We start from the raw sequence: 144,179 nt of genomic DNA, 5'->3' as shown, positions 1-144,179 counted from the left end.
CCAGAAAAGGGGTGGATTATGATTAATTTTGACGAAGCATCGAGGGGCGACCCGGGGGTTTCTGGTGTTGGGGTGATTGCTCGAGATGATTGGCGCAACACTCTGGCCATTGGTACTAAAAGATTGGTGGATGGATTGAACAACATTGCTGAGTGTCAAGCAGTGTTAGAAGCTATCCTAATGGCTGGGAAACTGGGAGTGAAGAAACTCTATTTAGAAGGAGACTCACAAGGTTGTGGTGAATGGGATAGCTCGAGGTCGAATGGCGGCATGGCACTTAGACAAGTAGGTTAGAAGAATGCAACTTCTCCTGGGCGGGTATGAAGATTTTAAAGTGACTCATGTCCTCCAGGAAGCAAACTTGGAAGCTGACAAACTTTCAAATGTGGGAGCGAATGGCTCCTTGGAAAATAAATATAGTTTGTTTGAGGACTTTAGAAATTTTAGTCTAGATTTTGAATTTGGATAGATGGCTTATCATAGAAAAGTGAACCTGAGCTCGATTTGAAGTGACCATTGGTAGCCATGGTCTTGTGGGAATTAAAGATCCTCATGGTGTATGATCTAAGATGATACTGCAAGTGGCCTTGCAGTGATGGATGATGATGGAGGCGATCGGTTTGAGTGAATGGCGATGATGCTTAGTTTTCTGCAAGGCATGTGGAGTAATCATGACATGTGATGGTCATGCCTTTAAAGGCCTTTGGGTTTTGTTTCCTAGCATTTTGTGGTGGCTGCTTGGTGGTAGGTGGTGTCTTCAAGGTTTCTTTTGTGTAGCAGCGAGAAAGGATGGAAGGACATTTTTGGTTGATATCGGATGGGCAATTCCCTGCATTTCGTGGGCTGATATGGAGGAATAGGTTGTCAAACATCTTCAGAGTGGATGGAGAAGACTTCTGGGGAGCAGTGAGGTTGTTGTTTGGAGAGGAATTCCTGACTCTAGATTGGCGGCCGAGAACAAACCTTGACATTTCATCATTTTTTGTTGCTCTGGCATTGCAGGTGGGAATGTCGGTGGAGGAAGTGCAACTGGTTACATCTCTGGTGTTGAGACCCAAATGGGTGGGTGGCTTGCAGGAAGTGGTGGCCCAAGCTATCATAGGTGAGGGGCTAAAGTCGATGGAAGGCCTGCAGAGGAGGATTGGGGTGGATGTGGGGGCGCTACAGCCTTTTGTCATCTGGTCGGCTTCCCGACCGGTTGCACTGCAGGTGGAGGACGCAAGGAAAGGTTGGGGCGAGATTGTGGACTTTGTGCATAAATTAGGGTCGTCTGAGCGAGTGAAGATTCGTGGGAAGGTGACCCCCATTCAATCTGAGGCCCCTTTGGATGCGGATGGGAGGCCTTTGGTTCGACACCATATTCCAAAGAAATAGGTGAAGGTGATGGAGCGTGGGTCTCTGTGTGGTAGCAGGCCAGGAATGGTGCCAGGTGGAGGGAGTGTGACGCGAGAGGCAGGACCCAGTAGGGGAATCCCCAATTTCTCAAGAGAAGAGGCTTTGGGGTGGTTTAGTAGATAGGTTCTATGGATCGTTCGAGGCTTCTGTGGAGGTTTTTTGTGTCTGAAAGTGGCCTTTTTATTTGTGTTTGTTGGCCATGGTGGGATGGTGTATTGCCAAGTTTCATTTTGTAATAGGGGCGTGACCCCATAGTGGGGCAGAATGTCTTTCTGCTCTTCGGATGTAAACTTTTCTATTTTAAGCAATATATTATATAATGTTATCGATAAAAAATAAAAAGATCAACTAATTTGAAGATCAACACATTAATTAAAATTTGGTAATATTTATTTTTTAAAATTAATATTTTTTTAACATTCATTTCCAAAAACCATAGAAACCATTATTTAATAAGTAATTTATTCAAAACAATTATTTTAAACTTTTTAAACTTACATTTTTAGGATCATTTTAACATTATATTTATTTATGTATAAAATTTGGCGGGGACAAAGATGTATTTAACAAATAATTTAATTTTTTTTAAAATATTTTCAACTTTTTAAACTTACATTTTTACATTCCTTTTAATTACAACATTAAATTTATTTATATATAACATTTGGAGAGGGTAAACATTGATTTAAGAAGTATTTTCTAATTTTAAACCTTTCAAACTTATATTTTTTGATTTATTTTAATTATAACTTTATATTTAGATATTTATTAAAAAAAAAATTCAATTTAAAGATCTTAATAATTGTTATATTATAAAATATATAATTAACATTCATATCTCTATCTCTTTCTCCCCCTCTTCCTCTTCCTAGACCTTTACATCTATATCTCCTTTCCTCTCCATTTGTATATCTCCAAATCTCTCTATTGCTAAACCTCTCCATCTTCATCTACATATCTCTAAATTCCTCTTTAACTATTGGCAGGAACATGACATTGCGTCTCTTGTTACAATTATATCTTTGTCTTCAAGGAAACAAAATATATATAATATCTTCAAGAAACAACCACCATCAAACTTAGAGAAAACTCTCTTTTTCCTTTAAGAAAATTATAAATCATCTCTTAAAGAAAATGTATCTTTTTTTCATACGATGAGATAAGATTTGTTTTATTGTTTTAATTATTGTCATTATCCAACAATACACTTGATTCAACTCTCATTACACAAACAAGTTAACAACCCCTAGAGAATACTAAATATATTTATTTAATTCTACACAACAAAAGGTAGAGAGAAAACAATATAGGGGACATGCACGAGATTAGTTGCCATGTCTACTTGACAATAAGAAAGAGTGCAAACACTAATTTATCTTACTTCCATTAAAGGAATGAAGTTCACTAGTGTTCACCAAAGTAGTGCAATGCACACTTAAGTCAGCCTAATGGTGGAGAACTCATTTTCTTGAAATAAAGGTCATAAGTTCAAATATTGCAAGGGATAGGGTATGAGATAGTCCCTTATAACTATAGGCCATGTGAGGTAGTCCCATAAAATAATAAACCATCTATAGATCTAATTAAAGAACACTCATGAACTATGAAAAAATTAATTTCCATTTATAATCTAAAAAACTTAAAGTGTATTCCATAGAACTCAAAGTGCATGTACAACATTTCCTACAATATTTCTACAAGAAAATTAGTGTTAAGAAAATTATTAAAGGTATTGTTAGCCTTGTTACTTATCAACTTTGACCATATCTGAATCCAAACAAACTATGGTGATACTATAATTGTACTCCACTTTGCTTGGGCTACATCAAAAACATTGTGGAGGCCATGGTTTAGTCATGCATTCGTATAACTAGTTATAATCATATTATCTCACACGTCCTATGATTTTAGTGTTTATCAACTCTTTTACAAAAATGAGTATGTTTTGCTGAGAAAAATAATCTTTCTCTTTTTCACTTGGATTAAGCAATAAGAAAATACATTCAACAATATTTTGGTGCATGAACAATCTTATCATGTATTTCATAAGATTTACCGAATGAAAGATTGATTTAAATAATGTCTAAATAAAATATTTTAATAATGTGTATAAGAATAAAGTAATTATTAAGATCATGAGTAGCAACAAAAGATTAGTATGTATGTCTTATCTTGAGACACAAGAGCATCAAGATCTTGTAAGGTTTTTAAACTCATTTTTATGGTAGATTTTTTTGCAGTGGACATTGATTTACAAAACTACAAATTTGTTCACCCTTCCTCAAACAAGATGTTTAGATTATCTACTCACAATATTTTTGTCATTGATATGAATGTTGTTGTAGATCAATCACTCCATGATGTACAACATTCCTTACAATATTTCTACAAGAAAAATTGTGCAAATAAAATTCTTAAAGGTATTGTTAGCCTTGTTACTTATCTGTTGGCAAAATGGTCAGCGCTCCCCTTGGGATTCGTGACAAGGAACTAACTGCCTCCCGTGCTATCCATATCTCTATAGTTTGTATCGAGTGTTGACATATCAATCTTTTGACGCAATGACAAACTGGGCCAACAAATGGTATCAGAGCGTTGGGTCACGGGTTCGAATCCCCTCGGGTAATGCTGAGGGGGAGATTGTTGGCAAAATTGTCAACGCTATTGGTATTTTGGATATGTTGATATGGTTTTGTCATTGATGTCAACACTTGTCAACACTTGTCAACACTTGGAGATCTTTGGTTATGTTCACCGACAAGTCAGTGACTTATGCACAATCACTGGTAGTTGGTTCACTGACAGGTTATATTGTTCACCGACACTTGGAATGACTTGGAGACTACTTGGTTATGTCGAAGACATTATCTGATCACTTGGTTTTGGCGATTTGGTTATTGGTCTATTCGGGTTTTCATATTTGTTGCTACCAGAAAATAGGTCCAGGTTATGTACTAGCAAGCATATATATTCCAGATCAACATGTCACGTTATGGAGATGATTTATTATTAGTGTAAATGCATCGAGCCGACATGATGCATCACTTATTGATTCATTTGTAATTGATTTTATTGTAATATCTTTTAGTGAGCCGACCTATTCAATTGGTCTTAGGTTATGGTATAAATGTAAGATCTCATTCATGAGATTGATATGCGATAAGGAAAAGGATTGTAATAAGGTATATGCAAAAATAAGCAGAGCTATACACGCAGACATCATTTGAAGATTGAAGGAAGGTTTTTGTGAAGGAAATCAAAACTTAACTGGTACTGAATCCAGCATATGAAGATGCTATTTTATGCAGTACATTATCATTGGATTTAACCATCCAATTGTAGTCAGTGTGACTCCCATTTTGTGATTGAGCAGTGAGCTCTAGGCAACTGACCTTTCTGCACCTATAGACTCCATATTCTATACACATACTATCTGCAGTAGTATCATTTGATTATGGGTAAGGCTTCCCACCGTGGTTTTTCCCCTTACAGGGTTTCCACGTACAAATATTTGTGTTATGTGTTGTGGATGTTATTGTCTTTCTATTTCATGCATTAATCTTTACCGGTACTGCAATTAACTAATTAAACTGTCTACCGACATAAAGTTTGGTTTACCGACATTAAACATTAAGTTTTGGTTAAGTTAATTTTGGTTGAATTTATTGGACAACTGATTCACCCCCCCCCCCCCCCTCTCTCTCAATTGTCCCCTAGATCTAACAATTGGTATCAGAGCTAAGTCCTCTTTTTGCATAAGTTTAACAGCTTGAGGAGATCCAATGTCTTCTAACTATTTCAGGAAGGATCGTCCAAAACTTGATGGAACCAACTATGGCATATGGAAGATCAGGATGGAGACACATTTGAATTGCATTGGAAAGGACATATAGGATGTTACAAAGAATGGTTATATTGCTCCTACTCAAGGTCAACCTAATCCACCTAACTTGGCTAAAGATGAAGAAAATGATTGCAAAGCAAGAGAAGTACTTTTGAGAGCATTATCAAATCAACAAGTCATGGGATTATTAGATAGATCTACTGCTAAAGCTATTTGGGACAAATTGGAAACATTGAATGAAGGAGAATCCATAGTCAAAATTGCAAAACTTGAATGCTTTCAGGTCAGGTATGAAAATTTGAAAATGGAAGAAGATGAAAGAATTTCTGCTTTTATGGAAAGAGTAAATGAAATTGTTTTGGGTATACAATGTTGTGGAGGAACCTTAAGTGAAGATGAGATTGTTTCTAAAGTTTTAAGAGCATTGCCACTGACATATAAAATGAAAGTTACTTCTATAAATGAATTAAGAACAATGCCTAATGCATCAGTATCTAGAGACACCTTGGTTGGAAAACTTTCAGCTTTTGAACTTGAGGAATTTGGTCTTGTTGCTACTATTAAGACAAATATAGCTTTCAAAGCATCATCATCATCTGCAACATCATAATCTAAGAAATCTGATTGGAAAGCCTTTTATGCAAAAGAACTTGAAGATATCAGGAAGGAGAATGAATAACTAGAAGAGCTTGAAGCACTATTTGCAAGGAAAATGCCAAAAGGTCCTATTGGAAGTAAGTATGAAGGTAAAGCATCCTTTAAATGCTTTAACTGTAATAAGATTGGTCATATGGCTTCTAGATGTCCTGATAGACATGCAAGACTAAGAGAAGAAGCTAAAAGAACATATAAGCCTAACCCTGATTATCAGAGATACAAGTTTAAGAAGAATAGAGACAAATCTTAGTATTATGCTGATGAGGATCCGACAGACAATGGATGGGCTTTTGTTGTTATAACTAAAGATCAACTGACACCTACTGTTCAACCGGTAGAGCAGGCCCTGGCAGCTAAAGTTGAAGATAAGGATCAATGGATTATTGATTCAGGATGTTCACATCACATGACTGGAGATAAGAGTAAATTCTTAACCTTTCAGCATTACAATGGAGGTCTAGTGAGATATGGAAATAATAAAGCTTGTATGATCAAAGGTAAATGAACTATATCTTTTGATGGTAAGCACAATACTGATAATGTTTACTATGTAGAAGGTTTGAAGCATAATCTTTTGAGCGTTGGTCAATTAGTTGAGAAAGGATTTCAGTTACAATTCAAGAGTGGTAAATGCAAAATCTTAAATAGAACTGGTTTGGAAATTGCAACCGGTAATCAGACTAGAGGTAATATCTTTCATTTGAACAACAATGAGAAATCATGTTTGATTGCACATATTGATGAAAGTTGGTTATGGCATAAGAGACTTTGTCAGGTAAATTTTGATTGCATTGTGAAAATCAGTACAACTAAGGCGATAAAAGATTTACCTAAGATTGTTAAACCTCACAATCCGGTATGTAAGGAATGTCAATTTGGAAAGCAAGTTAGAGCAACTTTCAAGAGTATTCCAGAGAAGTCTAACAATGTTCTTGATTTAATTCATATTGATTTATGTGGTCCAACAAGAACTAGAAGTATACAAGGAGATAGATATTTTATGCTAATCATTGATGACTATTCTAGAATGTGTGGGGTTACTTTTCTCAAGGAGAAATCTGAAGCATTTAGGAAATTCAAACTATTCAAAGTGATGGTAGAGAATGAAATCGACAAGAAAATCAAATGTTTGAGATCAGATCAAGGAGGTAAGTTCACATCTAAAGAATTTAATACATTCTGTGAAGTGAATGGGATCACAAGACAGTTATCAACACCCCAGACACCCCAACAAAATGGAGTTGCTGAAAGGAAAAATAGAACTATCTTGGATGCAGCCAAAAGTATGATATCAGAAGCAAATCTACCTCATATATACTAGAGAGAAGCGGTCAATACATCAATTTATACATTCAATAGAGTTCACATCAAAGGTGAAACCGGTAAGACCCCTCATGAACGATGGTTTGGAAATACTCCAACTCTTAAATATTTCAGAATTTTGGAAGCAAATGCTATATTAGAAGAGATGAGTATATTGGCAAATTTGATCCTAGAAGTGATGAAGGAATATTTCTTGGTTATTCATCTAAGAGCAAGGCATATAGATGTTTTAACAAGAGATTGCAGAAAATTGTTGAGAGTGCAAATGTGAAGATTGATGAATAGTTTAGAGGAAATTCAAGGTACATGGACTCTGAACCGGCAATAAAGATAATCACAAATGAACCTACTATGAGTAAACCGGTACAAAATGTTGATCCAGTTACACCGGCATCATCTGAGGATTCAACAATTATTGAAGAAGAACAACAAGTAAAAACACCCAGGTATGTAAGATTGAACCACTCTAAAAGTCAGATAATTGGAAACAAATTTCAAGGAGTTATGACTAGAGGAAGATTGGAAAATGAAGAGGTATGTCTTATTTCCCAAATTGAACCTGCATCAATTAATGAGGCATGTGAAGATAAACATTGGATTAAAGCTATGGAAGATGAATTGGAACAAATTGAAAGGAATAACACTTGGTCATTAGTTCCCCGACCTAAAGACAAAAATGTAATTGGAACTAAATGGGTTTTCAAAAATAAACTTAATGAAGATGGAAAGGTAATCAGAAACAAAGCAAGATTAGTGTGTAAGGAATATTCACAGAAAGAAGGAATTGATTACAATGAAACCTTTGCACCGGTAGCTAGAATTGAGGCAGTCAGACTTTTATTGGCTTTTGTAGCACACAAGAACTATAAAGTATATCAAATGGATGTTAAATGTGCATTTCTAAATGGAGATCTTGAAGAAGAAGTTTATATTGAACAACCTGATGGATTTTATTAGACAGATAACAAAGACATGGTTTGCAGGTTAAGGAAAGCTTTATATGGACTAAAGCAAGCTCCTAGAGCTTCGTATGCTAGATTGGACAAATATCTTTTGAAGCTTGGATACACTAAAGGTAATGCTGACAAAAATTTATACTACAAAGTGACTAATGATGACATCTTGGTTATTGAAGTTTTTGTTGATGATATAATCTTTGGAGGAGAAGATGGATTGTGTAAAGACTTTTCTAACAAAATGCAGCAAGAATTTGAAATGTCTATGATTGGAGTTATAAAATTCTTTTTAGGATTGCAGATTTCATAGACTAATAAAGGTATATTCCTATGTCAATCTAAGTACTTGAAGGAATTACTAAAGAAATTTGGCATGGAAAACTCTAAACCGGTAAGCACACCCATGACTACAACTGATAAATTATCTTTGAAGGATGAATCAACACCTGTTAATCCAACTAGATAAAAGTTTATGATAGGAGGTTTGTTGTATTTGACACAAACAAGACCTAATATTATGAATGCAGTATGTATTGTTTCAAGATTTCAGAGTAATCCTAAAGAAAATCATTAATCGGCAGTGAAAAAGATTTTCTAATACCTACAAGGCACTACAAATCTTGGTTTATGGTATCCTATAGATGAAAATTTTGATTTATGTGCATACACAGATGCTAATTGGGCAGGAGATGTAGATGACAGAAAAAGCACCACTGGCGGAGCATTTTTTCTTGGTAGCAGACTAATTTCATGGTTGAGCAAGAAACAAAGTTGTACATCACTATCAATAGCAAAATCAGAATATGTTGTAGCAACAACAAATTGTACACAGGTATTATGGATCAAACAAATGTTGAAGGACATAAAGGTAAAATGCAAGGAACTTATAACTATTTACTGTGATAATATGACAACAATTGATATATCTAAGAACCTGATATTTCACTCTAAGACTAAACATGTTTCTATCAAATTCAATTTTCTAAAAGAGAATGTTGAAGCAAAAGAAGTGAAATTGGTTTATGTGAATACTAAAGAGTAGATTGCAGATATTTTTATAAAGCCTTTGCCTAAGGAGACTTTTGAATATCTCAGAGAGTAGCTTGGAGTTCTACCCCCACCAGTAGATACTTAGATAGTTGATGTTTGTCATCAACCAACAAAATTAACAGAGAAATTTTATTCCGGCTTTGATGAGGAGAGCTAATTCTCAGGGGGAGTAGTTGGATAAATTGGTTAATTGGTATTTTATGTTTGGTTTTGTATTGCTTTGGAATTTGATGTCAAAGGGGGAGAGATATTATGGAAAAACATTTTTGGGGAGAGATATCTTTTGGGAGAAATTATTCCTAGGGGAGAGACATTATGTATTTTGATTTCTGGTTAATGATCTCTTTGGGAGATTATTGGTTTTTAGTTTTTGGCATTTTTGTTTTGGCACTTTGATGGTTTTTCCATCTTGTGTTGCCATCAATGCCAAAGGGGGAGATTGTTGGTATTTTGGATATGTTGATATGGTTTTGTCATTGATGTCAACACTTGTCAACCTTATCAACACTTGGAGATCTTTGGTTATGTTCACCGACAAGTCAGTGACTTATGCACAGTCACCAGTATTTGGTTCACCGATAGGTTATATTGTTCATTGGTACTTGGAATGACTTGGAGAATACTTGGTTATGTTGAAGACATTATCTGATCACTTGGTTTTGGTGATTTGGTATTTGGTCTATTCGGGTTTGCATATTTGTTGTTACCGGCAAATAGGTCCAGGTTATGCACCTACAAGCATATATATTCCAGATTAGCACAACGCGTTATGGAGATGATTTATTATTATTGTAAATGCATTGAGCCGACATGATGCATCGCTTATTGATTCATTTTTAATTCATTTTATTGTAATATATTTTAGCGAGCCAACCTATTCAATTGGTCTTAGGTTATGGTATAAATGTAAGATCTCATTCATGAGATTGATATGCGATAAGTAAAAGGATTGTAATAAAGTATATGCGAAAATAAACAGAACTATAAACATAGACATCATTTGAAGATTGAAGGAAGGTTTTTGTGAAGGCAATTAGAACTTAACCGGTACTAAATCCAACATATGAAGATGCTATTTTATGCAGTACATTATCATTGGATTTAACCATCCAATTGTAGTCAGTGTGACTCCCATTTTGTGATTGAGCAGTGAGCTCTAGGTAGCTGGCCTTTCTGCATGTGCAAATCCATATTGTATACACATACTATCTGTAGTAGTATCATTTGATTGTGGGTAAGGCTTCCCACCATGGTTTTTCCCCTTACAGGGTTTTCACGTACAAATATTTGTGTTATGTGTTGTGGATGTTATTGTCTTTCTGTTTCATGCATTAATCTTTACAAGTATTGCAATTAACTGATAAAAATGTCTACCAACATTAAGCATTAAGTTTTGGTTAAGGTAAATTTGGTTGAATTTATTGGATAGTTGATTCACCCCCCCTCTCAGTTGTCTCCGGGACCTAATAAACGCTCCCCTCAGGATTCGTGACAAGGGACTAACTGCCTCCCATGCGATCCATATCTCTAAAGTTTGTATCGGGTGTTGATAGTGTCTACCCCAACTATAATGACAATAATAATACCTCTAATTGAAATCTCAATCCGAAGTTTGGAAATTCATATGGTAGAGTTTACTATTCTCATGGTTGGTGTTCATTTAGTTGTCAATCTAGGAACGTAAAACTTGAAATGGGTCTGCAATATATATGCACTAAGCTCTTTAAATGATTATTCTAAATTATTGCAGGAAAGGTAGGAATGGAAATCATAAAAGGATAAATGAAAGCTTTACAAAACTCTACTGAAATGACCTAATGAAAATAATAGGAATCACACCATTCTGCCTTGGCTGCAGGAACAGTCAAAGGATCTATTTCCAGTGGCTGCAGGAACAATCCAGTCATGAACTTCTACTGCAACTAAGTAAAAACTGATTTCAATAATCATAAACACAGGATCACTCACCAAGTGGGCCCCCTTGGATGAGTGATATCAAACTCTCAGCAAAGAACTATTAATAGATCAGAATAACCTATTTTTATTCATTTCTTCTTGAAAGATGATTACATATTCTAAAAGAGAAAATTTAGAATGCCTGACAAAAACTCTACTCAATCCCTTTCCATTATGTCTAACTCTCAAAAAATAAGGAAGAGCTTATTATAAAGAAAAGATAAACTACAATGGACAACTCTAGTTACGCCCAGAAGAAGAGGTGGATAGCTGTCAAATGAAGGGGATAACAGAGAGCTTGGCTGCAGGAACTGTGGATCTGAAACCAAACCACAGTCTTTGCACGCCAAAGTGATATTTTGCAAATTAAACATGCACCGGAGTTAAAATCCCATGGTGAAGTACAACTGCTCTGATTATGCCATAGATTGCGCTCGCTTAAATCTCCTTCAGTTTGACCTCCAACTATCTAAACGTGATTCTCCAGTCCTTAGGCGCGAAAGAAAATTCTCCACCGCAGCATCAATTATTATCTGCACTAAAATAGAAACAATATACAAGGACATGCATATGTATCTTACTTAACTAATACATTCATTAACTCATATATGAAATCATCCTAAATAATCTGCATATCACAGGGACAAACCATTTGGCTGCAGGAATAAATTGGCATGGCTGCAGGAATTAACAGACAAAGTTCAAACATGATTTCTTAAGTTCAGTTTTAAAACATGGATTACATATAGTCAATTCACAATATTTTACTATCAGAATGCAACCCAAAAGATACCAAAAACCTAAGAGTCCTGATAAAAAACATGTCAATACACCGACTTATCATGCCCCCCAACTTTAAGGGTTTGATGCTCCTACAACAAAAGGAAAATTTCTGATTTTTGTTGAAACTCTGAAATCACCAACAGTGTCCTGTCCGGTTCCCTTGGAAGGCAAATTCCAATAAAATCCCTTCATTTTCTCCAACCTGGACCATCTAGCTATTTCTTCCACATCTACATCATAATTATGTTCTGTTGGTTGGCATGCCAAAAGTGGCCACATAAGGATAGGAGGCTGAAAGATTAATGACAACCAATTATTGGATTTCTCCCTGCCTAGTTGTATGTACTTGGAGGCTCTCTGTATAGCTGCATGAAAATTCTGTAATGAGTAAGGTTCTCCCAGTTTTAAATAATCTGGTAGATGATTCCAGCGTTGAGTTAGTCCTTCTAGTGTTGTTGTCTTGTGGGTCTGAACCAATTGCTCATACTCTTGATAGACTTCCTCTCTCATTGGAAGTACTATCTTACTAACATCATCTCTTATTAGCAACTTTTGCCAATCATAATACAGAACCCTAGGTGCTTCTGATTCCCTCCCCAATGGTAATGAACAATCAAGTTCCAATTTTTCAAACTCCCTGGCTTGTGGTCCTATAATCATTTCATTTTGTATTTAAGACATTAGAGCTCTGAGATGGATATCTCCAATGTACAACAAAGGATTCCATTCTCTGTCCTAGGGTACAACATAGTTATGTAAATAAAAGTCACATAACAGATTCCTTACAACATGTAGGGAGGTTTGATAAGAATGATAGAATTCCTCAGGTGTTTCCAAGGATGGATTAAGATCCCTTACTATGCAGTTTAATCTAAAATTCAGATACCGTTCTTTCAAGTGCACTACATAAATTCTTGGGGGAGCCCTACACTGCATTATCTCAAGAACCATACCATAAATATCTTCTACCTTAGTCTCCAATTCTTTAATTCTATTATCTTTCTTCTCAATCTCTTTTTGCTGTTTATTAATTATCCCTTGCAACCTATCCTTCTCTATTTCCCATTGCCTAAAGAATGTTAAAGCAATTGATAAACTAGTTAGGGATGAAGGAGTTCTTATAGGTCCTACCTTAGACCATGGGATTTCTTCAATAACTTCCTCATTTTGGATTGGCATATCTCCCACATTTTCTTCAGGTTGTTGTGGAACATCATCAATAATCTCCTCACATTGCAATGCCACTGAAGCCAGATTTGCAAGCTTATCCATTATAGTTTCTTCTTGAATTTCTTCTTGGATTTCTTCTCTAGCAGGATTTTCTTGCATTTTCTCTTCTATAGGGTTTTCTTGAATTTCCTCTTCTACAGGGTTCTCTTGAATTTCCTCTTCTGTAGGGTTTTCTTGAATTTCCTCTTCTACAGGGTTCTCTTGAATTTCCTCTTCTGTAGGGTTTTCTTGAATTTCCTTCTCTGCAGCATCTTCTTCTTCCGAAGTTTCTACTGCAATCACCTCTGCTGGATTACTCACTGGTAGAGTCTTCTGTGTCCTCTATCTTGTTCTCCTCACATACACTTTTGAAATAGACGTAGGAGTTTTTGTTTTTGTTCGACGCCTCTTGGCTGTAGGAGGGATATGCACTTCATGCGGCCAGATAACAAATTCTTCATTTGACTCCTCCTTTTCCAATTCTTTTCCTTCCCTTTGCAAAATAGGTGAACCTCCTTGAAGAGAGGTAGAGGGTTGTCCTTCGATTGACTCTGCTTCAATATTTTCTTCTAAAATAATTGCAGCTCCTTCAGCAACCAGCAAACCCTCATCTTCACCAGAAAGGCCTTCTGCAACTATCTCTTCTGAAACCGGCAGATTATTTTCAATAGGGGCTTCATCTACCCTAAATTGTAGAATATCCTCAAACACACCCCATTCCATTTGTGAACATCTCTCATGGACCATTGTACCAACAACTTCACCAGTCCATGATGGCTAACAAAGCGATTTCCATATTTTTTAGTCTCCTTAGCACTTATAGAAATGAGATGATACAAAAAATTTGGGACATTAACTTGTCGGTCATGACGCAGATGACTAAGTAACTTGAAGTGAGGTGAATGGAGATTTGAATACCGTCCTTCACAAGTAATATATTTCATAATATACAGAGCTATCTGAGGCCAATGTGCTGGCAAAGAAACCCTTCTATTCCCTTGCCTATCCACCATTAAGGGTTTGTCAGTAGAAATTATGAACTCTACCCTAACACTCCTTGCATCCTTCGATTCTAGAAAGATTTCTCCTTCCTGCAGCAACCCTATGACCTCTACAATTCGCTGCTCTATAGAAATTACCCTCAACCCCTTAACTGTAGCTTCTCCTTTGTCAAAAGAATGCATAAATTCTGTAGCTATTTTGTCATTGAAATCCCTGATTCTCAAGAATTAATCCAGCCAGCCATGATTTTGGAAATAATGCACACAAACAACATCCTGCAGCAACCCTTCATGGATAGTTGGTTCATGGCAAATCAGATCACCACCCATCTTTTACTTTGATACTTCCGTAGCTTCACCAAAATGTTTGACAGATTCACAAAAGCTAAAATCTACATATCTTAAATTTGGCAGCAGAACTTATTGTTCACTCACGTGAAATAATAATCATCATAAGTAATGTCAGTTAGGAAATCAGTTTGGGATAATAAATCTTATTGGGCAAAAGGACCATAAAGTACCCCCCCCAACTTAACCTACCACGTGTCCACATAGGCTAACGAGATTTTGGGTTTGGAGCGGATTCAAACAGAATTAAAATCATAATGACCTAATAAATGCATAATTAAAATAAAGTACAATATACACGTACCTGCAATTGGGCGAAAATGATGACGAAATGAAATGAAATGACAGGTAAGAAAGTGGGATGGAGTGCAATGGATGGAACTTTATGTACAGAGAACAATATTCCTCATGGAAATATTTTATTATGATATGGTAAATAAGTTCACTGCAGAGGCTGCAGGAACATCACCTTTATCAACATGCTCAAATGCAACAGGAAGCTCAAGAATTGATACCAAAGCATTGATAGTTGCTGCAGGAACCTTGCCAGTTACTGCAGGAACTTGTATTTCATTTTGAGGAGCAAACTGCTGCAGGAACTCTTTTCTAGTAGCTGGCTTGTGATAAAGTCGTAGTCGGTGTCCATTCACTAAGAGTTTAAATCGAACAGGATCTATTGTGGACAACTGGACTGCTCCATTGTGAAAAACTTCTTCTACCTCATAAGGACCCAACCACCTTGTTTGGAGTTTTCCCATAGCATCCTTATATCTGGAAACATACAAGAGTGCCCAGTCACCAACTTTGAATTTCTTTTCTCTGATATATTTATCATGCCATCTAGCTCTTTGGTTTTGAATCAACTCTGTCTGTTGAACAACTATCTTTCTCCATTCATCAAGAGCATTTAACTGCTGAATGTGTTCCTTCTATGCTACAAACAATGTCATATTCAGTTGTAGAGTTGTTCTCAAGGTTTTATGCTCAAATTCAATAGGCATCATTATTGTTTTTCCATAAACCATCTCAAAAGGTGTGAATCCAATTGGTGTTTTTCATGTTGTTCTATATGCCCAAATTGCCTCTGAAAGCCGATTAGACCAATCTTTCTTGTGGAAAGACACTTTTTTTGTAAGAATAGCCTCAAGCTCTTTGTTGGTAACTTCTACTTGGCCATTAGATTGTGGATGATATGGAGTAGATTTCCTGTGTCTTATATTGTATTCATTGACCAAAGCTTTTATCAATGTTGATGTAAATTGAGGTCCCTGATCTGAGACAATTTCTCTGGGTACTCCATACCTTGTAAATATTTCTTCATAGAGAAATTCAGCTACCTTATTATCTCTTTCATGTTGCATAGCTCTAGCTTCTACCCATTTTGTCACATAGTCTATACATACCAATATATAAGATTTGTCATCAGAAGGTGGATCAATGGGGCCAACAAAATCTAATCCCCATTTGTCAAATGGTGTAACAGATATTTGAGGATATAGGGGCATCTCATCGAATTTTGTAGGTCTGCCCATTCGCTGACATCTGTCACACTTCCTTGTGTACTGAGCTACATCCTTGTGTAGTGTAGGCCAATAATAACCAATATTGAGTATTTTCAGTGCTGTCCTTTTGGCAACAAAATGACCTCCACATGGCTCATCATGACATGCATGCAAGATGTCATATGTTTCATCCTCTCTGACACATCTTCGCATGAATTGATCAGGTCCAGTATAAAATAGACAATCAACAATCCATGAAAAGTTAAAACTTTTTTCAACTAGCAACCTTCTTTCCTTAGGAGAAAAAGAAATTGGCATCTTAGTTGCAGCTAAATAGTTGGCAATATCAGCATACCAAGGAGTATGAGCCTGTATAAGAAACAAATGCTCATCTGAAAAAGTGTCATCTATCATTGTAGAGTCTTCCTGCAATTGAAGACGTGAAAGATAATCTGCAACAACATTAGACTTCCCTGACTTATCAACAACTGTGATATCAAATTCCTGCATCAACAATAACCAGCGAGCTAGTCTACTAGTGATGGATGGCTTATTCATGAGATATCTAATTGCAGTATGATCTGTATGCACAAATATGGGATACCTTGTAATATAGTGTCTAAACTTGTTAAGGGCATATATGACAGCTAACATTTCCTTTTTAGTAAATGTATAATTCAATTCAGGTCCTTGCAAATTCTTGCTGATATAATATATTGCATTTTCCAACTTGTCAACTTTTTGTCATAACACTGCTCCTATAGCATAATCAGATGCATCGGTATGGATTTGAAAGGGTAGTGACCAATTAGGTCCTTTTAGAACTGGTGCTTGAGTCAAAGCATGCTTAAGCTTTAAAAAAGCTTCATTGCATGCTGAGGTCCATTTAAATTCTGCATCTTTAGTAAGCAGTGTATATAAGGGACTTGCAATTTTGCTGAAATCTTTGATAAACTTTCTGTAGTATCCAGCATGGCCAAGAAAAATTCTCACATCTTTTTGCTTCACAGGGTTAATAATATGCTGAATAACCTCAATCTTTGTTGGATCCACTTGTATGCCTTGTACAAATATATGATGACCAAGGACTATTCCTTCTTCCATCATTATGAAACACTTTTCACTGTTTAGAGACAAGTTGCAGTCTTCACACCACTACAAAACTTTCTTCAAATTACCCAATGCTTGATCAAATTCAGAACCATAGGTTGTAAAGTCATCCATGTAAATTTCCATAATGTCTTGAGAAATATCAGAAAAAATACTGATGACTGCCCTTTGAAAAGTGGCTGGAGCATTACACAACCCAAAAGGAAGAACAAAATATGCATAAGTGCCCCATGGACAAGTAAATGTTGTTTTCTCCTGATCCTCAAGAGCTATTTGCATCTGATTATAGCCACTAAATCCATCCAGAAATGAAAAATATCTCTTACCAGCAAGAGAATCCAATACCTGATCCATAAATGGCAGTGGAAAATTATCCTTCCTTGTGGCTAAGTTCAAAGCTCTATAATCAACACATACTCTCCATTTGCCTCCCTTTTTAGGAACTATCACCAAACGTGATACCCATTGACTATCAAAGATAGGATAGATAAACCCAACTTTCAACAATTTCTGCAATTCTTCTTTAACTATCTCCTTCAGGGCAGGATTGACTCTTCTTTGCGGTTGTCTGAGGGGGCAACACTCATCCTTTATGTAAATGCGATGAGTACAAACTATTGGATCAATTTCATTCATATCCTTGTAATCCCATGCAAAGGCATTTTTATGGAGTTTTAGCAAGTCCACCAGGCTATCATTTTGAGTATCTGCTATATTCTTATTGATGTTCAAATATTTATTCAATTCAACCTCTATCTTGATAGTAAGATCAATCTGATTTATATCAGAAACATGAGAATATGACAATTCCTGCGGCAACAAGGTATGCAAGATATCAGTGGCTGTAGGAAAGTCTAATCCTGTAATATTCAAAACCAATTCCTGCAATTCTTTGTCTTCTATTAATTCATTTATCAAGACCTTATAAAGGACTAATTCTTCATCATATAACTGCATGAGTGACATTCGATTAATCATTATAAGGTGATTAATAGAGTCAATTTCTTTAGATTCCTCTCCCAAAATAGGCTAAACAGCCTGCTGCTGCTCAAGTTGAGGTTGTGCAGGGGAATACAAGGCCAATGTTTTTATGGAATTGCCATCTGAAATAGTCATGTCTCCTGATCTACACCCAATATATGCATCAGTTGTGGCAAGCTATGGTCTTCCCAAAATGACTGGATATCCCCCCAATGTTGCTTTTGGGGATAAAATCATAAAGTCTGCAGAATATTCTCAGGAATCTAGAATGACCACTATATCTTCTATCATACCATCAGGTCTTACTGTAGAGCCATCAGCAAGCTGAAGAATTATGGGTGTAGCCCTTAAACTATCTATCTCTAGATGTTTCATTACTTCCCTTGTCATTACATTAATGGCTGCCCCTAGATCAACTAAAACATTGTTTTATTTGACTGCCATTAATGACTATACTCACAACAGGACTACCTGGATCTGAATACTTTGTAATAGCAATTTTTCCTAACATAATATCAACCAATTGACCCATAACATGAATTGTTTGTGGATCATTTTTCTTTCTGCCAGGTTTCTTTAGGCATGCCTCTCTCAATGCTTTACCATATATTGGAACATCCTTTATTGCTTGCAGCAATGGAATTTTAACACAATGTGCTTCAGTTGATCAAGAATATCAAAGCTTTGTTGTTGATCAGTTGAAACTTCTTTGTCTTTCAATCTTTGGGGAAATGGTGGTAATATTTGATTCTGAGGTATTACATCTTTAGGATTAGAGATTAGCTGCTCTTCTTGTACCTTAGTAATAACTGGCTGAGAGGGATTAGGTAGTGTTGTTCCAGATCGAAGGTGAATATCATCTAGTGATAAAGAATAGGCTGGGTATTGATTAGCATCAGTTGAATAAGCTTGTTGTTGTTGTTGAGATTTTATATTTGGATTAGGCAACAGTTGAGTAGGCAGCTGTGTTGTCTTGGGAGGTGGTGTTGTGGCTACAGGAGGTGGCAATAAAGAAGGAGGTTGTGGCTGCTAAGCAGGGGGCTGATATCCAGAAGATTGGGATGACCATGATGGGTTTCCCCTCCATTGAGAGGTAGGTTGCCAATTCCCTTGAAACTGGTTCCCTGCACGCTGAGGTGGATACCAGTTTCCCTGTGGCTGCTGCCACTGGGGGATTTGATTAGCAAATTGCTGTCCTTGGCCTTGTGATCCATACTAATGTGGATAATTACCAAAATTTTGAGAATACTGTGGTTGCCATTAATTATTTGGTGCATAAGAATTACCACTATAACTAGAAAAGGAAAGTGGATCAGGTGGCATACCTTGTCTCTGAAAATTTGGTCTTCTCTGAGCAACATAGAAGACTTGTTCATCCTCCCCTTGAATTGGTTTGAAATCAGGTACTTCAACATTTTCAACCATCTTACATCTGCAATCTTTCTTCCACTGCTTACAATGAGGACAAAATTCTGCAAGAAATGCATCAGCTTCCTCATGCTTCTTCTTAGCTGCCAATGTATCCAATTGAGTAGCCATATTGTTTATAATATCCTCCTTGAAATTTTTTAACAAATGGCTAAGTTCCAACCTAGAAACTCCATTTCTAGATGATGATGGTAGTGCTCTTGGCTTAAATCTCCTATTCTTCTTAGAAGTAGATCTGGAATACTTCTTGCAAATTTGTCCTATTTCAACCCAAGTAGACTGTGTAATGTCACCTCCCCCCATTAGATCCAAGGAATCGGTGCATTCATCACTGATACCCCTCAAGAATATCAATTTGAGGGAATCTTCATTCAGAGTACTATGCTTGGACTTCTTGACACTAAACAAAAACCTTTCCAGATAATCCTCAAGGCTCTCATCTTTAGTTTGTGTCATTCTAAAGATATCATCCCCATGACGATCAGTGCCTCTACAATAATCTTTGTATTTTGCAAAAAACAACCATTTCATCTCATCCCATGTATTGATTGTGCTACTACCCAAGCTCATAAACCATCTCAAGGATGACTCCTTCAAAGTGGCTGGAAAATTTTTGAGTCTATGGGCATCTGTAGTATAGTCAAAACTCCTACAGATAACATCAAACTCAAATAAAAATGTATCCAGATCCTCTGTCACCAACCCATAGAATTTAGGAAGTGAAGATGCTGGAATGTTTTTGAGGTTAGCATTATCATGCTGGTCAGAGATGGGAAAATCAAATGTTGGACCACGTGGTGGTGGTGGATTATTTCCAACAGGAGGTGGGTTCCCTTGCATTGGATTTGTGGGGGTTATTACAATAGACAATTTTTCTTCTTGTGGACCAAAAAGGAACTGAAGACTACCTTCTGGAAATTTAGACTCAAGGTGATTCAAATTTTGTGGGACTTGATACTGCTCAGAAAAAGGGTTTATATCTAAAAAACTATCTTCTGTATGAGTAGTATGAGTGAGCAAAAATCTACCTCTGGCATCTCTTCTTCTATTATGCATGCAGATTCATGAAATTCAAACAATTAACTAGAAACTAAAATAATCATAAAAGGCTCTTAGCTTGACACCATCCTCGACAACAGCGCCAAAAATGTCTACCCCAACTATAATGACAATAATAATACCTCTAATTGAAATATCAATCCGAAGTTTGGACATTCATATGGTAGAGTTTACTATTCTCATGGCTAGTGTTCATTTAGTTGTCAATCCAGGAACGTAAAACTTGAAATGGGTCTGCAATATATATATGCACTAAGCTCCTTAAATGATTATTCTAAATTACTACAGGAAAGGTAGGAATGGAAATCATAAAAGGATAAATGAAAGCTTTACAAAACTCTGCTGAAATGATCTAATGAAAATAACAAGAATCACACCGTTCTGCCTTGGCTACAAGAACAGTCAAAGGATCTATTTCCAGTGGTTGCAGGAACAATCCAGTCATGAACTTCTACTGCAACTAAGTAAAAAATAACTTCAATAATCATAAACACAGGATCACTCACCAAGTGGGCCCCCTTGGATGAGTGATATCAAACTCTCAACAAAGAACTATTACTAGATCAGAATAACCTATTTTTATTCATTTCTTCCTGAAAGATGATTACATATTCTAAAAGAGAAAATTTAGAATGCTTGACAAAAACTCTGCTCAATCCCTTTCCATTATGTCTAACTCTCAGAAAAGAAGGAAGAGCTTATTATAAAGAAAAGATAAACTAAAATGGACAACTATAGTTATGCCCAGAAGAAGAGGTGGATAGCTGTCAGATGAAGGGGATAACAGAGAGCTTGGCTGCAGGAACTGTGGATCTGAAACCGAACCATAGTCTTTGCACGCCAAAGCGATATTTTGCAAATTAAACATGCACCGGAGTTAAACTCCCATGGTGAAGTACAACTGCTCTGATTATGCCATAGATTGCGCTCACTTGAATCTCCTTCAGTTTGACCTCCAACTATCTAAACGTGACTCTCCATTCCTTAGGCGCGAAAGAAAATTCTCCACCGCAGCATCAATTATTATTTGCACTAAAACAGAAACAATATACAAGGACATGCATATGTATCTTACTTAACTAATACATTCATTAACTCATATATGAAATCATCCTAAATAATCCACATATCACAGGGACAAACCATTTGGCTACAGGAATTAATAGACAAAGTTCAAACATGATTTCTTAAGTTCAATTTTAAAACATGGATTACATATAGTCAATTCACAATATTTTACTATCACAATGCAACCCAAAAGATACCAAAAACCTAAGAGTCCTGATAAAAAACATGTCAATACACCGACTTATTAGATAGATCGGTCTTTTGTTGCAAGGGCAAATGGGCCAACACTTATCAACTTTGATCACATCCAAATCCAAACAAACTATGGTGCTATTGTAATTGTACTGTACTTTGCTTGGACTACATTAAAAGTTTTGTGGAGGCCACATAACCATGGTTTAGTCATGCATCTATATAACCAGTTATAATCACATTATCTAACATGACCTATAACTAAATTTGCATATACACCATCCTCTACAATATTTCTACAAGAAAATGTGTGCAATGAAAATTCTTAAAGATATTGTTAGCCTTGTTACTTATCAACATTTACCACATTTGAATCCAAACAAACTATGGTGATACTATAATTGTACTCCACTTTGCTTGGACTACATCAAAAACTTTGTGGAGGCCACATAGCCATGGTTTAGTCATGCATCTGTATAACTAGTTATAATCATAGTATCTCACATGTCCTTTCTATCATTTTAGTGTTTATCAATTCTTTTATGAAAATGAGTATGTTTTGCTAAGAAAAACAATCTTTCTCTTTTTTAGTTGGATTAAGCAATAAGAGAATACATTCAACAATATTTCGGTGCATGAACAATCTTGTCACGTATTTCATGTGATGTTTAACAAATGAAAGATTCATTCAAATAATGTCTACATAAAATATTTTAATAATGGGTATAAGATTAAAGTAGTTTATAAGATCATGAGTAGCAACAAAAGAGAAGTATATATGTCTCATCTCGAGACACAAGAGCATTGAGATCTTGCAAGGTTGTAAACTTGTTTTTATAGTAGATTTTTTTGTAGTGGACATTGATAAAAAAAATTGCAACTTTGTCCACACTTACTTCCTCAAACAAGATGCATTCACAGGGTATTATTTGTCATTGATATGAATGTTGTTGTAGGTTGAGAACTCCATGATGTAGTGTCATTTTGTCTCCACCACACTTTTGTTGTGAAACAGGCATGTTCACATTTCACTCCTTAAGTATATATCATCTACCAATTTCATACATTGAACTAGTCTTTAATTGAACTATCGATTTTTCTTTCCTCTTACTATTAGTACCTATGTCAACTTTTTGTATGATTAAATTCTTTGATATAGTAAGCTTTCTTGTGTCCAATTCAAATGCATGTAATATAAATGAATTATTTAAAACAATCCAAATTACTTGTCAAATAGATTATATACATATAATAGTAATTTTAGTTGTAAAAAATGTCAACCCAATAATAAATATAATATTTCAATTCATTTAGCGAATACAAATTTAAAGTTATTAATATTATATAATTTTTATTAATATATTTGTATATTTATATTTAAATAGAAAAATAGTTTTTTATAAACAAGCTACAACACAGGGTTGCAAAATAAAATAAAATATTAATCAAAATCCAAAATTAGAATACTGAAATGAAAATGTGCAAGCTCAATCTATAAGGGTGCACAAAATGACGAATTTGTTCCTAATACTTAAACCCATCTTAACATGGGGACACCAAACATAAATCCACTAGTCCTTTTCAGGTTTGTTCCTTTATTGAGAAGACCTTAATGCCATTTGATGCGTGTGCCTTGAAGTCGAGAATTTTTTTCCTCTCAACTTCAATACATTCCTACTCTCCTTGAGATTGGGACACAATGTTGCCCACAACCTACCTCTTAACAACACCAACACCGTGAGTTAGATTATCTTTCTTTTGCTTGGCTAGTTTTGGAGATAATTTTTAGACCCCCATGTGAGATAATGATGATAATTGAGAAAAAAATAATTGGCATGATTAAAAATGGAGTGCGACACTCCTTTTAAAGTTGCTATACACTTACGTAATGAAAATTACAAGGGAGAATAGGATCTATGGGGCTATGCAATTTTTAGTAACACAATCATTAGTGATAACAAAGTCTTCTAAATAATTGTGCTCAAATAATGTTACAATTATTGAATTATTGATTTTTTTTTTAGTAATTTGTGTATTCTAGTCGAACAAAATAAATGATTTTAAATTTTTTTATGAGATCAAAGGGGTCTATAAGGCTATCAATTTCATTGGTTGTGACAATCACTAAAGATCGATGGCACATGTAGCATCTTTTATAAGATTGTTTCTTTTCTTGTTGAATTAGATTAGTAGCTCACCTTTTAATATTTTTTTCTTGATATCTCTACCATGAAATTGACTCTTAATATTTCCTCATATTTGGCTTATATATCCTTATACCATGGGCATTGAAAGATGGGTTTGTTTCTTTGTTTCTATTACCCTTTTGGTGTAAAAAATACACACTTTCTTCCCACTCTTTATTAGATGTTGCCCATTTTCCAATCTTACATATGAGCCTATTAGAGTTGGTGATTAGGGGAGAGGACCTAGTAGTTGTGCATCCTAACTTCGCACATCTCAAAATCCTATGTGAAAATTTCAAATCACTCCCAATTTCTTACAGTAGCTTACTTGGCAAGTCCCCTGCTTATAACTAAGGTTTCAATGCCACATCATCAAGTATGGTGCCACATCAACATGCTTTTTGCTAAGGTGTACAAAACAACCAAAAAAAAAAGTGAGACCAATAGGTGTGCAAAAGAGGCCCCAATACTTGTGCAACTGATGTGGCATCATATGATTGGTTACTTCTCACAACTAATGGTACATTTCCTAAAAATAACAACTTTAAAGTTAGAACTATTCGTGCATAAACACACAAAAATTGATATTTTATGTTTCAAACAATTGTTTTTATTTGTACTATTATTGGAGCAAAAAGTATCAACAACCTTCACAACAATTCATACATGCTCAACTACTGGTGCTCTTCCCTAGCCAAGAATGAGAATAGTTGAGAATGAGAATATTTACACTCCATTTGATTTCAACCCTTATATAATTTTTTTGTAGGTCTTGTAATTTTTACATTGAACCATGCAATATAGTGTTATTATTTGATTACTTGTGTTCTTCCTCAACTTTATTGTTCCATATTTTTCATTTACATAGTATTGTATCCTTTTTAAGGTTTGAGCATTCATTTACATTGACATTCCATCTAATCATCCATTTTCTTCTTATGTTTCATCCATGTTCTTTTCTTTCTAGGCATTCTTTCATCTCTTGCAATGTTAGGGCATGTGTAAATTTTCATATTTTCTAAGTAACATAATAACTTGGTCATAGTAGTTTCTTTTAAATGGAAAGTTCTCATCTCTATAATGATAACTTTGTAGGGGATTGAAAACATAATTTTGAAACTATTTGTGATTATACACTTTTATCTATCCTTTATATTTGTCTCCATTTCAAACTCAACATTCCTCTAGACTATACCTTGCAACCATATAACACCATCAACAAATAAAAAGTGAACCAAATAGGACCTTGGTGCTATTTCAATCCCATAGTGTTGCATTCTTGCATGTATAATTGAAGTGAATAAAGAACTCTCCATCCTCCTCTTATCCTTTTCATACTACATGTCCCAACAAAGTTTCTTGTGAAAGTTGAGGCCAAGATAATTGTATTCTAACACCACTTCAAGAGTTTCTCCTTCAAATTGATAGTTAAAAGCATTTTTTTCCTTTTCAAAGAGAAAATTATATTTTGGTTTTGTTGGTATTCACCTCCATCCCAACATCTTTACAAAAGAGCTTTAAAGCTTGTAAATGATCTCTTGAACCTTAGGTTGTTTTTCCCATTAGAAAGTCATCCACATAAAGTTGGAATTCCACCACCTAGTCGATCAAATAAATCTCTTTCCCCTCAAAATTGTTTTTCTAATCTTCTAGCTTGTCAATGCATAGTCCAAATTAAATTGGGATAGAACACAATCTTGTTTGATGTCAATTTCACTCCCAAAATCTCTAGACAACATCAATTGCATTTTGATTTTAACCTAAACTTACCCGTACAATTAATGAACTACTAACTCTTCCATGTCACTCCAAAATTTGCTTACTACTATGCCATACATCTTTTTAAAATTTACAAAATGACAACACACTTTCTTTTTCTCCAAACCATCCTTATTAAAAAGATTATATTATGAAAACCTACTTATCTCTTTTCTCGCTTTCCTTATTTCTCTAGCCAAATACGAATCTTGCATTCTATCATACTCTCAAAAGCTTTGCAGAAAGGAGATTGATGATCATAATTTTACATATGATATAAGGAATTATTTACATCTCCATTTTTAAATAAAGAAAAAAAAAGCTGGCTTTGCAAAAAGGAGATTAACGATCACAATTTTACATATGATATGAGGAATTATTTACATCTCCATTTTTAAATAAAGAAAAAAAAAGCTGGCTATCTGCTCTTTTGAGAAACCATTTTGATTGACATCATAGAAAATTCCTTTCACCAAAAAATAAGCCTCCAGCTAGGGGAAGAGCACTAGTAGCCGTCATAGCTAACTTCACGCACCCACAGATCCTAAACGGTACGGATTTTGATTTTGTTTTTTAGTTGTCTTCATATGCGTCTTAATTGCTTATAGCTATTGATCTAACTTCTGGGTAGTAGCGATGCACGCCGTGGAATCAATTATGCGCACAAAGGTCAAAAAATACACATTTCAAAGTGTTGCCTTATACCTAACTAAAGATGTTCCAGTAACCGTCAACTCAAAATCGCTAGTACTTGTTGTCAAATGTCCCAATAGTGGTGCATAAATGTTCCAATAGTGGTACACAAATGAGACAAATGTTCCAATAGTTGTGCACAAATGGACCAATTAATTACAAAAAATGATGGGCTATTGATACAAAACAAATTTATTAATAATGTTTTCACTATGACGATTATTGAAGGTCAACATGACAATAAAATGACGGCAATTGGAACGATGGTGCTCTTCCCTAAGATATTTGAAATGGGAGAAGAAAAAAGCCTACTTGAAACAGAAAACGAAGCAACGGATTAGTATGTTAAACTGATAAATAACCGCCTCAAAATCTGATGCGTTCTGAGTATATTAATGGGTGCACTGATATAATGAGTTAATGTGGTGCACTTATCATCAATAACAGCACGATACATTAGAGCATAATGCCTTTGCCAACTTCTTGTGCTGTGGAGATCGATAGCCAGAGAGGCATTTACAAAGTTGATGACCAAATATGGGACGGTAAAATTCTTCAAGTTCAAATTTTTAAAACAATTTAATCGAGATTTTTCTTTTTCTTTTCTTCTAAAGGTTTCTAAAATTGTTTTCTTTTCTTCTAAAGGTTTCTAAAATTGTTTTCTTTTCTTTTGCCGCGTTACAGTTGGACGGAATTACAAACTAGTCCAGATTATTGGGTCTGGGGTTTATGGAATCGTCTGCAAAGGCCTCATCAAGGCAACAATGCAAACCGTTGCCGTAAAGGTAATCTCTATTCGATCTTATTGTTGTTTATTGAACCATGCAAATGAAAATTCATCTAGCCATCACAAAACCAGAATTTGGAGGGCATTACACTATGAGATTCTTCAACTTATTAATGGAACGAACAATGTAGGCCTATTGTGCTTTCCTACCTTCCAATGCAGGTCAATATCCAGTAGACGTCATGATTTTGTTTTCAAAATTATATATATATATATATATATAGTAAATTGGGTGCCAGAGTTCTTGAGGAGTCAGCATGAGTCGAATCTATAACCCAGTATTTTGTAAGGCACCTACTTACCACCGAGTAAATGCTGTAACATGTTCACAGTACCGAAAAAAATGTAACAGTGTATTTTCTAGGATTAGACAAAAGCCACCAAATGCAGTGTGCGCACATAATTTTTTTAAGTGAAATCTGGTTGCAGTCAATCCCCCTTCATTGATGACTTTGACCTTTGGGTATATTTTGACATCCTGTATGTGTAATAATACCACATTCATAATAATTGTGAATAACAAAGGTTTATCAAGTATTTGATGCAGAGAATGCCTTTCCAAGGTTTGGATGCGATTCCAGAGAATCCTTCCAAATTTTGAATGTGATTCAGTGCTGCGAACCTCCTTTTTGGTATGATATTGACATTGAACCTCTGAAAGTCTGATTAAGAATTGGATTTTCCCCAACTTTGGAGGTTTAATGTCGAATGCCAATATGACTTAAGGTCATCTTATACATTTACATTGCAAATTGTTATCTTCGGGGTGTCCTAGAGGACACCTTTAAAGTAAAATGTTAAACAATAATTGTTTGGGAAAGTGACATGGCTCTTTTTGTGTCTATATATCCAATTCTCAAGGAAGAAAATAATTTTCCTTTAAGCAGAGTTGCTGATTGCATGTGTATCAATTTTAAAAGTTTGAATATAATCTTTTAACCATAAATTGTTTGGGTTAGCCACCTAACCAAACTCAAGGTATTCTTCGTCTTGGTGGGCTGATCAATCAACTCTTCAGGGTTCAAACTTCAAAGTAACTTCCATGCTATTATGAGTATTTCTTACCCTGCATCTAACTGCAGCTTGTTGTCTTGCTCTTGCTCCTCATCATTCTCTCTTGCTTCTTCTTCAGCATCAATCAAAGTATTTGCAAGAATCACTAAGGTGTCCACCATCTAGACTATAACTCTCTTATCCTTCTTCATGTCATGAACAAAGTAATACTGTGCTTCAACAACACATGAAAGATAAGATTCCTAACCAAGATGACACTCTAACAATCACATTGAAACACAGTTGTACCCTGCCTGAACCTGATATTTGTACACGATCCCTAGAGTTAGATTGGTTCCTTACAAACATGAGTAGTTTTGATATACTCTGTCTCTGTAGTTGAAAGACTGACCACAAACATTGGTAGACCTCCTGCTGTCTACATATTCTGCTCAATTTGCTTCAGAAGTCCAAAACCATTGGCTTGTAGAACTTCATTGTAGTAGCAACATGCTATTGAATTATAATCGGCTACCAAAGTTCCAACATCCTGTGAAAGTTCAATTTGCTATTAAAGTTCCAACATGTCAAAATTCTACCTGCCATTAAGTTTAAACATGTTGAAGTTCAACCTTCCGTTGATGTCTCAACATGTTGTCAAAGTTTAGTACTGCAAAACTTTCATGCTCTTGAAATGCAAACATGTTGCCAAAGTTCACTTGTGACCAAAGAGAAGTTCAACTTGCCATTGAAGTTCCATAATGTTTTCTAAGTTCAGTGGTGTAGATATGCTTTGTTGCTAAAGTGTGCACATGTTGTCAAAGTTCATTTGTGGCTGAAGTTTCAACATGTTCTCGAAGTTTAGTATCATAGACTTTCATGCCTCCGAAGTTGCACAACTACTAAAGTGCCCTTAGTCACAAACCATGCTTGTATTTCTCAAATTCATCATCAGAAACAATATTACAACTCAAGACTCACATAAGAAGAAAATACATAACAAAACCATGAGATGTACTTCTCAAACTAGTCATTAGAATTGACATCTCCACAACTCCAGACTCATTAACATAAGAAGACAATGCATAATGTAGAATGCATCTAAAAATCATTTAGGCCTGATCTATTAGAACATTATCTGCTGAATGAAACTCATTGAGAGTGGGGGTGTGAGATTGTTCCTCCTACTTAGATTCACTTTTGAGTCACTCTCTAAACAATCTCTTGCTCAAGTCTATGTTGGACTCACATTTAGCCCCAGTATAGGTTGCTTGTTCTTTTTGTTAATTTTTTTTTGAGTGATTCATTCCATTCCAACAACAAGAAGGAGATATTTAGCCTCACCCTAATCTATCTAGCATCAATATGTTCACAACCAATCATCTCGTTCCAACTGAACTCCAATTGTAATAGTATAATATCCAGGAGCTCTCCAAGGCAAACTTATCATTGTACCCAACACCAGAAGACTACCTCCAAACCATAACCAATGGTTCCACTGTATGATCAGTGCAGACTCCAAGAACTTTATTATGGCACCATGATTTGCATCTCCATAACAAAAGATGATGCCTTTTATCGATAGATTTTCTACAAAAGCAAATATATCATGTCAATGCTCCAACTTGAGATCTAGACTCTACCATGGTAGAATAATACACGTCCTCAATACTAGAAGACCATCTATCCAACTGAGAGATCCAAATCACTTACAAAAATTCCACTGGAAGTGATCTTGTGCTTCCCAAGCCATCACGGTAAACATCTTCATGACAAATTCATAGACTCAACCATGTCATGTGAAAAATCTGTGTGTCAAGGAGCTTACCATGGCATCATGGTTAACATTTTCACCCTGGAAGACAATTTGTCACAACCAACTATGTTCTTGTTGTTGAAGTTTCAACTTTCCACTCGAGTTGCGCAACAACTGAAGTTCATTGTTGCAGAACCACTTGCCATGGAACATGTGATTTTGAATTTTCACAGCTACATTACCACTTCTGTGGAATAGATTGTTGTTGCAGTTCACCATTGCAGAACCATCTGCTCTGGAATACATCTATTGCTGATGTTAACTAGTACAAACAACATTGCCATGGAACACATCTACTGTTGAAATTGCACAACTGCAGAACCACAATGCTATGCAACACATCTACTTCTGAAGTTCATTGTTGCAGATCCACAATGTTGTTGAACACATGTGCTGCTTAAGTTGCACAACTACAAAATCACTTGCTATGGAACCCGTCTGCGACTGAAGTTCAATGTTGCATAGCCTCTTGTTGTGGAGCATATCTATGTTAAATATGCACAGCTGCAAGTATGGAACATTTTTGCTGCTGAACTTAAGCATTGTAGAATCACAATCTTGTGGAACATATCTACTGTTGAAGTTGCAAAGCTAGAAAAATGCCAACTGTGAAACACATTTGCTAGTGAAATTGCACAGTTGCTGAACAATAATGTTGTCCACTGCAAGAACCTCCTCACTACAAAACTATCATAAATCCACTGCCAGAATCCAATAAGAACTACTGCAGGACTATTGAGGGACTTATCCCATTAGAACACTCCTGCACTAAGAAATCTGCTATTAGCTTCCTCTAACTATGCTTGAAAGCATGCATACAGATTTGAAATTATCTCTCATTTGGGCAATCCTTGTGAATTGCAATTCAAAAAGCAATCTTCCATAGGTTTGCAAAGAATACAGGTTTTGAGCAAAAAACCTGCAAAACACACATTCTTTGAAAGGTAGCCTTGCATGTAGCAGCAAGCCACACAACCATCAAGTGAATTTGAATCCATTGGAAGACATCTAAAACACCCACAAATTTGTAACCACCAGATCCATGTTCTTAATGACAGACTATCACAAATTACAACATGCAAGTATATGGAGACCCAAAACACCAAAGGGATAGGAGTTTAAATATCCATTTCTTTCTCATGTGACTAGGGCCTAAAGCTAAGCACCCATTATAAGCTCTTGAAATTGTAGTTAATACAATCCATAGTTGCACGGAGATTCGTCTCTGACCCACTAGGATGTGTCTTGGAGACTGAGATGTCTCCGAGATGCGCCTCAGCACCAAAGACCTTGCCTCAGATGTCTCCAATTGCAGGAGACTTTCAACTGCGGTCTCTGGAAAGCTGGAAAATAAACACACCACATAAGAGAAAACATAAGCCAACACAAGGCAGGAATCAATGTGAGCTAACAAGATGACAAGTTTTTGCCATTCAACTATTTGCAATTCAATGCAAAACTCAAAAGATATTCATATTTTCTATATTCTTGTTGTTGTTCTTTTAATTCCTTTATGTAGATTTTGCGGTATGCACAATGGGGATAAATTCTATTAGATCCTTGAGAGTCAGGAATTTTCCTATGATATACATTTTCTTTCTTCATTCTTGTGAGTATATCTATATTCATATTCTTATATATATAATCTATATTCACTTTATCATATATATAATCACATATAATAGCAAAAGGATTTGCAGTGTTGAAATATTCAACTTGTTGGTTTGGGCCGTTGCCTTCAGTTTCCTTATACACTGTCTATATTCATAATTAGTTTTACAAATATACACCTATTTTCAGATTTTCTATAAATTATTAATTTTTTTATTAAAAAAATTGGCGTCTCCAAGTACCCCCCCCGTCTCCTATTTTTGAAAAATAGCTGTCTCCGGAGTCTCCAAGTACCCCTGTCTCAGTGTAAACTTGATACAATCAATACTTTCTCATGTGACTAGGGGCCAAAACAGAAGCACCCAACATAAGCACTTTCCAACTATATAAAACCACAAGATGAAAGCTTTGCACAACTGCCACATTACTATAGATATGTCCCATACCATCAAACTAGAGTTCTAGGACAAAATCATCACACGACCAACTCCTCCATCCAGTACATGCAACTTAAAGAGCAAGGGGGTTGTCTAGGATCTCTAGGTCAACATTGCCACATGGTCAACTCCATAATTCTCCATCTTGAGCATTCACAACTCAAGTTAGTGTCGTTGAATCTATACATCACTATCCTTGATGTGCTCCATATCTTAGACCTATAATAAGATAATGTATAGAGAGCTCCCACTCAAATTAGGACTAAAAGTCTAAAAGCAAAAAACCCTTTACCCTTACATAGATAAAACAAACAACTACTATTTGATGCCAAGTGAGAGGAAGTTAGGTAAAAATACAAAACTTCCTACTTAATCCTAAGAGAGGAGAAATTTAAAACAAGAGCCAATCTAACAATTTAAGAAAGAATAACCAACATGCATGTTTCCTCTAGCAACATGCGTGCAATATACAACATAAAATAAGGATCACACAACACAAGATATACCTTGGGTAAAAACTTAGCATTAAAGAAGCACTCATAATCTTCAACACAAAGATTACAATACACTATCCAAGTAGCAGTTCTTTCAATCAAGACCTTCAACTTGTATTTGGAGAAAATCCAAGAATATAACCCTTGTAAAAGTGAAGTGCATCCCAAAACTCCACCCCAAGCATCTACTATATAAGCAAGTCGAAACTCAAAAATTATCAATGGTTTCCTAAACTATGTGCCAAATTTATGAGCCCAAAAGAGGTGTCTAGATCCATGGCACAAATTCTAATGCCCAAGATATCATGAGTCAACCTACTAGGAATAGAATGTAACTTCATATGTCATAGATTCTATCCTCCAAACTTGGACACTCCATTTGGATTTTTCTCACTTTCTTATCATTTACTACTATATCTGATAAAATAAATACTTGAATTAATATTAGTGATGACAATGCATACTAGATACAAGAGTAAAATATATCTTTATTTGCATGTGAAATTATTACAAAAGAAGGACCGGAGATGGTCATCCAAGGATTGGAGATGATTCGACTAGATTATACTACTTTCTCGCCGACAAACATTAATATGAAACAATTAATACATAGTTGGATAACCAATATTATTGAAACGTAATAATAGACATTATACATTAATGTCTATATCTGATAAAATAAATACATGAATTAATAATAGAGATGACATTGCATACTAGATACAAGAGTAAAATATATCTTTATTTGCAAGTGAAATTATTACAAAAGGATCGGAGATGGTCAGCCAAGGATTGGAGATGATTCGACTAGATTATACTACTTTCTCGCCGACAAACATTAATATGAAACAATTAATACATAGATGGATAACCAATATTATTGAAACGTAATAATAGACATTATACGTTGATTACATCATCCCCCCTTAAAAGGAAAAAGTTGTCTTCTAGATGACAAGTAACAGATTGATGACGATATTGTTGATGAAGACTTGTACATTGAACTTGGGAGTGTACCTTGCAAACTTGGATTTGTAGTGCACTTGGCAAATCATGAGTGTAATGGGGGGTTGGGGCAATGCCCCTAGGGGGGTGAAGGGGTAGCGTCCCTTGCAGGGGTTTGGGGGTAGTGCTCCCAATGGGGTCAAGGGGTAGTGGGGTTGAGGAGCAATGCACCTCGTGGGGTCTTGTGGCAGGGCCTTAGGCATGCTCCCATTTTGTGAAGTTTTTAAGAGGTAAAATGCAATGCTGACAAAGCCATAAAATAGAGATTTTGGAGTGTTTAGCCAACTTATGCAACACAATAAAGTTTGATGTTTCTTGAAGAATCCACTTCACCATACTATGAAGGAAGGACATCGCAGACTGGTGAGGGATTCTATCTATTCCCAAATGACGAAATTGATGCAGTTGGGAGTGACACGCGTTCATGCTAGGAGGGGATGGTGTTTCCGTATGACCAAATGTCATTGTCATGGATGCACGAGGGAGAAAATGGGCTGCCTTGCCAAGAATGAAGGGAGCTGTAGGTGTGTAGGGATAGTTGTACGTTAGAAAGAGGCATTGTCACATAGTCAAACAAGCTTTCCACTGCTATACACTACAGAGAGGGGGTGATCTCCTCCATGCATTGAATTGATGTTGTAGTATGATGAAGTGAAGTGCTAGCTGTAGGATGGGTAGCGAGGGTCATTGTATGTTGAGTTGAGAGGCATATGTTAGAAGTAACAACTTGCCAATGCCATGGAAAGTTTTCTCTACGCTAGGATGTCGTATGATGAGTAGTGATGTTTGTATGATCTAAGTGAATGCAAGTTGTTGAGCATTTAGCTGTCTTGGGTGCACTTTATAATCTATTCCCTTATTTGAAAGACCTTCACTTTATGCTGTTGTATGACTTGTAGGGGAATGAAGTGATGAATTGTCGCCGTGGTGAGAAAAACTGTTTTTAATTGCCAAGTGATTGAATAGCTTGATCGTGGTTCTTCCCATAGTGTGTTGGTTAAGTGGTGGTGTTGTTGTTGTGACCACCAAGGTCCAAACCCCCATTGGGCCATTGTGATCATAGGCTTGTGCCTTCTTTGATCCAATGTGCTTGTGGGTTTGAGCCTCAACTCTATTAAATGGGATGAGGTCCCCCATTTGTGACCTTACTGGTTCATAGCTCCAAGTAGCTCCAGGTCAAAAGCATTTCACGTAGTATCAGAAGGTGTGTCATGCCAACGTCACTGGTCATGTTAAAAGGTTTACTTGGCACTTTAAGAAAATAATGAATAGCTTGATCATACATTGTGGAATGGAAGTTATACGGTACAATAAATAGCTTTGTTTGACTCTTGCTACCATTTATTACCTTCATCAAATGCAACTTTACTATATGCCACTGTATGGCTTGATAATTAAGTGGGCACAACTTATAATCTTCCCTCTTATATTTTCAATGGAATTTAATTTTTTCCTTTTCCTTTTCTTTCCCAATCTTTTTCTTATTTTATAATTTCATTTCTTGTAATTGCTCTTAGTACTCTAAGATATACCATCGGTAATTTTGCATTCTTTCATCGATTGCTCTTCAATATACCGCTGTATGGCTTGATAATTACGTGGGCACAACTTATAATCTTCCCTCTTATATTTTCAATGGAATTTAATTTTTTCCTTTTCCTTTTCTTTCCCAATCTTTTTCTTATTTTATAATTTTCATTTCCTGTAATTGCTCTTAGTACTCTAAGATATACCATTGGTAATTTTGCATTCTTTCATTGATTGCTCTTCACTGAGGGTTGTAGCTTCAAGAAAATTTTAAGTCGATGGAAATACTTTATAATCTTCCATTTGCCAATGAATTAGGCCATGGAGAGAAATTTGTCTCGTTCCCCGAACATGATTCTAACTCCAAATTTTTTTGTGGTTGTTCGGTTGCATCGGACCTTGACTATGTGTCCATTCTTCTTTGAAGACTGAATTTGGCGAAGCCGAGGAAGTTGCTTCCTCACTAATTGCTTGGTTTTTCAAATCATCTATATATTTCCGACCCTTGTTCTCAATGGAGATTGTATTCTTTTTCTAGTTGTGAGCTTTGGGTGCTACTAGCCAACCCTTATGGAACAATGCATTGTATGCTTTTATCCTTGTTGAAATGACCACAAATTTCAACAAAAATGATTGGGTTCAAATAATTACCTTTTTTCCCATTAAAACTCCAAGTATCTTAATACCTTGTTGGTTTGCACCCACTAGTTGAAACGTTGGGGGCCAAATGGTCGGCTTGCGTTGACTTCTCCAAGTATCTTTTGGAAGCACATTAATGCCAAACTTGGCATCAACAATTGTATTGGTCAAATTCCTTACAAGAATCTCCATGTTCAGCACTATTGGTTTCTTTGTTGTGTTAATGTTAGTAAAATTGGAGCAATCACTTGGTCACTCGATAGCAGAGGTTCGGTTATTAGATCTTCATTCTCACTTGATTCTAATTGGGCCATAGCATGCACCATTTCATTCTCCCTTGATATACTATTCATCATGATATTTTGGAATTCAGGAGTACTTTGTAATAAATCCACTACTTTGATTGGGCAAGTAGTTTGAAGTACTTGCCTTGTTATATATTTATTAGATTGTAATTGATTTGTTATCGTAATTGCATTTGCATTTGAGTCGCGACGTTCATTGTCCATGGCATTCTCCATTTTGACCCTTGCTTCATGAAGCCTTTCTTTTTTTGATTGTAGCTTTGGATACATAGCCTTCTTTGCTTGGGCACAAGTAATGGTTAGTACTTCATTTTTCCTGTCAACATTAATTAGGTTGATGCTAGCCTTTTGCTTCAAACATTTAGTGTCTTCATGGTCTTCAGGTCCACACCATTTGCACAATAATCTGCTTGTTTTGGCATTCTCTCACAAAGTGTCCCCATTCACTACATTGTCAACATTGTATGATAGGATGTCCTTTGGAGTTGTTTTGTATTTGATTTTGCCACACTCGTTGGTTTTGATAACCTCTTGGAGATGCATTTTGTTGCTTCGATGGAGTGGACTTCTTTTCTTGCATGAAGAGTACTTATATAATCCTCTTCAAATTTTATGGACACTTCTTTATTGAATGAACAATAACCTTTTGTATGCACCTCAATTTTGCACTCAATACACTATAGTTCTAGTTTCTTTGTTGGTTTCTTTCTTTGCCTTCAATTCTTTCATCATTTGGAGCATGTCCCTTTGGAATGCTTGTACTGTTCCCAATTCATTGTCTTTATTGTCATCCGAACTTCTATCTTCCTTTCTTTTTCTTTTGATGCGCGAGGACATTTTATTTTCACTTTCTATGTCCATCGCCTGATTGTAATCTTTAGAATAGGATGAGGGTGGTACTACTTTTATTTTTTTTCTTAATGACAAAAATAAACCTTCAGTGAACCATCGCTCTTTTAGACTGTCAACCAATTTTGTTTCCAGTTTTAGTAGCAATATCTTAAGTCTATGATAGCTCATATGTTTTCATGCTAACCTTGTTTTGTATTGTAAATTTTTGCTACTATTTCATTATCACGAAGCGATTTAAACTCTTCTTTGAAGGCCTTCTTTAATCTCTCCCATGTATTTATGGAGGCTTGGTCAATTTTTATATACTAGTCAATTGCTACACCTTGCAAGGTGGTTGGAAAAGATCCTAGCCAAATTGATATCATCTTGCCCATTTACTATCCATATTGTTTCACAAGTCTTATAGTATGTGATGGGATCCTTCAATCCATTTCCAGTAAACTTGGGTATCTTTTTCTTTTCTCCACTAGGTCTTGCCATGGTTTTGTTCTGATGCAAACCTAGTGCTTGGAATCTGCTTGCTTGAAAGTTTTGATTCAGACATTCAGGTACTTCTCTCACACTCTTGGCAACGTAAGAATCCTCAACTCGTACTTAAGCTTCAGCCTTCCATGCGCTTGTCTTGCCTTCAAATTTTCTTTTGTACACCCTTGGCTCAACTACTTCTCCTTCGGTTGACAATGTTTCAATGCCCTGAAGGCTATTCTTGCACAAGTTTGTGAATGAATGAAATTTCATCATAGTCTATCCATGAGAGATCTCATTGTCAATCAAGCTTAATGCCTCTAGAAAGTCTTCTCAAATGCTTCACATGAATGACAATTTCACAAATAGGGGGTCTAATTTGCACTATTTAAATGTTTCCAAATTGATTTGGAATCACAACATATAATTTTCCATTGCTTCTTCTCTTTGAATCATTCTAAAGATAATATCTCTTTTACTTGTTACCTCACAATAGTCTTGGAATTTCTTCAGGATATTTTGCCTCATTTTGCTACAAGTTTTCATGTCATTTCCACCTAATTCAATGAATTAGCTGAATGCTGGATCCTTCAATTTTGGTGGAAGTAGCTTTAGTTGTTGTGTCCTATGTTGCCGAATCAAAAAGATCAAACTAGAAGCTCATGATAGACAAGTTCTGAGTTCACTAATCAGCACTGTAGGTCTTAAGAATATCAAAAAGCTCAAACTAGAATCACTAAACATTTCGGCATCTAAAAATGCGAACCCTGGGCATACTGTAATGTCCCTACTTTGAAATACAATTTTTTAATAATAATAATAATAATAAAATTAAAATACAAAAGAATAAAAATAAATAAATAAATAAAATAAAACTAAAATATAAAAGAAAATAATTAAATATAGCTAATTAAATTTAATTAAGTTGATGAATGGTCAAAAGACATGGAAGGAAAAGTTGTGACTCCTTCAACAATAAGATATAAAAGGGAGAAGAGAACCTCATTTGAGAGGGGGACAATTTGAAAATCAGGAGTGCAGATCTGATTATGAAAGGTTGTGTCCCTTGCAAATGGCAGAAATAATGAAGAGTTGCACTCTTTCAAATGGTGCTAATGGTGAAAGGGTCTGTCTCTTGCCAAAGGGCATACATGATGCAGAGGTGTGACCTCTACCTCACATTGAGAGATATAAAGGAAAAGAATCAAAAGGATCCAGGAGATCACCATCGATTAGATCAGATCAAATCAGATCAGAACTGTTTATAAGTTTAAGGCAGTAATATCCTTGCTCTTGGTGGTATGCATGAGGATGTGCTTAATATATATGCTGCCTGATAATGTTCTTATGTAGAATTTAATACTAATATTAATATAGACTGCAATATGTATGACAGTCATACTTAATTTTACATATATTCATAACACACGAGAAGTTAGCATACTTATAGTCTAGATCATGTTATTACTGTCAGTATTTAAGAAGATGGGAATGAGATGTTTCCAAGAGGGGCAGTCTAAATCCAGACAATAGGGTGATTCCCAAGAGAGGGTGGGGATCAGTGTCCCGAGAACCTTGAGGGACAAGGTCCCAAGATAGGGTAAGGGCTTGGATCTGTAAACTTTGAGGGAACCTATTGTATTTGGTATCTAAGCGCTTGGGTAACATTCAAATCCCCTTCTTCCTTAAAACTGAAGTAGTAACAAAGTTTGACACTTGCATTAAGTTATGGATGTATGATAGATGAGCAATTTACTTATTAATAAATTAATTGAATATCACTGATTTTGTTCATATTAAGATAGAATTGTCTCCTAATCAATTTAGTTTAAGTCATAAGTACATTGGAATAGGTTAATTATGGTTAAAACAGGCCTAAACCTAGTAGGGGACATTACACGTACCCACAGGAGATTTGTTTCAGAATCCGATTCCGGTACATTTCATACCCAGAATCACCCGAAAAATCCCACGATTCAGCAACTTAGGTTTGTATCATTTTGATAATCATAACTAAAGTACAAAACATCAAATTGAAATAGAAATATATCTAGATCTTTGCTTGCAAACCCATGAAAGTATAGTAAAGCTGATTGCAGAATATTTTTGGTAGGGACTTGGCCCTCAGGTATCACTCATGGGAAATCAAAGGTAATGGGCTCATTGGTTGAGTATTCACCTTCATTATTTGCCACATCCAAAAAAATGTTGGATGCCTATAGAGTCCAATATTTTTTTTTGGAAGCTAAATCAGTGTGATACTCTTCTAGGAATAATTTGTTTCAGTTTGCCTGCTATGTTTTCTGAAGATTTCTCCGTTTTGGCAATTGTGTGTGATTCCCCAGTTAAAGCTGCACCACTGTTGGAATCTTTTCGAAGAAATCTCCCCTTGTTATTTTTCTTGTGATTCATTCAAGTAACATGAACTAACTAAATGCATACAAAAAAGCATCATACAAATGGAGGGGCAGATTGAATGTCAACCTTTCTTCTGTATGATCTTTGCAATCCACTTTTCATAACCCAGTTTCAAAGAGCTCTAGTTGTTCTTAAACATTTGGCATAATTTTTTATTTTTTTAATCTTGGAGTATAAACTTGAGTAGGTTGCATGCACTAAATGTGTGAACTACAAGCCTCTTTAAAATTGAGATCTCTAAATGCAATTGCACATAAAGTGGGGAATACTGTAGAAGGGATACAATGAAATTAGATGTGAAGACAGAAGGAATATTAAAGATTGGAAAGCTTTTAAAGTAAAGAAATTAAAGACACTATAATTATTAGACAGTAACACCATCCATCATTCTTTATGAACAGGCCCTTTCTTGAAAGGGTTGATGGATGATCCCCTCTAGCTCAAGATTTCACACAACAATCAGAAGCAGAATGCATTATTGATATCGTAAATTACATAAAATAAACTTTTAGCAATTCTTTCTCTTTGTTCTTCCCCATACCTTTACTATATCCCTGGTTTATATAACCAAGGTTGAACTCTTGAAGGGGTTTAGATTCCACATTAAATATGTCAACAGTTTCTCAATTGGCATTTCCAATAAGAATGCTGGGCAGCAAAATGATAAATAACTGCATTTGGAGTCATGAAACAAACAAAATAAGAAACAAGTACAGTGGATTAGGCAGTTTGGCAGTGCGTGAAGAAGGTTATGCATGCCAACTGTGCAATTTGGAATTATATTCCCAATAAGCAGTTTTCAAATGAAAACTTTAAAATGGCCTAATGGGCAGTATTTCTTCTGCAGCATAAGAGCAACAGCAGCAAACTTCTGTAGTACTTGCTGTGCTTTGCTATTGCATGCAGCTCCTGTTCTGTGTTGCAGCAGTAGTTTTGCAGCCTTCTGAAGCAGCATAGTTGTACATCAATATTCTGCAGCACTACAAGAGGTTTCTGCAGCATTTCAAACAAAGGAAATCATACTGCAACTAATGTTTAGTTGTACATTTAATTAAACAACGATCAAGTATATGAACCTTGTCAATTCTTTCTAAAATTTCACTTAACCATTAACACTGGGAGTCATAAGACTAAACTAGTTTGTATTGTGAAATTTTAGGTTAAATATTAGGCAAAATGGGATGGGTATCTATTGAAGGGATACACAATTGGTGCCAATTCTAGACCAATCATATATCATTGCAAAATAGCAGGTGATCACAATTGATGGATTAGCCATGTTTCTAGAGAGGTAGTAACTTCTGCATATAAAAGGCCTTATAGAATCCAATCTTTCTGCATATAAAAGGCCTTATAGAATCCAAGAAAGATTGTTGTTCCTGCTCCTTGGTCTGTAATGGTTTGTCATTCTGTAGACATTTAGTTCATCTAGGCTTTCTTGTGCCTAGTTATGTGTTCTATGATATACCTGATTATGTAAAATACATTTTCTAGTTTTTCATGAAGCTTATATGATTTGGCTTTAGATTTTATGATTTACCTTAATGATCTTTATTGCTATTGTAGTGTTTTGAAAATCAACCTTTTTGGGTGATGACAATTAGTGAACTATCATTTTTATTTAATATTTGTACTCAAAAAATGTTTGTGATGTAAAATGTTTTAACTGTTTGTTGGATTTAACTAATCTATTTTCTTGTTTACTTTATTTCAACAATTTTTTACTTTTGCTATTATCTTTAAAGAAAACTGGGTTAGCTGTTCTTACATTATGTTTCTACAAATGCTAATATTCTGTATTTTTCAAATTGTATTCTTACACTATATTTTCATGCTGAGCTTTTAGTTACAACTTCGAGATTTATTTGCTAGGTTCTCTAAGATTGAAGTCTTGTATTGACGTTTTCTTTGGTTTGACAGAGGATGGACGATGTTTTATCACATCATGAGCTGGCAAAGAGAGTTTTGCGAGAAGTTTGTATTATGCGTCGATTATCTCACAATAACATATTGTCTTGTATGTTGGCTTTGAATTTAGATGATCCATGCACAATAACTATGTGCCAATCCACATAGAATAATAATCTTATTTTTGACTAATGTATGCTAGAAAAGAGTGTTTATTAAAGTACAATGCAAATAAGTACTCTTAAAATGTTAGCATAGAAAATAGAGTGAGTGCTCTTAATTAAAAATAAATGATCTAGTTTTGGAATAATTGATATTATCAAGGCATGTACTAGCTCGACATCTTTCTCCTACCCCAAAGGAAAGGGTGACATGAACTAAGATGTGCCATGCATGTACTCGCCTTGGCTACACTAGCAGTACTACATAGCTTCATGCCATGCTGTAAAGAACCAACATCAAAGTACCTTGGTGATCCTTGTCATATTGTCTCAAATGACACCTTGCTTTAATGCCACCATGTTATTAGGTCAGTGACATCTTAGCGAACACTTTTGCTAGTACCTAGCTCAACTGACTTAATCTATTTGGCACACAAGTCCAAATGATTCTTCTTTCACATCATGCTACTTCTAACTGCAATTCAAAGACTTGCAACACATCAACACACTTGCCATGCAACAGATACACCTACAATGATTCCAATTGTTGCTCTCATTAGTCTTTGATTGTGATTAGTGTTCTCATTTGTACCTTTTAGCGTGACACCAAAAGGAACAAATTCACAATAGAACTGCTCTTTAAATCACAAGGGGAAGCTCTTTATTAACAAAAATTAACCTAATGTGAAGTTTGAACACTATTCAATTGCTTTTTTCAATCTGTACAATGTTTTCTAGGCAGTTCATGTTCGTGCTGGATAAAACTCAAGTTGTCTTTTTCAAATTACCAGGGCAAAAGGTTAACACACTCTTCCACAAAAGATGAAGATTTTTTATGGTTTTTGATTGAAATAAAACTTTATGATTACTACAGGCTTATGCTATCTAGCTTAAAGTAGAGAATTTAAAAGGCAAGTACACAAGGATTGAATATGTTTAAACAATAAACAGGACTTGATAAATCAAAAGAGTCGAATGACATACAAAGCTGCCATTTTTATTTACCTCATCAACACATACAAAGAATCTTACAAGCCAACTGCCAAATAGAGTAAGTAAATTCAAAGCTACAGCTACAAACTTAACAACTACTAGAATATAAAGCTTTCATAAATTGTTAAGTGATATTTAATTCATAAAAACACAACACTTAAGACAAAACACTTAAATGGTAATTTAGAGGCAAAATAGGCATGATAAATTCTATTGAATGAACATTGAATTTTTGATCAACAATAGTCAACCACAAACTAAGTGTGAAGAGTACTTATTTATAATGTTTGCATAACTATTGCATGAGAAAATAATAAATACTAATTATGGCTTCTACTATAAGAGAAAAATGTTTGCATGCAATGCAAGTTTTATTACAAAATTCTCTTGAAATTTTTTAAATCTGAACCTAGGCAATCTTTAAATAGATTTATGATAAAGATTACTACAAGCTAACAAAATATTTTCTAGACTCACATCTTTTGCATGTTAAGAGATCCAAAAATAGGTTTTCTTGAAAAGCACCTTGGTCTAAAATTAGATATAGCTAAAAATATGTGGGCTACAAATAGCTCTGGCTACAGAATAGCAAAATTAACAAGTGGCAATGGAGTTGATTCATCTTGGCAGATCCTCTGAAGACATTTTAAAAATCAGAAAATCTTTGTTCAACATATCCTAGCATCTTTAGAAGATTGACAAACTGTTACTTTGTACTGATAATCCCTAAAGGAAATCTGAAGGCGATCACAAGATTGGTGAATTTATCAGATTTGAAACCTTTGAAGAAAATGAACAGATGTATGTTGGTGATGATAATGACTGAAAATTGTTTTTATAACTCTAATTTCCCTTGAAATCTTCAGAAATCTGAGTGCTATTAGTGATAAAACCTTGCCTAACAAATGACTTAATGACGATCTGCTGAAATCAGGCACCTTTTGCTAATATAATGAAAACTGTTGCCGATTAGGTGATTTGATAGGACAAAAGAGGCTTAGTCTAAATGCAGATGTCAAATGGAGTTGTCATATTGTCACATTGGGAAATCCTAGCATCCTGGAGGATTGGAATAATAGCATAGCGATGACAATAACTGATGATAGGAGTGACTGTCTGATGATAATTCGTAAGAAATTACCTAAATTGATCGCCCAGCAAAATGCACCTTGAAAACTCAATGATTTTGATGAAAACCCCCTATAACCAGGTGCCTTTGATGAAAACTCACTGGATTCTCTTTTGACTAATTGCTGTACCTAAATATATTGAATTTTGATTTTTAGTTTAAAAAGTTGTGATGTTGGGAATAGGTGTACCAAGTTGCCAACCCTTATAATTAGAAGACTTATCCTCTTCTGCCGTTGGCTGGCCATCTTCTATTGGGCACACCTATTAATAGGTTTTATTGCTTTTTCAAGAATGTGGTTGGCAATTTGTATGTACTGACAATTTGTGTGTAGTGTGTCCCAAATAACAGATTTCCACCTTTATTTATACAGTTAGTCACATTACTATGATATGCGTTCAGCAATAAAGCATTTCATACTTTATAACCGGAAATTGGATTTTATGTGTGCCAAATTGCCAATATACAATTTTAGACTTTGAATACTGGAAGCTCCCTTTGCCTTATCACACGCTTGACTCGCATATAAAAACAAAACAAGAAATTTGAACTTACATTCTCTTCAATCAGGCACATGCTTGAGCATGTTTATTCTTAGACTTTGGTTTTTTCCTTTTTATTTCCCTTATATCAGTGTACCCCAATGTATTGAAACACCATTTTCAAGGTTCAAGAAGAAATTCTTTGTTCAAGTGTGTGCCTATAAATGTGAGCAGTTTTTCCTAATTTTGAATTGAAACTGCCATTACCAAGTTAGGGAAATTGTTTTATGATTTGGAAATAAAATATTGTTTATAGAGGCATGCACTTGTATGTGCAAAAACACCTATTATTTGAAATCTTAGTCTTTTTAATTGTTTGGGTTCGTCCATACAAAAACATATAGAAATAAAAAAATAAAAATATATACATATATGCAGCAGCAAATAAATAGCAAAATACTATCACCCTTCAACACTCCTTCAGCTATGGCAAGCAAACAAGAAAGTTTAGAAATGGAGCCAACAAGTTTTCTTTTTCATTCACAAATGCACAAATGAGATAGGCTTTACCTATTTGACCTTTTTAGTGGTCTAATTTAGGGTTGGAGGGTCGAATAGACTAAATTAGGCAAAAAAAAACTTTAAAAAAGAAAAAAAAATCTTTTTCACCCAGATTCTTCCCGGGTTCTGCCGCTGGTGCTGAAATTCGTCCAAAATACTTCAAAATTTGGCCAGGGTTCCTCTGAGCGAATTTCCTGGGCCAAAATCGAACCCTGACAGAATTTGGAGAGAATTTGTAACGGACCAGTATTTGGTGCGAACCGAACCAGGACCCATGGGATTTTTTGCAGAATCTGGCAACTTAGCCTACTTCTTTTGCTGACTCTTCAAACCCTATTGTTGATGTTTTTTTCCACTTCACCAGGTTCTTGACTTCTTCACTTGCACCAAAAATCAGCCTCCAAAGTCCAAGTTTGGTAACTATGGTAAGAACATTAAGTGAAGTAATTTCTACTGGCTGTGAAACTTTCAAATACTGTACAGGTTAATGATACGACATTATTGCAGTTTCTTTACTTGATTTTGTTAGATTGTCTGTCTAGTTCTAGTTAGTTAGAGGCATTTCCTATTGTAATTCAGATCTTTATTATGTTCAGTTGCTGAAGCTTCCAGCTTCGCATATTAGTTGAATTGATTCATGTTAGTATTTATTTCCTTCCTACTTAGAAGGAAAATTTGTCTAGGAATTCTATGTACTGGGATAGCCTTTGGGACAATTTTATAATAAAATAATAATTTTTATTACCTTAGCCTAAAAAATCTACATTAAACCAATATTAAGTTTACTGCCTTGAATATATTTAACCATGAAAGATTAAGAGGCATAAAAGGTGATTGGCAAGTTAAAACAATTTTTTTTTTTGAAAATATATGATATGTTTATGTTCTTTTTTGTTGTGAAGTTGGCAATTTTTTCTATCATTGAGGAAAAATATGCATACAACTTACAAGTTTAAATTACTGAATCAAATATATTGTTTTTTCTTCTTATGCAGTGGTGGACATTTTTATTGGAGTATCAAAACAATCAAATAAAAAAGTTGGAACAGATGTCTATATTGTGACTGAATATGCTGATAAGTATAGTTTTTTCAGTCCTTTACATTGTTGATGCATAAATTTGCATGAATCCCTTGAGTATTTTTCCTTTAATTATTTTAATTCACTAATAAGAGTACATATACAAACAATATATTTAACATTAAAAATAAACCTAGTTTTGTCTGCTTTACCATTATATCTGATTTCAACTCTTAAGTCCCTGGCAGGAGTTATAAAGGGTCTCAAAAAGATAATGATAAAATTCCTGTGAAATGGCCTTGAGGACAAAAAGAAAATTCCCCTCATTGTTTGGGATATGGGTTGTTCCTCCTAAGTATATCATGTAAGGAAAAGCACAATAAGGCTTTGGGAGCCAAATTTATTTGAGCGATATTTCCCGAATTATTATGAAGTGGAGCCAACTTCTTGAGAAGAAATATTTAGATTCAGATTGCCCAATTAGAATATTGACTATGGTCAATTTACCCAGAGGATCTCACATCTAGAATTTAGGATATCGCCAAATCTCTCCTAGGAGGTTAGGAATGGGCAATTGACAAACTTTTGGGAGGATTTATTGAATGGCTTACATTGAGTTGCAAGACAATAAGGCCAACATTTCCACCACTTGGGGTATAAAAGTCTGCTACTATTTTGATCAACAAATAGGGAATGGCATTGTTTCAATCAAATGGATAGATTTGTTAGCTCCTTATATTCTAGAAGATTAGGAGAACTTGCTGGGAACTTTGTTGGCAGGAAGTTAGACTAATAATGGAGCCAACATTGATGTCATCCATTGGGCCCTATCAAAGACAAGCAACTATTTTAGAAAATTGGGATACATGGTGGCTTTTGACCCCTCAGTTGAGGGAAGATGGCCAGCATCCAATTGTTGGAATAAAGCATGTTTACTCAAAGAAAGTGCCTTTTATATGGATGACCATTTGTGAGAAAATTTTAACATAGGATAAGCTCAAGAAAGTTGGAATAATGGGTCAATCAAGTTGCACTTTGCTTCAATGATGAGGAAATAATGTGTCACCCATAGTTTGCAAACTTGGACTTGAATTGGACTTATTAGACAATGTTTTTTGAATTGGCCTTATTAGACAAAATGTTTTCTTGACTATGCAAGTTAAAAATTGCATAATTTAATGCAACATACAACTACAAAATGTATCAAATAGGTTTGGTGGGGTTTCTCAACATTGCAACAAATTACAAAGGGGAGTTTATAACGTGATATGCTTAGCCATGAGATGACGATAAAGAAGAATGACAAATCTCAACATACGCAGAGATAAGATATTTCGACACATTCAAACTGAGATACCAAAGGTTGCTTGTGCATCATCACATCAATTATACAAATCACATATGCATAAAAGACTACCAATTTGACATACGAGAAATTGGCAATGATAACACATGAATACATTTAGAACACACGAACTAAGACGTATCCTTCATTATCCTTTTGGAAATATACAAGTCCAAAATCCTTTCTATACATAGTGCAAATCAAAATATCATTACAAGATTCTCCTAGAATTCGGACAAAGTTTTTCCCTCTATAAAAAGTCTCCCCCTTTTTTTTACCATTACAAATAGCCTTGCATTTATAGGCTTGTAGGATAACTACTTTGTAACCAACTTCAATCCTGGGTTAATAACTAACTCTTTTTTGTGTAAATCTCAATGAGTTAGTAACTTACACTTTTATGCGCAGAAGAAGTCAACTTTCTAACCTTGGGTTACAATAAGTGACATAAGTCACTTTTTACAAAAAGAAAATATCAAACCTATTACATTGAAGAAATAACTCGTTGTCGATTTTGCCGAGGTGACCTCCATGTCTTCATCTGCATCTTTATCTCTGTAACTTTTTCATCATCAACTCTCTGCTTACACTGTGGAGTGTAGCTGCATACTGAAACATCTATGCATTGTAGTTTCTAGAGACTTTGAGCTTGTCCTCTCATTCTTTTCTTGAAAGCGCCATAATTTACAAGTTGGAATGCTAATATATTGAAATTTGCATCATGATATGACTCATCTATAAGGATAATCTTTAACCATCATAAAGGAGTTTGGAAATAACCAAATTTTCTCACACTCACACTCATCAAACTTGCTAAGCCTTCCAGAATAAATACAAAGTGATTTTCAATTCAACTAGATGAAGTCAAACTTTAATTACTCGGAAGATTTGCATGCTTAACCATTTCTTATGCATTCCCACCATCTTGACAAAGAGACATTCATTCACCAATAAATTTTGAGAGTTTCCTTGTGCGTAGGTCGAGAGCATGAAGAAAAGTTGTGAGATTTGGAATTTCACCAACCAAATGCATTTGCTTGGAAGTTCCGCAAGCTTTGAGATGACATCTCCGTGAAGCATTCCGTTAAACTGTTCACGTGCATTGTATATGCTTTGATATTTGCAATTGTGGCATTCTGTCAAACATCTCACGACAGGCTATGCTCCCATGATATGCAGTCCATGTCTACCAGAGCAGTTGCAACTACAACATCTGACTAAATTCTTCTAAAAAGCTGCCGTTTTGGTAAAGGTGGAAGGATTTTAGCAAAGGATTACGGATTTTAGCTTTACACCCGCCAATTGCATTGTGCATCCTGCAATATTTTCACCTCATTCCTTGAGATGACATCTCTTTCAAGCACTATGTCAAACACTTCGCGCGCGTTGTCTATGCTACCACCTTGTCTGTGCATTGAGACTCTGCATATATGTTCGCTTCTACAGTAAGAGAATACATTCACTCAACCACCACAGGTCTAACCGGCATCATAATATAAGGTGTAAAGTTTTCTGCAAATAGCCACCACATGTCAACTATGATGAAACACATTATAAGATGCATTTCCTTTGAGGCATTTTGTTAAACATTCTACGCTCTTTGTTTATGCTCCACGATTTGCATTTGTTGGGTGACATATTTCCTAGAGGTGGTTTGTCAAACAGTTAAATGCCTTGTCTATGCCTTCACAACTTATACCCCACGGTGCCCATAATGCTTTGTCAGAACGGTTCACGTGCCAACATGATCTTCCCATGATCTGCAATTATATATATATATATATATATATATATATATATATATATATATATATATACACCAGAGCAAATGTAATTCCGTTCTCGGCCTTATAACCTTAGCTCCGAATGCTCCTAAGAAATAAAATACAGAGTGCCCTTGTGTAGTCAGAGAATTGCCCTGGATCTTGGGTTGGCAGGTAGCACCTCTTGCGGGTTCTGGGGGCAACGTCCCCAATACGTTTGAAGGGCAACACTCCTTGCTGGGTTTCAGGGGCAATGCCCCTTGTTGAGGTCTAGGGCAGTGCCTTCGTTAAGATCAAGAGGATAAGTCCCTTGCAAGGTCTAGGGGGTCTAGGAGAAGAACCCAAATGAAGACCTTCAAAACCACATATACCATGGCATATGCCATTTTTTAAATTTTTTGAAAGAGAATTCCTTTTACATAACACGAGTGCATAGAGTTTATAAAGGCAACAAATCACATTTTTGTAGTGTCTAAAACATGTTTTTATTGCATTTATCTTGTGTTTGGTAGTCATGTAATGTACCTTTTCAATAAATTTATGTTGTGAACCAGAGTTCCTTTCCCTTTTTCTTTTATTAAGCTAAGCTTAATTGATCCCTGCCACCTAGTCCTCAATTTATTTAATTGTAGAGGATTTTGTGTACACACTCTTGTGTGTGGGCACTTTGTTTGGGTTTTATAGTTTGCCATCTTGGCATATCTTTTTGCTGAACCCCACTCTTTTCTTTTCTCTTATTAGAGTTTCAGACTTAGCCATCCTAGAGTGACAAATGAATGAGGAAAACAGAATCAAGGGGCAAGCTCACAGTGAAATTGTGCTTGGACAAAATGAAGTCTAAAATTAGCAAATTGGCAATACAATAGAGTGGCTCAACCATGGCAAAGCTATGCCAAGTTCAAATTGCAAAAGAATCAAGTCTAAGCATCATTTTTAAGCATCAAAGCTAGTTAGAAGTTCTACCTAGAGGTGGCAATGATTTTATAAAACCATGTCAAGAAAAGATGCCGTGGTTTGAAGAGGACAATACTAAGCATACGTTTCAACGTGAGTGGCAATCCTTTAAAGAAGAAGTGCCTAAGTAAAAACAATTTCTCAAGTCAAAATTTTCATGCCAAAATCAATTGCTTCAAATACCAAACTCCAGGTTAATTAACTTTAAAAAAAAAGCATTCAAAAGGAGGTGCCACCTTATCCTAGTCAGTACATGTTAAAGAGAGAATTTAAAGTAGAGGGAGCCCATTTTAGGCGGTTTTAGTGTGTTTCCTCTTTGTGATAGATAGAGTAGGATTGCTATACAATAGCTTTAAAGACACTATTTTATTATTATTTGATGCCTAAAGCTCTTTCTATGAGATTCTTAATAAGTGCCTTGAGCATATAGATGGCAAGGAGAGTTAATGCTAGGCTTATGTTGTTGAAGTATTCGTTCAGGCTAAGAAGTTAAATCATTGTGTTATAGTTGAGAGAGTTTCACAACTTAGCAATAAAAAAGCTGTGTGTTTAACATCGCAAAATATTTATCTTCTATCCTCTTCAGTCTCATGTTTTGTTCATTGCTGTTATTAATGTTTTTATGTTTGTTCAAATCTATCCAATTGCTATGTGAATCCATTGATCTCTGCTTAAATAATTAGTGGAAAGTATTTGTGTTCAATGTGTGTTATAGCTTAGCTGCATGAATAGAAAAAAATTGTGGTGAGAGAAGAACTTTACAAATTTTGTGCTCCAACTTCTGAGATGAAAAAGATAGGTCTAGTTTTCTTCTCCATAGTTTATTATCCTGCAAAATCCCTATGATGAAATTGTATAGTGTGCATAAGTAGCAAACTTGTTTATTGCTTAAGGTTTTAGGAGTAGATTAAATCAACGAGCTTCCCCTACAGTTTTGAACAGAGGATTTCCTCACACACTGTTTTGAAATGAATTGTCTTGAAAAAGATAAATTAAAATACTAACACTGACAAAGGTATTTTTGTAAGAAAATGTGAGACATTGATTAGGAGGATCAAGGTAGATCGAAGGCCTTTTTATTGTCGTAGATTTATTTGTATTGTAACTAGATAAACAAAGAATCTCAGATTTGTAGGAGGTTGTTTCCATTGTGAATTTGTCTTGCCTATGCAGGTGTTATCTTTGTTCAACAAGCCTTTTGACCTTTGCAGAGTAGTTGTATTGTGTATTTTTAGAAGCTCTTTATTCAGTCTTCAATTTTATGTGAATTTCGTAGCTCTAGCATAAGTAATTTATTGCAGCACATCATTAACATGTCTATATTTAATCTCGAATTTGTATTTTATAATCTTGGATTTTCTATCTTGTTCCTTTGGGAGCGGTCACACAACATATAGGTGCACCACCCTTGTTCTATTTCTGCATTTGCTGTATTTTAATCTCCAAGTTCACTCCATAAGCATTTTAGATAGTGTTAGAATTAATTCCAGAGGTTACTTGATCTTAAGAAAACTATGCTCAAGCTTCCTATCTGTTTGCTCTAACTGCAGATGCATACAAATTAGACAATTGGAAGTTTCAAAACATACCATTAGGCCACAATCCAAGAAAAGAATTTTCTTAATTTTCTATCTTTCAACTTGATAAGACTGCAATTTCTATCTGACTAACCGATATGTTAATACAATTCAAATCATATATAAAAGATTGCATTATTTACTCCATTGAGACAATCATATATATTATGTAATTACTGATATGACTTCATTATGTAAACATATTATCCCTTGTAATGGGAATCACTATCTAGAGGATGCATGTTGTTGAAAAATTTCATCTGTTTTATTGCTTTGTAAGGTGAATTCTTTGTCAGTGACTAATAATTGTTTCCTTTGAGTTTCTTAATAGAAATTTATTTTGTTCATATGCATATAAATATTTACATACTATCCTCTACAAACCTTACAAATACTTGATTGTCTTGCATATTTTTTGGAAAATCCAAGTATGGTAAGTAGGGCATCAATATGCTCTAGTCAGGGTTGAGGATCAAGTATCACATAGAATTGCGACTTTAGAAATCATGCCAAACAACTGGGTGTTGTTTATGAGACAATACTTGATTATCATTAATTATTATGCAGTAAGGGGGTTCTTTTGACATTTTATTTATTGACCAAAACGTAAGTCTCTTTGTTTTTAGATATTTGAATTATTTGTGAATTTCATCCTTTCACCTGTTATGCTATATAATACAAAGGAAAGAACTTTCTGACAATAGGGTTTTTAATTCCATGCAGAGGTAATTTGCTTAATTTCATGAACCAATTACATTCTGATTACACCAGAATTATTATGCAGCAAATTCTTGAGGGAGTCAACTTTATGCATTCATCTGGTGTATGGCATAGGTGATTTACTAAACATCAATGAATTATAGATTTAATTTGCAATTTCATTTTAATCTTCTCAATAAATATTAACCTTTCAGCAAAAGCATATGGTATTTGGTAAATTGAAGAAAATTATTTTCCAAGATGTATCAAAGTAAATAAATGTGTGCATGTTTGTGGAGTCTTTTGGAAAGTAAAATGTGTACATTTTGAACTGAGAAGCCTTGACTAATATGCAGCAATGCAGAAACAACTTCAAAACTCAATTATGTGCATGTTTATATGTATATACTTGCATATCATATGATAAGTAATTGTTTCCTACCGACCATGAAACCCCTATCAGACTAATGAAGCTATTAACCATGAAACCCATCACTCGGAACAAAAGGGCATGTGAAAAGGTTCACCAGTAGCAAGAATATTTCTGTCGGAGTTATCTTCTTGAAATAAACATAGGTCAAAATGGTTGTTGGAGTGTAGTGAATTCTGAACTCTGGAATGCAATTTCCCAAATAGATTTTGATTTTAATGGGAGTTAATGCCATTATTTATGAGATTTCTTGTTTTGGATCTCATGTATGGGTACTTCGAACATTTTTTGGAGAACAAAAAATATGTTCAAGAAAGTTGGAATTTCCTTTGCAACATAATCTGGAACCTGATTATAATTTCATTCAACATGAAAAGAGGACACAAATCACCCTTGTTGGGAGATTTCTTGTTGAGGGATGGAAGACCGCACCCTTGTTGCCTAAGGAGATTACCATTTCAAAGGACCTCATTTCCCATGGCATTAAGCTGCCGATGATTGGATTGGAAGTTTTCAAAGAGAGGAAAACTACTAATGCTGCTGTCAATCAATTTCTCACTGGGAAAGAGAAGGAGAGACTAGCCAAGAACCGGGAGTTACGACGAACTTTCCATCAAGCCCATTTGGGCTGAAGTTGTGGAGATCATAATGTGGTATGCCACTTCAGATGGCAAGTTTACTACCATCTGTGGTGTCCATTTCATTCTCCTTAACCACTTCCAACATAAAATGTTGGTGTCTTTTCCTTTTTTTTCTGCTTGCTCCGTTGGAAATGGGGATTAATATCATAGGAAGAACTCAAAATTCTTGATTCTTCATGAGGGAATAATTTTGTATCGCATGCTCTTAGATTCAAAGATTGGAAACATTTATATCATTGTGTGTAATGTACCTTTTTTATGGCCTTTCCAATATCCTTGGGGACTCCAACATTCTTGGAGAGTGCCAATCTTTTCAAATGGAATTTTGACAATAATAGTGCGTTTTGGAAATCAAGGCGAGTTTTATGGTACTTTTCAAATATGATAGACTTTCCATCAAGCCTATTTGTGCTGAAGTTGTAGAGATCATAATGCGGTATGTTACTTTAGATGGCAGGTTTACTACCATTTATGGTGTCCATTTCATTCTCCTTACCACTTCCGACATAAAATGTTGTTGGCCTTTTCCTTTTTTCCAGCTTGCTTCATAGGAGAAGGGGATTAAAGTAACTCAAAATTCCCAATTCTTCATGAGGGGTTAATTCTATATCACATAAGTGTATCACATGCTCTTAGATTAAAAAATTGGAAATATTTTTATCATTGAGTGTAATGTCCCTTTTTTATGGCCTTTCGGTATCTTTGGGGACTACAACATTCTTGGAGAGTACTAGTCTTTCCAAAACGGAATTTTGATAGTGGTAGTGAGTTTTGAAAATCAAGGCAAGTTTCATGGTACTTTTCGAAGAATTCCAAACTTCTTGGAGAAGTTTTCTTATTTTGTAAAGTACCAATTTTCATAAGGTTTGATTTCTTGAGAGCTTAAGAATATTTTGGCATGGTTAGAATTCATATTTGGTCCATTTTATTTTTTTCCTAATTTTCCTTCATTTTAGTTTTTTTATAATTAGATCATTCAATATTAAGTTATCGAAAAGGTGAAAATTAAGAGAACTTATGATAATTATTTAAATAGACTCTAAAGTCAAATTTTAGAAGGGAAATTTAAGCATTTAAATAATAATATCTTACTATTCCAAAAAGTGCTAATAAAAGGGGATTCAGAGGAAAGAAAGCTCATTCTTGGTATTTGAAATTTTATTGAAGCCCCAATTTAAGAGTTGAACAAATTTCTACCACCCTAGGATGGAAACCCTAAAGTGAAGATTGGTTTTGGGAGTGGAAGTGTTGGCAAGAGACATTGCATTGATGATCAGATGTTGTCATTGATGGCAACTTGCGTCAGATATCCAATCTACTGTTCATGATTCATTCATATCGGAAGATTGATTGAGGTTCAGTGAGAAGAACAGGTCATCCGATAGAGTGTACAGTGTTGTGGTTGGCGATTCGGTTGTGTTGAGTATTTGGTGTTGCGAATCTCAGAGATGCATTATGGACGTGTAAATTGCCTTATTCCAAGTTTGTGTGCTCCGGTGTTGAGTCTTGTGTAAGTTGGAAGATCTGGTAGACATGTTTTTGAGTAAAATAGTGTTCATTAGCAGTAACGCGTGGAGATTCGTTGTGCGGATCGTGCGGAGCGATTTTGGTGATTGGTTGTGTGTTTGAGGATGTTAAGCCAACATGTGGGAAGCGTGTGGACAATTTGTTTTGGTCTACATGGCTATTTTGGATCAGATTGAGCCGACTTGGGTAACACGTTTCATTTGTGTGTTATGTAGTTTTTGTGGCCGACATGGAATAGATCTAATTTGATGTTGCGGATATATTAGAGCAATTGATTTGATCATTGTTGACAAGGGTAGATATGTGTGAAGTGTGTATGAGCGATTGTGCGCACTTTCAAATGCGAAATTGAAGGATTTGTGCTCCAGAATACAATAGAATATCATAATAGAGTAGTGTTGTAGCGAGTATTTTGTGCTTAATCGAAATTGTTTCTGGCATTTGTAGCTGTTGTTTATTAGTTCAAACGTTCCAATTATTATATGTAATCCTTTGTAAGGCAATGAGCCTTCCAAGGTTGTAGTTGTAATTTGAGTAGTGTGCCTGAATGCATGCGCATTCCCCTCATGTAATATTATTATACTTCTAACAAGGTATATTAATATTGTGGGTCTCAATTCCACCGTGGTTTTTCCCTTAACCAGGTTTCCACGTAAAAATCCTTGTGTTATTGTTATTTGCTTTGTGTTTCTGCACTCTACTTTTATTCATTTGCATTAAGTGGTTTAGAGGACAGATTAAGAATGTTAAAAATTGCAGAACATAGATTCACCCCCCCTCTCAGTGTTCCAATAATTGCTATTAGAGCCTAGTTCCTCGGAAGAAGCCTAACAACTTGAGGAGGATCTGAGAAAGTGAGGCAATGGATTCCGATAGTCTAAAGCAACAACTTGTTGTAGCACTTGAGGATCTTGATCAAGCCCAAGATGAGGTCCGGCAAGTGAAAGTAAATTTTAAAGATGTTGAGAACTTCATTGAAACATTGAAGGATCAGTTGAACAAGTCAAGGGAGAAGAGAAAGGAACTTGTTGATAAGCTGAAGGAGAAAGAAAGTCAAAGCATTGATGAAGAAGCCTTGAAGGATTAATAATTCTAAATTATTTCAGACTGAGAAAATGTTAGTGTGAAGGATGATACGTGTATGCTGAAAAATTCAGAAGTGTGTGAGAATACAATGCTGAATAAATAATTCTGGAATTAAAAAAAAAAAGGGTTTAACCCTATTCTTGAGCACCACATTTGGGAGAGATTTTTATGAATGTTTGTTGGTTCTTTATGGCAAATTTGACATCATTTTTTGGAGCAGCAGACAATTCAGACTTGAGTGCATCCTTGAAACAGATTTCCTTTGCATTTTCAGGAATAACAAAGTGGTCGCATTAGAATCAATAAAGAGATAAGTATTTCATGGTTGAATAATATTCATTGGAGAGTCATGCTTCTAGCATTGGTATTTCCCTTCGAGATAGATTAGTTCTATGAACTATTTGTAATCTCTCTCTGAAATGCTTTCAGGACGGACCAAGAAGCATAAGAGATTGCATTCAAGGAAGGAAGAACTTGATAGCTACTGCCATGAAATTGAGTTGGTGGTTGGATACGTCTCTTCAAAGAGGAAGAATCAACAGTTTGAGGGAGCTTGACATTGCAGCTTCAAAGGGAGCCTAACATTTCATCAGAGGCAACCTTGGACGAGGAGGTTAGAAGGTTGATATCAGGTTTAGAGGGAGCCTCATCATCTTGAAGTTTTGGTTAGTGCATTCTTCTCTGTGGGAGAAGTTGGAGGTGCAAGTCCTTATTAGCGCATTCTTCTCTGCGAGAGAAGTTTGAGGTGAAAGCCCTTGTTCCACCCTTTGCGAGTAGGTATGGTGGATCTATCCTCTAGGAGTAGCTATAGTGGATGTCATGTGTGTGACGCCATGACATCACGTAAGAGAGTTCGTGATGAATTTTTTGTACTAGTGTGTTTACCCTCTGGATGAGCCATGGTGAATATCATTGTGAGGTGATGATCTCACAATGATGAACACTTGTGCATCTTACCATCATTGTGAGGTGATGATCTCACAATAATGGTTGATATCTCGTGAGGTGATATCTATGGATAAGCCTTAATGGTGGATATTACGTGAGGAGATATCTATGGATAAGCCATAATGGTTGATATCATGTGAGGTGATATCTATGGATAAGCCATAATAGTTGATATCACGGTGAGGTGATATCTATTCTTTCGCCATTCATGGGAGTAGCCATGGTGTTTGTGTTCATTTGTATTTCCATTCATGGGAGTAGCTATGATGGACCCACCTTCTGGGAGTAGCCATGGTGGATGTCATGTGAGAGAGTCCCTAACAACATCACTTGTGACCGCCATGATGAGATGACAACATCATGTTGAGTGATTCTGTGATGGGCACTTGTGTTTATATTATTTTCATTCATGGGTGGAGTCATGATGGATGTCATCATGTTATGTGCATTCGTGATGAACTTTGTTCCACCCTTTGGGAGTAGCCATGGTGGAAGTAGCCAAGAGGGAGTGTTGATGTTTATAGCTAAAGTCGGATCCTTGTTTGGGCCGACCTAATGAAGAAGTGCTTCATTAAATATAAATATTGAGTAGGATTCCTCCCTAGCTAAGAGGGAGTGTTGATTTTATTGTAGTTGTGGTCGGAATCCACAAGTCGACATTGATATCACAAAGATTGTGATTATAGTTATATTATTATTATGAGATAATATAATTATATTATTATGTGATAACATAATTATATTATAACAATAATGTATAATTATTATATTATATGAATACAATAATTATTATATTATATTAATAGTGTAATAATTGGTGCCACTTGGAAGAGTGGTGACCCTTGGTGTATAGACATCTCTCACATATACATAATGAGATGTGTGATCTCATTCAAGGGTGGACATAACATATAACAAAATATGCAGATCAATATAAATTAGAGTGCTCAAGGGAGACAAATATATCGTCTATGATTGGGAGGGCAATAAGAGTTATTTCCCATGGTTAATTGAGCATACCAGAAAAACAACATGGTATCAGAGCCAGGTCCAGGCTAGGAGCCCCAAGTACACGAGAGGTGTGGCTTAAGGGGGGGGTGTTGGTGTTGGAAATAAGCCACACTCAGACCGACGATGGACTGGTCCAAGAGGGGCCAGTAGCTTAGTGGTAGAGCACTCCAGCAATGTATGGAAGGTCCTAGGTTCAAGTCCTAGCTGGTCCATGTCTCAACAATGGCAACCAAAACATAATAGGGAAGCTAGTAACATGAACATTCTAGCCAATAACAATTCTGAGGTGACTAGTGGGGAAAATTTTAGACCTTTGATGCCTCTATTTTTTTAGAATGAGTTGCAGCCAGAGGAAATCAAAAAAATTTAGAAGAGGGGTATGTGGATTGGTTACATGAGTATCAATCATTAGGTGACGAATTTTATGCTGCCACATAATTGGGATTTACAAAAGAATATGGTAAACTATCCATCCCCACCTTTGATGGTTCCAACAAAAGAACTACTAGGTCTTGGGTTTGAAATTGAATAAAATCTTTCATTAAATCCCATGTTTGAAATTGAAGCTATCAAGGATGGCACTTTGCACTTGGAGGATGATGCTACAAGGTCATAACTTCATTAACTCCTTTGTAGAATTTAGCTAGAGACTTTAGACAAATTTGACAAGAAGAATCCAAAAGTTACACTTTAAATAGTTAGCACAATTGAAACAACATAGTATAGTTGATGCTTATGTTTCAAAATTTTAAAGGCTTTCAGTTATGGTAGCTGATGTTTTAGAGAGGAGGTTGGTAGTCCTTTTTATTGAAGGGTTGAAGAAATCACTACATGGTTGGGTAAAGGCATTGGACCCACCTACTCTAGATGATGCAATGAGAAGAGCACAAAACATGGAGTTTTCTACCCCTAAAGGTAAATTTAATTTAGAGGGTTCACATGCAAGACAAGAAAAGAAGCCCTTTCAAAAGGAAGAGTCTTACATTCTACCAAAAAGGAGCATACCATCCAAGACAAAAACAATAAAGAAGAATTCAAAGAAGAACTTAGAATGAAGAAACTATGTTTCCAATGTAGTGAACCTTGGACCTCGGGTCAAAGATTATTAGAATATTTAATTATATTTTAGTCACCTATATTTAGTTCCTTGTTTGATGGTCATTTAGCTTTTTAGTTAATTAGCTTTTAAGCTTTATTTAGCATTTAGCTTTTTCTTTTTAGTTAATTAGCTTTTAAGCTTAATTTAGCTTTCATGCTTAATTTAGCGTTTAGCTCTTTAATCTTTTACTTTAACGATATGTTCTAATTATAGAACATCGTCTTGTAACCTTTATATATACGTTTGTATATTGTTGAATAGATCATCCGATTATTGAATCATTCATTCAATTTATTTTTCATGGTATCAGAGCGGGTCGATGGGAATCCTTGAAAGTTTGGCAAATTTTTTAATAAAAATTCATGGCCTTCTTTCTGGAATATTTTCCACATTTTTTTTAATTGTTTTTTTATAAAAAAACGATTTTGCTTTTTTGAAGGCTTTTTGAGGGTTTCGAGGGTTTCTGGTTCGTGGGTGAATTCCTTTGTGTTGGGTAGCAGTTCATGTTTTTTTTAGGGTTCTGGAGATTTTCGGGCTTGCAACCTGGAGGTTTTTTTTGCAGATTGAAAATTTTCCTAGGGTTTCTGCAATTTTCGACTAGGGTTTTGACCCTTCAGTTCAAGTCGAAATTTTTTTTTGGTTGCAAATTCTTGGTGGGTTTTTCGAGGCCTCAATTGGGTCGTCGTCAGATTTTTCTGGGTGCATCGTTTTCCATGCCTCCATTTTTGAGCCGTCGGATCTGCATTTTGATTTCAGATTCTTGGTGGGTTTTTCAAGAGCTTTTTTGAGTTGGTCTCAGATTTTTTTGGTTGCCTCGTTTTCCATGCCTCGAATTTTGTGCCAATGAATTTGCCTTGGAATTTAAACAGTTAGCGATTTTTGCTAATTCTGTGGATGTCGGGAATTTTGTTGCCTTTTGGGCACCATTTATGCTGTTTTAAGTTTGCAGAAAATTTGAATTTTTGGGTTTCTTCCAAACCTCAAAATTCGCGCCTTGGAATTTGTGCTAGAATTCTCCTCCAGGGTTTCAGATTTTTTGTGCAGCTGCTTCTAATATGATTTTAAAAAAATCAGATTCTTTTGTCTCTTGCTTTCACTCGGTTGACCTCATTCAACCTCGATTTCCGTGATGGCATCTTTGACCAACATCATGTTGGAACACAATCAGAAGTTCAGTGGCCTTAACTACAACACCTGGAAACAGTAAATGTTCACGATATCTGAATATCGTTACCTTTATCAGATTGATTTAGGCCAGACCTCGTCTTACAGGTCCCATGGTTTTCACGATTTTTTTCTTGAAAAATTGTCTGTCGGTTTTTTTAATTTTTTCCCAAAAAATCATGGGAGGGTTTTCACGATTTTTTCCTCAAAAATTGTTTGCAGGGTTTATAATTTTCCCTTAAAAATTATCTCATCTGTAATTTGCGATATTCGCGTAAGATTTTAGTTATCTGGGTTTTACCATTTTTTTTCCACAAAAACGATGATTTGTAACCTCAGATTTCTTGGTTTTTCGATTTTCTCCTCAAAATCGTAAATTCTCTTTTCGAGGGTTCCTATTTCAGGGGTTGACGGTTTTTTCCTCAAAATCGTGCTTTGTTGCAGTTAGTTTGGGTCGCACCTGCCAGGGCGAACATCTACAACCGTGGTCTTGCAGTCAGTTTTGGAGTTAATACTCTTTTGCAAAAGGGTTTGCCGATTTTCCTCAAAATCATGGTTTCAGGTTTCAATTTGGTTACCCAACGTCAGGTTGGATGGATTCTGGTATTCTTGGTCATTAACACTTTTCAGATCCAAGGAGGGTCTCCATTGCAGCAAAGTGTTCTTTTCATTTGTGATCAAAAGACCTGCAATGTCTTCTGTAGGGTAGTTAGTAGATAGAATGACCATTAAGGGAGGGTATTAGAATATTTAATTATATTTTAGTCACCTATATCTAGTTCCTTGTTTAATGGTCATTTAGCTATTTAGTTAATTAGCTTTTAAGCTTTATTTAGCATTTAGCTTTTTCTTTTTAGTTAATTAGCTTTTAAGCTTAATTTAGCTTTCACGCTTAATTTAGCGTTTAGCTCTTTAATCTTTTACTTTAACGTTATGTTCTAATTTTAGAACATCGTCTTGTAACCTCTATATATACGTTTGTATATTGTTGAATAGATCATCCGATTATTGAATCATTCATTCAATTTATTTTTCAAAGATTCCTTGGAAAAGAGACGATGCATTATGTTGAGGCATAGTTACAAGACTCGGACTCGGCAAGCTGATTTTTGACTTAGATTCGGACTCGGTGCCTGGATTCGGCGAAAACTCGGCCAAGACCCAGCAAATTGAAAAAACAAGAAATTCAAAGATTTTTAAGGATTTAAAACCTATTTCATGCATCCTATAGTAAATAAACCTTAAAGACACAATAATCTCATCAAATAGAAGCTACTTTGAACACATATGCAAGTTTACACTGATCACATAAGTATAAATGCAAATTTTAGGCTTGAGCTGAAGGAAATAAGCTAAACTAAATAACACATTAGAAATATAAAGTGTCAAATGTTTACAAAATTCATGGAATATGAAATCCATGGCATGAAAAGCTCAAAACATATATCAACATAAAAGCTAGAGCCTAGAAGTCTAAGGCTCAAAGGAGCCAATATCAGTGATCACTCGACCTTGCAACTGTCCTACATGTACACCTAAGATAGGTCATGGACTGTTCTGCAACCATGATATATGCCCGTGTCTCAGGCTCAGCCTTAGTGACATCAACATCCACATTATCCTCGGGCTCAGGGTCCTCCAATGGGTCTCCTCGTGCAAACAGCCCTCTACCTTCCTCTATGGTGCTAATAACTACATCTTTTGGATGAGATAAATGTTTGAGTTTACCTTTCGCATTAAAAATTTTATTGACCAGGTCTTCTTCACTAAATGATGCCATGCTTACAACTTAAACAGGTTGGTAGGATACTCTGTCTCAATATCACTGTAAAAAGCCTACCAAATTTTGATCCAACTTTTTTGCTCCAACTCAGCTATATAATTGATTAGGCAATTTATCAAATGGTTTTCTAGTTCTTCTTACAATGTATTTTCTGATTGGAAATGCTTCTCTCATAAGCCTAATTGATTTGGAATTTGTTTACATCATAATAACATTTCATTGCTTTCAAACACAAAGATACAACAATAATTTATTAAAACAAACAATTTTTTTTTTTTTTTTTTGCTTTATGGATCTTGCTAGGTGCAGAGTCTCAGGCTCAAGACTCGGTGAGTCTATTGAGTCTAATAGACTTTGCGAGTTTGAGCAGACCCGACCAAACTCGGTTGAGTCCGAGTTCAAAGTCCTTTGGACTCTGCAGAGTTGACTCGCCTCTGGACTCGTAGAGTCCTATAACTCTGTGTTGAGGTGATTTCTGATGAGTAAGAACCAATAGATGCAATAGGATTGAGAAAGGAATAAGATCAACAATTGGATCTTAAGGATAATGATGCCAAGGGAGGTACACTTGCTTCTCTTTCTACTCTCTAGAACACCAAGATTATATATCCCTTTAAATTTTAAGGAGTTTAATTTGGATGCATAATCATAGTACTTGACATTGGAGCTACTCACAATTACATTGATGAGTTCTTAGTGATAAAAGGGACTTACATGCTGAAGAATTCAAAGGATCTAGTGTTGTGGTAGTTGATGGATTTATCATCCCTTGCAAGAAGAAGATTGGTAAACTCAACATCCTCACTGGTGAGCATAAAATTTGCGATGATTTTTTATGTTATCGACATTAGTGGGACTGATATAGTTCTTGGAGTCGGCCATGTGTAAGATCATGGTAGGCCAAACTAGGCTCTTAAGTGGTGATGAAAATTAAGAAAAATAGAGTGAGGCAACTTTACATGAAAATTTAAATAGGTTATCAACATAATTTGAAATTTTTGTAAGAATAGAATTTGTCGCAAATTGAATGTAGTTTTTAAGATACTATTTGTTTTTTGAAAAAAAAAAATCGATTTGGTGAGAATTTGAAATTTCAATGTAGTAGTACAATTTTTTTTAGGAAAAAGATAAAAAGGTGTATGTTTGACCAACATAAGTACAAGAAAAACATAATATTTTTTTATGCCATGTTAAATATAAGTAGAGGACACATGTTTGGACGTGACACATATTTTTTTGTAATCTTTTGCTAAGTGAATATTTAGCTATTAATTTTTTATTAGAACTTTTAAAAATATAAAAACTTGTATGTTTGACCACCATAACTTGTTCTTATGAAATTCATTTTTTTTTAATCGTATACTATGTGAAGCATAGAATGTGGTGCGTCTTTCAGATTCGAAAAATCTGAAACCGTTTGAAAGTTAAAGATGGTTTTCAATTAGCCTATCAATCGGGACTTTAGTCATAATGTATGTAAAAAATCAATAATAATAATCTAAATTCAAAATAAGGCATAATTTATATTGGTGGAAAGTTGACAATTTCCTTAATAAACCCTTTTCGTTTTATCAATTTCGGGTAAAAAAAGTCAACCACATGGGCGAAGTTTGGAAAAGCAAGGAAAACTTTTAAACACTGTAATGTCCCCTTCTCCGCAGTGATTAGTTCAGTGGTCCATTGGCCTATTCCGGAGACCCGTAGGCTATTTGGAAAGGAGAATTAGGTTTCCAGCTTTTGTGGAGTTCTGCTCGATCTTTTTAGGGTTTACCAGGAGGGAACTCTTCAGTTCTGTCTATGGTTTCCTTCTATGTTTTTCATGAGCTCCAGGGTGGCATAACATGCATTTGATTCTTTGGTGAAGTGAGAACTTACTATTTTTATTTAGGGTTTGGCTGTTTGGATGACGCTGTCTTATTGAGCTTTCCAAGCTCTTTCTCCGGGTGCGAAGATCATGTTTTTCGGAGGAGTATTTCATGACTTACTATTTTTAGTAAGTGGCAGTATTGAGCAATTCTATTTTTAGCAGTTTGGACAGGGTCTTGATCTTGTAGCAGTTCAGTAGTCTTCATTGCTCAACTTCATCTTGGATTTTGTTGATAATCAGTATTGGAGTCATAAGTGATTTAATTAAATATTATTTCCTTATCCTAAGGTTTAATATTTAATTATTTTATTACTGATTAATGATATATTGAGTGACTTAGGAAAAGACATTTTTATCTAATATCAATATTTTATTTTCCTAAGTTAGGCGTTGAAATTTGAAGAATGCATTAAGTTATTATTGAAGACTTAGGCAAGTTCGAACTTGTTGAATTATTGGTTAAAATGCAACTTGGGCGCCCACCTTGGGAAATGAAATGAAATGTCATTTGGATGCCATGTGAGAGTGAAATGAAATGCAAATTGCTGAGGTGAATTTGGGAGCATTTACATTTGAATTTCAGAGGAAAAAACTATAAATACAGGTGCTTGGCCTCCCATTTGGATATCTTATGAAATTGCATTGTTATGTTGCCGGTTTGGCGATTGAAAATCCGAGCTTCGAAGTGTGGCTTCCTAGCTAAGTCTCAGTTTCGTACTTGGAAGATAGTACCTAGTTGTGTTCCTGTAATTCCAGTGCTGTCCGTGAGTGTTTTGCAAATTGTGAAGAGTTTTGTGTGGATTTTGGAGTGTTTCCTTGTTGCTGGTCGTGGAGTTGCTGAAACCATATTTTGCTCAAACTCTTGACCAAGTGTTTGCATGGTTTTGGGTATTGGCTCTTTGGAAGCGTACTGGGAAGGCAAACATTCTCCTATCTTGGCGTGGCTTTTGGTGGTCATCACAGTTTTTGGTTGCAAATTGAAGTTTTCTGCTGTAGCACCATTGTCAGACTTACCTTGGGATGCGTACAACATTGGATTGGTTGCCTATGTTATATTAGTCATTTGCATTTTATTTGGTGTGATTCTTGTTAGTTTTGAGAAAGTTATGAGTGTTTTGGTGTTTCCGGTAGTGGCTGGATAGCAAAGAAATGGGACTCAGACTCGGCAAGGACGAATCAGACTCGGACTCGGGACTCGGAGTCGGACTCGGCTGGACTTGGGAAAGTAAAAAACTCAAGAAATTTAGAGATTTTCAAAGATTTAAAACTTGTTTCATGCACCCTTTATTGAATACACCTTAAAGACACAATAACATCATCAAACTCAGCTCATTTGATTACATACACAAGTATACATCAATCACATAAGCATAAACACAAATTGTAGCTGAAGGAAATAACAAACATAAATATATAAATATTGTCAAATGTATACAATATTACAAAACTCATGGAATAAAAAATCCATGTCATCATATGACCATCATCAAATGTTCCACACAAATACCAAAGGTAAATACAACTACAAGCCTATGGCTCAGAGGAGCGTGCACCCTCTCGCCCTGGCCCCCTGCGAAGGCATTTAAGGTAGGTCCTGGATGATTCAACAGCCATAGTCGCTCCCCATGACACCATGCCATGCTCACCAACATTAGGAACAACTGTGTCACTCTCAGTATCTCCTGTCTCTGCTCGTGCTCTCTACTCCTCTGCCATGGCTACAGCCTCAGCCTCTATATCTACCTGGTCAATCCAATCCGTGTCATCATCACTAAAGACAGCCACAGGAATCGCAGGATCTGTCTGACTCTCATTGGCCCACTCTGCTTCAAGATCAACCTCATCTAGAATGATAGGAGAGATGTCAACTAATGCATTCTTTCTCATTCTCAGGCGGAGGTTGTAGTGAACAAAGACGAGATCATTCATCTTCTCCACAGATAATCTATTGCGCCTCTTGGAGTGTATGTGCTCAAACATACTCCAATTGCGCTCACAACCTGATGCATTGCATGGTTGGCTCAAGATGCAAATGGCCAACTTCTGAATATTTGGTGTCGTTGGGCCAAAAAAGCTCCACCAATGATCTGAGTTTGAAATAAGAAAAATAAATAAAATCAGTCTCACTCATGAACTCATTTAGCAAGTTACAATATACAATAAAACTAAAATTAAGCCTTACAATTTATTTTTACTTGGCATCATAGTTGTCCTACCGTCTTTGGCGACAGGACGAGATAAGGTCTCCCCTTGTGTATTTGAGAACAACTGTAGCTCTCGAATAAGCTCTATCTGAGTAGTACTAGCAGGTCCCATCTTCTCCATGATTGAGTATAGCCTATTAAGGACCTCCACATCAGCCTTGAAAGAAGGGATAAAATGGAATGCCAGATTCAGATAATAGGCTGTTGCATGAATTGGCCTATGAAGTTGATGATGCCATCTCCTATCAATGATCTCCCAAATGGAACCATACTTGCTCTCATCTCCTCCATAGACAGATTTGATGCCCTCCTTCGCCCTATCCATGCCTTCATATATATAGCCCATTGCGGGCTTTTCTCCATCCGCAACTTGCAACAAAACCACCAAGGGCTTAACAAACTGCAAAATTGAAAATTTTGTGTAATTTAGAAAAATGAGCAAATAAGAGAATACATATAATAAGTTATAAAACACAAATTTAAATTGTAGAATTTATAAAAAATTTACCTTCACTATCTCATCACAAGGGACCTAAAAGTCTCGCTCATAAAAAATGCAGCAGCATAGGATGAGGAAGACCACTCCTCACCAACAATCATACGTCTCAAGGCCGACTTAGAGCTAAGCATGGACTGCAATGTGAAGAAGTTTGTGGCAAATCTTGTGATTCCTGGAGGAGCTAACTCCTTCTGCTCTGTGTATTGTCTCATAAGAGCCAACACCCATGAATGATTATATACAAATTTGCACACATTTCTTGCCCTTTCTACACATCTCTTGACCCATGGGAGTTTTCCAATATCCTCCAACATGAAGTCAATGCAATGGGCAGCACATGGAGTCCAAACTATAGATGGGTGCTTCTCCATCAATAGTCTACCTGCAGCAACATAATTTGTTGCATTGTAAATTGTAATTAATGGAGGTACAAACTACAAAATAGTAATTAATTTGCAAACAAAATTAGTTTGTAATCAAAAGTTTACCCGCAACAACATAATTTGTTGCATTGTCGGTCACCACCTGTACCACGTTCTCCTCACCCACCTCATCAATCACCTCCTCTATTTGCTCACATAGGTAGGTGGCATTCTTGCAATGGGCGGAGGCATCAATGGACTTGATGAAAATGGTGCCCCCTGAAATAAAAAAATAAAGCTAGGTCAATGATCATTCAATAAACCATTAGATAAAAAATAAAAAATTAAAGACTATATGAAACTAAAATTAATCAATCACCTGCGGAAGAAACAAGAAAATTAAGGAGAGTTCTATTTCTCCTATCCGTCCAACCATCAGTCATGATGGTGCAACCTTTAGTGCTCCATATCTGGCGTTGTTCATCTAAATCCTTCTTCACATCATTCACCAATTGAGACAAAATGGGTCCCCTCAAATCACTCTCAGTAGGGGCTTTGAACCCCGCCCCGCATATGGTAAGGGCATCAACCATTTCTTGGTATTCTTGCCAATAAGGAGACCTGTCACAAATAAACTCAATGAGATAAGTTAAGTATAAAAATTAAAACAATCAAACAAAAAAGTTATAAAACATTCACTTGGCTACAAAGAATGGAATACTGCTGTAGGTCCAAAACCTGCCAACTGCCATTTTAGCGGCATCATGGATCTCCTTGTTCCAACCCATGCCCTCAAGCGACTGTTGGGACCTAGGAGTAATGCGAGGCACAAAGAAGCTATCCAACCTAGATTTACGAATCCTTGGTCCAATGCTAACACTCTTACTACAACTACTAGTGCTAGGAACATGAGAAGTGGCGGTGGCACTGCCACTTATAGAAGTAGAAGCGGAAGCACCAACAGTAGCAAACTGAGTGGGACGATATGAAGGTAAGGAAGAAGGGCCTCCAACACAACCTAACTGTGCCCCTCGTCCTAAAGTTGCCTCTCTCCCAATGGCCCTTACATAACATTCACGTACGGCCTCAAGGAGTGATTTTAGGCATGGTTCGGCATCATGTCCACGCACACCAAAAATATGCTATTTTAGTCTATATATACCTCCATGGAATATTGTTTTGCAAAATTTACATTTTGTTTGCCCCTTTCCTTGCCTTGGAAAATCCTCATGATATTTCCAAGCAGGGTCCTTTCTAATGGGGGGTCTAGAAGCTGAAGTAGACATTGTAGGATAGTTTTGTGAAACTTGAAGTTGAGGCAAATGATAAAGTGAAGTTTGCTGCAATAAAACATTACAAATATAAAATGAAATTAATACATATATTCAAAAAAACTAAGGTAGGATTTGTAAATTAAAAAAAAAAACAAATTGTAGGGTTTGTAACTTTGTCAAACCCTACTTTTAAAAAATAAGAATTTACAAACCCTACATACAACTCTACATAGTACAACTACATACTACATGCTACATACAAAGTTACAAACATACAAAAGATATAGGAAGAAAATGTAAAACTTTCAAAATAAATGAATAGAAAATGGAATTTTTGCACACAAGAAACAAAAAAATCTTCAAATAAACAATCTTACCTCTTACAACAAACTTGAAATCAGCTGCAAACTCTTCCTATCCAACTCTTGATGCACCAAATCCAAACACAATGCAGCCCCAATATGATAAATTGAAGAAAACTTGAGCTTCCTCCTTGCTGGTTTTTCTTCCATGCACCCTTGTTTTTCTTCCCAACTCACTTTACTCATATTTTTGCAAGTGAATGAAATGAAGTTCACTTTTAGGGGTTAGAGATAACTAAACAAAAAAAACGGACTTCAAAAATCTATTAAAAATGTTTTTTTTGTCTTTGTTTATGCTAGACGCCGACCTAGTTTGAGGCTCAGGACTCGCCGAGTTTGGCAAGTTTTTGCCAAACTCGCCAACTCGGCGAGTCTGGCAAGTTTGCTCACCAAACTCGGCCGAGCCCGAGTTTGAGTTCCAGAGACTTGGCGAGCATGTCTCAGACTCGGACTTGCCGAGTTTGGCGATTTTTAGGTGATTTTCTAATCTCTACTAGATAGTGTGTTTTCTAGCTTGCAGAATTAGAACAGCAATAGTGTTCAAGTGTGGAGTGATTTTGATAGTGGGTTGTTTGAGATCAGCATTAAGCTTCTTATCTTATCTCATATCTCTATTTTGTAGGATTATTTTAGTAGTACTGATCGATCATTCTTGTTGTTCTTATTTGTAATTCCCACTGCATAAGTGGAAGAGGCTGGCTTAGCCGCCTTCTTGCTTTGTAATTTAGTTTATGTACTCAGTCCTCCCATTGAATAAGTGGTCGAGTGATAAGTTTTATGCAATTGTCCTCCCACTGAAATATGTGGTAGAGTGATAGCTTAATGTAATGTCCTCCCGTTGAAATATGCGGTAGAGTGATTGAGTTTTAGTTTCTTGTTATTTCCCTTGGTTGGTTTACCGCTAAGAGTTTAGTTTCTATCCTGCTGGATAAGCAGAAGGGGTTGGCTTGCCGCCCGTGCATTGTAATTTCAGTTTGATTTATGGGGCTAACGATCCCGGAACACCGTATGCTCTCACCTTCCCAGATTGGGCTCTCGGTGAACAAAAGGTGGAAGGGTTCTCTTTCAGCAGTTTGGATTATTTCTCTAACCTTAACAGTGTTGAAATGTGGCGACTGATTAGCAAAGTACTGTACACTCAGCACGTATCCTCGCCGGGGTCCGGGTCGGGCTGGGCCCCGGGCAGGGGTTCGGGGGCGGCAACCCCCGAAATTTTTTTTTTTTTGCTGTTTTTCGTTGATGAAAATCGGCATTGTAATAAAACCCTAAAAAGGCCGACTTTGTTTGTTGCCCTAAAAACGCATGTTATAAGCGGCTGGGATGCTTAAGGCATTGTAAGGTTGATGTACTGTTTTTGCTGGATAATAAGAAAGATTGGACGGTTGTGTATGGTGGACGTAACCCATTCTGGGTGAACCACGTTAAATCTCTGTGTTATTTGTGTCCTGTTTTATTTCTTTATCTTTTGTATTTAAATCTGCATATAATTGTTAGTTCATATTTGCTTTGGATCTACTTGAAACTCTAACAATTGGTATCAGAGTGAGGTTTTCTGTAAATTGGCAGGACTTTCAGATTTGAGTGGGAGCAATGGAGGATTCCAAATTCAAGGTCGAAAAGTTTAACGGCCAGAATTATCAGTTATGGAAAATGCAGATGGAAGATTACCTGTATCAAAAGGATTTGTGGCGGCCATTGGAAGGAAAGGCAAAGAAACCGACCACAATATCAGATGAAGAGTGGGACATTTTAGATAGAAAGGCACTGGGATCCATTCGATTGTGCCTTGCGTCGTCTGTAGCATTCAATATAACAGAAGCAAAAACGACTGTAGATTTGATGGCAACATTGGCTAAGTTGTATGAGAAACCCTCGGCTTCGAATAAGGCATTTCTTATGAAGCGTTTGTTTAATTTGAAAATGAGTGAGGGAGGATTTGTAGCGGAGCACTTAAATGAATTTAATACAATTACCAATCAATTGTCTTTGGTAAAAATTACCTTTGCAGAAGAGGTTAGGGCTCTCTTGATTTTATGTTATTTGCCAGAAAGCTGGAATAGCTTGGTTATGGCTGTAAGTAACTCTGTCTCTGGTAAAAATACTTTGGTATTTGATGATATTGTTGGTGTTAGCCTAAGCGAGGAAATGCGAAGGAAAAGCATAGGTGAGACTCCAACATCATCGGGTAGTGTTTTGAATGTGGAGAACAGAGGAAGATCAAAGGAAAGAGGAAAAGGCCCTGGGAATGAGAAGTCACGAGGGAAGTCAAAGAAAGGACGCTCTCAATCTAGAGGAAAGAAAGATTGCTGGTACTGCGGAAAGCTTGGTCATCTAAAGAAAGACTGTTGGTCTCGAAAAAACAAAGAAGGAGACAAAAATGAAAATGACAGTAAGGAAGCTAATATTGCAAGTAATACTTTACAAGATGCTTTAATCTTATGTTTGGATAATGTTAATGATTCTTGGGTAATAGATTCTGGGGCTTCATTTCATGCTACACCCCATAGAAAATATTTTTTAGATTATGTTCAAGGTGATTTTGGACAGGTATATTTGGGTGATGATGAGCCCTGTCAAATTGTTGGAAAAGGAAAGATAAAGATCAAGTTGCAGAATGGTAATAACTGGTTTCTGCAGGAGGTAAGACATGTTCCTAATCTAAGAAGAAATTTAATATCTGCAGGGCAACTAGGTAGTGAAGGTTGCATAGTTATCTTCTCAGACAGTATGTGGAAGGTCACTAAAGGATCATTAGTAGTAGCTAAAGGTGCGAAGGTAGGCACATTATATCTGTGTATTGGTAACACTTACTCTACCTTAGCTGCTACAGATAAAGTTACTGCAGGGACAACAACAATAAATGTTGCAAGAATAGATTCGATAATGTGGCACCATAGGCTTGGGCACATGAGTAAGAAAGGGATGAAAATTCTTCACTCCAAAAATCTATTGCCAGGACTAAAGAAGATTGATTTAGAGTTCTGTGAAAACTGTGTTTATGGTAAACAGAAAAGAGTCAGATTTCTCAAGGTTGGGAAAGAGAAGAAGAGTGAGAAGTTAGAGCTTGTACATTTAGATGTATGGGGACCAGCTTAGGTATCATCTCTTGGTGGCTCTTGTTATTATGTTATTTTTATTGATGACTCAACCAAAAAAACATGGGTATATTTCCTAAAACAAAAATCAGATGTTTTTGAAACTTTTAAGAAATGGAAAGCTTTGGTTGAGAATGAGACACGAAAAAAGTTGAAGTGTCTCAGTTCGGATAATGGAGGTGAGTATTGCAGCAAAGCATTTGAAGATTACTGTTCCTTAAATGGGATTCGAAAGTAGAAGACAGTTCCAAGAACTCCACAGGAAAATGGTGTGTCAGAGAGAATGAATAGGACTATCATGGAATGTGCGAGGAGCATGAGATTGCATGCTGGATTGCCCTTACATTTTTGGGTAGATGCTGTACATACTGCTGTCTATTTGATAAATAGAGGACCTTCAACCCCTTTGGATGGTGGTATTCCAGAGGAGGCATGGACTGGTAAAAAAGTAAATTATTCTTTTCTAAAAACTTTTGGTTGCGAAGCTTTTGTCCATGTTGATAAAGAAAACAGAACCAAGCTTGATGCTAAATCTCAGAAATGTACCTTCATTGGATATGGGATAGATGAATATGGCTATCGGTTATGGGATTTTGAAAATAAGAAAATAATTAGAAGTAGAGATGCTATATTCAATGAATAGGTTATGTATAAAGAACAGATGCAGGAAAAGAAGCATGAACAGGACAAACAAGAATATGTGGTGTTGGATGAGATTCCTGAAAATGAAATGCCACAGGTACCTGATGCTCAGCAACAACAGATTGTCCCACAAACTCCTGCAAGTGTTAGACGTTCTACGAGGACAAGTAGACCCCCTGAAAGATTTTCTCCTTCTTTGTATTCTATTTTATTAACGGATTCTGGTGAACTAGAAGAATATGAAGAAGCAATGCAGGTTGATGCCAAACAACAGTGGGAGCTAGGCATGAAAGAGGAGATGGACTCCTTGATGAAAAATAAGACTTGGGACTTAGTCCCTTTACCTGCAGAAAAAAGAGCCTTGCCTAACAAATGGGTTTATCGGCTGAAGGAGGAGGAAGGAGGTTAGAAAAGATACAAGGCCAGACTTGTGGTAAAAGGTGAAAAACAGAAAAAGGGTATAGATTATGATGAAATATTTTCTCCAGTTGTAAAAATGACTTCAATTAGAACTGTACTTAGTCTTGTGGCTGCAGATGATTTACATCTTGAACAATTAGATGTCAAAACAATTTTTCTCCATGGAGATTTGGAGGAGGAAATTTACATGTTGCAACCACAGGGATATGAGGTCAAAGGTAAGGAGAACTTGGTGTGCAGGTTGAAGAAAAGTCTGTATGGCCTAAAGCAAGCACCCCGACAATGGTATTTAAAATTTGATAGTTTCATGGCTGAACACGGTTATCATAGATGTCATTCTGATCATTGTGTATATTTTAAGAGATTTGATAATGACAGTTATATTATCTTGTTGCTTTATGTTGATGACATGCTTGTTGCTGGGTCTAACATGCAACATATAAATGATCTTAAACAGAAATTAGCTAGGTCATTTGCTATGATGGATTTGGGTGCAGCTAAGCAAATTCTCGGTATGAGGATTACACGGGACAGGAAAAATAGAACCTTGAATTTGTCCCAAAGTGAGTATATAAAGAAGGTGTTGAAAAGATTTAACATGTAGGATGCAAAAGCAGTTAGTACACCTTTGGCTAGTCATTTCAAATTGACTAAGGAGATGTGCCCAAAGGCACAGGAAGAGGTTAATAAAATGTCTAACATCCTATATTCATCAGCTGTTGGCAGTCTGATGTATGCAATGGTATGCTCAAGGCCAGATATTGCACATGCAGTGGGAGTTGTGAGCAGGTTTATGAGTAATCCGGGTATGGAACATTGGAATGCTGTGAAATGGATTCTTCGGTATTTGAAAGGAACTACTACGAAGGCATTATGTTTCAAAGGATCTAATGCTGCTTTGAGTGGATTTGTTGACTCTGATTTGGCGGGTTATATTGATTCACGGAGGAGTATTACAGGTTATGTTTTTACTATAGGGGGAACTGCAGTCAATTGGATTTCTAGGCTGCAAAAGGTTGTTGCACTTTCAACCACTGAAGCTGAGTATGTTGCTGCTATAGAAGCCAGCAAGGAGATGATTTGATTGCAATGTTTTCTGAAGGAATTGGGTCAGACACAAGAGGATAGCCCATTGTATACTGATAGCCAGAGTGCCATTCATCTTGCAAAGAACTCTGCTTTTCATTCAAGGACAAAGCACATTCAGCTCAGGTACCACTTCATCCGGACTGTTTTGGAGGAGGGTCAGTTATGGCTTGAGAAGATTCACACAAGTGAGAATGCTGCCGATATGTTCACAAAGCCAGTTCCACAGGAGAAGTTGATTTCTTCATCAGTTTCTGTTGGTCTTCTTGATTGATAATTGTGGAATTTATACCAGTCAAGTTCTAGTGTTTTATCCAGTGGATGTTGCATGTACAGTGGTGTCGTGTAGTATCAGTCTCCAAGTGGGAGATTGTTGAAATGTGGCGACTGATCAGCAAAGTACTGTACACTCAACACTGAAAACCGACATTGTAATAAAACCCTAAAAAGGCCGACTTTGTTTGTTGCCCTAAAAACGCATGTTATAAGCGGCTGGGATGCTTAAGGCATTGTAAGGTTGATGTACTGTTTTTGCTGGATAATAAGAAAGATTGGACGACTGTGTATGGTGGACGTAACCCATTCTGGGTGAACCACGTTAAATCTCTGTGTTATCTGTGTTCTGTTTTATTTCTTTATCTTTTGTATTAAAATCTGCATATAATTGCTAGTTCATATTTGCTTCGGATCTGCTTGAAACCCTAACAAACAGGTTATGGTGTTTGCTTGTAACTCTTATTGCTAAAAACAAAAAAAAAATCTAAGGGGAATATTACAAACATGTTTTTTGTGTTGACTTTCTACGGTTTGGCACGTCCAAGCCAAATCCCAATGCAATCTCAAAAGAAAAATGAAGGGAAAAAAGTTATGTTAGAAAAAATGAATATATGTTTGTAACAGATATCTGTTTTTTAAATGTCAAAAACGGATATCCATTTTTTCAAGTTTTTTTTATTAAATTTTACGGTTTCAAAACTTCGTTTTGAAAAGCCTAGAAGAACACATTTTAGTAAAATGGGCATAACATTTACATTTTTTATCGGAATTTTGATTTTTTACTAGTGTTGGAAAGGTGATTCGGAGCTCTATGCAATGGAATAGGTAGTGTTTCTATATTATGCATTAAAGAATAATTATAATTAATTTAAATTCATCCTTCATTTTAAAACGTTAAAAGCTCACAACTTTTGCATATGAATTCTTGCTTTTATGATTTTTTTTGTAAGAATCATCTCAAAATATTTGAAACATTAATATAAATTTATGCATTTTACTAAGTTTGTAATAATTTTTGATAATCCATCATATCTCTCTCTGTTCCTTTCTCTACCTCCCTCTCTCTTTCTCTCCTAAGATCTAAACCCATCACTCTACCTATCCCTTGCTCCCTCCCCCTCTTTTTGTCCCTATTTATACATCTCTCTCTAGACCTATATCTCTAACTCTCGTTGAATCCCTCCTTTCTTCTCTCTCTCTCAAGCTCTACACTTATATTTCTACCTCTTCATCACTCCTTCCTCTGTCTCATTCTTTCTCCCCTAAGATCTAGACTTGTCTCTTTACTTCTCCCTTCCATCCCTAGCAATAGAAGTTAGAGGGGAGGGGGAGAAGGGGAGAGGGAAGTATCAACAAAGGTAGAGTGGGATTGAGGCGTGAGAGAGAGAGAGAGTTGAGGGTGGTTAGGGGGTAGGAGGAGAAGGGGAGAGGGGCAAGTATCAACAAAGGGAGAGAGGGAGATACAAGGAGAGAGAGAGAGGGGAGTTAATTAGGGGGAGGGGGAGAGGTTAAAGAGAGAGAGGGTAATTGGTGGAAAGAGAGAATGATAGAGAGAGTTGGGGGTAATTAGGCAGTAGGAGGAGGGGGAGAGGAGCAAGTATCAACAAAGGGAAAGGAGAGATGGGGAGAGAGGTGGAGAGAGACATAGAGAGAGGGTAATTAGGGGGAGGAGGAGGGGGAGGTGGACGGGGATGGGGAGAGGGTGGAGAGGAGGAGAGAGGTTTCTTCAAAATCAATTCCTTTAACTTGAGCATGCCGCTTGCAAACTAGTGTTGCCTTGTTTCTTACAATTTGTCCATCCTCATTTAGCTTGTTCTTGAATACCCACTTGGTGCCAATCACATTCTTATCCTTGGGTCTTGGGACAAGTTCTCAAGTTACATTCTTCTCAATTTGATCCAATTCCTCTTCCATAGCTTTTATCCATTGCTTGACCTCACTTGCTTCTGTAAAGTCTTGGTTCTATTTTGAAGAGAAAGCACAAATTTGCATGTTCTGATGTGCTAGTGAATCTCTTTCTTGTCTAAATTCATGTATCTTTATCCCCAATAGTCAAGTCTTCTAGATGATTCTTTTGGACAAATATAGATGGAGTCTTGAATGGTGCTCTTGATGGTGTCTTTGGGTCCCTTATCTCAACTGTCTCTTTCTCATTTTCCTCCTCCATCTCGTCTTCTTTGCAAACTTCCTCATGTTGAGGAACATCTTCTTATACTTCTTCATAGTATCTTCCCTCATATACTTTCACATTTGCACTTTCAATGACCTTGTGTAGCCTCTTATTATAGCATTTGTATGCTTTACTTCTTGTGGAGTAGCCTAGGAATATTATTTTATCAGCTCTAGGATCAAAATTTCCTAGATATTCTTCATCTCTCCTTATGTAACATGCTCTTCGAAACACTTTGAAATACTTCACAATTGCAGGCCTTCCTTTCCATAACTCATAAGGCATTTTGCTATTGTTTACTCTAATTTGAGCATGATTTAAATATAGTTTGATGAATTGTATCTCTCCAAAATATATGTTGACTTATGAATTGCAGCTCTCCAAAAAGTGTTAGATAACTTTGACCCATTTAACATGGCTCTAGCCATTTCTTGGACTGTTCTGTCCTTTCTTTCCACAACTCCATTTTGTTGTAGAGTTCTTGCAGCTGAAATTTGCTTTCTTATCCCATGCTCTTCACAAAAATCTTCAAATTGAATTGAAGTGAATTTCCTCTATTTGATCTTAGACATTTTTTCTAAGTTGCTGGTTCGGATTCAGGCACTAGTTTAGGTTCGAGAACCCAGTACGCTAGTAGGGCAAAATTTTCAAAAGGGGTTTAGGTTCATTTTGGGTTCATTAGTACAAAAACAATGTAAAAATTATATATATATATATATATATATATATATATATATATATATATATATATATATATATATATATATATATATATATGTGCAGCCTAGAAGCATGAATTAAGATCAGAATGTCACATAGTATCATATAAACAACAAAACCAACATAAACTTGTAATCATATCATCATGAGCATGCCATCATAGCATCATATACATCAAGTTCAATATGAAAACGATAAAATAATAATATTGAGTTCAAGTATCATTGTTTCAACTTTCAACAATTGGAACTATAGTTTTAAATTTTAAAGTTTAATCATCAAATGGATTCCTTTAATTCATCAACATCATCATCCTCATCCTCCTCATCCTCCTCATCATTGACATTAACATTAGATGAATCAATGACAATGCCACTTGCACTATAAGTTTTCTTGCTATCCGAGTCATCAAACACAACAAGCTGAGAAGCGGAAGCATCTAAATCAGTATGCTCTGGCTCTATATCCCATGTTTTTGTCTCCCCTTGCTTGTAGTCATGTTGCTTGTGTGAAAGAAGACGTAGGTTGGAATACACATATACTAAATTTTCCACTCTTTTTTATTGCAATCTATTGTGTTGTACTGAGTGGATGAAAGAGTATGTGCTCCAATTTCTTTCTAATGTAGATGAACTAGCAACCTATGAAGACAAAGTAAACAATTAAAGTTATAATTTTATAAAATTAAAAATTACTAGAAACCTATGAAGACAAAGTAAACTATAAATAAAACTTGTGATAAAAATTTGATTGGAGGGGTTGTAGATTTTGGAAGCATGTACCATGGAAGTACCACTATCTATGAGCATCCTTTTTGAATCTATGGCGAAGAGCATCAACACTTAGATTATTTCCATTTGCAAATTCTATGAACTCTTTTGTAATAATATTTCGCAAATCATCTTCAGGGTAGAGTCTAAGGAATGCTGCCTTGTACCCATTAGACACTTCTGAATCTCTCCATGCTGCAAGCCTTTCCGGTTGATCAATAAATTGACTGCTATAGTACTTTGGTGTCAAGGCATAGGCAAGAAGATGCAAAGGAGTGGTCATCTTATTCCACCTTTCTACAAGAATTACTTTCACTTGTTTGAAGAATTTCTCCTCGGGGTCTTGCTCTTTTGCATTTATAATGCACTTTTTTTTTTCAAGCATTTAGTTAATGCCATCATAAATCTCACCAATGCAAGGCCTATCCATGTCAGTGTAGCGAATAATGCTCATAATGGGCTTAGTGAAACTAAGGAGATATGTCACAAGATCCCACCATGACTCATCCAATATCCTGATCCTAATTCTTGCTGCCCTCTCAATGCTGCTTTGCTTCCATATAGCCCAATTTTGGCTGATCACCATACTACAAAGTGTCACTTTAACTTGCACAAGTCATCTTAGGACGATTGTGTTTGATGCAAAACAGGTCTCAACAACCTATAACACAAATTTATGCCAAAATGATTAAATAATAAAGCTTAACTTCAAAGAAGAATACACATTATAGCTTACACAACCAAATTATGAACATTGGAAATAAATATTTAAAAATCAGAAAATGTAAAATTAAATTACTATTTCACTTACCTTCAATATCTCCAAACTCGAAAAGATCTAAAAATCCCTTGAGACATGTGGTGGTTTGTGATGAATATCTAGATCTCCTCAGCCTCTGCATACACTTGTTTGATCCAATCAATTTTATTCCCAATCTTTTGTAGCATAAAATTGAGTGAATGGACCGCACAAGGTGTCCAAAAGATGTGATGATAAAGTTCCTCAACCAACAAACCAACAACTCTACAATTTTTTGTGTTGTCTGATATGACTTGAACAACATTCTGGGGTCCCATTGTCTCAATGACAGAGATAAGAATATCTACAATAAATTGGCCATCTTTTACTTGGCCGTCACAATCCACAACTTTAAAAACATTGCCCTTTAAGGGACACTGCTATGACATGATCAAGGGACGAGTTTTAGAATCTTTCCATGCATCTGAAACAATTGATACACCTAGCTTAGCCCATGAATCCCTTATGGGCTTCAATGCATCTTCAAACCCTTTCACCTCTCTTTCCAATAAGGTTCCACGTACCTTCTCATAACCTGGGCCCTTATACCCTCTTGGTGTTTAATCAACACTTTTCAACATTTTTTCCCAATATTGGGAGGGAACACCATTGAAAGTCAACAGATTTACATATATGCATCTTGCTACATCTTGGTCGACAATGTCTAACTCTCATTTTGAAATGCAGTTTGTAAAGGCCCCTTTGACAATGGGTGCTTCATTTTCAGACTTAGTTGTGGAAAAGAAGGGGTGGTTTTCTACTACAACATTAAGATTAGATGGGGGCTGCATTCCCTTTGTTATTTTTGGAGCGGTTTGATTTAATCTATGGGCTTCTCTCTCTTCAGCTTCTTCACTCTCTCTAATATATTTCAACACCATCTCTTGTGGTATAGACACACCATTTTTTCCAGGGCATTTTTTGATGCCTCTTCCTGGTATTCCACACAAATGGCCTACCAACCGATAATATGAACTATTACATTCTTTATCACATCCTTGCCATTTCCAACGGAATCCCCCATCTCCTGGAAGCGGTCGTATAATGTCAACATACTTCCATAGGGGAGAATTTGGATCATTTTTGTTTAGATTGTTCATTTGTGCCTATGGAGGAAGAGGTAGATGCCATTCTAGTTTTTATGGCAAGAAATAATATGAACACATTAAAAAACAAAAACAAAATAGTGAAAAACAAATAATGTTTCATGGTTGACAATTTGTGAAAAAAAATGGTTGAAAAAAATGTACAAAAACCTACCTCTTTCAGCCAATGGGAGCTTGCAAATGTGTAGAAATGATGCTGCAACACTTGTTGAAGTTTCAAAAATCAATCTTCAACTCCTATTTGATGTTGGAAGCCAAACTTTCTTCAACTTGCAATGAAAAAACTGATGTTTGCAACACAAATGAGGAGAAATGAACTAACTTTATGTTTTAAATCTCACTTTTAGTGTTTTATTTTTGTTTTTCAAGTGGTGGACTTCAAAATTTAATGAAATTTTGCAAAAAAAATGGGTTTTTGGGCTGTCGAATGCTTGGGTTCAACTCGGGTTCGCCTAGGCTGAACCAACCCTCCCAAACACAGACCCTGGCTAGACCCAAAAGCAGACCAAACGAAGACCCGAACTAGGATCGAACCAGACCGGAATCAAGGGCCCAAACAAGCGAACCCTACAACTTAGATTTCTTTTCTTCAAATTTGATTCATTCTCCACTCATGATTTTTTGCCTTTAAAGTTTAACTTGTCAAGATCCTTAAATTTTGGTTTTAAAAATGTGACCAAAGTCATTCTAGAGTAGTAATCAATTAATAACATAAAATACCTTCTCCTTGCATGCTTCTTGTTCTTGTTATGGACAAATCTAGATGGAGTCTTGAATGGTACTCTTGATGATGTCTTTGGGTCCCTTTGCTCAACTATCTCTCTCATTTTCTTCCTTTGTTTCCTCTTCTTTACAAACTTCCTCATTTTGAGGAATATCTTCTCATCTATTTTCACATTTGCAATTTCAATTATCTTGTGTAGCCTCTTATTATAACATTTGTTTGCTTTACTTCTTGCGGAGTAGCCCAGGAATATTGCTTCATCAGCTCTAGAATCAAACTTTCCTAGATCTTCTTCATCTCTCCTTATGTAACATGCACTTCCAAACACTTTGAAATACTTCATTGTTGCAGGCCTTCCTTTCCGTAACTCATATGGCATTTTGCTATTGTTTACTCTGATTTGAGCACGATTCAAAATATAAACTATTGTATGAAGTGCATCTCTCCAAAAAGTGTCAAATAACTTTGACCCATTTAACATGGCTTTAGCCATTTCTTGAACTGTTCTATTCTTTCTTTCTAGAACTCCATTTTGTTGTAGATTTATTGCAATTGAAAGTTATTTTCTTATCCCATGCTTTTTATAGAAATCTTCCAATTCATTGGAAGTGAGTTCTCCTCTATCTGATCTAAGACATTTTGATCTTCAAACCTAATTCATTCTCCACTAAGGCTTTTAATTCCTTACACTTGTCAAGAGCCTCATACTTTTATTTAAAAAATGTGACCCAAGTCATTCTAGGGTAGTCATCAATTAATAACATAAAATACCTTTCTCTTTGCATGCTTCTTATTCGGGTGGGACCACAAAGATTTGTATGTATAAGCTCTAGTAGTTTTGATGCAGAGTGGTCCATTGATTTAAAACTCACTCTAGTTTGTTTCCCAAGTTGACATTGTTTACAGGAGATGTTTACGGGCTTTGAAATCTTTGGCATGTCTTGCACAACTTCCTTATGGCTAATCTTGACAATATTGTCAAAGGTTAGGTGCTCCATTCTCTTGTGCCATTTGCCCCATATAACATTTTTCACTTTTGATTTCATTGAGAATGTAGAGATTATTGTTGTTATATATGCATCTACTATCAATTTCCCATCCTTCTTGATTTCACGTACGCTAGAATGTAATGTGAGTGTCCCCTTTGCTCACACGATTGACACTTTGGAGATTCTGCTTCAACCCTTTAACATATAGGACATTCACAATTTTTGTTTTTCCGATATCTAAACTAAGAGTCCCTTTTCCTTTTATATTTTCCTTTGCATTGTCTCCAGATTTCACTACCCCTTCATTCACTTGTTCGAGAGTAAGGCATAAGGCATTTTCTTTTGTCACCTATCATGTGTCTTGAACAACTACTATCAACATAACATTTATCTCCTTTGTTTTGTGTGTGTAGATCTGTTTGGACAAACATGGATTCTTCTTTATTTTTGTGCTCTTGCTCCTTCTTCCAAACCTTTGTTTATTCAATTCTTCTTTTGTCATGAACATCCTCCTTTTTTTTTGTCTCAAAGGCTTAGAAAAAATAGTTCTACAAAACCACATGTTGTGTGCCAAAAAAATGTTGTACTTGTAGAATATAATGCTACAATTCATTATAGGAGCAAATGAATTATAGTTCCTTTTGGAGAAATTAGTATTATCCTTTGTACGAATTATGCAATCTACTACTTTATGACCAAAAAGATTGTATGTAAAACAATAGCCATGATAGAAATGATGGAACCTGGTTATTCGTGGTTGTCTATGAATGATGAAAGGGCTTTTTCAAGTTGTCCTTGTTTGCCTTTGGAGGTGGATTGTTCCTGTTTGGAACTTTATTCTCCTTTTCTGTTGCCTTCCCTTTTGGTGGAACCCTTGAGAGCCTTAATGTAGCTTTTTTGTTTTTCTTCAGTCACCTTTTGTGGTAGATCCATAGCATTAGAACTTGTAACATCCTATGTCTTCTTTTAATTTTCGACAAAATCAAGACTAGTTTAATAAAGGACGAGCTTTGCGAATTGATGATATCATCCAATATTTTGGTACTTTTGTCAAACTTCAAGCTCCGATTCAACAGTTCAATAGATTTCTCCAACTCCCTCTTAAAGAAATGATTTCAAGCTCCAGATTTTCACAATTAAATTCCTTTGCCTTGAGTAGATCTCTTATAACCTCCTCAATTCATTTTGCCTCTTCTAATTGCACTTTTAGATCTACAATAATTTTACCTGATTTTTGAAGACATTGTTTTAGTTTTTCTTAAGCTTCTCTATCCTCTTTTTCAAAATTCTTTTCTTAAGCTTCTTGTTCTCTTTATAAGCATAATGGAGTTCTTCCTCAAGATCTATTTCCTCTTCATCTTCATTGCACACGTCTTTAAATATTTATCTTCTTTCTCTTTGTGTCTATCATTCTGTAGTTCCTTTGCCATGAAGAGTTTCTTTTCCATCACATTTTGAACTTTTTTCGCTGCTTCTCTTCGATGAGATATCATCTTTTCTTGAATAAAAACTCTTTTTGTATTTGCGAGAATACTCTTTTTCACATTGACTTTGCTTGTGGCTCTTCTTTTGATGATGCTTTCTTCCTTTCTTTATGTAGTGATCCTCTTCATTCTCACTGCCTTCGTTCTTATCCTAAGGACATTTAGAAGCAAAATGTCATATTTGTTAATGCATAGTAGCTTCGGTAAGATAAATGATTGAATGAGAGATAAATGAAGTCTCTCATTCAATCATTTATCATATCGATAATTATGATGAATAACTTCAAGCCCTCATTTGATAAACCATTCTTTATTTGTATATGATCAATCAAATTAGTTCGATCAAAATGCTTAACTGTCAATTATCATTCTATAGCATAGAATCTTGATTTAACATCGGTTACACTATTTGTGTTCACCGATTATTAAATCGGGTTAACCATTGCAATCCGAGTTAATTCGGTTAACTCATTTAATGATAAAACAAACAATTATCGAGTAGACCAAACATCGATTAGTATCGATGTTAACTTATGTTTGCACCGATTGATATCGGGTGGTAGAATAAATATACACCGATTGTTATTGGGTGTTAAGGCAAGCATTCACCAATTGGCATACACCTATTGTTATCGGGTGTTAATATAAGCATACACCGTTTGGTAAATAAACGCCATGTATTATTATTATAGCGAAGGGGCACGATCAAGTAGTGTCTCGATCCGGTCAAGGCATTGCTTGACTGTACCCAGTCTGCTATATATATATCAAATGGCATTTGTGAGAAAGGACATCGAAATTCATAAATGCTCCTCTCACCTGCCATACAAAAGAAGATATTAAATTTTAAATCAGTAATACATAGAACAAGATAATATCAAATAGAATATAACTTGCATATTGAATGTAAATTGAACATCATTTCCAATATTCTACTACAATTAATGCATTTGAATAGTAACTTACCTTGATGTTTCCTGAATCCTTTCTCTAGCTTTCTCATGAAATGACTTGCTTCCACATCTGTTTCACTGCTTGAACTTTCACTTGGTTCACATACTTTATTCTTTCCCTTCCTTAATGCTTTAAAGGCTGCCTCCCTTTTTGATGGCTTGTCTTCGATCCTCATTTCATAGGCAATAAGAATCCCATGCAACTCATCCTTTGTCAATTTGTCTGGATCTCTCATTTCTTCAATTGCTGAAACTTTGGAATCAGATCTTAAAGGTAAAGACCTTAAAACCTTTTGAACAATCACGACTTCTTCAAGTTCTTCACCAAGACCTCTTATTGTGTTCATGATCTCATCAACATGAATCAAACAAGAGGCTATGTTTTTGTCTTTTTTCATCTTGAGGCTTTCAAATTGTCTTCGACGAGTTCGAAGTTTTTCCTTCTTCACTTTATCATCTCCTTCATAGATATTCTTCAACTTATCACACATGTCCATAGCTGATTTGCAGTGCATAACTTTTACGAACTCTAATTCAGATAAACCACACAAAATTGCATGCTTGGCTTTCACATTGTTCTCACTTTCTTTCTTTCCTACCTGATCCATTGGGAGAGTTGAAGGGGGTGTGTAGCCATTTACAACCGATTGCCAAATATCATACCCTAGGGCATTCAAGTAGGTTTCCATCCTTGTGCTCCAAAAAACATAAGTTCTTCCATAAAAAATGGTGCCTTGTTTGATGAGAATCCATATCCTTCTGGTCTGGCCATATGTGCTCTCTGAGATCTTCCTTCAAGCGGTTAGGCTATATCTGAAGGAACACTCTCTGATACTAATTGGAGAGCATTCAAGTTATACTAAGTAGGTGGGGGGAGGGGGGGGGTGGGTTGGTGAATCAGTATAACAACAAACTTTTACTTTTCAAAAATAATAACTGCAATACTTTAAAAATTTATCATCCTCAACAATAACACATATGCAAGAAGTAGCAATTAGAACCACAAGATGAACACACAATTTATGTGGAAACCCTTGCGGGAGAAAACCACAGAAAAATATTGTTAATTTTAGAAACCTCTTACAATCTTTGTAGACAGCAACCCATTGGAGACGCCAATCCCCTGTAGATGATTCGTAGGCAGCAACCGTTGGAGACACTAATCTCCACAACCGAGCATTGTTGAATACGAGGCACTGACCACCAAAAGAATGATTTGGCTAGTACTTGATCTTCTTGAATCAGACCTAACTCACCTCCACAAATCTGCTATAAAACTGCTTCTTTAAATCTGCTTATAATTTTCAATAATTTCTTCTTATAGGTTTGCAAAAATTCACCTTAAAAATTCTCATAAACTTCAATATCTTTAGCTCATAGGCCTGCAATAATCCACCTTAAAATCTGTTCATACATGCACCTTAATCTGCTGTAATGTCTACTCTAGATCTGCTCTAAAATGGGAATAATATTCAATAAATGCTTGTTTTAAAAAAACCTCAAATGATCTTCCTTTTATATATACTAATGCACCCCTTTACCTATTGATGCACCCTCCAAAACAGGTTGGCCAAGGCAGCAAATTATAATTTTATTTGCATCCCAAGATAGGGTACTCATATCTAGGGGGTTGGCCCACTTGTAAATATTTTAATTTTAAATGCTACAAAAAGTGGGTGCCAAGTTGGAGAGGGGGTCAGCCACCATAAGCAAATATGAATTTATTTACTTAATGCATTTCGACTTCTAATTTGGGCGCCAAGATGTAGTCAACCTAACTGTTGACGGGAATAATCATTATGTTATGTTGTTATATTATGTTTATGTTGTCGTCGGTAATAATGAGTTACGGCGGTCAGTTAGTTAGCCGACGGGTAGGTAGTTGGAGTCGCGACGGTTGTGTCGCACCCCTTCGGGTATTATATATTGTGTACCTTTTCTTCGAAAGGATGATAATAGTCGTGTCAAATGTAATGTTATAAGCACTTGATGTACATGGACTGTTGAATTAATATAGAGACTGGTTATTTAATGTATTTCCATTATGTTCTGTGCATTTACTTTCTGCATTTAACCGTTTATCCGAGAGGGCAAACATTTGGCGCCGCTGCCTAGACGTACTCGGGAACGGAAGACACGGATGGCGCACAGACACAATCGGCCTACCCGTTGGTGAAGTAAACCCGAAGGCTGACGACGCGCGGACAAAACTTTACACAGGAGAAGACACAACGCGAGAATTTTCAATTTTGCTCCAGGTAGCCATTCAGACATACGTTCGACGAGAAGCAGCGGAGGCAGAAATCTCACCAAGTGTCGTGTGGACAACGCTGGAGGTTGGCCCGGCAGTAAACCGGTTAATGAACCACCTCCCCCGGCTGCTTGCACAGGCATCGCTGGCACAACAGGCCCGCCTGGAGGAGATTGCCCAGGAAGAGCAGCGACAACAAATCCTGCAACGCTACGAAGAGAACAGCTGACGGGAAACGGAACAAGATGGCGCCAGGCCAGGAGGAAATTGAACCTTGTAATAATCCCGACACACTGCTGATATAAATTGTGGCCGAAAGGCAAAATAAAAATAAAAATAATAAAAGTTTTTTGTGTACATGGCGTGTGTTTGTTGTGTATGGAAGTGACTTATGCCCAATAGACTAAATAAGGACAAAAATAAAAAGATACAGAGTGACGAATGGGAAGTGGCACAAACCGTGTTGAATCTCAGACAACAGATAGAACGAAGGTGTAGGCTAAGGCAGCTTGCCGAGGGACGACCGGCCAAGGGGTTGCCCGAAGGGAACCCAAGAGGTGTCACGGAGGTTGCAGAGGCAGAAATAGACGGAGAGAACTACACTGTCTACACTGTTGTAGGGCTGCCAAAAGGAGTCACGGAGGGTGCCGAAGGAGAACTCTACAGTTCGCCAGAATACCACCATAGGGTAAGAAGCCGCGCAGAGTTGGTGGAACAAACAAGGCGAAGTCTAAACCTGATCGATGCTACCAGAGACTTGCTAAAGAATTTGTCCATTTCAGAGGACAACCGGAGGGAGACAACCAACCGGAGGGAGACACCAGAAGGTGACGGTACGACCGAAGGTGCCGAGGGAACACAAGGGTACCGTACGGGAGGCAATTTGGTTGGTTTGGTGTCAGCAACTTTTTCAGGAGGACCCACGAGTGGAGGTTCAGTTGCAGGAGGCGGAGGATCGCCAGGTACAAGCACACAAGGAATTAGAGGAGCGAGACCCAGCGGAGGGATGGCGAGTAAACAAAAATTGCCAAAGTTCATAGGGGAGGGCAAGGAAGACCCCTTACGGCACTGTCATACATGTGAAACCATTTGGTCCGCCAATGGAGTAACAGACCAGGATGACTGGGTACAGCAGTTCCCAGCCACGTTACGAGGAGTTGCCATAGATTGGTACTCCGATGTGGACAAGCAAAAAGTGGCCACATGGGCCAATCTACAGAAGGAATTCACGGGGGAGTTTCGGTTGCTCCGTGAGGACAATGAAATTGTAACGGAGATATACAGTACCAAACAAGGTACCAGGGAGACAGTACGGGCATACAGTCGGAGGCTGAAAGAACTCTTGGGTAAAATGGAGAGCCAGCCGACTGAGGGCTTAAAAAAATGATGGTTTGTGGAGGGATTGAAATCCTCCCTACGGAAAAAGATGAAGATTGTACCCCCGACATCATATGACGACGCCTATAACAGGGCGATGGATCTAGAAAGCGAATACAAAACATCAAGGAAGACGAAAAGTAATAGATATTCATCTGACGATGATGAAGATTCTGACGGAGAGAGTAGTAGCAGTAGCGAATCGGGTAAAAAGGTACACGCGCTCCAGAAGGACATGGAACGAATGCTGAGAGAATTCAAGGCCATGAAAGGGAGTACAAGTAAGACGGAAGAAATTGAAGCGTGGTGTACAGACTGCAGGAGTGCCGGACACACAAAGGGGACTTGCCCGAAGAAGGCATTCTGTGAGATTTGCCAAATGATGGGACACTCCACCAAGGAGTGCCCATACAATATGAAAACCCGAAGCACGAACCAGGTGCTGTTCACGGAGCAGGCCACAACATCTGCACCAGCGGGTATCGGCCAACATACTAACACAATGGCATCATCTGGAGGATACCGGGACAACAGACGCGGCGGCGGAAGGAATAGAAACAATACCAATAACGGAAGCCGTATCTAGTATGACGCCAAGGGCCAGCCAATTATCCAATGTAGGGCCTGTAATCAGTGGGGGCACTTCGCCCGTGATTGCACGAAGGAAGCCACCCCTCAGCACCTCTGCCGTTGGTGTGGGCCAGGCGACCATGAGGACGCAAATTGCCCGTAGGCAGGGGTTAATCTCCTCAACATTGAGAAGGCTGAGAAGACTGGTGAGAAAGAAGTACTGGCGATCACCTGCGCCCAGATGAAAAAAGCCACTTATCCCGACCCCCGTACGGAGAAGGAGAGATTATGGGAGGCAAAGACCAATATTGAACGTGAGATGACAACCGAACGACGGGACAATGAGGTGGCGAGTACATCATCCCGTACGGAAGCAGAAAATAACATCATTGGGCAAATCTTGCAGATGGAGGTGCCGATAAAGGTAAAAGACCTTCTAGACTCTATGCCACAATTGAGGACTGCCATCCTCACCAATGTGCAAAGCACCACAGCGTCGAGTGCACCACAGGTACGGGTTCCCACCACCGCATCATCGAGTGCACCACAGGTAGGGGTTCCCGCCACCGCTTCGAAGAGTACACCATAGGTGGAGGTTTCCGTCAGCCCTTCGACTGACCCGATGTTACTAGCCTTGAGCAGTGGTAGACACCCAGCTGTGGTAGAAATGGGTATCCGTGGGACCATTCTGAAGGACACCATTGTGGACGGGGGATCTGGGGTGAATGTACTACCAGAAGAAACATGGAAGCGGCTAGGGAAGTCCACCCTGTGGCCACCCACATTCAACCTGGTGGGAGCAGACCAACACGACATTAAGCCACTCGGCCTGTTGATGGCCCAGCAAGTGACAATTGGTACGCAACCATTCTTGTTAGATTTTGTGGTTATTCCCTCGAAGAAGAAAGGCTATGACGCCATCCTGGGGAGAGCGTGGTTGATCAACGCGAGGGTAAACCACAACTGGAAGAAAAATACACTTTCCATGGAGAAGGGAGGGCAGAAATATACCATTGACCTACACACCCAAGATGTTGGCGAAGAGCTCGCCTCTTCCGACTTAGACTTAGAGGACTTTAATAAAGGGGAAGGGGGTCCCGATGAAAGCAAGGGCAAGAATGCGATGGAGCCGAACAGTGAAGGGGTGCTCGAATTGGAGGGATGTTCTGAAGATGAGGTATGCTTACTTAACGAGCTCTTCCACTGGCAAATGGAGGATTACGAAATGTTCCAAAGCTACAGGCTCGAAGTAGAGGAACCAAAGCAACCAACAAAGGTGTACCTGCCGGAATACAAAGAATATTGGAAGGGAGACGCCCCAAACCCTGGCGACGTAGAGAATCCGAAGAGTGTTGGCAACGATTGGAACCCTATGTGGAAGACCGCAGTCTTCAAAATCTTTATTATTCTTCTTCTTCTTATGTACGGGAAGGAGACCGTGGTCCCTGTAGAATTTGTGGTTCCAGGTCTTCGGATGGCCATGGAAAATAGACTTGCCACCAACGGGTACAAATTGAAACCCTACCACGCGAAGCGCGCAGGGGACCCGAGAGGCCGGACGGACACCCGAGAGCGCAAAGGGGGACCTGAGCGGATGGAAGGGGACCTGAGAGGCGAGGCAGGCGACTCAAGAGGCACAGGACCACAACAGGAGACCCTTGGGCAAGGAAAACTGAGAAGGATGAAGGGCGATCTCAGAGATAGGGGACCCCAACAGAAGACTCTCTAGCAGAAAAAAAAACAAAAAAAAAAAAAAAAGATTAAAAAAAAAAAAAAAATATCGTATGGCCGTACGGGTCAGCTGACCGTACGGAAAAAGAGAGGAGAAGAAAGCCACGGTGGAACCACCGTACGGTAGCACCACCGTGCGATGGCCACACCGACGGTGGAACCATCGTGCGGTGGAACCATCGTACGGTGGCACGTCCACTACCGTGCGGTGGAAACCACTGCTGTCGCGGAGCACGAAGACATAAAAGCAGCCCCCGCACAAACAAACACAGTCGTATGGTGGAGGGTGTTGACCGCACGATCGGAGGTGCCAATGCTGTTTTTGACCGTACAGGGAGGTTGTATGGCCGGGATGCCATCGGGGAAATTACAGTGCCAAAAAAAAAAAAAAAGACGATGACAGCCAGATTTAAAATGATTCGCTGGAGTTTGAAGCCAGGACACTGGAAAAGAAGGGTTTTTGGCATCTTAAAATATCACTGAAATGATGCGCGCCATGGACTTTCGTGGGGTTCTGAAGGTTGTAAATTGGTGGTGGCGGCGCTACCCCAGGACCCCACGAGGGGCGTTGCCCCAGGACCCCGCGAGGAGCGTTGCCCCTCGACCCCACAGGGGCGTTGCCCCAGACCCCACGAGGGGCGCTGCCCCTCGACCCCGCTGGGGGCGGTGGTCCCAGACCCCCAGTTTATTTTGAGCTACAGAGTACCACGGGAAGTGTTGTGGTTGTCCGTACTGTGAGAAAGAAGCTTGCAGCTAAGCATTGGCAGGGAAGCCATAAGCCGTAGAGGGAGACGGATTTGGAGGTTGGGAACAAACAAAGTTCGAGGGAAGGCATTGCAGTTCCGCGCAGTTGTATGACACCAGGGAGTTATTCAGTTTAGTTTTTAGCCTTTGGGGAGTGTGATGGAGGATTTGAGGTGTCTCCTAGCATTTGTGCCAGTGGATTGTGGCCACCTCCAGGCATGACTGGTACGCCTTGAGGAACTCGGAGTATGTCTCGGCTGGACGTGAGGTTGCCTTGGTGGATGCACAGAGGGCTCGGGAGGAGCTGACCACCAGGTTGGAGGCAATAGTCGCATGAGACTTAGTTCAGCGTACCCAGGAGTTGGATGTCGGGAGAGCAGCACGGGTGGCTATCGAGGACAAATTGGCTAGGGAGACAGTATCAATTGAGTAGCAGTTGGTGGAAGCTGAGACTGAAAAACATGTTTTGCAGACAAGTTTGGGTTAGGCACAGGAGGACTGTGATGGCAAAGGAAGCAATATTGGTGAAATCCGCACTTGAGCATCGGATGGTAGCAGAAAAGGGTTTTCAGGCGAGGACGCAGCAAGTGTATAAGATCAGGGCCCAACTGGCGTCAGTAGTTCTTGCCGTTCTTCTCTAATTTGTATTAAGTCGTCGGAGTCGACTTCTTTTCTTGGGGGGGATGATGTTGACGGGAATAATCATTATGTTATGTTGTTATATTATGTTTATGTTGTCGTCGGTAATAATGAGTTACGGCGGTCAGTTAGTTAGCCAACGGGTAGGTAGTTGGAGTCGCGACGGTTGTGTCGCACCCCTTCGAGTATTATATATTGTGTACCTTTTCTTCGAAAGGATGATAATAGTCGTGTCAAATGTAATTTTATAAGCACTTGATGTACATGGACTGTTGAATTAATATAGAGACTGGTTATTTAATGTATTTCCATTATGTTCTGTGCATTTACTTTCTGCATTTAACTGTTTACCCGAGAGGGCAAACACTAACTTGATTGGGAAATGATTTACTTTGACAATTCATTTTAATCTACTTTTGACATCAATGGCAACTTTCAATATAGCCTTATCAGAGTAGTTATTTGATGTTACCTGTAATCTCAAATGGGCTAGAAGACACTTTTTGAAGTTATTTTCGACTTTTGAATTGTTCTCCAAGATTCTTGGAGAGACCAACTATCTATAGTAATTCAGTCGGTGGGGTCCAATTATCATCATTCATCATCAGTATCACTCAGCTGCAGTTGGTTTTTGATTCTGATGCATTTTGATTGTTTGTGCAGCTTGGATGTATTACCAAACTATATTTTAATTAATTTTACTAAGGCTGCTATTTTAATTAAAATGATTTATCGGATACCTTAGTATAATAGTTCATTGGAATGCGAATGGAAAATTTTAAATATTGGATGCTTAACTGTGTGATTAAAGTGCCTGAAATAATTAAATATTTAAATATATCAATTTTTGGGGATGTGTGGATTAATTAAATCGTAAAGTGATTTTATATTGCACTTCTCAGAAAGTTCCTGGAATGGTTATAAAAGAAGGCTGAGGTCTCATTTGTTGCATACAAATGATTCAAAAGCTTGTGGCCAAACTCTTGCCAGTGACACAAAAACCCCAATGGTTTATTTGAGCTGAGGATGAAAACCATTTGTCTTCATTAAAGTGGTTCCATATAGAGATTAATAGAGTGCTAAAGGTGTTGAGCGGGGACAAAAACCCTTGTTTATTGGTGTAGATTCAAAGGTGGATTCAGTTAGGTTTTGCATTTGTGCTTAAAGAGGGTTTGCATTTGTGCTTAAAGAGGTTTACTGGTTTTGCATTTGGATTCAATGATTTAGATTTTAGAAATTTATGAAGTCTTTGTTAAAAATAAATTTCTAAGTTTAACATTGAAGTGCTAAAGGGAGATTTAGTTGTCGAGTTTTGGAAGACTTTTCATTGCATATTTGTCTAGTTTTTTACACATGCTTGGTAACTTCCTTTTTGGGAAATTCATATGTAATGTTTGTTGGTTTGTGGACTGGGCGTTGATATTCTTGAAGAGCTGGGAAATTATATTTGCTCTTTGGTGGTTGTTCCCATACGTTTTCTCTTGATAGTCACTCGTCTTTGCTAAGTGAGTAAAGCTCATTATATATGGTGTGACTATTCTTTTTGGGTAGGTTGATTCCTTTTAAGATGTCATGATGATATTCTATTTGGGCGTGGCTTTTTTCTACTAGTGTGTTTCAGTATAGCAGCAAGTTTTCATCGTGGGCAATGTAAATATTAAGGCAGGCTTGACCACTTCCCAGGAGCAGTATTGAATTTTTTTTTGTGCATATTAGTCTTGCATAAAATATATGTTGAGCTGGTGATTCAAGGGAAATGTTTAAGGGTTCACACCTGCTGATGTTTGACCAAACAAATTATTTGTAATCTTTCTAAGGACTACAAATCACATGTAAGTGCAAAACTTTATTTTTTGTTATGTATGACAACCATCTACATTATTAATCACGTTTCCTGCAACTACTTTATTTAAATATGCAATTAGCATAGAGACTCATAAGAACACACAGAGTTGATACATGCATACACAAAAATTAAGAAAGGAAGACAAGTTGAAAATCCTAATAAACTTTGAATCAAATTATGTGATACAAAAGGAGAAAAAGGTTGCAAAATTTAGTAGAGGACCTTACAGTGGTATCGGAGCTAGTGAACTAGCCATCTTGTGGAGTTGAGAATTGTTTAGCAAAAGGTGTTTCAGCTTTTTTGGTGAATTTGAGTTGCATGATAGTTTGGAAAGCATTCAAACTCTATAGATGCAAAACAAGGGTCCTTTCTCAAAAGATTTCAATGATTCGTTCAAGCGTGTCCAACCTAGGAACCTACAAAAAGAGAGAAATTTGAAATTGGTTTTTTATAGTTGCAATAGAATTGGAGTCCATGAAATTCCTAGATGTTCTTCCTAAGTTGAAAGAATTGGAATTGTGTTTGTCCAAGGTAGACCAATCAGATTGGAGGATTTTGAATTGGGCTTTGAAGCCATCAATACTCGCTTTTGTCTAGCACAAGCTTATGGAACATCCTCATGAAGATGTAAGACATGCAGTTATCTCTTTCCTTAGTGAGATCTCAAGAATAATAGCTCCTATAGCACCCTACAATGATGGAATGATGGCATATGGCGTAATTGACTGAAGAGGAATTGGTTTTTTTTGGGTTTATACTATTATAGGCTATAGGATCTCCCAGAAAGAGAAAGAACCAAATGAGAAGACAGCAATGTTGTTTCACATGTCAGGAGACTTGGACACCTAATCCCATATGTGGGGTCAATACAGAAGGTAAATTATTGCAGCCAAGTGGTGTTGAGGACAAAGAAATAATTGAGACTATGGAGCTTGGAGAAAGTGCCTTACCTCAAGAGGGGACTAGGATAGAGTCCCAAAATGACTCCATCAAAGTGCATGTATCTACAAATGTTGAGGATTTGTTGGACAAAGATGACACAACAGCAGCCTTGGCTATGCATTCAAATCAATTTGTCAAGGCTTATGAGGGCCATGATGATATTGACAACACCATTGAAAGGTATGATGAATCATGTATGTTTTCTAGCAGCAGTTCACTTATGCATGATTATTTCATTCATAATGAAACTTTAGAGACCAAATTATGGAACTTGGAAGATCCCAAATTTGATTAGGCAGTTAATGTAACTGAGGATGCTTACTTGGTGAATCCAGAAATGAGAAGAATCAACAGGTTGTTGGAAGGAGATTTATCAAATGAACCTGAAATTATTGTAGTAGTTGATGAATTTCCTTTTGACCAAGGGGCTGTCCTAACTTGTGAGCCTAAACTATGCAAAGAAGATGACTTTAAGGGGGCTGATTTTGAGGACCAATTAGACACTCTATTTCAAGATGATGGTTTTGACGCTTGAGACACATAGTTAGATGAATCAGCTGAAGGTCTTTGAAGATATGATTATTGCAGCCTTAATACACTTCAATAAATTCACAAGATCATTGAAGAACTCTATTGGAAAGCCTAGATTCAGGAGACAAAAAGGCATGGAAGGTGAATTTTCTCTTGCACATTTGTAGCTAGTCAAAGAAACTTGGGGGTCAATGAAATTTCATTATTGGCATTTACTTTCAGACCAGGATAATATCTTCAAGATTGCTGATGTGTATGCTGATGCATTGAAGGAAAATGAGGATGAAGTTTATAAGCTCATATTGGAGCTTAAGCATGCTAAGGATGCCTTGTAAATACTCAAAGGGCACTTCTAGAAGCAAAATAAACTACTTGTTGTTAATGAACAGTTTAGGGAGAAAGAAATCAAAGAAAGGGCAAAGGAACTCAAGCAGGTGATTGAAGAGCTTAACCGGATCGAAAAAGACTTTGATTTAGACTAGAGTCCTGTTATGCTCTGCATGTCTAGCCCCATCATTTTCTTTGTTTTGAAAATGTGGGTTTCCCTTTTTGTTTTCCTTCTTTCCTTTTTCTTTTTGCTTTTGTTCCACTCCTTCGGGATTTCAGGTTTCCGAAACCCCAAAGTGCCTCTTTGTTTCCTTCTTTTCTTTGTCTTTAATCCCGAAGCCTCATTTTGTTTATGTTCTGTTTCTCAAGACCTCGGAATTCCAAAATCCCAAAGTCTTGTTGGCTTGCTTTGTTCCTTGTTCTAAAGCCTCAAGATCTCGGGTGTTTGAGTTCCTGGGTTCTTCATGTTTTGTTGTTAGTTAGACTTCAGAATTCCAAAATCCCGGAATCCTAAAGTTTGTTCGTTTGTTTTTGGCTTTGAGCCCCGGGATCTCGTGTTCCCGAAATCCCTGGTTCTCTTTGTTTTGTACATCGTTTCGGAACTCCGAATCCTTGGAGTCCCGAAGTGGTGTTCTGTGTGTCTTTTTGGAGCCTCGGGATCCCAAAACTCAGGATCCCGAGCTTCTCCATGTCTTGTCATTCGACTTTGGAGTTTCAGAATCCCGAAACCCCGAAGTCATTTTGCATTAAGGGTTGTACGGTTGCTTGAGGTGAGGGGTATAAATAGTGTTAGATGAGTCATTTTAGCTCATTTGTGCACTCGATCGTTTCGGATTTCACTGCTCTCCTTTGGTGATCCTTTCTCCCACAGTGCACATGTTTCCTTCATCCTTTTTTGGTAGGCTTTTGTCTTCCTCGTTTTCTTTTCGTTTCTCGTGTTTCCTGCTTTCATAGTTTAGGGTTTAGTTTAGATTTCATGCTTTCAATAAAATCGATTTTTTGTCGATCCTTAGGGTTAGATGGCCTTGTTTCGTTGTTTCGGGATCTTGGGTCTCCGAGATCTCGAAACTACCTTTTGACCTCTTCAGAACTCCGGGTTCCCGAAGTTCCGAAGTCCCTCTTAGTCAAGTCTCAAGTCTTCGAATCCCTTTTTCACACCTAAGTTGAAATCCTTCGGGATCCCGGAACCCCGGAATCCCGGGCATCCTTGTGCTATTGAGTCTAAAAACTTCTTGAAGATCCCGAAACCCCAGAGACCATCTTAAGAAACTATTGTAAGCACTTCGGAATTCCAGGATCCCGGAGTCCCGAGATCCAAACTTCTGAAGTTTTCTTCACCCCGGAACCTTGGAACTCCAGAGTTCCGAAATAAATTCATTTTGATGCCTTATACTATTTTGAGGTTTCGAAACCTCGAGACTCCGAAACATGTCTTAGTTCCTGCACTTTGGAACCCCGGAACCTCTCTAAGGTGCCATCATTAAAGGGAATATTGTCAACATCATCAAGTGGAAGAAGGTAATCTGAAGTAGGATAATTTGGGAATGGAGGAATATATGGATCTCCAAAAATCTACCACATAATGGTCCAAACTGTTCTGGGTACTAAATACTTGTAAACTTGTGGTAGATATCATGGAAGAAGCTTTTACTGATCTACAACCAATCAATCCTATGATATGATCATTTCTATTAGCCCAAACTAATGGCTTCCATTTGGTCTTTGGGTTAGGAATGAGTCCATAAAGATGAGGCAAGAGATTAAGCCACCTATAATGTGTGATGACTCCTATTGACTCCTATTGCCGATGACTCATAATTGTCCTTAGTCAAAGTGATAACAAATGGATGTGCTACATAACCCATGATTACATCAATGATACTCTTTTGACGTCATAAATAGAGGCAACAAAAGAGAGTTGTGCAAAACCAGGATTGAACTTCAACGAAAAAAATACATCAAACAACAAAATATCTAGAAAATACCTCAACCACCGTGAAATTGATGCCAAGAGATTTCCATCAATATTCTGGTTTGCAAAAATCCACTTCCGTTTGCCCAAGTTATGAGAAAAATAAAAAAAACCCCTTTTAGAAGCACTTAGGGGGTGAAAACAACATCAGGGGGCTAAATTGAATTCGCCCACCTAGGCACCCATATGACCGTCTTTGAGTGTTGGGTGATAAAATATTTGGTGGCGGGCTAAAGTTGCGCCTCTTGGGCGTTAAGCCCTTAAGAGAAAATCTCGGGTCACATTATGACCATAGACTATCACCTAGCACCATTAAACCAGTGTTCCACGGAAATGCATATCCCCCCTTCAGGCCCACGAGACGGGGAGACGAGGACGTGGTGTTGGAGACGAAGAGACGTCTTAGCCTCTCCAAGTAGTCTTGGAGACGTCTCGGCATCTCCAAGACTCCTTGGGAGACGTCTAGGTGTCTCTCGAGGGGCGGGGAGACGTGCAGAAGTCTCTTGTCTGAACACGTCAAAAAACATTTAAAATTTGTAATTTTTTTATTTTGAGCGATTTTTGGGTGTTTGGGGGTAACCCTAATTTGATGTGGGCCCCACCCCTTCCCCCAATGCATTACAAAACCCCTAAAACTATTGATTTCATTCACATTTCTAATTCTGATTTTTTTTTACCAGCTAGGTGTAGAGGAGAAAAAACTTAGAAAAGAGTGATTGAAGGAGTGAAAAGAGTGAGTGCAAGTGTAAGAGAAGTGGGAAGGAGCAAGAAGAAGAGGAGAAAGAGGATTCTACAACATTTTGGAGAGATTTTTCAAACACAAGATAGTTTATTTCTTGTTTTTTTTTTTGTTTCATTTTCCGATTTTCAATTTTTTTGTTGTTTAAACTTGTTTTTTTATTCATTTCAAAATCAGATTTGATGTTGAATCTTGAGGGCAAAATGATGAACGAATCATTCATCATTTTTCCCTCAAGATTCAACATCAAATTTTAAATTTTCATTTTCATTTTCAAAATTGAATTTTCTAATTTATTATTTGTTAAACTAGGCTGAAATTACATGGTTATTGAATTTATTTTTATTTTTATTTTGTGAAATGCACTGTCACTATCACAATGAGCTCTCATGACATGAATGAGGATGAGATGGAAATCCATTCTCATAGTGGAAATGATTCAAATTATGAACCTAAGGCTAAGGGGGGTGACCATGGGGCTGATCCTGGAGCCCAATCTAGTTCCATGGCAAGTGCACCAACTAGTACAAGTTGCCCTTCAAAGTTATTGGCATAGTATGCTAGGGGTCCTTGTAATTCTAAATCTCCTCTAAAACAGTGTGCTTCAAAAATACAAGGCACATCAGGGACAGGTGGGGAACAAGGAAGTGGCAATGCAACATTTGTGGACTTGCATGGTTTTGTAGCATCACTAGAGTGAATGCACACTTCCTTTTTTGGAGAGAAAATGGTGTGGATCCATGTCGATTTTAGGAAGAACATAAAAACCTAGAATACAGAGTTGAGATCAACAAGCTTTGGGGCATTCCAGATGACAATGCAGTTGCAGTCCCTATTATTTTGTCTGCTAGGGTAGCCCTTCAGCAGAGCCAACAATTGCAACATACTTCTTCTCATACATTGGAGAGGAGAGGAGTGATGTCTATACCTTCATCCACTTCCATTTCCAGTGCCATGGCCCAATAACAAGAAGTTAAGGGGACAAGGAAACACAAGATGTGAAGTAACCCCATTGTTGATTTGTTCAATGTGCAACTGAAGGATGATATAGATGATTCCATTGGCAGGTTCTTCTTTGCCGATGGCATCCCATTTCATGTAGCTCAGTCTCATTATAGGGAGATGATGTCGATGGTGGTGAAGGGAGGACCATCATATGTGCTACCATGTGAGACCAAATTGAGGACCATGATCTTGGATAAGAGCTATTCCAAGATCAATATTTCGATGGAGAAGATGAAGGCATGTTGGGTGGCCTCTTGATGTAGCATAGTTATGGATGGGTGGACAGACATTAGTCATCGTCCACTCATCAAAATCATGGTCACATGTGCAGAGGGCCCATACTTTCTCAGAGTATCTAATTGTACAGGGCATCACAAAGATGCTGATTTTCAGTTTGAGGTCCTTATGGAGGCTATTGAGGAGGTTGGGCCACAAAATGTGGTCCAAGTAGTGACGGATGCAACCCATGTGTGTAGAGTAGCAGGGAAACTTATTGAGGCAGCCTACAAACATATTTGGTGGACTCCATGTGTGCATGCCATGAACAATGCACTCAAGGACATGAGGAAGATTGAATGGATTAGAGGGGTGGTTAGCAATGCGAGAGATGTGCAGATGTTTATCTGCAATCACCACACTTCACATGCACTCTTCAGGACCTTCTCGAAGGAGTTCTTGAAACCAATTGAGACTAGATATGCATCCTATTTCATTCTTTTGGAGAGAATGATTGAGTTGCAAGAAGCACTGCAACTCATGGTTATGGCAACATAGTGGAATAGGTGGGCTGAGGCCAAGATGGAGCAGGGAAGAAGGGTGAAAGAGGTAGTGAAGAGTGATGTGTTTTGGACTAATGCAAAATACATAGTCTCCATCATTGCTCCAGTTTTCCAATTCATTAGATATGGGGATGGGGATGCACCTAACCTTGGAGAGGTGTATGAGTGCATCGATTCTATGCTTGATCAGATGAGGGTTGTTGTGTGAGTGAAGGACCCCACTTTAGCATTCTACAATGAGCACATTCAACCAATCATTCAGCACAGATGCGACAAGCTCAACACTCCCTTGCATATGGCTGCCTATGCCTTGAATCCTAAGTGGTACAAGGCTAGGCTGGGTCGAGTTTCATTGATTTAGGATGATGAGGTGAAGGCGGGGTTTTTTAGGTGCATAGAGAAGATGTATTATTCTAGAGATGTCTGCATAATTCGCACTGAGTGGATGAAATTTGCCACTCTTAGGGGTTATTCAGACGCGGCAAAGATGGATATAGAAACTATGGCACAGGAGGACCCACTTTTGTGGTGGAATTGTCATGGTCAGAAATCTTCAACTACCACTCTAGCTATTCGTATGCTATCCTACGTTTCTAGTTCTTCAGCTGCTGAGAGGAATTGGTCTACATATAGCTTCATCCACTCTCTTAAGGGGAATAGACTTACCTCTAAGAGAGAAAAGAAGCTTGTGGCTGTACATAGTGCTTTGCATCTCATTGACCACAAGACACTTTTGTACAAAGAGAGTCTGGTGGCACGATGGGATGTAGAGCTAGAGGAGCCACCACAGGTTGATGAGGATCCTACCACTTCAGATGTAGGGCTGGTTGGTGTTAGTTTGAGGGATCTTGATTGCGAGGAGTCCAACAATTCCAGTGATGAGGAGTTTGCAGATGATTAGAGGCCTTCACTACATTTTGAGTTTTGACATTTTGGCATTTTGTCTTTTGAAATGTTATTGCTACTCATTGTAATGATGTATCATGTAATTATCTTTATGATATCAGATATTCATATTTTCGATATAATAGAAATCTCCAATTTGACAATTTCATTTATCATATTTTATCTAGCATTCAAGAAATCTTCGTATTTAGTATTTCTAATTTTGTTATTTTATAATTTTACTAATTTCCAATAGTTTCATTTGAAATGTAATTCGATATTGTTATACATCTTTTTACAACTGGTTTTTCAAGTACTATAAGTATATGTATTACTATATCAGCACCACCATCCAACCACCCCCCAACCGCCCCCAAACTTAGGCCCTTTGCCCCCCCATCCTCGAAACCTGTCCCCGCGTCCTTGCATCCCCCAATCCCCAACGACTATGGAACACTGCATTAAACCAACATATATTGCATAACTGACATTATGCTATTACAAAGGAGCTGATCATATATAAAGGCTCAAGAATTAAGCTGCCCATTGAATGTGGGATTAAACTGCCAATGTACAAAACACAAAAATTCAATAATACCATCGACTAGACTAGAGATCGTGCATCCACAACAATGCCTCAAATGTCCAACCTAGAAATACTTATACGAGGAACTATGGACAAGTTTGAACCTCCAATCAGTCATTGGCTAAGTTGAAATGACGCCGCTTACAAAGAACTAGCCAATAAACTCCTGCTGGCCTAAGGTAAGTATGACTCCATTGGCAAAAAGCAATAATAGAGCCGATAGATTGTTGTAACACAAAGCATCAAACCAAATGATGAAGAGCTGCTTCATACAATAAAATTTGCTAATGAAATGATGCATGGGAAAAAAATCTACGAAGGCAAGAAATAAATGTGTTGTGAACATTGGCCAATTCAATGCAAGAAAGCCAATGATCCACTCGCCATAGTTTTTACAAGCCAATGCCACCTAACTGTAAGACAATACAGGTTTGCCTACTCGCAGGCAATATGTGAGAATGTGGCTTGCAAACAACAATTGGTTTGTAGTGCACGTTGCTTGTAGAACAAAGTGAAAATCACTAGCCAAGTTGATGAAGAAGTCGATCGTCCACCAAATGTGAATGCGCAAATTCAAGGATTAAATGCATCCCCGATCGATAAAAAACTTGCATAAATTATTAAATGTGCATGCACATAGTGCCCTCTAATAAATATTTCATGGCCTCTACTAATGAAAGGAAGATGAAATCGTGCCACTAGTTTCAATCATAGGGAAGAAAATGCAGATCACCAAAGCAATAAGGCTGACAAAGGATAATGAAGGCACCAAAACTGCTCACATCCAAGTGAACCGACCATGGTAATGAGGGTGGCAAAGTGTACATGAGCTAGCCAATTCTATAAACGCCATGCCAAAGAAAGTAATCAAAACAATGCCTAGTGAAATTCGTACACATTGGTCAAAGTAATTGCAATGCGACTCACCAACATTTGGACTCGATCTGAGAAAATTAGACAAATCAAACCACAAATGTAAGCTGCTTAAACAATAATAATTGCGGTCCTAAGAACAATGAGGCCGCCAAATATATTATATGAGACACTGACTCATGCTTCGGGCTAGCCTAGGTCAATCACCAAACAAAGCACAAGCTTAATAATATGTGAACACTTGGGTGAACAACCCTTGTGCCAAAACGCCTGTAGAAAATAAAGGCAAAAAATGCTCTAGCTACCATGGAAAAGGGATTCTCGAACTTGCTAATAAGCACGTTGGTGAGCCAATATAATAAACTGTTCACCACGGCATAGATCGTGGGTACCACAGTCCCGACTTTCAGAAAAACAAATTTCAATATGAGCAAAATGGGCTCACCAGAATAATGAACTCAACCAGCGAAGTATGATGGAGTTGATCACAGATATGACTGGCCGATCACGATAATAAAATTAGAGGTCCGGTCACATGGACAGATGCGGCCTGCTAATGAGTTAATGCTGATCCAATGGGTTTTTTAGGTGGCTAAATGAAGGCCAAACAAACAAATCGGTTCACCTATAGTGCAAAATAAGGGTTTGACCCAAATGCACCTTCAAAGCAAATGAGGGTCGACTGGATAACCTGATCCAATAAGGAGGATAGAGATTCAACAACTTCTGCAGCCAAGACAAAGTATATTGCACCCAATACAAATATTTACCCAAATAACAATATTTTGTCCAAAACAAAATATTGTTCCTAGCAAAATAAACTTGCCTACATCATAAAATTTGCTGAAAAATCTCTATAATCTGCTGCTCAGGAGGGGGTCAAATGGCCTTTCGATTAAATTTTTTTTCTATAGAAACAATTTTACCCAAATATAGGCATATTTGTAGTCAAAATTCATCGGAATGGCCTCCTAGACGCAATGGTGATGCCCAATCAGCCTCAAACTGCACCCAACAAAGTTTTCAAGCCAAAATCACAACTCTAGAGGAGTCTTCAAACCTAGCACTATGATACCATGTTAGAGTATTAGATGACTCTACAACACTCCTAGGATCTATGAAAGACCAAAAAAACTCACAAGAGAGAATGGCAAGAAAGATTGCATCAACAATGCAAGATTGATGAATTGCTAATGGGCATGAAAATGTATATAATGAACCTTGCATATAAAGGCAAGGTGAATATGGAGGATTAGACAAGATGCTGATAAGTGCCTTTCCTATGCAATTGATAACCTATCAACCACATAAGGTGGATAAGTGATAGTGTGATAAGTCCACTTAAGGTGGATAGGTGATATTGTGATAATACCATAGAAAGTGGGAATGTTCCTAAAGTGATCACTAGGTAACCTTAAGTGATATGTGTAATTAGAACCTAGGTGAAGACTCTACTAGGTACAACACTTAATTACACCAACATTTTATTGCTCTTCTTATAAATAGTTTTCAAGAGGTCTCTTGCGTTGATACCCAACTGGATAGTGCTTAGAGTAGATGGAGCTACAGACCTCCTAGGTTGATTTGGGACCTTGGGAATATATTTGGTTTTAGTCTAGATCAATCTGGTGATTTTGGGGTTGAGTTGGCATTGCTTGAGAACAAGCAATCTTTAGGAAAGGTGGATTGGAATGTCCCCATTTTTCAGTTTCTTTTGCTTTCTAGTTGGCTCTGACCTTCTAGGTGTGTGTCATCCTTAATAAAGTGGTTATTTGATGTTACGAGTGAGCTCAGATGGTCTAGAGGACTTAGAAGGCACTTTCTGAAGTTACTTTTGGCTTCTAGTGTGTTCCCCAATATTTTTGGATAGAGCATCTATTTATAGTAAATCACTCGGTTGGGTTTGATTATCATCATTCATCATCGGAATCACTCCTGTGTAGTCAATTTTAAATTCTAATGCATTCCAACCATTTTTGCAACTCGAGTGTATTATTGAGCTCTATTTTAATTAATTTTACTATGGTTGCTATTTTAATTAAAATGGGTACCTTAGTATAATAGCTCGTTGGAATGAAAATATAACTAAAGTCCTCAAAATAATCGAATATTGAAACTTGAAATAAATCATTTTTTAGGGATATAAGGATTAATTAAATTATAAAGTGATTTTATATTGCACTTTCTGGAAAGTTCCTGGGATGGTTATAAATGAAGGTTGAGGTCTCATTTGTTGCATACAGAAGATTTAGAGGCTTGTTTTACTTCTTTGTGGGGATTTGGAGCTTTGTGCTTGTGGCCAAACTCTTGTTAGCAGGATGAAAACCCTTTGTCTTCATAAAAGCGGTTCCATACAGGCATCAACAGAGTGCTGAAGGTGTTGAGCAGGGATGAAAACCCTCATTTATTTGTGTAGATTCAGAAGCAGATTCAGTCAAGGTTCACATTTGTGCTTAAAGAGGTTTACTGGTTTTGAATTTGGATCCAATGATTTAGATTTTAGAAATTTATGGAATCTTTGTTAAAGATAAATTTCTGAGTTTAATAACATTGAAGTGCTAAAGGGAGATTTAGTTGCCGAGTTTTAGAAGACTTTTCATTGCATATTTGTCCAGTTTTTTGCACACACCTGGTAACCTCCGTTTTGGGTAATACATATGTAATGTTTTCTGGTCTGTGGACTAGGTGTTGATACTCTTGAAGAGCTGGGCACTTACATTTGCTCTCTGCTGGTCACTCCCTTATGCTTGCTCTTGCTAGTCACTCTTTGCTAGGCATGTAGAGGTCATTATATTGGGCAGGTCAATTCCTCTTAAAATAGCCTGAGGATATTTTGTTTGGGCATGGCTTTTTTCTGCTAGTTGCGTGTTTCAGTATAGCAGCAAGTTTTCATGGGCAGGATAAATATTATGGCAGGCTTGACCACTTCTTAGGAGCAGTGATTGAAGGTTTTTTTGTGCATATAAGCCTTGGACAGAATATATGTTGAGCTGATGATTCAAGGGAAATGTTTAAGGGTTCACATCTGCTGATGTTTGTCTGGGAAAATCATTTGTAATATTTCTAATGACTACAAATCGTAAGTGCAGAACTTTATTTTCTGTTATGAATGACAGCCATCTACATTAATATAAACTGTGTTTCCTGCAAATACTTTAATTGTGTTTTGTTACTTCAGCTGGATGTCTATTCTAGGATGCATATGGTATTATACATTGGTAACATTTAAATCTCCAATCAGTATACAAACTTAGAAGAAGACACACAGAGTTGATAGTTAATACATACATACAGAGAAGTCAAATTGGAACTCTTGATAGAAAATTCAAACAAATTATATGATACAAAAGGAGAGCAAAAGGTTGAAAAATTTAGTAGGGGATCATAGAGTTTCTACATAGGGTTAGATGCTTTGGTAGTAATAATCTCAGTTACTTGGCTTTTCTATTGGTCATATTGGTTCAACCATTAATCATAATAATGACAACTTTTCCAATCTCAAAGAAGTTTTAGGCAATGTGAACACTAAGAATTTTCTATGAGAAAGTAATCTTGAGTCTTATGTTCGATGAATCGGTAGAAAATGCATGTGTTGGGAAAATTTCTATATAAGACACAACATGATATGCATTTGTCATGTATTCGAATGCCAATAATTTCCATAATGTCTTGGGAAAGGCAATACAAGTTGATACAAGCCCTTTTTCTAAACAAAGAGTAAACATTCTTTTTTCTCATGGCAAATCAAACAACTTAAGGCTTAATTAGCTGGTCAATAAAATCCCAGATAAGAAAGTGAAGATTTAGGATTCAAATTGGATAGGTATTTTGAGTTTGGCTCTATCAAAGACCAAAAAAACCCTAGTCTAGTGTGAAAAGAGTATTGGGCATAAACCAAGATCCATGTTTAATATTGGTAGTAGAATGTTTAGGACTGGAAAACTTGAATAGAAGCCTTGGTTCATATTCTTGGACTGACCAAAGTTTAACACCATGAAGTTGCTAGGTGGATTGAACCTAGTTTTCTAACATACCTTCTAAGGGTGTGCATCCAACAAAATGACCTATCAGAGTAAAGCATTCAAACCAATGGCAAGCATTTTCAAATTCAAGAATATCCAACACTAGGCATTGATTTCTTACAAGAAACATCATCACCTCATACAATCTTTTGGGGATGAATTTTTGAGCTTGTTCTAGAGCCATTCTCATGTGAACATCTGTCGGTTATCATTGCACTAGAATAGATGCATGTAGTATGGATTTTTCCATTTTATAAGAAAATGCAGACTCACTATCCAAGGGGTTTATAAAGGACTAGTTCAGAACAATAAATGCAAATTACTTGCACTTAGATCATTATAGATGAATAGGGTGACAGGAGCCAAACAAAAAAGGCCATCTATTAACCAAAAATGAAAAAAAACCCTAGCAGAGCTCAACATATGCTTTGGTTTTTTCAAAATGCCGTTATCCCATACAGCAATTTTAATTTTATACAAAATAATATAGCTCTTCCTTTTGTATGAGAGCCCTTGATTTTTTTCTAACTTGAGTAAATATTGTTCTTGCTCATTTTCCTTTATTTTAATCATTTTAATTAATAGATGATTATGGTTTAAACATTGGCAATAATGAAAACAAACACTTGTTTTTCCCTTTTTAGGAATCTTAAATATGCGAATGTCATCCTTATTTATTTATATATATTTTTTGAGAAAACTTATGTTCAAAGTGTGGGTGGTATAGCATCCTCATCATTCAAATAAAATATCTAACAAAACTCTTTGATTTTCCGTTTATTTTGTAGGGATCTCAAGCCTGAAAATGTTTTATTGTTTTCCCCAGTGATAGCTAAAATTTGTGACTTTAACCTTTCACGTTCTGTTGAGGAGGTAAGTCATTTCATTATGTCATATGTGTACCATATATGTACCAAAGGAAAATTTGATTATCTCCCATCAAATCATTTGCTTGGTAGAAAATTAGATATCATTTTAATCAATCAAACGGTTTACAAAAGGCATACCTTAAGACCAACCAATGAACATTATAATAGACATAATTTATAGTATCCTGATCAAATTTTTTATTCTATTTTGATGAATGTTTGACAGAATGCCAATTGTATGGTACAGTGATATTTTTGTTCTTTGTGAGTTTGTTTCAACAAATGCTTGATAGGATGTTCAATACATAAAAATTAAAAAACAGGATTGTCACTCAGCCTGAAACCACAATTTACAATACTCAACATATAGTTTTTAAACATTGATAATTATGGCTGCAAATACCTGTATTGATAATAAATGTCTGACCTTTGATAATGAGTTTAGGCTGGGATATTCTTTTAAAAACCTCCGTATGCAGAAGCAACCACTCAATTACCAATATCACCTTTTTCTTTTTATTGATTGACTTCTCAACAGTCAAAGATTCCATGTTTAATCAAACTCTGTTTTAATATGTGCTGCGATCCCTGTATTTAAGAAATCTTTATTATAAATGATGGGCAGTTGCAACTTAAATTCAAACCCTTTAATTATATATTATCAAACTCTGATTTATGTGGGCTGCGAATCCTTTTTTATGGGAAGACTTCAGTACCCCAGAATCATCCAAGGCTCCCCATGTCACACTTGTACCCTCTCAAGATTATATTATGTAAAGCAAAGATTATATTATGAAAAGCAGCAATCAAATATATAATATGCATCTATATAAGATAAAAATAGAAAAAGACAAAAGTCATATAAGGCAAATTGTCTTATCTACAAATATGAATCTTATTGGTAAGGCAGCGATGGTAGGAAATATTAAAAGCAGCGATGATATGGCCTAGGCACATGTCAAAAGGCAGCGATAAATTAGATGGAAAGACAGCAATAAATAATATTAAATAGCAGTGATAAATAAGTTTAAAGAGCAGCGATTAAGACATTTTGACTATGTCTAAAGGCAGCGATGATATATTGTTAAGGCAGTAATTATATCTGTGTAGCAATTACTATATTCAAAAGGTTTACCAATTAATTAAGGACAGTGATTCATAACCGACGGCATTAGTTAAATATCTCCTTAAAATGCAGCGATAGAGGCGAAGAGAAAGAAAACAGTTAGTATAAGGGACTCTTAACAAAAGGTCATGACTATTTAAAAAGGACATCTCTTTTCAAAGAGATGCCTCTCTTCATAGAGGCATATAGATATAATATGTGCATGAGATTTGTGAAGAAGTGAGAGTGAGAATAAAAGAAAATATATCTACACCTACAGATCTGCATATGATAATGTAAGAACATTGTAAGAAGGATAAATGCAGAATTAAGAGAAGAGTGTGTAACAGGTTTGTGAGAAGATTTCAATGCAATATCTGTCATGTCCCCTCCTTGATTGTTATATATAGCATAAATGAAGCAATTATTATTTATTACTTAATATAATATTTATCATTAAATTGTTTGTTTATTAAATATTATTCTTTAATTAATATTCATTAATAATAAGATTCTGAAAATATTCAAATAGAGTAAATCAATATTATTATAAACATTACACATATTCTTATAACGACGTCTCTATTAAAGGGGACATCTGGGGATTTTCTTATTCATCCTCTATGGATTCGATCATCTTGAGCAAACAGCCGATATAATCATATATCCCACAGTGATTAAGAGAGCGAGCGATTCATTATTGATGACTTTAATAAGAGACAGAACAAATAAACCATCGTCCAAAATTGAATGTTCCATATCTAACGGTAGCAATGATATTAGCGAGATGTATAACAGTAGTGATTTCTAATCAAACAGCTGTCAACTATCGTCCAGGAGATGTTTATTGCCAGCGATAAAAGGTGGTGTTTTGGAGCTGCCCCTAGATTGGCAGCGATAAGTTAATATAAGGAGAGCTTCGATTATGAGACCATCGTCTGAAGAGCTAACAGGAGCATGTAAATTTGACAACGTTAAAAGCTACAGCGATTAAGATTTATTAAAGTGAGAATAATTAAGTCTCAAGAGTGACCAAGAGGTGCGATTCATTGAGAGCTAATATAATTTGTTTGTATCAAAGGATATGGCTCTAGGGAAGAGTCACATCCAAACCAAAGAAGCAGATATAAAAACAGATCATTGAGATAAAGGAGGGATATTAAGAGGATAACTGGGAGATCTATAAATAATTTGGAGCAGACATTTGAGGTATATGTAAGTAGTCTCTTCAAGGATTGAACAAGCTAATACAACAATTCTTGAAGAGCAGATGCGTGTAGAAGAAATACCGATATGTAAGTAAAGTATGTTGAATAAGGAATAATATCATCATATACCAGCATTAAGTTGGTTTGAAGAAGAATGTATAAGAAATAGAAGTGAATTATATAAATATAAAGAATATATATACGTTCAAGGAAATATTTAAAAGAAGTCATTAAAGGTAGATTTGAGTAAAAGAATGTATATGGGTTAAAAGATCTTGAGCCAAAATCAAAGGGAGTATATGAGCAGAATTAAAAAGGACGTATGAGCAGACTTCGGAAACATTTTCAGAAGGATTATAAAGAAGAATGCTGGAGTATAGCAGAATTCAGCATTACATAAGTCCCATTGCCAAATTAGAGAAGGCTATCAAGATAAATTCTATTCTCAGAACTAGTCTTAGAATTTAAGTTAAATTTTAAAATGAAATGTTTTCAGATTTAATGAAATTATATAATTACAATTTTCATTTTTTTATTAAGAATTGTTGTTTCAGGATTAAACTAAGGAAATTCCCAAATGGGGACATTACAATACCCTTCCTATACTAGCATATTTATGAGGTATGTTTACGCAAATTTTTGAAGGAAATTTAAGAGATTAATGGAGCATAGTAGAGCAGACTTATGAAATATATAGAAGGCAGTTTTTGTGAAGGAAAGATAGAAGATCATTCAAAGTATATTTGAGGAGCAGAAAATTGTTGTGAGAAGAAAATGAGAAATCAAGAATAGCAAATGAAGATATAAGATGGATAAGAGAAATACAATCAGATTTATCGATATGAAGATTCTGTAGAGGAGTTGTGAACAGGTTTAAGAAGGATTCACAACTCAAATTGAGAGCAAGAAACACTAGTGAAATGAGTAAAGATTAAAAGCAAGTGGAGTATAAGCAAGTGTGACCATAAGAAGAAATATTATACAAATACATTCAAGAGAAGAATATCATAGAAGATTATTCAAGGCAGTTATTGAAGGAGAGTTATTATCAATAAGACAAGACTTTGTTGAGGTAGAAGTTGGTTCTTAGTAATGGGTTGGCGCCTATGAATTGAGGTGATTGGTGTCTCCTATGGGTTGGTGCATGCAAAGTTGTTAGTAAAGCATTTATATAAGCAAGATTTTGTCGTAGTTTTCTCCCATAAGGGTTTTCACATAAATCTCACATTCCACTTGTGTTGCGTAATTGTTGCATCTAATGAATGATATTGTTCAATTGATATTCTTAATGGTATTAAGTTTGAAAGGTAAAGAATTGTATTATGCTGATTCACCTCTCCCCCCCTCTTAGCATAATTGTGTGCTCTCCAAAAAAAAACCTCAAGATCTCAAATAAGAAAGAATATTCAAGTACTTTTATGCATTAGATTAAATGTTAAAGGTGGTAAGAAAATATCTCTAACTTAAGATATTAAATATTTTTGTGTAGACAATGGAAAGTTTGTTCATGTATAACCAAGGATAAGCATAGGATGCTTACATAAGAGTATTTAAAGTAGATTTAATGTCAACAAGATTGCCTTGTGATCTCATTGTATTTTATTAGATATCCTTTTCAAGACTAATTGTGTTGAGTATTCAATACTTGAATCATTCTCTCAATAAATAATGTTTCATGAGCAGTAATTCACAACCATGTTTCATGAGCTTGAATAGCGAATTGAACCTTTTTGTAGATTCAATAATCATCACTAGGTTTTGTACTTGGTTTCTTGGACTATTTTATATGTTACTCATTCCCTTATTATAGCTCAAATGTGCTGAAATGTAGAACTTTCTGAAAAACAAACCCACTTATCTTTCTACCTAGCTTGAAAAGCCTCTAGGAAATATTTTACCTGATGAATCATTCATTTTGGAGCTATGTAAGTCTTTTATTTTACATATATGAGTCTCATTCACAATTCAATGTTATTAGAGATCAGTCATTACGGGTTCGTCCGTACATATATATATATATATATATATATATATATATATATATATATATATATATATATATATATATATATATATATATATATATTTTAATTATATATATATATACACAACATATATATGTTCAATATATACAATCCATACAAAAATAAAATATACAATGTGACTTTCCATACATAAATGATAAATGATAAATCCATAATCTGCAAAAAATATAATATTCAAGTTTCAAGTCTTTTTTAAAAAGTCATAAAGGGGCGAATTAGAGTTTTATTATTAAAAAACTATTTTAAAAAGTCTTTTTATTGTTTTTTATTGTTTTTTTGACCCGTGGGCCCCGTTTTTGGGAACCCACGGGCCTGGGTTCACGCGGGTCCTCCTGGGTTCACCCGGGTCCTTCCCAGACGTAGGACCCACAAGGAACTCGTTCACCTGGGAAGGACCCAGGGAGAACCAGGACCGGGCAAGAACCAGGACCCGGACCCAGGCCAAAAGGGGAAGAACTGGTAACTTAGGATTAAATCTATATTATAATACTGTCATTTTTTCAATGAACTTTCTATCATGAGGTATGGTTTGAAAAAAGAACCCATCTCTTCTTAACTCAAATGATATTGTTAGCTTTCATTGCTTTAATGCATGCTCACAAGGTTGAAGTGTCTTACAACATGAACCATTCATCTTGGAGCTATAACTCTTTTATCAAGATTAAATACATTATGTAATATGAATTTATTTCTACAGTGAACCTTCCTTCATGAGTTAGGGTTTCAACAAGAATCCATCTCTCATGAATTTAGATGATATTGTTGGCTCGCAATAGTTCAATGGAAGGTGATGATGTGGGATTGAAACTAGTGAAGGATTAACTCTAAAGACTTTCTTGTAAATAAGTCACATATGTTACAATCAGCCTTCTTCTTTGGTAATGGTTTGAACAAGACTCAATCTATAACATGAGCTAGAATGGTCATGTTGCATCTCATCGCATCAATAGATTTTTACGAGGGTAATGAGATTAGAGTGAAAATAGTGGAATGAACATTTACGACTTACCCCCTTCCCTTTCATTATTTTAACCCAAGTACACTTCATATAATGAAGGTGACTTAGCTTGCTATCACTTTTTCGCCATTGGCACTTACATCGTCAAATGATACTCATTGAGAATACATATAATTGGAGTAGGGATTCCATGAGAATATAAATACTCTTATGTTTCATCTAAAAACTATAGACTAGGGCATTTCATCGAATGGGGTCATCTTCCATTTCCTACATGCTTACAATCTTTTAAAGCTCACTACTGGGGATAGAATTATGAGAGATCTCAACCAAATAAAACCCTACAAGAGTAATTTATATTATTATGATATATATTAATATAATAATATATTATATACCATATAATAATAATTATATGTTATATGGGGTTGATCCCGCAATGTGATGGTTAAGTTGTGGCATTGTTAATGGTGCCACCAAGGTTCAAATCCCTTTTGGGCTGATTGTGAACTGTAGCGGCGTTAATGTTGGTTGATAGGTGTGAAGGCTTGTGCCAAGTCCCCTCATGGGTGCTCATGGGCTTTGCGCCCCTACTGGGTGCTCACGGGTCTTGGATTTTGTTGCATTCATAGTTGAACTACTCGCCAAAAGAAAAAACTCAAGGCTAGGAACAAAACTCAGCGACAAAAAAATTTGCTTAAATTTAGTTAGAAATGCATTTTTTTGCAAAATTTGATGGGGAGATGCATCTAATGAGTCAACAAATGAGTACACAAAAGAAACAAGCTGAGTCTAGATATATATGATTGATTTAAATGCAAATTGGGTACAAAATGGCATCCTCATGTGGAATGTTAATGGTTGATAGTTTGAAACAAAATGAAATAGCAAACTGTTTTTGTAAAACTAAAGTAAATACTACATCAAAACATTTTGCATCTTCTTCTTCCTAGCTCTAGTGGAAACTAGGGGAGAGGTAGAACTAGAGGGCCTAGTCCTAGGAGTTCGATGGGACTCCACCTCACCAAAATGAGGTTGAGGGTAGCACCCCTTGTGGGGATCTGGGGGGTGAGAGAGAGAGAGAGGTAGAGAGATAGGTCTAGATCTTAGGAGAGAGGAGAGAGTGAGATAGAGAGTGCTAGAGAGAGGGGACAAAGGAAGAGTGATAGGGAAATAGATAGGTCTAGAATTCGGGGCAGATAAAGTGAGTGGTATAGAGAGTGAGAGAATGTTGATAGGAGCCTTCTGATTACCGAAATTTGACTAAATCTGAAAATTTTAAAAGATCTTCTAAAACTTAGAATTTGCATTATAACTTCTAGAGATTTGAAACTCCTCTCAAACATCAATATATACATGAAATATAACTTAAAGTATTAAATATTATATTTTATGTATATATTCTGATGAAGAGAATGAGATTGACTTTAAAAAAAAAAGATAATTTTTGGCATGTTTGGGCCTTTTTTTTTATGCAGACGAGTTTTTGCTAGACTCTTTTCCCAAAAACTTGAGTTTTTGTGCGATTTTATGGTGTAAATACTCCCGAGTAGAAAAACTCACAAATTTTCAAGACTTGGCGGGTACTCTGCAAGTCTTCCATCTATGTTTGCATTAATGTTGGGGATGAGGTCAGTCAAAAAACATTCACCGATAAAAATATAAATTATTATATGCTATATATTATATACATATATATACACACACAAGTTCACAATTGTACTTGTTCTTGACCCTAAACTAGAAACTTAGATAAGAACACATCTCTCATTAGCTTAAGTGGTTCACTTCACACTCATTGCATTAGACAATGCTTTTGGAGGTGAACAACCATGATTGAAACTAGCAAAATGAACCTTTGCGTAGCTCAAATGATTGCCATCAATATTTGCACCTCATAAGTAGTATTTATGATTAGATCTCCCATCTCAATACCATTTTGACTCAAGCATGCTTAACTGTAGAATTTCTTCTTATCTTGCTACCTTAGAATTAAGTCGTATTTTATTTTATTTTTATGGGTAAGCTATAAAAGTGTGATTACACAAATTTCATATCAAGAGTAGTAATAATCTCATATATATCCAAGTTATCGTCAAGACATTCATTTGAACACTGTGGAATGAATAGTCTAAAAGGCTGAAAAATTACTAGATAATGAAGCAACCCTTATTTTCTTTCTAGGGTTCAGAGGCTATGCTTGATCAAAATAGGGCTGCACAAAGAAGACAAAATCCAAGATCACGAAGACGTTATACATCATTGGTGAGATTCCATAACTATACCACTTGATAATTTGGACTTCGTTATGTTTGTACACAAGTTTCATGTGTATGGATCTCAAAATAGGTTGTTACACGAAATTATCGAGCTCCAGAGGTTATAATGTCACATGGAGATTATACTTCAGCAATTGATATGTGAGTTCCAATTCTTTATAGAATGTTTCGTGGTTTATAATTTGATCTTTCTATTTCTTGCTTATTAATGTTGTAATGAAATTTTTAAATGTAGATGGTCACTGGGCTGCATATTTTGGGTAAGAGACATTTATATATTTATTAGACGTTTGTTTTCTACTTTTGTCATAGTTAAATGCTAGTCTGAGCTCATGTTTGTTTGTTAATCAGGAACTTTTAAGTGTAACATCACGACAAGGAAAGGCTTCTAATTATCCTACCGATTGTTTGTTTCATCCAAAGTAAGGAAAGATAATTTTTATGTTGATAATTATTTTGTTTGATTTGTTCTTGACATATGTTTTTATGCAAACATCTATAACTTATTTTGTGAGCTCAAGTATTGTTTCTCCATTAAATTTATTTCTAAACTATTTATGGCTATATTCTTTTTGATATATTAGAAATTCCTTGTCAATTTATAACATATCTTTAATGGTAGATAAATGTTGAAGCTGGAGCTATCTTATCTAGATGAATAGTTGCAATGCAAAAGATGTCAATATAGATAAGACCACATGAAGTCAAGATTGGCCTCTATCTAATTGATTTATTTCTTTTATCTATGTTATCGAGTTCTTGTGTTTTGGGTTCTGTTAGAGAACCAAATAGGTGTGGGAGCAGGTTTTGGAGATCATTTGGGATGGAAAGGGTGTAATATCCCCTTCCGCTTAGTGCTTCTGGAGTACTTATTAGCCTTTTTAATTCTCGTAGGCTATGGTTGGGTTTAAGGGAATTAATTAATTTTATTATCTAATATTATCCCTCAAAAGTAAATCATAAGGGTAATATTATTTAATTTATTTAATTAATTTAATTAAGTATTAAAGTGGCTCTAATGTTGATTAAGTGAAAATTTAATAAAGTCACTTTGTTATTTTTGTCCCTCAACTTCAAAATTTAATAAAAGAAGGGAAAATCAATAGTTAAAGAAGGAAGACCAAAGGGCGTTTCTAGTGGCTATAAAAAGAGAAACTTGGGCTCCATTTGTTTCATGCTTGGTTTATTTCACATATTGATTTGGAGATATTTTTGAAGCTTGTGCCTAGGACGAAAGCCCTAGGGCCTACTGGTTTCAGTAGTGAAACTATCTATCCTAGTCAGCTTGTTAGAAGTATCACCTCTGGTATTTCACTGGTGACTGAGCATTCAATGAGTGTTTTCAATTTTGTAAAGTATCTTTAGAGACAAAATTGCAAATACATTAATATACATTTATGTTGCAATTATTTTGGGTATTTGGATGAAAATGAATAAATATTGTTTTGACATGGAGATATGAAAATAAGTCAATGCATTTCATGATTCAAGAAAAGAATAATGTGGAGTGGTTTCCTTTGGCGCAAGACTTGATATTTGCTGAGTTGAGAGCCACTGCTGGTGTAGGAACTTATTTATGAACAGTTTCAAGGGTTTGTGAAGTTCTTAGGCTCCGTTTCTTTCTTTCATTAGTGTGGGTAGCATGGTTAATACCTGCAGATTTCTGGAGAATCGAAGGAGGATTAAAAGCATTCAAGAGATTGCAAGTTTGTGGGGGTAGTTCTTCCTTGAATCTGCAGAGTTCCATACATTCGATGTGGTTACCAAACTATGGCGCGACCTTGTTATGATAATGACTGTTTATTCCAAAATTTTGTGGGCTCTTCTTGCTGTATGTTTTGGCTTGAATAAGACTTGTGTCGCTGGTGACAAAACTCCAATACTTTTGTGCTACTTTTGGTATTCAATTTGAGGACGTAAAGACTAACTGCAGAGTCTAGTGGTTCTAATCTATCTCTGCCATAGGAGATTGCTAAGGTGATTTGAAGATTGAAGACAATAAATGCCTAGCGCCATTTCAAATGGTAGAATTTAATCCTTATATCTACTCGTCATATAAGTTGTTGTCCATTCTTGCTAGGCATGGAACATACTTAAGGTTGCAACCTGTGCATTTTGTTCTGTTCTTCTATCTGTTTAATAAATAGTTGTTATTAATTCAGGGCAGCATTATCATTTTCAAACTGAACATTGCAGAAATAAAGTTTATTACTTTCCTTCCATCTATTAATTAGTATCTTTGATGTTACACATGTGCTTTCTATTCATGAGTATCAATGCCAACTATGAATGTAAACATACAAATAGAAAATATGCCAAACACACACATTTGAAACTATTCACTCAATAGTTCAAAGCTAATAACACATAGCAGCAAGATGTGTCCTTGGGACAAAAATTTCAAGTACACATTGAGTAGGGTCCTTACAAAGGGCATGGCCCTGCCATCCCAGGTAGGTACATTTGCTGCAGTTGCGTCATCATCCTCTTTTGCAAATAACTCTCAACACAATGAAGCCTTCCTTGGCATCTAAACTATTGTTGCTACTGCAACAATGCCAGATGTATTCATAGGTTACTTGGGATGGAAAGCCATGCCCTGGCCGAATCTTGTGGGATTTTGTTTTTAAATGCTAATGTTTGTTGCACCTGCATCATTATCGTCTGCTGTGAATCATTCTTAATGCAATGAAGCCTTCCATGAAAGCTAAATTATTGTTTCTGCCACAACAAAGCCTACAATCTAGATAAGAGAGGTTGATGTTTGGAATCGCTATTAAATATTTTGGGATTGAAACATATGGTTTGTGAAGAATCCAGTCTATGGCGTGTGGGTTTTGTAATCAGAAAAACATTTTAAAAGGAAAAAATTAAATGTATGTTAGTTGCAGCCAATGCAACCTTGGCAGGGCCAATGTTGGCTCTGCTAGGCTGATGCCAATATTACATTGTTGACCACAACATTTTAACAAAGAAGTATTATTTATTACTATTTATAATTTAAAATTTAATAAATTATTATATGTATATATATAATGGTTGTACCTAGTTGTATCGAATCTAGGAGAAACAAGAAACCCACAATTCAAGGGAGAGGATTCAGTAATTTAGTGTGTTGTAATACTTGTGATTTTTTTTGTCAAGATTCAATGCCCAAAATTTTTAATTATACAACTCTCGTAGTTGTGGCTTTAACACTTTTTTCATTGATCATGAGTACTTGAATGAATATGTTTTCTTTAGATTGATGAAGCAATAAATTAGATGATACCATATTAGCACACAAACAAAACACGAATTAATGCACAACTATTGGTCTACCCTTTTATAGGTCTTTTTACACCTTAACAAAAAGCATGCTAATGCCATATTTAATGATGTGGACCTCAAAGCTTAATTATAAGCAAGGCCCTTGCTAAATAAACTACTATAAAAATTTGAGAATGATTCGAAATTGCCATGTATGATTTTCAGAGGAATGAAATTAGGGTGCTCAATTATTGAATCCTCTCTTCCAACTTTTTATGTTATTTGCTAAAGTTAGAGTAATGTACATGACATTTAGGTCTCATAATTCATTAACTTGCGTTCCATTCCATGGAGTAAGATGAAGTATAAACTAATAGCATAGTTGGCAAACTCAATGAGTACTCGTCGAATTGCTGAAAACTCGTCAAGTTTTTTCCATGTTTACTTGACAGAGAAACTTGCCAATTTTTTTGCAAGTAGTCACTAAAAACTTGACAAATTTAACAAGAAAACTTGCTAGACACATTAAAAATGCAAAACACAAAAAAGGGAATTTTTTTTTGGAAAAAATGTCATGATTTTGCCTATAAATGCATGAATGCCTCTCATGCTTACTCACATAGCACTTGGAGAGCAAATTTTCTTCATAAATATGTGCCAAATACCTAATTTCTCCCTTAAGTGATAAAATTGTGAAATGGTGTGTGACAAGTTTTGTGTGGTTTCAAAGGCCTTAATTTGGGCTTGGTGGTGAGGGAACTACCCCTCGACCCCACCCTATATCACAACAAGGAATGCATTGGGGATGTTGCCTCTCGACCTCGTTGGGGGCATTGTTCCCAACCCCAATAAGGGGCACTACCCCTTAACCCTATTAGGGGCATTGCCCCCAAACTACCATCAAGGGCATCGCCCCTTGAACCCATTGGGATTTCCTCTCCTAGATCCCCATTATTTATTGAGATCTTCTCATATAATAAGTTTGATTACAATGAGAGGATCTGGGAGTGGAGACTAGAATGGACAACTTAGACAATTATCTTTGTCACTATTATAATATCATTAGATACAAGTATTGTGTGATTTCAAAGGCCTTAATTTGGGTTTGGTGGTGAGGGCATTGCTCCTCGACCCCGCCCTGTATCACAACAAGGAATGCACTAGGGATGTTGCCTCTCGACCTCATTGTGGGCATTGTCCCCAACTCCCATAAGGGGCAATACCCCTCAACCTAGTTAGGGGCATTGCCCCCAAACTCCCATGAGGGCCATCGTCCCTCAATGCCATTGGGATCTCCTCTCCTAGCCCCCACTACTTGTTGAGATTTCTTCTCATTTAAAAAATTTGATTACTATGAAAGGATTTGGGAGTAGAGACCATAATGGACAACTTAGACAATTATCTTTATCACTATAATAATATCATTAATCAATGATGAAGTATCATACCGAGTATCAAAACTTCCAATGCCATTATTATTATAAAATAAAATACAATCTATCAGCCTTGCACAAGAAAGGTAGACAAAAAATTAGAGTCCATTGATTTGGTCGAACCAGAGCCACAAACACATCAATGTTGAGCAAGGTGCTGCAATGGACTGCAAAGATTAGAACCTCTCCCGTCAAATTTCTATAATATGTAATTTATGAATTATGATGGTGATTTTTAGAGAAAATCGTCATAAATTCATAATAGTTACAAGCTAACTATCATATGGGGATTTCACATGATGATGCAATTTTGTACCCAATTTGTATTCAAATGAATCAAATTTAATAGAAAACACTTTTGTACTCATTTAGGACTCATTGATTGAAAAGCACACAGAAAATACTAAGAGGGGGAGGTGAATCGGTATTTAAAACTTTTAAACACATAAAACCATGTAAAATATAGAGAAAGCAAACATCAAGATGCATACACCAAATTTCACGTGGAAAACCCTTTCAAGTGAAAAACCACAACACACAATAGCTTTCATTGACAAATGGGCACCAACCCAAAATACAAAAGTGAGCACCAACTCACAGAGAGCACCTACTCCACTTGAAGCACCAACTTCAATCAGCTGAAGCACCTACTCCAGTCTTTTTCATACTAAAAATTAAACTTTTAGAAAGATCTTCACATTTTACATTCAAAAACTCTATCATATTCACATATGCAACTCCATTAAGTATCTTTCAAATATAGGCTTTGTTGATGTGTTTTTTATGCACATGCAAACACAGAATAAAATACCCAAAAGTATCTTATCCTCTCTTGAACAAAGCTTCTCAAATACTAAAGATTGGCTTACGGATCACTTGAGACAACTCCAAGGTTCTTATATGTTAGGTCTTGACTTGTAGATAAGCACAGTTGGTTGATGTGGTTGCTGATATCACAAGGGGACTTACATTGAATTGTCGAATGCTTGAATCGCTGGAACTCGATCATTTAATGTTGCAATCTTGTGATGCTTTTTTTATCCTAAACTAACTTGAGTTTGAAAAAATGGCAAAAAGATGAAGGGTTGAGAGAGTCTATTCTAAGGCCTAGAATGTAAGAAGATGGATGAATGATTAGATGGAATCCTACTAAGCGAGGTCTCACCATCAAACCTAACAATTTGACACAAGCTCAGTGCAATCTTCTAAGGACGTTTCAAAGATGTTCAAATCATTACCATCAAACATTGCTCACCATTCAAGTTAATGCATAAACAATGGACGCGTAACAATTTGAAGTTAAGCTCATATCATTCCAGTTGACCACGCAAGGCACCCTTACAATCAACAAGAGGCTAGTGGTATGGACTAAATGGATTCCACACAAATACATTCAACAAATTCTTCCATCCACTTTAATCAACATGAAAGCAAATTGAGAAGTAGAACCATGAGGCTTGTTGAAATAACAAATTTCACCACAACTTCAATGAAAAGAGTATCTCATTTACAAGTCATAACAACATTTCTTCCTTCTCCTAATCTATTCTAACTTCTATTTTAATTGCTATTCCATTCTTCCCCTACTACTAACTATTCACTAACTATTCACTATTAACCTTTACAAATGAGAGGCTTGAACTTTATATAGAGAGCTCATTACAATGAACGACCAAGATCAAATCTCCATCAACAGCCAAGATTTTACAATGAAAACCCTAATTAGGATTTGTTACAACAAACTCAATTTGGCCAATGAAATGATTACAACACTTTGACATGACCAATAGATAATAAGGGTAGGTGCTTCGAAGTTTGTGCCCTCACGGGTGATTCAAGTACATCGCATCTAGACATGCTGATGTGGAACTATTCTGATTGGCGAGTGGTGACTGGGATGATGACTATGAATCCACCTTTTAACTCGTACTTGTAGGCTTGATAAATCATCATGAAGGAATATTTCTTGATACTTAACATTATCCAGCTTCCACAGTGATGATAATGATCTTCTAACTTTGATTAACTCTTTTGAAAGTATCCTCTTGAATGCTTCAATCATGGAAGTGCAAGGTAGAGATCTTGGTTTTGAAGTATTGATGTGCCTTGGAATGAACTCTTGATGTCACCACTACTTCTCTTCTTTGTAATTACTTCTCTGGGACCCCTTGGTGTTGTGAGAGTTGATATTCCTCTTGGGCATTCTATGCTTGTAAAAGAAGTTTTCTTCCTTGCATGGTGATGTAGATCTTACAATCTTTCTCCTTTTGCTTTGCAATCACCATCCTTTCTCATCTGCAAAAAAAAACAAACATGATATCAAATAAATAATATATAACCTTGATAGTTCTTCTAACTTGATATATCCCTTGATTTTATGCATTTTGCAGGTTAGATAAGAGGATTTAGAGAGAATTTGCCTTCATGAAGGAGCACTTGAAGTTGTTTTTCGCTCTTAGAGAGGAGCACTTGAAGTTCACTCCAACACTGATGTTCATGAAGTTACCCTTAACTTGCCTTTGAACTCTCTTTCATTCATTTATCTTCATTCTATGGGTTCCAACATTGAGCCTTTTCACCATTTATTGATGCAAACATGATGAATTGTCCTTGAGGAAGTCTCCTAGACGAAATTTTGCTTCCCCTGCTCAGTTTATGAGGTTCACTTTCAACTCAAAATCACTATTTCTTTGCATATGAAGTTCACTCTTGGAGGTCATCACATGAAATTCTCTCTCAAAATCATTCTCATGAAGTTCACTCTCCCTCCACAAGACATGAAGTTCGCTCATATACCTTGAGTTGTGAAGTTCGCTCATCTACCTCAAGTTGTGAAGCTCGCTCATGTACCTCAAAACATGAAGTTCACTCATCCCTTCCAGTTCATGAAGTTAACTTCTTACTCGCCTTTCATCAATCAAAATCGTTCTCTCTTAAGCATGCTAAAGTATCAAATTAGCTCTAGGAAATGATCCATTAGCTGCCTTGTATCTTGTTTTGGGCAAATTCGCTCATCTCCTCAAATTTGTGACGTTCGCTCATGTAGGCTGATTCCTGGAGTTCACTCATGTACTCCAATTTGTGAAGTTCGCTCATCCTCCTAAGTTCATGAAATTCACTCATCCTTTTGAGTTCATGAAATTCGCTCTTAGGTGCTTGAACATAAAATTCGCTCATCTCCCTTCAATCATGAAGTTCGCTCATGTACCTCCAAACATGAGGTTCGCTCATGTAGTATAATTCCTGAAGTTCGCTCATGTAGTTCAATTCTTGAAGTTCGCTCATGTAGTTCAATTTCTGAAGTTCGCTCTTGTGGTTCAATTCCTGAAGTTCGCTCATTTCCTCCATTTTGTGAAGTTCGCTCATCTAGGCTGATTCCTGAAGTTCGCTCATCTAGGCTGATTCTTTGTAATGTCCCCTTTTTAGCGCAACATGATATGGGGTGTCGTTAGCCTATTCTGACACGATCCCGAAGGCTAACAAGGACATTGGTGGGATCCTGAGGTGTTTTGGCCTAGGTGTTTTCAGTTTCAGGCCAATCGGTGCTGCTTTGACAGGGTTTCTAGACACTTACTATTTATAGTAAGTTAGTCTCCAAGCAGTGACTTGGAATTTTTAGTGTTTCCTTGGTTGGCATAATTATCAGTAGAAAATATTTGAAGGCGACAATGATTTAAAGGGATTATCAACAAGGTTTTAATATTTAACGATAAAGTGTAAAGTTAAATTAAATATTTAACTTTATCGTTATATTATAAGGTTGGGAATATAAAGTAATGTTTAAAATATTAAAAGTTCCTTTTAATGTGTACATTGTGGGAAATAATATTTTATTCTAAAATGTATTATCCCACATTGAGGAAATGAAGTGTTTGCATCCAGGAAGAAGATATAAATGGAGGTCGAGAGCTCTCTTTTGGGATATGCTGGGGATGAATTAATGTTATGCTATTTGATTTCGTAGAAATCTGATTATTGGGCTTGGAGGACGGAATCCCTCTTTGCTAGCATTCTCTTCGCTGTTGAAAGACACAGTCAGGAGGATTAATGGTGTTTTCATTCAGGAAACACATTGGGCTTCATTTGGTGCTCTCGCATGATGTTTTTACGGGGGTTTGAAAGTGCAGATTTAAAAATAGTGTTTTTGCTACAGTACCGCGTGAATAGTGATTTGCTACAGTATCGCGTGAACAATGTTTTTGCTACAGTGCTGCGTGAATAGTAAAAATGCTACAGTGCCATGAATAGTGCAGCTACAGTGCATGAACAATGTTTTCAGCAGGTTCTATACTTGTGGAGTCTAGGTTTGAATTTGTTTATTATCAGATGGTCTGTAATATTCTTCAAATCTGATTTGTATGCTTGGAGTTGGAATTAAATAAATACCATCAGCATTAATCCTCTTGTTTTTGGTATTTGATATGTCTGGTTATTTTTATATTGAATAAACTTTGAAAGTTTTACAATAAATATCAGTTTACCAAATTTATCCTATAGCAAGTCAAGAACCAAAAAATCCAGTAGTCAGCTTGCACGCCAACTGTTTGACAAAATTACACTAAGTAAAAAGGACATAAATTTAGTACCGAACAGGGGGTGTCCACTACATTCTTGAAGTTCACTCATATGGTTGAGTTTATGGAGTTCGCTCATGTAGTCTAATTCCTGAAGTTCTCTCATGTACTCTAATTTGTGAAGTTCGTTCTTGGGTGTTTGAACATGAAGTTTTCTCCAAATTGAATCAACTCAAGGTAAATGCAATCTCCTTCGCTTCTCTACTTCCAACATGAATTCCGTTCATCTCCCTCCAAACATGAAGTTCACTCACGTGCCTTCAAATATGAAGTTCGCTCATGTACCTTAGTTCATGAAGGAGCCCTCTAACTTACCTTTCATCATTCAAATTCAAAGTTGTTCTCTGTTAAGACATCAAATGAGCACAAGGAAATGATCTATTAGCTGTTTGGCATCCTATTTTGAGTAAATGAAACAATTCTCTCCCCTCCTTCAACTCATGAAGTTAACTTTGCTCCAAAGAAGAGGTGATCTCAAATCAAAACCATGGTTACTATCTTCATTCAAATGCTCTAATTCACATTCAAATAAGGCTTTTTAAGGGAATTCACTCCAAGGGTGAATGATCATGAAGTACGCTCCTGAGGGCATGCACATGAAGTGAAGGTTCTAAGTCACTCACTTCACACCTCACACAAGGCTATCTTCCCGACTCTTGGCTTTTGACCACCGACACCCCTCTAATGCAAAGGCTAATAGCTAAGGACTCTAATGCTACCCTAGAATGCGGGAAAAAAGAGGGGGTCCCCATTTGCGATGGGACAATGTGTGAATACCTCACAACAGGCTCCTCACTCTGAAAATAATGCTAGACTCCTTAGAAACTATGCATGATCCTTCTCTCTATTGCACTCAGCACGATCATCTCCTACACACCCTATACTTCACTTCATTGTATGCTTGTATACAGAGTAGTTAAAATATCAAAAAATAAACTTGCAGCAGACCAAAAAGATATACTTTTTACCTCCTTATATTCACCATTTCACTTGATGCATGTATATGAAGCAACGTGAGCATACCCAACACCAAAAATAAATTACCAAAGAATAAGGCAAGGTGAGTATATAGCATGCCACAAACATCATTCCAAAACAAGGAAATCATGAAGACTGCTGTGTCAGAAGTCTCACAACCCACTGCACTGATAAAAGAAAATCCCGATGACACATTTTTCAGCAAATTAACTTCATCCTATGTTTGCTGAAGAATATCCTTTTTTAAGCCCCTAAACTGGTTTCTGATAAATGCGTCAATTCTGCTAATAAGCTGCAAAAGACGTTATAAGTCAGAAATTTAAATGAGCCGCCCAACCTTTATTTAGCATTCATCACATAGGAAGAATTAAGCCACAACCATACCACGTTTTGACTAAACTTTAAGACTGCCTGATTCAACATTAAAATCATATCATCGCATTAATAAATGTTCCACGGGTGATGTGTCACTTAGGAGTAAACAAGTAGGCAGGTGATATGGACAAGTAGCCAGCTCATGCTAACACCTAAGTAGCTCAACCTAGCGGCCAAGTAGCTCAACCACGCAACCAAGCAGCTCACGCAGACAAACAGGCAGCTCATTCCAATTCTCTATTACTTTGAGTAACCCTCTGAAATTTACAACCTTGATCATCAACTTTTGACATCAATGACAAAATATCCAACATTGATATACTTTATCTTTGAATTTTGCAAAAAAAAGTTTTTTTCAAAGAAAATAAGCAATTTTTTAAGTTGCTGAGTTTTTGCTAAATCTGAGTTTGCCAACTATGATCAATAGTCTATGTAATTGCTTTATACATCACATAGCATTCTATAGATTGAATTTCTTTCATGAAGGATTTGTAGTAAAGTGCTGTTTTGCATGCAAATGTAACTCTTATGCATTTACAAATGATAATGGTCAATTCCAAACTCATCACTTCCCCCAACTTAAAGTTACAACTCCTAGGATGACTACTTCCTCGGAATGGTGAACTCACTTCTGTTGCAGGTTTGGACTGGGTAGAATGTCAATAGTGTTTTCTCCATGGCTCTTATCAGTGCTACTAGCCTTTTCATAAGGAGGTATTGCATCCAAGGGATCTACTCCCTTTATTTGTATGCTGATTTCTGATAAAGTTTCTTGATAGGTTTCACTCTAACTCTTGGAATGATTCTCCTGTCATTTTATCTGTGTGTTGACTTCCTTGGTTGTTTCTCAAGGTCTCTAGGGTTAGACAAGGGTATCTTTCCACATATCAGACTTATATGTTATCTTTGAAGAGTCATTCTCTGTTAAATTTTTGGTAGGAGATCTTCCTTATCATTTTCATTCCTTTTCATCTTATTTTCTAGCTGTAGCAGGTGTCTCTGGACCTTCCTTTCTTCTTCTTTAAAATGCTTAGCCCCAATATTCATCATGTGGCCAACATGAGTCTAACACCCATCTGTACTCCTTTGATGACATCTAGGTTCCATATGTTGAATCAATCATTCTAAAACATTAAAGACAAGGTTTTTGTCAAGAGGTGAGCACATTGTTCATTGTATCATTGATTTCTCTCTTTTTTTTGTATTGAAAGAATGCAAATTAAATAAAGAATGTTGCAGTTAAAAATTGCAAGAATAAGCTGCACAAAACAGACCAACAAAGTTTACTAACAATATACAAGCACAGAATTGGCTTGAAGGAGAATATATGTATGCGCAAGCTGTACAAAACAGACCAGAAAAATTGCTAACAAATTAACAATAGAACAAGTATGGTATTGACAATACATGACAAAATACCAGCATTTTGACTAAACATAAAATGGAACAACTGAAGAGGAGGAACCAGCTGAAGCAAAAAATCGAGCAGCAGTCAATTCTACAAGAAAAATCTTAATCCATGCACTATGTCAACCTATTTGCAATTTGATTTGTTGAATTCGGATTTCATCTTTAAAATCCTCTTAGCCTCTATCTAGAGTTGAGAAAATAAAGAAGCAAGACAATAAAACACATAAGAGTAAAGCCTTAAAAATACAAATTCCTAGTGATCATTATGGTTATTAAAGACAACTTTACATGTTTCTCCATTTATGCAACAAAATAACATGTCTAACACCATCAGCAATAATATTAGCATGTAACCCAGTCCCAAGAAAGGCCTCTTTCCAACTTAATTTGTGTTAAATAATAAAGTCATTAAACACAACATTCCACTATTTTTTAACAAACTAAAATCTCCAAAAGATATTTATGCTTTCATGCCTATGAAAAAATAGGCAATTAATCGATTGGATCATAATACATTTCAACTTGTCTTCAATGAACAGTTTGCAATGAAGAATCTTCCAAGCAAATAATTGAGCATCTGAAATAATTTTTGATCTCCAAATTTGAATGTTTAGTTTTGACCAAAACTTTTCACTGAACCTATAGTTCCATTTGAAGTTCAATCAATAGTACAAGGGAAAATTGTAAGTATACCTTCTTGTAGAGGAAGAAATAAAAAAGGATAGGATGACAAGCCTAACCAATCTTTGAAGAATTTGTATTACATAGGGATCATGGATAATATCATAGACAATTCCAATTGCATCAAAGACTACACAAAAATAAAATACTCGTGTATTTGTTGCTCATTGAGTTTGAAGAATATGCCATGGTAACCAACTCATTAGAAGAAAATCCCAAAGGTCTCCAACATTGTAGACTCCTTTTTTAAACAAAAAGTAGGATTTTTTGGAAACCTTAAAGCAAGTGGCTGATCTTGATAAAGAATATGTTTGTTGAAGCTAGTTTTCTCTCCCATTTTAAAAGATGGAAAATATTTTGTCAAGCCTTCCAAATATGCTAAAGGGAAGGTGGGGCCTCAACTAAGAAAAAAGAAGCAAGGTTAATTTGGTTCTATATGAGGATTATCCATGGTTCATCCCCTTGGATCGCTCTAATAATCCATTTATTAGCCAAACAAAACCGTTGTGTTGGATTTGTTCGCCCTAAACCACCTTTACATTTAGGTTGAATACAACGAGTCCATGGTGTGGATATAAATCCCTTATTACCATCCAATTTAGTTGAAAGAAATCGTCAAATAATTTTGATTAAGTCCTTGTACCATTTTTGAGAAGGTATCCAACATGAAGGGAAACAATCATGTGTGGCAAGAAATATTTTATTGGCTACCTAGATTTTACCAACCAAAGAAAGGAATTTTGAAAAGTTTATTCTTGACTCTTGTAATGAAATAACTTGCACAAGAAGATTATAATAGGATATATGCTACAAATAATTGATAGTAATATGCTACTTCGAGGAGGAAACCTCCTAATCCATTTTGAGGGGGATACCTCCAATAGCCTTCAATAAAAATTCACTACTCAACACTATCATAATAACTAACCTATACCTCCTATATATACAATATTTATGCCTTAGATGCCACCTTGGCTGACTTAGATACTTAATATAACTCATATGACAACCTAAATACATATATGATTATAATAATGATTATGTATCTTATTTAAGAGTTAAGGTAGTCACAAATTGACTACTCATAACACAATACACACTATAGGGAAGGGGATAACATTGTATCCCTCTTTACAAAAGCATTGTCCTTAATGCTAACTTTTTATATTTCTTCTTCATCTCCTTTTATTCCTTTTATTGTTTCTACTTCTTGTTCTTCTTTTTCTTTCTCTTGTTCTTGTTCTTGCTCTTTCTCTTTCTCTTTCTCTTGTTCTTATTCTTTCTATTACTCTTTCTCTTTCTCTTTCTCTTGTTCTTATTCTTTCTATTACTCTTTCTCTTGTGTTTGCTCTTTTTCTTGCGCTTGCTTCTACTTCCGCTCCTACTCTTGCTCTTGCTCTTCTACTTTTACTTTCTTTTTGTTCTTCTACTTCTTCTACTTATTCTTTATTCTTTTTCTTCTTCATTTGCAAAGCCTAGATATCACTTTCCAAAAAATATCTCCAAGAAATTAGTAGAATGACCTCCAAATTTGAAGAAAATGCCTTGCCTTCATGATGCCATGATCATGCTCTGATACCACTTATAATGAAATTACTTGCACAAGAAGAATATTATAGGATATATGCTGCAAATAGTTGATAGTAATATGCCACTTTGACGGGTCAACTTTCTTATTCGCTTCAAGGGGGATACCTCCAATAGTCTTCAATAAGAACTCAAGTCATAAGATCAACGCTTATGCCTTAGACACCACCTTGGCAACTTTAGTCATAAGATCAACACTTATGCCTTAGATACCACCTTGGCCAACTTAGATACTCAAATATAACTTCTAGTGATTATAATAATGATTATGTATCTTATTTAAGAGTTGAGGTATCCACAAGCCAAATACTCATAACACAATACACACTATAGGGAAGGGGCATAACAACTCTAATTTGTTGGAAATTTAGATTTTTTATATTATCACATACCTATTGGCTAAGTGTTGATCTTATGACTTAAGTAGTGACTAGTTAAACTATTATAGGTCTTAGTAGTCACCACATACCAACTTGTATGTTGATGTCAATTCATGCTATCCCATACCTATAGGTACTCAAGTGTATGTTATGTATTATGTTTGTTTTGTGTTGTGTCAAAAAAAATTCTTCCAAAAACTCAAAACTTTTTGAAGGAATACCAATTTGCTTTACCATAGATAGTTTATGGGTCAAAAAAATTAGACATTTTTATTGAGCATAAGCTATAATAACAATAAAATGTCCACTTCTAAACAGAGTTTCAAGACTCACCAGAACTCGCTAGGACTCGGCGAGTTCCAAGCTAGGAGTCGGCCCGGACTCGACCAAACTCTTTTTTTTTTTAATCTCAAAAAGCGACGGGTAGACATTTTTGACGTTTTCCTCTAAAAATAAATTCAAGGGCATAGCCCTCGAACCCCCACTTCCAATCTGCAAGGAAATGCAAGTGTGTTTCCCCGCACCCCTTCTATCGTTAGGTTTTTCTCACATCTAACACCTTGTGTAGCTTATCATTGCCACCCCTCAAACCCATTAGCACCTTCACTCCCAAATCTCCACTAGTTAGTGAGACCTAACTTAGATGCCTTTGTAGGAGGGAAGCAGACTCCTTTGAGCCATAGACTTCTGTTATTGTTTTGATATTTGTTTGGAACATTTGATGTCATGGATTTCATATTCCATGAGTATTGTATACATTTGACAATATTCATATATCTAAGGTTGCTATTTCCTTCTACTATAATTTGTGTTTATAATTATGTGATTGATGTATACTTGTGTATGTGATCAAATTAGCTTCTATTTGCTGATGTTATTGTGTCTTTAAGGTTTATTTGATAAAGGGTGCTTGAAACAAGTTTTAAGTCCTTAAAAATCTCTAAATTTCTTGGGTTTTTCACTTGCCCAATCGAAATCCAAGTCTCATTTCTATAATTCTAAATTACATGTTACAAACAAATAAAAAATGATTATATATATATGAACTGCAAAACAAATATAATATTTATAATTTGAATTTATAATAAAAATAACTTACTGATATTCAGAAATTTGAAACATAGATACTAATGTGGGTATGATGAATGGTGTAGTTTAGTAAATTGTAATACATTCTAAATGTCTCCATGTGATACTAGATGGCAGTTATGAATATAATTCTTGAGGTCTCTCTTTAAAATAGTCAAGCAACTAAACATGATATTATATATACCTGACATGTTAAATAGTAATTGTGTAAAAAATATTATGATAAAGGCGGAAAAGAGACTTATCACGTTCAGTTTATATGACTACTTTTATATGGCCTTGACAGATTGGAAGAGTATGATACGCCAAAAGATAATGAATATTTCCTTAAAGACGGTGATAAATACCGGTTTCAATTGGTAATTTAATTTATTCGATTGCATTAATATATGAAATAGTTGACTTACTGGAATGTTTAATTTGATTTTTACTGACACTTCATTTTGTTTTTCAGTTAAATGAAATATTTAATGTTATTGGAACACCATGTTGGAAGGATATAGAAAGCATACCAAGTCACAAATGGAGAAAATACTTGAAATCTTTGCCTGGCAAGGTAGTTTGAAAATAAAATGTATATACTTAATTTGATTAAGTTTCATATAATATAAGGATCTTTAATTTCTATAATATTATATTTTATTTCTTTGATCCTTACAATCAAATCGTATTCATTCATGTAGTTAGTATTATTATGAAAAACTAGTTAGTATTTGATATAATCTCCTGAAAAGAAATATTTAAATTGTTGATCATAAATATTGTGTGTACATGAATTGTTTATTGCAGGTTGGAAAACTAAATGAGACTCTAGGTAACATTGACAAGGAGGCACTTGACTTATTGTCTCGAATGTTGTGCTTTGATCCTACTCGTCGCTGCACTGCAAAAGAGGCTCTCAACCATCAATATGTATATCCCATTTCCTTTCTACTATTTTCAAAATACCTTAGCAATGAATAGAAATTTTATATTTTTTTGAAAAAACTTATATATACAAATTGTGTTGTAGTTTAAAAATATGAGCACTATTGAAATGGTTAGAGCAAATCTATCAACAAAATTAGCAAAGGAAATATCTCTACATAAAATTGAACATCCAGCACTTGCCCTTCGAAAACTCGAGGTTTGTAGTCTACTCTTTAATATTTTAATATTGTTTTATATGATTTGTTAAAATTTTATGTGATTCTCATTTTTAGGAACTTGACATTTTATTGTGAGTGGATAGGTAACTTATCACTTTTATTGGATACAGGATGTGATTAAAAAACATAACGATGGCACTCATGGACAAGACATTAAAAAAATATCTTTATTATTGGAAAATGAAGTTAAAGAACAACATAAAACCACTTTGGTCCCAAGAAATATCTATGGAGGACGAATTAAAACTCAAGTTGGATTGATTCCAAAGGTTAAACGTATAAAGAATTAAGCTTATTTGAGATATTTCCCCATGAAAATATGTCATGGGGTGTTCATTGTGGCTTTGATTATAATTAAAAAGATACTCTAATTATATAATACATGATGTTAGTTAATAGGGGACAAAGCCATGTTTGTTACTAAAGATGCTAATTGTAATTTGTGATGTGAAAAAATGCATTTATTAATAGAGATCTCAATTTTGATGTGAAAAACATGTCAATGTATTTTCATTTATTGAATGATACCATGTCATTTATCATTACATGAGTCGGAAAAATATGTCCATTCTCAAGGATGGTAAAAATTTAGGTTTGAATAAATATGTTCATTTGTTATATTCATTTGACAGATATGGAAGATGATTGTTTTGGGATTTTTTTTTCCTAAGAAAGGATAGGTGCTAGTCTGAAGGAAAATATGGGCAATGGTTCCCTACATTTAGGTTATAAGTGGGCCCCTTCCTTTGAAGTAGAGCCCCAAGAAATGCATGCATGTAGGTGGTAGAGTTCCCCATTGACATCTTATCCAATACAATTTTCTAAAGACACGTGCACTAATGGGGGCTGTAAAAGAACAATGAATTTCAATATAGTCAATACAAGAATGGGCAGCTACCTCATGATCATTTCAAAGTAGCTTGATTTTTCCCAAGGGTTTTTTTGTTTTTGTTTTTTTGTTTGAAAATGAAGGGTTGTGCAAGGAGACTATTCAAAGGGAGTTTTTTACTGTAGAAGAAATAAATCTTAGATTAAAAAGATGGTTCCCAAGGTTCTCTAGTCGTGTTTTCCATTCAATCTTTCTTGGATATATATCTTAGATTTTATGGTCTTCCTTTGGATTTTTGGAGCAGAGAATTCATGGAAATCATACCTTAAATCTGTTATCTTATTAATATGGCCTTCTTATTGCCACCTATTAATATGACCAGTAGAAATCGATGAATACAATATCTTAAATTCCAAATATCTTAGGTAGGGACATTACAGTTTTCCCTTTTCCAAGATTGCTTCTCCTCAAGCAATAGGAGGTTAAGGTGCTCAATAAATGTTGCATCTTCAAAGATATCTTTTTCCAATTCATTCATTTTTTCTTCATCCACTTTAATAAAGTTACCAAGATACAAACCAATCTTGGAAATACACTACATCATTAAAAGGATTTATTATTGTTAGCCTATTTTTTCCCTACGGCCTAAATAACCTTTAACATCATGTTCTCAAGGTTCAATAAGTCTTGAGTTTGGTCCTAACATTTGCAAAAGATTAAATGTTATCAAGTGCAAAGGTTAATAAGGTGTTTGGTTTATGTTCAAGGCCATAAATCATGTTATTCATCTTCTAAAAGGCAGTCTCAACATATAAATAAAGTTCTAAAATGCTATAGTCTTGTCAAAAAGGGTCCTTTGAAGGCAATTCAAAAAAGTATAAAATGCAAAGAAAAAGAGCAATTTTCGGACTCTTAGGTGTCATTTTGACATGTGAGAGTGTCCTTTATGGAAATGAATGCATTCAAGGAGCATTTTGGAGCTATAAAGACATAGTTTGAAGTAGTTTTAGAAGTCTTAAATGCCTATTTCATTCCCATCCGACCCAAGACCTTTTCAGGTTAAAGCATAGAAACACATGCCCTATTACCATGTAAGGGGGTTGCAACAATCAAGGAGATAATCTAGGTCAATTGGAAGACCTTGTCAAGTGGTTGGGAAGATCTAGGACAATTGAAAGACCTTGTCAAGTAGTTGAGCAGATTTAGGAGGGCAACTTAAAGACTTTCTCAAGACTTTTGAGAGCATTTAGGAGCTGATTGGTGAACCTCATCAATAAGGGGACCAATGTTGAAGACTCTTCCTCATGAAGACATCACTCTGGAGCACTTTTAGAGCCCTAAAAATTAGCAACAAACAACTTGGAAACCCAAGGAGGATTGACCAAGCACAATCAATGTAACACGTCTTTCTTGTCATTTATTTCTCAACATATGTTCCTTTGTTTTTTATATTAAAGAGCAGGAAAATGAGGGTGTTGTCCTTATTACAACCACAACCAAACGATGTCCACAAATAAAACTTCACCACAACCACAACAAGAAAATGCCAAAAATAGCTAGTTAAACAATAGTTCGTAAGCAGTAATGAACCACCAACCAAAATGGATAAACCATAGTCCAGTAGCAAAGCAACAACTAACAAAGGGCATACTGTAACTAACCAGATTATTCAACAAGGGAGCCAAGCCGCGTAAAACAAACAATATAAAGCAGTAAACTAAAATTAAACCTTAAGACTCTACACATGACCGAGATGTTTAACACCACAACCCACTTGTTGTAGCACATAGTTCCAGTCTTCCGTTAGGTTCTTGAAGAGTTCCTTGTGAATGCCTTCCTCCTCAACTGTTTCGCCCAGAATTCTCTCTTGCATAAGAGACATGGGGAGGTCGCAAAACTATGCATCACCCAAAGGCTAAACTTGGAGATGTTGCCCATCTTCTTTTCAAGGTCAAGAATCTTAGCCTTCAACATCCTAATTCAATTCCCATCACCTTTAGCTCCTTGCAATTTGACAATCTATGTAGCTATCTCTAGTAGTAGTCACCTTAACATATTCCTCTTCCATTCTGACTTCACCAATTGGGTTTACATGCTCAGCCCACATGCCATCAAAAGCATGGGTGGAGCTATTGTTAGCTGATTTCTTAGGGTTATCCTCCAAATCACCTCACCATCTTCCACATTTTCCTCCTCATCCTTCTCCACATTTCCCTTCCCCTGTTCCTCCTCATCCTCCTTAGAATCATAATCCACCAGTTTAACTTTTTACCTTTACCAGTGCTACGAGAGGATAGCCTGTTAGACCTTCATCTACCATCTTTCTTACTATTGTCCTCCCCCTTGCTTGACTCTTCTAGATTGGTAATCCTTTTACGATGGCTGGTACTTTTTCCTTTCCTTTTACTGGCTGAAGGCTTTTGATCCTTTGATGCACATAGCTCTATAATAACCACCGAGGTTGAGGGATTTTTAGGATAAGCAACAATTGTGGCCTTAAGGTGACTAATACACTATTTTTACTAGAGCTAGGAGTGTCAATAATGGTGGCGAGAGGGGGAGGGGTTCGAAATAGGAGTTTCCAACACCATTTTGTTTCTAGGCAAACACAAAGCCAATTGGAAGGAAAAGAACCTATAGATAAGACCCTGGTGTAAGGGCATAGGATTTTTGCCTTGATTTTTTATGGGATCAATGACGTCCTTAACAAAATGCTCCAATGAATGTAATAGATAGAACGGGAAGGAAATAAGGTCATGGTTTCTAAAATGATTTCGAAGCGGCATGTGATAGAAGAAAGACTTTAAAACGACCCTCCAAAGTAAAGAATTTCATGATCATCAAACATACCTTTTTCCATGGGTCAAGCAGCTTCACTCTTGTGTACCCACCCTATAATTTTACTAGGTCTTCTTTCCCTCTAAAAAATATGTTCACTTTCACTATTTGCCACATGACTAGTCCTTTTCCACTTTGTGCCTTCCATCAGAAGACTAGTGGCTTGTGCAATCACCTCCTCACTGATTTCAAAGGAGATTCCACCCACCATGACTCTTTTGTTGCTCTAGGAATTTGGAAATTGTATAGATAACTCCTCGTCAAATCCCTTCATATGTTTAGTATACTCATCAACCCCTCCCTCCTTGTAGATATGCCACAGTGTCGTCATCTCTAAATTCATCCAGTTTATTAGGCCCATATCGAACTTGATCCCCACCCATTTTGCAAATAGTCGTAGGAATAGTAGAGAGGCATAGACAAGAAAACTTGGGTATTTTGATTTTTTTTAGTGAAAGCTCACAAAAGAAACTAGCAGCTAATAAGAAAATCAGAAACGTGTGAACCATCAAGGTTATCATTGCGCATCCATCCTCCCATAACCCACCACTCATGTTGATGGCACAACGTGCAATGTGATGGGATAGATGAGTTGGTTTCCATGGCCTTTCTCCTTTTAGGGATTAAATGATCTTTATTACCAGGGCTTACATACACCACGCTGGAATGATGCCAGTGCATCATAACGGGGCCATTCAAAATGAACACATGACACCTGCGATCCATCCCTTGCCACATCAGTGAAGGGAAATTGCTATTTTCAACACAACCATTCCAAACCCGTTGAAGAGCCCACGTCATCCCAAGTCTACTCAGCCCCTTATTCAACATTTCCTGCCACTGACTTTTAAACTTGCAGTTGCATAAGCACAACTTAGTTATGTGCTGCAAAATCTTCTAGTTCCAGTAGAGGAAAAGATCACCCATGGGAATCAATCGCCGAACACTCTCCTCTCAGGAGTAATTGAACATTGCTTGGGAGGGACTTCATTTTTCTCTAGCATCTCAACCCTTCTATCTGAAGGCCTACCACCACCATAGCATTAGCCACCATGTTTCCTTCTTTGTAGACATGTCTGATTTTCAAGATCTCTAGCCCCGGAAGGAATTTGTGAATATCTCTAACCATCCCTTGAATGGACTAGTTAAGCTTATTCAATCTCTTGACAACATCAATTATGAGTTTAGAATAACCTTTAATGGTCAAAACTAATTGCTAAACATTACTTTTCTCTTGATGAGGTTTGCGATGTCTCCCGCCCCAAAAAATTCAAACTCTTTCTCCTTTGCTCGTGTCTCCTCTATTGCTGCGTTGGCTATGCAGGGCGATCCTCAGACAATGCCTAGTGTGGATCCTCATGTCTAGGGGGAGTCTGATGTCTCACGGCCCTTGGATGCTCCTGTTGGGGTTTTGGGTGCCATGGGCTCCTCCCCGATGTCCTCCCGTCCCGATGTTGCTGGTGTGCGACCTAGTGTGACTCGGAAGCCACGACCTAGACCTTTTGGTGGGTTCGTTCCGGTTACTAAGGCCATATCTGTCAATCTGAAAGATGATACGGCAGAGGAAATTATTTATAATGCTTCTATCCTCTCTTTACATGGTGCAATCTGCCGCTTTAGGGGGTTTTGGCCTTCTCTTCCTCAACTGCATGTTTGGATATCTAAACACTGGGAGCCTCTTATCACGGGTAAAGTTCATATTTTCACCATGGCTAAGGGGTTTTCCATTGCAAAGTTTGATAATGCCCAGGACAGAGACAAAATTTTATGTGATCATTTTTTTAGTTCGAAGGATAATTTTTTGTTGATGATTAAGCCTTGGCACTCTGATTTTAACCCTTCTACTGAAATGTTTAATAAGATTTCGACCTGGGTTCGACTTCCTAATCTCCCACTTCATTTATGGAATGATTCTCTTTTAGAGGAAGTGGGAGATGCCCTTGGTGATTTTCTGATGGGGGATGTTGAATGCTCTGATATTTTCCACTCCACATTTGCCCGCATACTTGTTGACTTGGATATCTCAAATGGGCTGCTTGCTGAAATTTTACTTAATTCTTCAAAGGGTTCTTGGGTCCAATCTTTGGACTATGAAGGGATTCCCTTTCACTACAGAAGATGTTTTAAAACTGAGCATGCTGTTGAGCATTGTGGGTTTGGGAATAAGGCAACTAAAGCTACATGGTGGAAAGGCGCATCGATACAACATTATACGGTGTCGCAGTTACCCGATCATCCTAGGAGTTTTTCTGAGGTGGTTGCTTTGGAACCACAGAATCCTAAGGCATCCCCTCCGGTTGTCTCTCTTGGTGGGGCTGTTGAAACTGTGCATGTGTCTCTTGATGTCTCCCGTGTGAAGGAGACTCAAGAGGCTTCTTCTGGTGATAATGATTTGGCTAGTACTCCTGTTTTTACCAAATCTGCTGACTTGCCTGCTGATGCTGGGGTTTTTTCGTCAGCTAGTTCTGGTGAGGTTGTGTCTGTCGGATTGAGGTGGACTGGTGATGCTAGGGTTTTGCCTTTGTTTTCCGTTGGTTCTGGTGAGGCTGAGATAGCGGCTACTGGCTCTCACTCTCAGGATTTTGGTGCGCTGGATTGGCATGTTAAGGCAACGCAAGTGGAAGAGGGATGGATTTCTGTTAAAGGCAAAAATGCTATGTCCTTTAAGCCTTCTTTCGATATGACTCTCCAATCCCATAAGAACAATTCTAAATGTAAACCTTGATGGTTCTTGGATAGGGGATGGTTTTTGGTTGGCTGTAGGTTGTTCTTTCTACAACTTTGTTGTTTTTGGTTATGGGTGTCTTTTTTACCCATGGTTGTCTGGTTCTTTCCTGTTCCTTTTATTTGGACAACTTTCTGGTTGAGGATTTTAGTTCCTATCTTTTTCTGGTTGTAAAGGGTTTCGGGTCCCTTCAAAACCTATTTTTCCCCTAATTTAAAACCTTCAATGGCCAAGGCCCTCAAACCAATTGAAAGGGAAATTTTGAGCCCCCAAAGTAAGGGCATCCCTTTAGCTTGGCTATTTGTATTTCCCTTAAAGTTCCCGAAGCTACCACAATCTCCCTTGAATGCATCCTTATAACCCCTCCCCTCCCACCCCCGCAACCATGCCCTGGGACTGCCTTGCAGCACCATCAAAATTTAGCTTACACCACCCAAGTCTACGTGGACACCACCTAGTGTTCTTTCTCTTCATCCTTTTAGAATTGTCAAATTTGTCATAAGAGCCAGGTAAGCCCCAATTTTTAGCAAATTTATCATCAAATTGTGTAGGGGGATAGGATGGGCAAGGACAAGTAGTGACAAAGAAGTTTCCATGAGCAATTTAGAGAAGGCTCTAAAAACCTCCTCTATAGGTTTTTCCAAATCCCCAAATATCCTATTGTTCATTTCTTTCCATATACTCCAACCAAGATGGGTTGGAATCCGCTTCAATAATTGTTTGACAATGAAGTTATGTAAGTCCCCAAGCAATCCATAATTAATTGCTATAAGTCTCCATTCATGACCCAAGGAATATCCAACTTTTGCAGCACCAAACTCCAAAGGATTTAATGAAGGTACAGTGGAGCAATAAGTGGGGAATGCTTTCCTCTTCTTGCTTGCATAAAACACAACGATTAGGGAGTTGAAATCGCCACTTAGTTAGACTGTTTGCGTAAGAGTTTTGTTGTGTAAAGTAGTCCACCAAAAAAAATCAATGTTGGGGATTAATTGAGGGTTCCAAATCTTTCTCCACCACCCAAGGGTGTATTTTTCCTTCAGGAGAGTATGATAAGACAACTTGGCAATAAAGTCACCACCAAGGTTCATTCTCTAGATGAATTTGTCCTCTCTGTGAAAGAGGGGGATTCTAGTATGTTTTAGTAGGTTCTATAGCTCCAGAGCCACTTGCAGCAAATGGGGTTGATCAGTGCAACACTGGGAAATATCCCTCCAAGACTTGGTGGGGGCAATGTAGTCCCAAACCCATTGTCCAAAGAATGCCTTAGCACACCCATAAATGTTCTTGAAGGATAGGTGCAAAGCTAGTGGTTTATCCCCCAGACAAGTATCTTCCCAAAAGTGGATATAATAGTAGAATGGGAATGGGGGCAACATCTTTTCCACAGCCGTAGTAACAGTGGATGTGCATATTTCCTTCTATTTCAAACGTTTTGTGTGGGGGCCTTGCACTTAGATATCATGTGTCTAGGTTTAGAACATTTTTGACAATAAATTGTGGCATTCTCATAAACTAATGCCTGGGTCCAACTTCCCAACTTGGATTGCAAGTTAATAAAATTAGGAAGATTCTTATTAACATCCATCACACAAAAACGAGCAAAAAACTAAACTAGATCTCATCTTGGTCACATCATTTGTAGACATGTAATGCCCAAATGTATTCCCAATCCACTGTAAAATCTGCTCATCCCAGAACTCAAGTGGGAGTCCCAACAATCGAACCCACACAAGAGCAGTCTTGTTTAAATCCGTAGTAGGATCAAAACCATGTTTCCTCCTACAAAGTGAGAGATGGTGCTTCCCATAAGTCCATGATGCTAAGAGGATCGCAACCAAATCTTCCTCCATAGTATATTTGAACAAGAAGAGAGTGCAAGGCATGCCACTAATTGTGACACTTCCCTTCAGCCTCCATTTTAGAGACACCCATTTCCTTACCATATCAGTGGTTGGTCTAAAGGAGAAGAATTTCCCAACCAAAGCATTATTCATTGAAGAAACAATGCGGTCCACCACCGAATCCGGTAACAAAATAGTAGTGCCTACCTCTAGTTGTAAGCACTACGAGACTATGCTAAGGTTAGTGTGACTATGCGTCTCTCCGACAAGCACATTCTTATATCCATTGGGTTGTGTGTTCTCCTTTGGATGCACATGATCCAACTTATTGGAGTTAACAAAATTATCATTATTGTCCGGATTGGGAACAACAAAGCTCACAGGCTGAGGATCAGCCTTAACCAAAGTCCAAGATCCGCAAGTGAGGGAGCATGGCCCCCACCCTCCACGGACGCCATGTGTGAGGATTAGATCAGGTTTAAAATTTGAAAAAATGGAGCGGGAAGTTGTAGAGCCTTGTTTTAGTAGCATGCATATGTTCCTTTGTTGTAGCAAGTTGTTGTAGCTATAAAGTTCAACCTTAGGCTCCATGTTTAAGGGAGTTCTTACTATTTTTGGTCAAGACTATAACCTGAAGTAAGGTTCTTTTTTGTTTGATTATGTAAGGAGACTCAATACTTAGATATAGACAGTTGTTGTAAGCGTCTTTTGATTAATAAAACAAGCATTTACCTTCTCTAACGTTCTTTTTTGTGTGTACTCATGAATGCTTGATGTATTTCTTTGTGATTTTATGCAAAGATAAGCATGTATTATGCATGTTATAGGTTATGTCCAAAGTTTGGACATCTTTCTAGTTGTGGAAAATCTCATTTTTCCTTTTAGGACTAAAAAAATCTAACTTTCCTATGAAGTGTTGATGTGTGAGTATGTTAAACATGATTTGTGTAAGGATTAGCTTGTGCATTTATCAATTGTGTGTGTGTGTGTGTAACAAAATGTAGAAGTCTGAAAATCATTTTGGTGCATCATCGTAATAGCAATATGTTCTTTTCGAGCTACGTCTTTACTTTTTCTTAGTAAAGTTATTAGTTTAACTTAGTTTATGTGATCGTAGCAAGGAACTAGCCCTCTCTTAAGGTTGCCCTCTATTTATCAAAGCCCACACTTTGAGAGGGCATCCCGCATGTATCTTCAGGTTGCTGATTTGTGGACTCTACAAGGGTGCAAACCTTGGTGATAACAATTTTTGGCATGTCCCGTGGGACTGTTTGAACTATATTAATACAAAACTTTCCTTCTTATTGCTGATATTTGGTGTGTATGTCAACAAGTTCAGCCTTTGGAGGCATTATTGCACACACTCGACGATTCTGAATTCAAGTCTATTGGTTTCAATGGTCCTAGTGCTGGTATGTTTCAAACAAATCTCATTTTTCCTAGTTTTCTAGCCTTATAAATGAATAAACATGTCAAGTTTTCATAAAAATATAGCTTATTATTCATTGTTTCATGAGAATGATGCCTACCCAAGTCCTTATCAATCATCTCAAGCCAACTATACTTCTAGTTTCAACCAAAATAACCCTATCGCAACAACAAATGAACAAGCTTCATATGCTTACCATCCACCCACCTATGGTCAACCTTCTTGGCAACAAGTATGTGCTCAAAACCACCCCCAAGAAGCCCTTATTATGCAAAATCGACATGATTACTTTCTTGGTCAGCCTCAAAAAATAGACAATATGGAGCTTAGTGACATCAAAAGGATATTGTTGGGTTTCAATGAGCAACTAAGTGGCATGTTAAGAAGTAGGAAGAGTTTGATATGCAGTATGAGGAGTTGGCTTACTAGACTTATTTCCATCAGTAGGAGGTGGGGAGGCAAATGAAGAAGTATGAGGAGGGTATTGCAAGAGAAGTGGCTACAAAGGAGGAGCACATGAAGCAGTTAGTTTCTCAAGTATAGGTTTGAAGCTCAATTAGTTTCTTTTCCAAATCCATTCTTTGCTAAAGAAGAAACTCCTAGATACAACTTTCCTAGCTTCAAGCCAAGTAAGCCTCCTCAATCCCGAAGTAAGTGTGTTGTGTTTGAAATTCTTAGCTTTAAATAATCCCATTCATTGCAAGATTTTATACTTACACCACCTGAGCCTATTGTTTCTCAAGAAACTCCTCAAGTTTCCCAAGTTTCCCTTCTAGAATAGCCCTCTAGCCTCCTTGTGATTCACCTTTATGTGGGTGGACCCATTGTCTATCAAGAAGATTGGTTCACCAAGTAAAAAAATGAAGATTTTAAGGCAGAACAAGAGGAATCTTTCATTGTTAAGATACTTGTACATGAGGTTCAAAATGACAAATTAGACCTACTACAAAAGAGTATCAAGCCAAACCAGTTGAAACAATAGATTGAAAAGCTAGTAAGAGGTAATGAACAACAATTTTTGACATTTTTTTTTGATGAGCTGCCTTGTTTTGTTGAGAAGGATGAAGAGGACACAAAAAATTTTACCATCAAGACAAGTTTTGGAGTAGCAGGAAGACAAAAATGAACATGGTAAGATGTTGGTTTTTGAAGAGGATGATGAAGAGTCTTTGGTTTGATGAACTACCTTCTTTCATTGATTGTGGTGAAGAAAGTATAGTTGTAGAGTCAGTTGTGTTGGTTTTTTGGTTGTGGTTTTCATTGTTAATATCTTTGTGCAGCCTGTTTTGTTGGGTTCTAGATCCTGGTAAAATCTATTGGGTTTCGGGTCCCTTCAAAACTTGTTGTATGGGGTTTCTGGTCCCCTTAAAACCTGTTTTCCCTTATTCAAAAACAAAAAGTTTGCAAGAGAAAGAGGATGTAAATCATTGTGATGAGTTGTTGGCCCATAATGATCACTATGAGAATGCAGCTTTGACCTGTGAAGAAGACCTCAAGGATGATTCTTTGTTTAAGTTTAACAAAACTTGGAGGAAAGTACGTTTTGGGATGAGCTTAAGGAATTTTCTTCAAGCTTAGATTTCAAACCATAATCTTATAATTTAGAAAATCGTGAGCGAATTGAACAAGTTGAAAAACCAGAGTCTATTTTCCAAGGTACAAGCCTTGATATCTTTTCAAATCTTCAAGGAAACAATCATGAAGTTGAGATAGGATATGTTATGCATGAGGAAGTTAATGATCCGGTAGACGAAGAAATGTTCTTAAACATTATAGAAGATTTTTGCTACACACAAAAGGAAAAGCAACCTTGTCTCAACTTGATCCACTTGAATCAAGTCATACCAACCAGTGTGAAGATGAGATAGTTGTTTATAAATAAGAGGCCAACATTGGAGTTCCAATTTATGTTCATACTAGAGGTTGTCCTATCAGGCACTTAGCTTGATTGGAAGCCAATAAGCCACATAGATCGCTCTTGCACCCAAGCATGAAGCTACAACAACGATGAAGTTCAAAATGCACTTACAATTGAACATGAACACATTCAACTCATTTATCCTCTCTTGAACAACAATACATATAATCAATTTGGGGAGGTAAATGATTTTTTTTATCTATTTCATATTATAGTTTGAAAGAAAAAAAGAAGATCAATTTTCTTTGTGGTACCAATTTCATCTGCAAAGAATTAATTTTGTTATCCCAACCTTTGCATATTTCCATGGACATCTCTTTGAGTCAAAGTAGGAAAGTGAGCTTTCCGTATATTAAGATGAGGACTAGAGGCATGACACATATCTATGACCTTAAATGAAATATCCTTTTTGAAATGGTTTTATATCCTTTTGGTCCACTTTTGAGATTCCCACATTATATAACTAATCAAATTAGAGATTTTTCAAAAAAATCACCATATACTTCTCTCATTTTATTGGACAACTCAAGATCCATGGGGTAGTTATTATAAAAATCATTTATTTTTCTAGTAATCTTATTTGTTGTATTCCCAAATTCTCAATATTGTTCTTCAAAATAAGTACCTTGAGTTTATAAAAAGTGGAATCATCGCCAAGGTGTGGACATCCTTACCTCCATCAAATTCATATATTATACTGAACTTAAACAAAGATTTGTCTATTGGTTCACTTTCTTGGTGTCTTTATGCATTCCTTTTTAGTCTCATGACATTGGTTGATTATGATTAGATTAGTTTGAAGTATAGTTTCCATTTGATTTTAAGTATCCCATATATTCGGCATTTGATTTTTATCATCCCAAACAACCTTGTAGGTGAATTTCAGATCAGCTTTTGGTTGACTCTTCCATCTAAAAATTAGAGAGATGTTTTCTACCAATGCTTGTCTTCATCCACACTTAGTGAAAATGTAAAACATATGAGCATTATAGTTATGCACTATAGATAGTACTAGCTTCCTTAGAATAATGGTGAATATAAATTCTTCTTCATTACCAATGATAACAAAAGATCTCCACTCCCCTCATAGATAGGTGTTAGGAATATGCTCTTATTATAATTCAATAAACTAATTGCCCTCTTCTATATTAGCTTGCATGCATTAGTGTAAGTTTTGTGGGGTGATATTACAAAGTTTCCATCCAATGATTATTATAATAATAGCATAGAAAATTTTGTATCATTAGCATTTCCCATAGCAACTAGGAAGCCAATTGTGTATCTAAGTAAAAGGATCTAAGTGTCCTATACTATAGGTCACATCTTTCACTTTTTCTCCATGCTTAGAGTACTCTCCATGAAGAAAAAAAATGTTGAAAGGATGTAATAAAAAGTGACTACACACTATTATCATCTTTTTCATGCTTTGAATTGTGCTTTTAGGAATGACTCAAACACTTCTCTTCACCAAGCATGAA

The 144,179-nt window shown here is 36.5% G+C and overlaps 1 protein-coding gene across 3 annotated transcripts; it reads left to right on the top strand.

Annotated features, from left to right (window-relative positions):
- Positions 1-26,798: 26,798 nt before the first annotated feature.
- On the top strand, positions 26,799-131,613 carry LOC131031156 (mitogen-activated protein kinase 4). Of its 3 annotated transcripts, XM_057962199.2 has the most exons (15): positions 26,801-27,044; positions 27,184-27,284; positions 41,769-41,865; positions 46,078-46,162; positions 52,465-52,575; positions 106,539-106,623; positions 114,120-114,200; positions 114,285-114,355; positions 114,450-114,474; positions 114,566-114,636; positions 130,257-130,329; positions 130,425-130,526; positions 130,760-130,882; positions 130,983-131,096; positions 131,229-131,613. In XM_057962199.2, the coding sequence occupies exons 1-15, from the start codon at positions 26,966-26,968 to the stop codon at positions 131,406-131,408; spliced, it is 1,398 nt and encodes a 465-aa protein (XP_057818182.2). In that variant the 5' UTR covers positions 26,801-26,965; the 3' UTR covers positions 131,409-131,613. The 3 variants fall into 3 exon arrangements, with proteins under 3 accessions (XP_059065377.1, XP_057818183.2, XP_057818182.2); XM_059209394.1 differs by lacking the exon at positions 41,769-41,865 and having other exon boundaries at positions 26,799-27,044; XM_057962200.2 differs by lacking the exon at positions 52,465-52,575 and having other exon boundaries at positions 26,799-27,044.
- The last annotated feature ends 12,566 nt before the right edge of the window (positions 131,614-144,179 follow it).

The sequence above is a fragment of the Cryptomeria japonica genome, chromosome 7 (assembly GCF_030272615.1).
Source record: "Cryptomeria japonica chromosome 7, Sugi_1.0, whole genome shotgun sequence".
Classification (NCBI taxonomy): domain Eukaryota; kingdom Viridiplantae; phylum Streptophyta; class Pinopsida; order Cupressales; family Cupressaceae; genus Cryptomeria; species Cryptomeria japonica.
The sequence above is the reverse complement of the archived record's forward strand: the minus strand, read 5'-3'. Positions and strand labels throughout refer to the sequence as shown.

What these genes read in the sequence shown, in the direction of transcription:
- LOC131031156 (XM_057962199.2), top strand. Translation starts at nt 26,966, where the DNA reads ATGCCTTTGCCAACTTCTTGTGCTGTGGAGATCGATAGCCAGAGAGGC. An exon ending in GTGACTGAATATGCTGATAA is followed by an intron (nt 46,163 to 52,464) that starts GTATAGTTTTTT and finishes AATTCCATGCAG; the next exon opens with AGGTAATTTGCTTAATTTCA. An exon ending in CACTGGGCTGCATATTTTGG is followed by an intron (nt 114,475 to 114,565) that starts GTAAGAGACATT and finishes TTTGTTAATCAG; the next exon opens with GAACTTTTAAGTGTAACATC.